Source organism: Dendrobates tinctorius, unplaced genomic scaffold, assembly GCF_039654945.1.
Source record: "Dendrobates tinctorius isolate UK_male_01 unplaced genomic scaffold, ASM3965494v1 ptg000421c, whole genome shotgun sequence".
NCBI lineage: Eukaryota > Metazoa > Chordata > Amphibia > Anura > Dendrobatidae > Dendrobates > Dendrobates tinctorius.
The window spans coordinates 48,515-191,514 of NW_027362085.1; the positions used below are offsets into that span (position 1 = coordinate 48,515).

A 143,000-nucleotide genomic window follows, 5' to 3' on the forward strand; every position below is an offset into this window, starting at 1 on the left:
ATATAGCAATTATATGGTTCTATTACTAAGGAAAATGTTTCACTTCTGAGTTATATGCAACAATTCTTTTATTCATTCATTCGCTCACTCATATATTCTTATTTTGGTTCATGGCTTTACATTCCTACATATTATTAGTATAATGAATATATTCCTTATTAATAAAGATGATAACACTGGTTACATAAAACACAGTGACACCTATGGGTTGAAAAAGGTAATTACACCTATGACATAAAAAAATGTTCTATCACATAAAAAAAAATGGATAATAATGTATTATCACTTATTATTGGTTTATTATTTCAAATATTGAAATCCATATACAGTACAAATTCTGATAATAATTATATGGATATTACTGATTGCTATGGTACGCTGTGATATTATGGGATAGGGAAATTACCAGATTTGGTATAGAATAGGGAATGAAGACTTCAAGCAAGATACTGAAATTATGTTAATAAAGACTTTTCACATTTCTAAACTTCATTGATTTTTATCAGTTGCAAGAAGAAGAATGCCGCGATCCAGAAGTCCCAGAAGGTAACAAAGCTGTGATTACTGAGTAATAGACTGTGTTAATTACAAGTGCAGTATCCACCACTGTTAATTACAAGTGCAGTATCCACCACCGACAGTCACAATTAAAGTGTCTAACCTGACAACCAGAGGACGATGATCCTATGATGCTGAGATGAACGGTGTTATCACGTTCTTATCAAGTTCCAGAGGTTTTCAATCACCTGAAAAGCTTCGATGAAAGCTGGTGAACAATGAAGGTAATTATCAGGAAGCTACAACCCTGACATATGTCCTGTGCATTAGGACAAGGACTGGTTATGGTGCTATGTTTAGCAAGGAAGAGTCATTTTAACCCTTGCTTTGTTGACCAAAGACGTCACACCTGTTCAAAGACCAGTACCGATGGAGGATTCCAGAATATCCAAGGCGAGCCAATGTAAGCCCAGGTTTTTAAAGATAACACTGCACAGATATTAAAGCTGCATAGACTTTGTTTTCGTATTAACATTTGAAATTATGGACTTTGATTTGATACACAACACATCTATATGCTATAAGAAAACTGTATTTTTAAAAGAACCAAGAAGAAGACAGAAGACATCAAAATGAAGACCAGATGACATCAGATGATGATGACTGGACCTGAGATGCTTCAATTTAGACTTAGGGAAGTATAATTATACATATTTTATATGAATATTGTTCACGACTTACCATAACATGAATTCACATCAATTATGTCATTGAGTACTTATAACGGTAATCTAATATTATTATTATTATTATTATTATTATTGATATTAAATTATTTTGTCAAAGAAGAAGAAAAGAAGAAAGAAGATCTTGTTATATTTGAGGGTTCCAATTAATGTCTGTCTCCCTCAAAAGGGGGAATTGTTAAATATTAATAATCCGTTAATTTCTTATAAGACCCAGTTCTGTAGAATGCTTTAGCTTACACGACATAGGCTATTTTTAAGCTTGGCTCATGGTAGAAAGACAGCTCCATATATGTAGAGATCACGTGTTTCAAGAGACGTATATAATTCATGGCTAACTGTAGAGGGTGCTGTCTTCTTCCCTCACCATCATGAGAGACGGACACGAAGATGTCGCCTGTGTTGGGCCATGACACGACATAACAGCTGGTATATTACTTGACGGCGATGTGAGAAGCCGAACTAAGACACAGCAGCCATTTGCTATTCAGGATCTCGGAGAGAAGAAGAATACATGCTGCTTTGCTATGAACAATGGACAATATCTCTTTCACCTATTTTTATTCACCTGATTTTCTGTAATAACCTTTCTTTGATGGAAGAAACCAAATAAACCACTATATTTTTATCTGGTAACTAGTCCTGAGTATTTTACAGGATATGCATTATTTTACAGGTTTGCAGACCGGTCACCATTCTGGTCGCTCTTTTCTGAACTTGCTCCAGTTTGTTGATGTCTTTTTTAAAATGTGGTGCCCAAAACTGGACACAATATTCCAGATGAAGTCTGACCAAAGAGGAGTAGAGGGAAATAATGACTTCACGTGATCTAGACTGTATGCTTCTGTTAATACATCCTAGAATTGCATTTGCCTTTTTGCTGCTGCATCACACTGTTGACTCATATTCAGTCTGTGATCTATTAGTATACCCAAGTCTTTTTCACATGTGCTGTCACTTAGCCCTATTCCTCCCACTCTGTATATGCTTTTTTCATTTTTATTGCCCAGATGTAGTACTTTGCATTTCTCCCTGTTAAAAACCATTCTGTTAGTTGCTGCCCACTTCTCCAGTTTATTTATATCTTTTTGAATCCTCTCTCTCTCTTCTCTAGTATTAGCTATCCCTCCTAGCTTTGTGTCATCAGCAAATTTAATCAGTTTACCCTCAATTCCTTCATCTAAATCGTTGATAAAGATGTTGAACAATACAGGGCCCAGGACAGAGCCCTGTGGTACCCCACTTGAGACATTCTTCCAACTGGATGTGCAGCCATTTACGACCACTCTTTGGGTCCGATCACTAAGTCAGTTATGAATCCACCTAACAGTTGCCTTGTCCATTCCATACTTAGTCATTTTTTCAATAAGGATTGTATGAGAGATGTTGTCAAATGCTTTGCTGAAGTCAAGATATACAATATCTACAGCATTTCCTTGATCCACCCAATCAGTGATTCCATCATAGAAGGAAATTAAGTTAGTCTGATATGACTTATTAGTTACAAACCCATGCTGACTCTGTTTAATCACTTCATTCTTATCCAGGTAATATATATATATATATATATATATACAGTATATATGGACACTATTTGTAAAAAATTGCTTTCATTTCTATATATATATACTGTAGGTGCTTCTCAAAGAATTAGAAGATCATCAAAAAGTTACTGACATTACAGAGACATTACACACAGAGTGATCTATGTCACGGGTTTATTTCTGGTAATGTTGATGATTATGGCTTACAGCCAATGAAAACCCAAAAGTCATTATCTCAGTAAATTAGAATACTTTATAACACCAGCATGAAATATGATTGTAAAATCTGAAATGTTGTCCTCCTGAAATGTCTGTTCAGTAAATGCACTCAATACATGGTCGTGGCTCCTTGTGCATCAGTTACTGCATCAATGCGGCGTGGCTTGGAGGCGATCAGCCTGTGGCACTGCTGAGGGGTTATGGAAGCCCAGGTCGCTTTGATAGCAGCCTTCAGCTCATCTGCATTGTGGGGTCTGGTGTCCCTCATCTTCCTCATTGCTGATCACCATCTTGGTTGATTTCTCAAAATTTTGTGGAACTTCACAAATGACGTCAGTCACCCACGCCCACTCGTGGCTTCTTATGTGCGAAGGCTGAGCAGAATACCAACAGGTATGGTGTAGCTGGTATTCAGGTACTACCCTCTGCTGCTCACAAAGCCTTGCCAACATATACAGTGGCGTTGCAGCACATGGTCACGTCGCACACCAGTTGGTGAGCTGGCACTTCAGAGGGGTTACATTTTGGGAACTATAATGTGCCAATGGGGCACTTTTATCCCAATTATAAATTGGAGAAGCAGGTCCGTAGAGTGACTGCCGCTCTATTTATTCTGTAATGGGCTGCCAGAAAAGTAAGTGCAACGCTTACCAGCCCCTTAGGGCCTGATTAGAGCAGGGGGTCAACATGTGTAGAGGGTAAAATCACCTCCTTCTTTTGATCGGTGAAGGTCCCAGTGCTTAGACCCCACTGATCAATAAAGTGATCACCTTTCACATAGATAGTGGAGAACTTCTTATTCTCTGGACAACCCCTGTAACTTTTCTATCTTACCCACCCTGTCTCTGTTCTGTCTGTGAAGGTACCATTTTATATTTCCACATAGCTTCTTCCCTAGTATATATGTTTGTATTTTTTTTAGGTCTCTTCCATTTTAATTAAAGGGTTTTCTGTACAAATTAGAAAAAAACCTGTGTTAAAATTGACCAAGCGTTCACTATCCAGTAGTGTGAATGTATAACATTAAACCCCTTGGTGACGTCTTTATACTGACCTGCGATATAAGGGAATAGCGCACCTGTATCTCTGACTCTGCTTCCTTCCCCTGGGTTCACTGTCCTCTTTTGTACTCCATGTCAGGTTTTGAAAGCTGACTTGTGTGGCTCAATAAGGTTATCTGTTTAGGACTATTTGAAGCCCACTACGATACACACCTGTGTCTTAGGATTGAGACTCTGGAGTCCTATATTTGGTGTGCTCCACTTTCTGTGCATAATGTGTTTCAACTGGCTGCCATTAGGGATGGGCGAATCCTAAATTACTCGGAATCGCTAGACTCTAACGAGTTCGAGTGCAGGACTCACTACTCGTTGCGAGTCTAGCGAGTCCAATGTTAATTAATGGGGAAGCGAGTTTGCAGCGATTCCTCTGCTGCTGGACCCGGATTGACTGTCAAAAATGATCCTACAGTGATAGCAAGTAAGCAAAACTCTGAATGCTCTCGGATTTAAACTCAGAAAGCAAAACTCGGATTTAAACTCTGAAGGCAAAACTTGGATTTAAACTCTGAAAGCAGAAAGCATTGATCTGAGAATCTGAGTAGACTACAAAACGGACCAAAACTAGGATTGCCATTGATTTACTTTGGACTCGTTACTGTGCGAGTAATCGCTTGGAAACTCGCAGAGTACGAGTCCTGCGAGTCCCCTACTACTCGCAGAGTAACGAGTCCTAACGAGTAGATTCGCCGATCCCTAGCTGCCATCCCTGCTGAGTTCCACTTCATCTGTCCTACTGCTCCTGAGACTCCAGATTGTCCTTGTCCTCATGGTTCTATGTTGTTATTATTATTATTATTTATATAGCGCCACTAATTCCATGGTGTTGTACACGAGAAGGGGGGTTACATACAAAGTTATAGATATCGTTTACAGTAAACAAATTTGTAGTGACAGACTGGCACAGAGGGGAGGGGACCCTGTCCTTGTGGACTTACACTCTACGGGATAGTGGGGAAGAGACAGAAGGTCGGGGGTGCAGCAGCTCTGGTGGTGGTGAGGCTGTTGTGTGAGGAACGAATAAGTGTGGAGGAAAGTGGAAGGTCTTGGAAGGATCGAAGATTATGTGAGGGAAGATATTGGGAGATTAGTTCAGAGATATAGGGAGGGGACAGATTGTGGATGGCTTTTTAGGTCAGTGTTAGTAGTTTGAACTGGTTTCGTTTGGGAATTGGGAGCCAGTGAAGAAATTTGCAGAGGGGAGAAACAGGGGAGTAGCGAGGAGAGAGGTGGATTAGTTGGGCAACAGAGTTGAGGACAGACTGGAGTGGTACAAGAGAGTTGTCAGGGAGGCCACAGAGGAGGGTCTTGCAGTAATCAAGGCAGGAGATGATGAGGACATGCACAAGAGTTTTAGTAGATTGAGGGTTGAGGAAGGGACTGATTCTGGAAATATTTTTGAGTTGGAGGTGGCAAGAGTTTGGACGTGTGGTTTGAAGGACAGGGCAGAGTTGAGAGTTACTCCGAGGCAGCATATTTCAGGAGTGGGAGAGAGCGTGATGCCGTTTACCATAATAGATAGATCGAGTAGGGAAGATACGTGAGATGGAGGAAAGATGATGAGTTTGGTTTTGTTAACATTGAGTTTTAGGAAGCGAGAGGTGAAGAAGGAGGATATGACTGATAGACACTCCGGGATTCGGGACAGCAGAGAGGTGACATCTGGGACAGAGAGGTAGATCTGATTGTCATCAGCATACAGGTGTGCTGGAAGCCATGGGACTTTATGAGTTGTCCTAGGCCAAGGGTATAGATGGAAAAAAGTAGGGGCCCCTGGACAGAGCTTTGAGGGATTCCAACAGTGAGAGGGCGGGATGAGGAGGTAGTGTGGGAGTGGGAAATGATAAATGTGTTCTTGGAAAGGTAAGAGGCGATCCAGGACAGGGCAAGGTCTTTGATGCCAAGAGATGAAAGAATCTGTAGCAATATGTGAGTAAGTCATTAGTAATTTTTGTCAGGGCAGTTTCTGTGGAGTGGTGGGGGTGGAAGCCAGATAGGAGGTTGTCAAGCATAGAGTTAGATGAGTGTTGGGAGGAAAGCTGAGCATGGCCATGCTGCTCAAGGAGTTTGGAAGCAAACTGGAGCAGTGATATGGGGCGATAGCTGGGCATAGCAGTTGGATCAAGGTTAGTTTTTTTGAGGATGGGATGGTTGAGGAAGATAGCGATAGGTTGAAGAGATGGGTTAGGGCTGGAATGAGCGTGTTAGTGAGGCAGCTGGGAGGGGATGGGGTCAAGTGCACAGGTGGTGAGTAAGCTCTCCTTCAGTGATGTTGGAAAGGGAGGTTATTAGGGAAGGGCAGAGGTCTGGTATATGGAGTGTTTGAGGTGGTGGAAGAGTAAAGACTTGCCTTGTTTGGTCAATCTTATTTTTGAAGTAGGTGGCAAAGTCCTCGACAGAGAAGAGGGGAGTTGGAGGTGGCAGTGGTGGGCGGAGGAGAGATTTGAATGTGCTGAACAGTTGTTTTGAGTTGTAGGATAATGAAGATGCAAGGTTTGTGAAATAGGTCTGTTTAGCAGAGGTGAGGGCTAATTTGAAGGCAAGTGTAGCTTGTGTGAAAGCAGTGAAGTCGTCTGGCAGGCATGCTTTCATCGAATGTTGCGCCGTGACCCTTGATGATTTTCAAAGTTTTTTGGTGATATTGTTGTGCCAAGGTTGCCTGTTGATTTGTCGCACTTTGCCATGCGTGAGAGGGGCGAATGAGTCTATGGCTGATGTAAGGGTGGCATTATAAAAAACAGTGGCGCTGTCTGTGTCGTGGAGTGAAGATATGGAGGACAGAGGTAGAAGAGATTCTGAGAGTCTGTGAATGTCTAGGTGTGCGAGGTTCCTGCGAGGATGTGCTAGTGGCTAGACATGGGGGTAGGTGAGGAGGACAGGGATGAGAATGTAAGTAGGTGGTAGCCAGATAGGGGGAGGGGAAAGGTTGTGAGATTAGATAGGGAACAGAGGCGGGTGAAGACGAGGTCTAATGTATGTCCATCTGTGTGGGTGGCTGAGGAGGACCACTGAGTAAGTTCAAAGGATGAAGTAAGTGACAGGAGTTTGGAGGCTGCTGGCTGGTGGGTGTCAATAGGGATATTAAAGTCACCCATGATGATGATGGGGATGTCACCAGAGAGAAAGTGAAAAAGCCACATGGAAAGTTGGTCAATGAAGGCAGTAGCTGAGCCCAGTGGTCGGTATATGATAGCCATTTGGAGTTTAGAGGGAGAGTAGAAACGGACAGAATGGACCTTGAAAGAAGGGAGGATAAGGGAGGGTGGGGGTTGGATAAGGTTGGAGGAGCAGGTTTTAGAAAGAAGGAAACCCACTCCTCCATCATGTCTGTTGTCAGAGCGAGGAGTGTGGGTAAAGTGGAGGCCACCGTAACTCAGTGCAGCAGGGGAGGCCATGTCAGGGGGCATCAGTCATGTCTCTGTGAGGGCCAGGAAGGAAAGGTTGCGGGAAGTAAAGAGATCGTGGATCACGTGGAGCTTGTTGCAGACGGAGCGGGCATACCAAAGTGCTCCAGAGAGAGGAAGCAAGGGGGTGGGAGTCAGTGGCACAGATATTAAGTGTGAGGGATTGTGGTAGTTTCTTTTAGTGTGAGAAAGATGGGGGTAAGGATTAGTAGGATGTGTGAGGCGGGGGGGCAGGACTGGGGGATATGTTGCCAGCAGTGAAAGGAAGCAGAGAAAGGGAAAGCAGGTGCGTGAAGGAGAGTGACCTGCTTATGTTATATTTTAGTAGGACAGGTCTGAGGTTAAGCAACAGGTCTGCAGATGAAGAGAGTAAGGGGTGTAAGAGAGGGGAAAATAGTTATTTGGTTCAATGGTGCAGGGGTTTGGGGATAGCGAAGGAGAGTTAGAATTAATGGAGAAAAAATGGTGAGGGCAAATGTGAGCATGGTTAAAGAGCAAGGTAAGAAAAGATAGGCAAGTAAAATCAGAAGGCTGATTGTTCTTACCATCTGACTGATTTCTGGACTATTTCTGGTATATTTCTTACACTATGTCACACTTCAAATGATGTCACATGAGGGTTGCATTGACAATCCAACACAATGGGCAGCACTTTGAACACATTTTATAAGTGGTCATAAACTTATAAATAACTCATGAAAGAATAAAGTTACGTTAAAACCAAGCACACCATTGTTTTTCTTGTGGAATTCTCAATAAGTTTGATGTGTCATATGAGCCTCTTCCCATTGGAAAAAATAAAGTTGGATGCAAAATGGCCAACTTCAAAATGGCCGCTATGGTCACCACCCATCTTGAAAAGTTTCCCCCCTCCCATATACTAATGTGCCATAAGCAGGAAGTTGATATCACCAACCATTCCCATTTTAGTTAGGTGTATCCATATAAATGGCCCACCCTGTATACAGTATATTATGAGTTTCCATTTTCCAAAACAAAATGTATTAGTATCTGCATTAAACATTATATGAAGATAATTAATCTCCGGGGCCAATACATTTTCATCCCAACATCTAGAAATGTGATATAAGCTGCAGACTCACACTGTACGGGTGGCATCTGTAGATCAGTAATGGTTGTGCCATGTTGTCCTGTCATTGCTCTTTTATTTTTTTTCTCATTTTATTCTTTTAAGACTTTCTTCTTCTTTTATAATTTGGTTTGGTATTGTGGATTTACAATCTTACATCAAAGGTGGAAAAATCCTTTACAAAACATTTTATGTTAAATCACAGCCTCACATTTATTGATATTGAGTTAAAATTATTTAATTTTTATAATGGTAAGAACTTTTCTCACTTTTGTTGAGTATAAGGCTTGTGATCAACCACAAACCTGGGGCTAAAGGACCTGCCCAAATTACAGATTTGTGTTGTACCAATCTGAAGAATTTAGAGATGAGCTAATCACTTCAAGGTCCATCAAATTAGTTTTCAATTTCACAAAATTTCGGTTTCAGAAGAATTTTTTTTCACAATTTAATTTGTACTAATTAACCCCTTAAGCCCCAAGGGTGGTTTGCACGTTCATGACCGGGCCAATTTTTACAATTCTGACCACTGTCCCTTTATGAGGTAATAACTCTGAAACGCTTCCACGGATCTGGGAGAATGTCATATGGTCTGATGAAACCAAAATATTACTGTTTGGTAGAAACAAAACTCCATGTTTGGAGTAGACAGAATGCTAAATTGCATCTAAAGAACACCATGCCTACTATGAAGCATGGGAGTGGCAAAATCATGCTTTAGGGCTGTTTCTCTGCAAAGAGACCAGGACCACTGATCCGTGTGCATGAAAGACTAAATGGGGCCATGTATTGTGAAATTTTGAGTGCAAACCTCCTTCCATCACCAAGGGCATTGAAGATGAAATGTGGGTGTGTAGGGGATGTGCAGGTGGCTGGTTTGTGCCCTGCATTCCTGTGCATGCCTGCCTAATGAAACCGGGTAAGTGTTATATGTTTATTATGTACACTGTATAATATGATGATAGCTGACACTGTCCTGATGTGAACTGATGTACCTGTGTTTATATCTTTGTATGTTAGGGACAAGGAGAGGGACATCTAGTATTAGAGATAGGTCAGCATTGATAAGGGTTATTATAGTGTAGTTTCGGGTTAGCCTTAAGGGGGGCACTATAGAGTTAGATGCAGATGTCAGGTTAAGATAAGAACTGGTTTTACCCAGAGTATTAGAAACTAGGGATGGTTAGCACTCGACTAGAAGGTTGATTCTTCGGTGCTAGTGAAAAGGAGCCAGTGGCCCCATATACATGAGTTCAATATTAAATCACTGCACACATGGGATATGCTCAAAGTGAACTTTTTATTTAGTTTTACGGTGATGAAGTGACAGCTGACGTTTCGGCCTAACAAAGGCCTTTATCACATAGTCGCCCTTTTATAGTAGAGTTTCGGTAGTCACCGGGTAGTAATGATCACTGCTAGGCAATATTTCAAAGAGAAGTGGATTAACCGATATGATCAGAGGTACTGCTTGCACAGAGCTCCTGTGGGTATGACAAGGACTGATTGGTGGCGCAGTGGTGGGAGCAGGCACCGCCGTGCCTCTGCAGTGAATAATTACCCAGAGTATTAACAGATAAATGGTTAACCAATTGGAAGATAGTATGGGAGGAGTTAGCTAGAGGTTAGGAAAAGTTCTCTAGGAAGTAGTGAGTTGTTGCAGAGAGTTGATCAGAGCAGCAGTGCAGAGTTTGAATTGTTGTTAAGAGAGAGAGATAAGAAGAACTGGAAAGGAGAGTTCTGAAGAATGAAAGACTGTGAGGCAAAAGTGGATCTAGGCAGCCTGAAAGGATCAGTGGCTAGGCTGTGGGGTAACTTCTGCAACGTCCGGGACTTACGGTCTGACCAGGATTTGCAGTGGCATTATGAATTTTCGCCCAAGATGGAGAAAGTGGAAGGGGAGCACGTAGAATCAGCTAGCTTGATTACAAAGGGAACTGCAGGACAGCATACCATGTTGCCGGAGGTTGTGATGATAAAAAAGATGAGGGAGAGCTCAGAAGAATTTCTCATGACGTTTGAAGACTGTTGGATTAAATTTGCTTTGAAGATGCACGAATTAAGTAAAGTTTTCGTAAAAATGAACTTGGACTTTGATATCATTTGTGTGTGCCTGCGATGGATTGGAGTTCTGCATGCTGTGAAGGATTCTGACCCACAGGTGGGTGAACTGAATGAGACACACAGTACATCACAAGATTGACACTTTATTTCTGTAGCGGAGCATCGGTGTCATGATCCAGACCAGGTTTTGAGTCCTGTCTTTCCATGTTCCCGGTCTGTTTTTGTGTCTGCCATTAGTCCAGAGGGTATTCTGGAGTACCTGAAGGACTTTGGGGATGTTTTCTCCAAAAAAGAGGCTGAGGTCTTGCTACCACTTTGTCCTTGTGATTGTGCCATTTTAAATTTCCCAAAGCCCGTTTGTACAATTTTTCTTGCCCGGAACTTCCCGCTATGAAAAACTATATCTCTGATACTCTACACATCCGTCCCTCTGTCTCACCTGTGGCCGCTGGATTCTTTTTTGTCAAGAAAAAAGATGGTGGTTTACACCCGTGACTCAATTTCCGGGAATTAAATAAAATTACGGTGAGAAATACCTACCCTCTCCCACTTATTTCTGATCTCTATAACCAATTGTCAGGGGCTAAATCATCTTCCAAACTTGATCTCAGGGGAGCATATAAACTTATCCGCATTTGGGAAGTGGATGAGTGGAAAACGGCATTTCTCACCTCTGAGGGTCTGTTTGAAATTTTGGTCAAGCCCTTTGGGCTCACGAACGCACCCATGGTGTTTCAGAACTTCACGAACGATGTTTTTTTCTGATTTTATCGGGCACTTATGGTTGTATACCTGGATGATATCCTTGTTTTCTTGCCTAACAAGTAATCCCACATTGGTAATTTATGTGCTGTTTTTCATAGGTTACAGGGAAATTCTCAGTTCGCTAAACCCGAGAAATGTTTATTTTGTGTCCAGGAGCTTTCCTTTCTGGGGATCATCCTTTCTGCCAATGGGTTTTGGATGGATCCTGGAAAGGTACAGGCCATTATTGATTGGGTGCAACCCAGAGACATGAAGAGTCTGCAGTGTTTTCTGGGTTTCAACAATTATCGAAAATTCATCAAGGGTTTTTCTCTGGTGGTAAAGCCACTCACCGATCTCACTCACTGATCTCAAAGTCTGGTCGCCCTTGGCTGTTGAAGCATTTACAACATTAAAGAAGTGTTTTATGTCTGCCCCTGTATTGGTTCAGCTCGATCAATCAGAACCGTTCATTTTAGAGGTGGATGCATCGGAGGTGGGAGTTGGGGCGGTGTTGTCTCAGGGACCCGTTACTTTGATCAATTTAAGACCATGTGCCTCTTTCTATATAAAGTTTTCTTCTGCAGAGAAGAACTTTGATGATGGTAACCAGGAGTTATTGGCCATAAAATTGTCTTTTGAAGAATGGAGGCATATTTTGGAGGGGGCGGTTCATCGGATAACAGTGATTATAGACCACAAGAACTTGTCTTACATTGAATCTGCTAAGAGGTTAACTCCTAGACAGGCTAGGTGGTCACTTTTTTTTCTCGTTTTCATTTTTCTATCACTTTTCGGCCTGGTTCCAAGAATGTCAGGGCGGATGCCTTATCTCACAGTTTTGATCCGATATCACCCCCCAAACCTCCTTCCTCCATTTTTCAGCACAGGGAGGCCGATTGTTAAATGCAAACTTAGCCACTGGCAATGAAGAGCACCAATCATCCTGCTGAGATGTGGCAAGACACTGCAAAATTTCTTCAAGTGACTGATTGGTCCTCTCTGTTTGACTGTTGGTCTCGGGATTGTAGGCCGACGAAAAGGTCAAGCAAATACCCAATCTTTTACAAAAAGCCCTCCAAAATTTGAACACAAATTGTAGCCCTCTATCAGAAATCATAGAATATAATAGAATCATAGAATAGAATCGTAGAGTTGGAAGGGACCTCCTGGGCCATCTGGTCCAACCCCCTGCTCAAAGCAGGATTCGCTAAATCATCCGAGACAGATGTCTGTCCAGCCTCTGTTTGAAGACTTCTATTGAAGAAGTCACCACCTCTCGTGGCAGCCTGTTCCATGCTCAGAGGCACGCCATGTAACCGCACAACATGCTCAACAAACAACTTAGATAGTGTTTCTGCATTAGGCAGACCTGCCAAAGGTACAAAATGCGCCTGTTTACTGAGTCTGTCAACCAACACCCAGACCAGTTTTGCCATTAGAAGGAGGTAGATCAGTGAGAAAGTCCATGGACAAATGAGTCCAAGGTCTATCCGGAATTGGCAATGGTACCATTTCCCTGGCAGGACAGTTATCACACATATCACAAGAGGTCACAAACATGGTGACATCAGAGGCCATAGAGGACCACAAAACAGCCCAGCAATAGCTCTTCGAGTGGCCGGGATTCCAGGATGCCCACTAAGAGCAGAATCGTGGAACTCCCGAAGCACTCTCAACCGGTACTGAACAGGAACGAAGAGCTTGTTAACAGGCAATGATGGAGGAGCAAGAGACTGAGCCTCATGAATCTCCTGCTCCAATTCTAAGGACACCCCTGCCACGACCACCCCATGCTGAAGAATGGAGGAAGGAGGTTCGGGAGATGATATCGGATCCAAGCTGTGAGATAAGGCATCAGCCTTGATATTCTTGGAACCAGGTCGAAAGGTGATAAAAAAGCGAGAGCGTAAAAAAAAGCGACCACCTTGCCTGTCTAGGAGTCAAATGTTTAGCAGTCTCAATGTAGGACATGTTCTTGTGGTCTGTAATCACTGAGATCCGATGAACAGCCCCCTCCAAAAAGTACCTCCATTTTTTGATGGCTAATAACTCCCGCTTCCCGACATCATAATTTCTCTCTGCAGGAGAAAATTTCTTAGAGAAAAAGGCGCAAAGTCTTAAGTTAGTTAAAGTGACGGGTCCTTGGCACAACAACACTCCCACCCCCACATCCGATGCATCTACCTCAACAATGAATGGTTCAAATGGATCGGACTGAACCAAAACAGGGGCAGACATTAAACATTCCTTTAATGAAGAAAAAAGTGCCACTGCTGGAGCTGACCAGTTTTTAATATCAGCCCCCTTATGAGTAAGATCAGTGAGGGGCTTGATCACCTGCGAAAACCCCTTAATGAATTTCCTGTAATAATTGACAAACCCCCAAAAATGCTGAAAGACCCTTAAGGTCTCTAGGGTTGCACCCAATCTACAATGGCCCGTACCTTCCCAGGGTCCATACGAAACCCCTTGGCAGAAAGGATGAACTCCAGAAAGGACTGCTCTTGGATGAAAAATTAGCACTTTTCAGGCTTATCAAAAAGAGAGTTCTCCTGTAAGCTCTGGAGAACTGCACGTAGATGACCCATGTGATCTTGCTTGTCAGATGAAACTACAAGGATATCATCTAAATAAACCACCATAAAGCACACAATGAAATCAGAAAATACATGGTTAATAAAATTCTGAAAAACTGCTGACGCATTAGTGAGACCAAAGGGCATGACCAAATTCTCAAACAAACTCTCAGAGGTAAGAAATGCCATTTTCCACTCATCCCATTCCCAAATACGGATAAGATTATACACTCCCCTAAGGTGTAATTTAGAAAATGAGCGGGAGGAGACAAGTATTTCTCACCGTAAGATTTAGGGTACAGCCGTCGTAGAGCGGAGGCGCCAATCTCGCATTTGTTTAGGGTGCCAACCTCCGCTGCTAGGCAGGTTTGATATCAGGACCCCCCTTATGTAGGGTCCAGTAGGTGGACCCAGGTGGTAATGCGGGTCGCCCCAGACCATCAAGAAAATTGCAGATTTTTGGTGTTGCATAATTTGCATGATACCATCGTTCTGGGATTCCCCTGGTTGCAAATCCATAATCCAGTTTTCGATTGGAAATCTGTGTCTGTGGTGAGTTGGGGTTGTCGGTGTGCCCTTAGTGACGCTCCTGTTTTCTCCACCTCTCCTCAGTCGCATGATGTTCCTGACTATTTGGCTGATTTTTATGATGTATTTAGTGAGAATGAGTCTGCGTCTTTGCCTCCTCATAGGAGTTATGACTGTGCAATTGAGCTGAGTCCGGGGTGTAAATTTCCCAAGGGTCGACTTTTAATTTACCTGTACCCGAACATGAGGCTATGCATTCTTATATTAAGGAGTCGTTGGAGAAGGGTCATATTAGACCATCCTCTTCCCCCTTGGGTGCTGGGTTTTTTTTTGTGGCCAAGAAGGATGGTTCATTAAGATCCTGTATTGACTATCGCTCCCTTAACAAAATTACTGATAAATATCAGTATCCGTTACCCCTGATTTCTGACCTATTTTCTAGAGTTGAAGGTGCTTGCTGGTTTACCAAGCTTGACCTCAGGGGGCGTATAATCTTATTCGCATTAAGCAGGGGGATGAATGGAAGACGGCATTTAATACTCCGGAGGGACATTTTGAGTACCTGGTGATGCCCTTTGGGCTCACTAATGCCCCTTCTGTCTTCCAGTGCTTCATGAATGATATTTTCCTGGACTTTGTGGATAAATTTTTGATCATCTATTTGGATGATATTTTGATCTTTTCCAGGGATTGGGATTCTCATGTGGAACATGTTCAGACTGTGTTCCGGATTTTGAGGGAAAACTCCCTGTAGGTTAAGGGATCGAAATGTCTTTTTGGGGTACAGAGGATTTCATGTTTGGGATTTATTTTGTCTCCGTCAACTATTGAAATGGACCCGGCCAAGGTACAGGCCATTTATGATTGGGTTCAGCACTAGTGTTGAGCTTTCCGATACCGCAAGTATCGGGTATCAGCCGATATAAGGCTGGTTTCACATTTGCGTTTTTTTGCGCTTGAAAAAAACGCATACGTGCTCATGCGTTTTTTCCCCTATATTTAACATGGGTGTGCATACCTGCGTGCTGGCATGCGCACGTATGCGATTTTCATGCGCTGCGTTTTTTTGGGGTGTGCGTTTGTATTTTACAGACGCTACATGTTGCATTTTTTGGTCCTGCAAAAAAGCGCATGTGCACGTATGCGCACGTTTTGCGCTAAAAATGGCCATTATAGCCTATGGATGCGCATACGTGCGCACTGGCATGCGCATGTATGCATTTTTTTAGCGCTGCGTTTTTTTGGTGGTGTCCACTTGTTGTACTAGTTATAAACTTCTAAAGTAAAAAAAAAAAGTCTATATAAAGGAGGTGCCTGCCAAAACTCTGCCACTACTACACTGACAGATTGGAGAGCAGACAGTCACCAAGGACACATCTTCTATCAGCGAAGAATGTGAGTATATTACATTATATGCCTGTCCTTTTAAATTATGCATGTACTAATGATTTTTATTATTTTTACATGCAGTATGTCTTCAGAATCCGAATATTCCCCATCGCGGCAGGAATTGGCGCAAGCAGACCGTGAGGTGATTATTTTCGTGCATCTGTAAGTATATCTGCTGCTACTCCAAATCTCTTACGTTTTTTTCAACTTTTTTAAGACATCATCATCATCATCTTCTGCGGACGGGACTAGTGAGGGCGAAGAGCAGGAGCAGCGAAGCCAAGTCCCGGTGGTGATACGGAATGTATGTATCAAATGATTTGTAATGTTCTTTATTTTTTATCTTCTATTTTTACTCTTTTTTATGTTTCTTTTTTTGTAACTTTTTATTCAATTTAAATTTGATTATTCTAATGAATGTGTTTTGTCTAGGTTCCACAACGGGATGAAGACGTCTACCTGGATAATGAGCAGCTCATCAGCCTGGTCCAGGAGCGTGCGCCGTTGTGGGACAGCCGTGACCGGCTGTACAAGGACAATGTGGTGACCCGGCGGCTATGGAATGAGGTGGCCGCAGCGTTGATGGATGGCTGGGACAGCGCCACAGCATCCTCCAAAAAGGCATTTAGTGAGTATTTCCCTGCTCTGTATTGTGCCGCAGTGACTGTTGTCCTTGACGGCACTGTTGGGTTTCGTGCTAGGTGTATTCTAGCAGGAAACCCAACAGTGTCATCGGGCTCTACAGTGACTGCTTTGAGTATTGTATTGCTATATTGTGCCGCAGTGACTGTTGTCCTTGACGGCACTGTTTTTTTTTTCCCAACAGTGGACAAAGTCCGAACACGTTGGCGTTCGATCAAGGACCGCTTCAACAGTGATGTTCGTGCTGAGGGCCAGGTTCGCAGTGGATCTGCGTCAAGGACCAGAACTAGATACCGTCACTATCACGCGTTGCAGTTCCTAAGACCGGTCCTTGCCACGAGATCGTAAGTATTATAAATTTTGGGTTTTTATTTTTATTAATCTGTGTTTTTCTAATCCACAGCTGATGCTTCTTGTAAGGCATGGTAGTAATGATTTTCCTTTCTTCCACAGCACCTGGAGCAGCACCCTGCAACCTGGCCCTGGAGCGGTCCTTCCTCGGACGTCCTCTGACCCGTCCCAGCCATCCGACAGCCAGGAAGCACCTTGCAGGTCAGCCACACACACAGCTGGTGACCAGGAAGCTGGGCCATCAGGTGTTCCCCTGTCCCAGGTCTCTGCCACTGGTTATGCGGGCACTACCCGCCAGCGGCAGAGGGCCTTGGACAGGAATGTCTTGCCCGAGTTTATGCATTTGAGCGAGGCCTTTTATTCCAGCCTCAAGTCGCTGTCCGACAGAGTTGAAAGCGGTTTTGCACTCATGGAACGTGGTTTTAACCACTTTGAACACCGCTTCAATTCTGTAGAACAGCGCCTTGACCGTCTGGAGGCCGACCTCAACAGACCAGCACACCATTTTTTTAGTAAGATTGAAAAGGGCATGGCGGAACACCTTAGTCCTGAGCAACAGCTGAATGTGCTGCAGGCCTGCAACAATGCTTTCTTGCAGGCTATGCAGCATAATCGGTACGGTCAGCAGTCAGTGGTGTCATTTCCACCTGTGCCACCATTGACTCGCTTCACCTCACTACCGACTTGTGCTGCATACCACTGCACGGACACCTCTATTCAAAGCCAGGACACCCACCGTTACACCACCACAAGTCTGAGTTCAGCTGGTCACTTCACCGACACCACCATGGCAAGCGCTGCTCCTGTCTGGAGCACCACCGCCACTCCCATGCATGCGTGGAGCTCAGCCACCACTAGGCAAACATGGAACAGCCCTGCCGCTACAACAACATGTAGTAGCCCTGCCACCACCACTCCGCAAACCTGGACCATCACTGCCGCCACCAGTCCTCCTGCAAGGACGAGCACTGCCAACCAAGAGCAGCAGCAGCAGCCACCTCAGCAGCAGCAGCAGCCACCTCAGCAGCAGCAGCAGCCACCTCAGCAGCAGCCATCTCAGCAGCAGCAGCCACCTCAGCAGCAGCAGCAGCCACCTCAGCAGCAGCAGCCACCTCAGCAGCAGCCACCTCAGCAGCAGCAGCCACCTCAGCAGCAGCAGCCACCTCAGCAGCAGCAGCAGCCACCTCAGCAGCAGCAGCAGCCACCCCAGCAGACGGGGGACCTACACTCAATATTTGCGCCAAGTTCAAGGCGAAATCAATCGAGGCGGGCATTGGGCCAAAGTCGGTCCAGGCACACAAGCCTACGGCGACATGCCATTACAACAAATGTACCTGAACAGATTTCCTCTCCTCCAAGTGTTCCTAGTTTAATTCCCTTAACTGGACTACCTTCCCCCACAAGTTTTGTTGCCCCTTCCCCTCAAACACCGTCTTCAACTGCAAGTGTTGCATATTCCCTGCACACCCCCAAATTGAAACCATCTGCCCCCAAACGCCGGAAAAAATAATTTTTTGGTTTATTTTTGTGATTAAAAATAAATTTACATTTGTGGTTCACCATTAAAAAGTTTCATTAATGTTGTTTGCGCCGCTCACACACACTGATGGGTAAATACATGTTAAAAACCAACCCAAGGCCTAGTATAGTCATATGTGAAATACCACGGCCTAGTATAGTCATACCAAGGCCTAGTGTAATAACTCTAGTTTTACCAACTTGGATCTGGTTTCATGAAAAACAAACTGTTGAAACTTGTCTAAAAAATAAGTTTCTTTATTAAAAAGTTTCACCAGTTTGTTTTTTGTGAAACAAGATGCTAGTTGTTAAAAATCGAGTTATTACAGTAGGCCTTGGTATGACTATACTAGGCCGTGGTATTTCACATATGACTATACTAGTAGGCCCAAGGCCTACTATACTCATATTTGAAATACCACGGCCTAGTATAGTCATACCAAGGCCTAGTGTAATAACTCGAGTTTTACCAACTTGGATCTGGTTTCATGAAAAACAAACTGTTGAAACTTGTCTAAAAAATAAGTTTCTTTATTAAAAAGTTTCACCAGTTTGTTTTTTGTGAAACAAGATGCTAGTTGTTAAAAATCGAGTTATTACAGTAGGCCTTGGTATGACTATACTAGGCCGTGGTATTTCACATATGACTATACTAGTAGGCCCAAGGCCTACTATACTCATATTTGAAATACCACGGCCTAGTATAGTCATACCAAGGCCTACTGTAATAACTCTAGAAACTTGTCTATTTCTACACTACCACAATTTTAAATAAAAGTTGGAATTGAGCTGATTACATTCATCCACTCAATGCTGACTTGTATTCCCCATTGACTTTCATTGGGGTTGGGTTTTGAAAAAATCACATACTTTTTTTTCAATTAGTTGGACAATTTTCTCTTGAAAAAAATTGGTTTCCTGATTCATGGCCTGCAGCTTTGCTCGTTCCACTATATTTCACGCAGACTAGCAATGCTGCATTTTAACTCGTATGTGTATTTACCTGCCCAGGTGTGTGAACACCAAAAAATTCAGTTATACATGGGAAGTTTTTTATTTAATTGTAGTTTAAAAAATATAGTGCACTCAGTAATGGTATCAAATAAGGTTTTTTATTACCATAAACAAACAAAAACATTACACCATTTCATCTTGCCAGTGCACCCGTCCTACAACAGAAATAAAGTAGGCCGCAAATTGGTCCCTCATTTGGCCAACTTCAACGGATGACCTGAGAGTGTGCTGAGTGAATTCAGGCAATGGGTTAGGAGCATCATCGTCCAGTTCAAAGGTCGGGTGCTCTCTACCCATCACAAAGTTATGTAGAACCACACAGGCCTTCACCACCTCATCGACTGTTTCAAGTTTAAGATTAATGGCCGTGCCCAGAATTCGCCATCTGGAGACAAGAATCCCAAAAGCACACTCGACAGTTCTTCTGGCCCTGGTCAGCCTGTAATTAAATATTTTTTTGGTGTGGTCCAAGTCCCGGCTGGAGTAGGGTTTCAGTAAGTTTCCGCACATTTGAAAAGCCTCATCGCCAACCATTACAAAGGGCAGTGGCGGAGCTTCGGTGAGAGGAAGAGGCCGTGGCATAGGGAAATTAAATTGGTTGCCATACAACCTCCGGCCCATGCCTGAGTTTTTAAAAGCCTGTGAGTCATTACCACGGCCAAATGCTCCAATGTCCACTGCTACAAACATACATCCGGCATCCGCAATGGCCATGAGTAGTGTTGAGCATTCCGATACCGCAAGTATCGGGTATCGGCCGATACTTGCTGTATCGGAATTCCGATACCGACTTCCGATATTTTTTCAATATCGGAAGTCGGCATCGGAATCGGAAGTTCAAAGTTGATTGACAGCCGAAATGACGTCATCATGATGCGCGGTGTGTGCGCATCATGGTGCGCCGTCATTTCGGGCCTTCCGGGGGTCTCTGCCGGCCTGCCGGGGGGCTGTGTGGACTGCCCGGGGTCTGTACCGGCCTGCCGGGGGGCTGTGCCGGCCTGCCGGTGGTCTGTGCACCCTGTGGGGGTCTGTACCGGCCTGCCGGGGGGCTGTGCTGATGTCCGGGGGTCTGTGCAAGCATCGTCCGATGGGACTATAAGTCCCATCTGGCGATGCCTGCTACCATGACAGTGATTGACACATTAGCCAATGATGGGACAGTAGTAGTCCCATCATCCGGCTAATGTGTTAAATGTTAAAAAAAAAAAAAAAAAAATACTACATACATACTACATACATAATACATGCATGCTACATACATACTACATGCTACATACATACTACATATATACTACATGCATGCTACATACATACTGCATGCTACATACATACTACATACATACCACATATATACTACATACATACTACATGCATGCTACATACATACTACATACATACTACATGCATACTACATACATACCACATATATACTACATACATACTACATGCATGCTACATACATACTACATACATACTACATACATACTACATGCATGCTACATACATAACACATATGTAATACATGCATGCTACATACATACTACATGCTACATACATACTACATATATACTACATACATACTACATACATACTACATGCATGCAACATACATACTACATGCTACATACATACTACATATATACTACATGCATGCTACATACATACTACATGCTACATACATACTACATATATACTACATACATACTACATACATACTACATGCATGCTACATACATACTACATACATACTACATGCTACATACATACTACATATATACTACATGCATGCTACATACATACTGCATGCTACATGCATGCTACATACATACTACATACATACTACATGCTACATACATACCACATATATACTACATACATACTACATACAATACATTCATACAATACATACATAGACATACAGTACATATAACATAGAGTAACATACTTACCAATACTTGTCACATTGTTCCCCGAAGCCATTGTCTTTTAGGGAATAAATATTAACATAACAAACCACAAAAATACTCACCCACGATCCGAAGCAGTCCACGAGTGTGTCCCACGACGATCTTGGGTAGAGAACTGCAGCATCAGCTGATGCTGCCGTTCTCTACGGGCTGCAGGAATCCAATGACGGAAGGTAGGTATCCTTCCGCACTGTATTCCTCCGCCACTTAAAAAAAAAAAAGTCCCTAGTCTCACTTTATGCCATTGCTGCGTGGGAAATTCCCACACAGCAATGGCATAAAGTGAGACTAGGGACTTTTTTTTTTTAAGTGGCGGAGTAATACAGTGCGGAAGGATACCTACCTTCCGTCATTGGATTCCTGCAGCCCGTAGAGAACGGCAGCATCAGCTGATGCTGCAGTTCTCTACCCAAGATCGTCGTGGGACACACTCGTGGACTGCTTCGGATCGTGGGTGAGTATTTTTGTGGTTTGTTATGTTAATATTTATTCCGTAAAAGACAATGGCTTCGGGGAACAATGTGACAAGTATTGGTAAGTATGTTACTCTATGTTATATGTACTGTATGTCTATGTATGTATTGTATGAATGTATTGTATGTAGTATGTATGTAGTATATATGTGGTATGTATGTAGCATGTAGTATGTATGTAGTATGTATGTAGCATGCATGTAGCATGCAGTATGTATGTAGCATGCATGTAGTATGTATGTGGTATGTATGTAGCATGTAGTATGTATGTAGCATGCATGTAGTATGTATGTAGTATGTATGTAGCATGCATGTAGTATATATGTAGTATGTATGTAGCATGTAGTATGTATGTAGCATGCATGTAGTATATATGTAGTATGTATGTAGCATGTAGTATGTATGTAGCATGCATGTAGTATGTATGTAGTATGTATGTAGTATGTATGTGGTATGTATGTAGCATGTAGTATGTGTGTAGCATGCAGTATGTATGTAGCATGCATGTAGTATATATGTAGTATGTATGTAGCATATATGTAGTATGTATGTAGCATGTAGTATGTATGTAGCATGCAGTATGTATGTAGCATGCATGTAGTATGTATGTAGTATGTATGTAGTATGTATGTGGTATGTATGTAGCATGTAGTATGTGTGTAGCATGCATGTAGTATATATTTGTTATGTATGTAGCATGTAGCATGCATGTAGCATGCATGTAGTATGTATGTAGTATGTATGTAGTATGTATGTGGTATGTATGTAGCATGTAGCATGCATGTAGTCTGTATGTGGTATATATGTGGTATGTATGTAGCATGTAGTATGTATGTAGCATGTAGTATGTATGTAGCATGCAGTATGTATGTAGCATGCATGTAGTATATATGTAGTATGTATGTAGCATATATGTTGTATGTATGTAGCATGTAGTATGTATGTAGCATGCAGTATGTATGTAGCATGCATGTAGTATATATGTAGTATGTATGTAGCATATATGTAGTATGTATGTAGCATGTAGTATATATGTAGTATGCATGTTGCATGCATGTAGTATATATGTAGTATGTATGCTGCATGTAGTATATATGTAGTATGCATGTTGCATGCATGTAGTATATATGTAGTATGTATGTTGCATGTAGTATATATGTAGTATGAATGTAGCATGTATGTAGTATGTAGTATGAATGTAGCATGTATGTAGTATGCATGTTGTATGTATGTAGCATGTAATTTTTTTTTTTTTTTTACATTCAACACATTAGCCGGATGATGGGACTACTACTGTCCCATCATTGGCTAATGTGTCAATCACTGTCATGGTAGCAGGCATCGCCCGATTGGACTTGTAGTCCCATCAGACGATGCCTGCACAGACCCCCGAAGCCTGCACAGACCACCGGCAGGCCGGCACAGCCCACCGGAGCCTGCACAGACCACCGGCAGGCCGGCACAGCCCCCCGGCAGGCCGGCACAGACCACCGGAGCCTGCACAGACCACCGGCAGGCCGGCACAGCCCCCCGGCAGGCCGGCACAGACCACCGGAGCCTGCACAGACCACCGGCAGGCCGGCACAGCCCCCCGGCAGGCCGGCACAGCCCACCGGAGCCTGCACAGACCACCGGCAGGCCGGCACAGCCCCCCGGCAGGCCGGCACAGCCCACCGGAGCCTGCACAGACCACCGGCAGGCCGGCACAGCCCCCCGGCAGGCCGGCACAGCCCACCGGAGCCTGCACAGACCACCGGCAGGCCGGCACATCCCCCCGGCAGGCCGGCACAGACCACCGGAGCCTGCACAGACCACCGGCAGGCCGGCACAGCCCCCCGGCAGGCCGGCACAGACCACCGGAGCCTGCACAGACCACCGGCAAGCCGGCACAGCCCCCCGGCAGGCCGGCACAGCCCACCGGAGCCTGCACAGACCACCGGCAGGCCGGCACAGCCCCCCGGCAGGCAGGCACAGACCACCGGAGCCTGCACAGACCACCGGCAGGCCGGCACAGCCCCCCGGCAGGCCGGCACAGACCACCGGAGCCTGCACAGACCACCGGCAGGCCGGCACGGCCCCCCGGCAGGCCGGCACAGACCACCGGAGCCTGCACAGACCCCCTGGCAGGCCGGCACAGCCCCCTGAAAGGCCCGTACAGACCCCAGAGAGGCTGTACAAGGCAAAAACAGGGTTTTTCTTATTCCGATACCGGAAGTCCCATAGACTTGAATGGGACTTCCGGTATCGGAATCGGCGATACCGATACTTTTTTTTAAGATCGGCCGATCCATTCCGATCCGATACTTTGAAGTATCGGACGGTATCGCTCAACTCTAGCCATGAGTACTATTGAAAAGTACTTTTTGTAATTATAGTACTCAGATCCCGTTCTTTTGGGTTTGATGATCCGTATGTGTTTACCATCAACAGCTCCCAAACAGTTGGGAAAATTGCATACTGTCCAGAATTTGTCAGCAATTTCCATCCACTTTTCAGCGGTGGGCAGGGGCATAAATTCTGGACAAAGAACATTCCAGAGAGCCCGGCAGGTGTCAGCAACAATTCCAGACAAGGTAGAGATTCCAATACGGTACTGGAAGTGTAGTAAAGAGAGGGTTTCTCCAGTCGCCAGGAATCTGTGAACAGAGAAAGAAGTTAAATTAATATTTATGTATATTATTTTAAAAAACTATAAAATAAAATATTAGTACATTCACGAAAACTAATTACCCAAGGTTTTGAATACTAAATTTAAAAAAAAAACATCAGACCGCACCCCTTGGTTTTTAAAACATACCGTAATGTCACCAGTAGCCGTTCCTCAGGAGGAATCGCACGACGGAGCTGTGTGTCCTGTCTCCGGATGGATTGTTGGACACGAGCAAGCAAATCCCTGAAACTTTCTTGGGACATCCGGATATAATCTGTAAATTTCTCCGGGTTTGCCTGGAGCTCGCTGTAGAGGGTGTGGTATGCCCCACGGCCAGCGTCGGACTGGCCCACCGGAGAACCGGTGGATTCTCCGGTGGGCCCTGGCATCTGGTGGGCCCTGGCACCTGCAGGCATACAGGGCCAGCAGTTGCCTAGGGCCCCCGCTGCTCCAGGGGCCCCCAGCCAGTGGTGTGTCGCACACCATGCAGCTGCTATGGGGGCCCCTGCCAGCGGAGCAGCAGCGGGTGTCAGGAGGCAGAAGTCCCTGTCCCCGCTGCTAAAGAGAAATGAATATTCACTGCGAAGCAGTGAATATCATTTCACAGTCTCCACCCCCAGAGGCCCCGCCCCCAGCCCAGTAAGCCGCTCTGCAGACTACAGCTGTAAATCAGGGCCGGCGCCGCCCTCAGTCCTCTCTGCTCCTGGCTCACAGCCAGTGCGCAATGACGTCACTACATCGCACACCCGCTGTGTGTCTGGCAGAGGGGGCAGCTCCTGACACTGAGGCCGGGATCAGCGTGGGAGCGAGGAGGAGAGGTGAGTATTGTGGTTTGTTTTTTTTTTTATATCTCTCTCACTCTCTCTATCTGTCTCTCTATCTATCTATCTATCTATCTCTCTATCTCTCTTATATCTATCTATCTTTCTATCTCTATCTATTATCTATATCTATCTCTATCTATTATCTATATCTATCTATTTCTATATCTATCTCTATCTATCGCTCTATCTTTATATCTATCTTTCTATCTCTACATCTATCTCTATATCTATCTATCTATCTATCCCTATATCTTTCTATATATATCTCTATATCTATCTATTATGTCTATCTATCTCTATATCTATTATCTCTATATTTATTATCTATCTAGCTACCATCTATATCTATCTATCTTTATCTATCTATCTATATCTATATATATATATATATATATATATATATCTAATATCTATATCTATCTATCTCTATACCTATCTATCTATTTATCTATCCGTTATCTATCTCTATATCTTTTCTCTGTATCTATCTATATCTATATATCTCGCTATCTATCGCTCTATCTCTATATCTATCTCTATATCTATCTTTATATCTATATCTATATATCTATCTCTATCTATCTCTATATCTATCTCTATATCTATATCTATTTCTCTCTATATCTATCTCTATATCTCTCTCTATAGCTATCTATCTATATATCTCTATCTATCTCTATATCTATCTCTCTGTATATCTATCGCTCTATCTCTATATCTATCTCTCTATCTATTTATCGATCTCTGTATCTATCTCTCTCTATATCTATCTCTCTCTCTATCTACCGCTCTCTCTATCTCTATCTATCATTATATCTATATCTATCTATCTCTATATCTATCTATTATCTCTATATCTATCTATCTCTATATCTATCTCTATATCTATATCTGTTTCTCTCTATATCTATCTCTATATCTCTCTCTCTATAGCTATCTATATTATCTCTATATCTATCTATCTATATATTATCTCTATATCTATCTATCTATCTATCTCTATATCTATCTATCTCTATATCTATCTATCTATCTATCTCTATATCTATCTGTTATCTCTATATCCATATCTATCTCTATATCTATCTATCTATCTCTATATCTATCTATCTCTATATCTATCTTTCTATCTAACACTATATCTCTATATATCTCTATATCTCATTATCTATCTATCTCTATCTCTCTCTCTTTATCTATCTATCTATCTATCTATCTATCTATTGATCTATCCATCTATCTCTATATCTATCTCTATATCTATCTATTACATCTAGCTATTATCTCTATTATCTATATCTATCTATCCATCTATCTCTATATCTTTCTCTATATCTATCTATCTTTCTAACTCTATATCTGTCTATCTCTATATCTATCTCTATATCTATCTTTCTATATCTATCTGTCTCTATATCTATCTCTATATCTATCTATCTATCTCTATCTATTATCTCTATATCTATCTATCTCTATATCTATTTTTATTTATAGCCATCTATCTATATATATATTTATCTCTATATCTATCTATATATGTCTATATTATTATTATTATTATTATTATTATTATTATATCTGTATATCTCTATCTATTATCTATCTCTATCTATTATCTATCTCTATCTATATATTTATTTCTCTATATCTTTCTATCTATAGCTATGTATCTCTATATCTACCTATCGATCTATCTATCTATATTTCTTTCTATATCTATATTTATATCTATCTCTATCTATCTCTATCTATCTCTATGAATCTTTCTATCTATATCTATCCATTATCTACTTTCTATCCATTATCTACTATCTATCTCTATATCTATCTATTTCTACTTCTATCTTTCTATCTATATCTATCTAACTCTATATCAATATATCATTATACCCTATGAGGGGGGCAGTATTATACCCTATGAGGGGGGCAGTATTATACCCTATGAGGAGGCAGCATTATACCCTATGAGGGGGCAGTATTATACCCTATGAGGAGGCAGCATTATACCCTATGAGGAGGCAGCATTATACCCTATGAGGGGGGCAGTATTATACCCTATGAGGGGGCAGCATTATTCCCTATGAGGAGGGCAGTATTATACCCTATGAGGAGGCAGCATTATACCCTATAAGGGGGGCAGTATTATACCCTATGAGGAGGGCAGTATTATACCCTATGAGGGGGCAGCATTATACCCTATGAGGAGGCAGCATTATACCCTATGAGGGGGGTGCATTATTCCCTATGAGGGGGCAGCATTATACCCTATGAGGAGGCAGCATTATACCCTATGAGGGGGGCAGTATTATACCCTATGAGGAGGCAGCATTATACCCTATGAGGAGGCAGCATTATACCCTATGAGGAGGCAGTATTATTCCCTATGAGGAGGTAGCATTATACCCTATGAGGGGGTCAGTATTATTCCCTATGAGGGGGCAGTATTATACCCTATGAGGAGGTAGCATTATACCCTATGAGGGGGTCAGTATTATTCCCTATGAGGGGGCAGCATTATTCCCTATGAGGAGGCAGTATTATACCCTATGAGGAGGCAGCATTATTCCCTATGAGGAGGTGCATTATTCCCTATGAGGGGGCAGCATTATACCCTATGAGGGGGTCAGTATTATTCCCTATAAGGGGGCAGTATTATACCCTATGAGGAGGCAGCATTATTCCCTATGAGGAGGTGCATTATACCCTATGACCTATGAGGAGGCAGCATTATACCCTATGAGGGGGTCAGTATTATTCCCTATGAGGGGGCAGTATTATACCCTATGAGGAGGCAGCATTATTCCCTATGAGGAGGTGCATTATTCCCTATGAGGGGGTGCATTATACCCTATGAGGGGGTGCATTATACCCTATGAGGGGGGCAGTATTATACCCTATGAGGGGGTGCATTATACCCTATGAGGGGGTGCATTATACCCTATGAGGGGGGCAGTATTATATTCTATGAGATGGCTGTATTATATTCTATGAGGGGTCTACATTATATTCTATGAGGGGGCTGCTTTATATTCTATGAGGGGGCTACCCCAACTCCTGCTACATAATTAAGACATGTACAACCTTATATTATACCCAGATATTAGCGTGTTTTACCGCACAATTGGTGGTCTGGTATTTAACTCTATGCAGCTACATAGTGGGCCCCAAGAATGATTTTCTCTGGTGGGCCCAAGGCGTCCCAGTCCGACGCTGCCCACGGCTCTCCCGGAGTTCAACAATCGGATGTATCCACATACGCCGCCGTCTTCGCTGCCTCTCTCTCTTCCTTTGTTCATGGCAAGCAACTGCATACGCCTGAGCCATCGCGATGTCCAAATCCAAGTTGAAGTGAAAACTCTTCCAGCGCAGATCCATGGTCACGAGAAGAATCAAGCAAATGTGAAGAATACTGTAGACAGGGTCTATATATTAACATACCACACTGACATTGACGTCCCATTGGTCTTGTGTGTTGTTGAATGTTTTTTTTTTCTTTTTTGTGGGGTTTTTCCAAAATCTGTAAAAAAAGCAAACGCACAAAAAACGCATACAAACGCACAAAAACGCTGCATTTTTTTCCTGCATGCGCATAAAAATGCTTGAAAAAAACGCAGCGTTTGTATGCATTTGTATGCGTTTTTTCAATGCGTTTTTTTGCGGGAAAAACGCGCTGCAAAAAAAAGCAAGTGTGAAACTAGCCTTAGCTGCATCGGAATTCCGATACTGACTTCCGATACTTTTTTCATATCGGATACCGGAATCGGAAGTTCCCATAATGCTATCAGCCCGCTCGCTTTGATTCAGCCAATGGGAATCCTCAGAAGTGTGGGCACATCCTGTTAGGCATGTAGGCATGTTAACTATTGGCATGGCTGTGATTGGCTGCTGAAATGATGTCATGATGCACTATAAAAGCCACTGCCGCCGCCATTTCTGGTCACTCTGCTGTGAATTCAGTTAGGGACAGGCTGCTGTTGAAGACTGTGAGGGACAGTTAGAAATAGCGATTCTCAAAACAATATTGTGCTTTACCCAGGCTACATAAACCACCACTGTAGCTTGCTTTTCCCTAGCAGCAGAGTTCACAGCTGTCTGCAAGGGCTGTGTGAGTGCTGCTCATGCTGTGGAGTGGGTCCTGCAGCCACATCTGGTTGTAGGCCGCCCAGCGTGCCTCACTGCTGCCTCATACATATTTTTCTTTTTGAGCTGCTTATTTTTAAAAAATTCTATCTTGTGTGCTTCCATCCGTATCCATATACGTTGTTTGCAAACAGTAGTAGTAGACAGCGGAGCCTTTCTGCAGCCTTTCAGTGCTAGTGCCCACTTAGCTGCACTGTTCACGGCTGTCTGAGAGGTCTCTGACTGTGTGTGAGTGCAGCTCACGCTGAGTAGTGAGCAGCTGGCATTACTGAACCCCACTAACACAGGAGCGACTGTTTCTATCTGTGCGGACAGCACTTCCAGGCTACAACTGACTGTGCTGTAGTCCAGGATCAATGATCAGAGCAGGCTGAGGCCTACTTGGAGCGAGGAGAAAAAGTGTTGTAGTGTGAGTTTGGAGGCAGCTGGAGACTTTGCCGTCCACACAGCAGGGGAACAGCTGGCGTTACTGAACCCCACTAACACAGGAGCGAGTGTTTCTATCTGTGCGGACGGCACTTCCAGGCTACAACTGGCTGCGTTGTAGCCCAGGATGAAGCATGCAGCAGGCGGAGGACAACTTGCAGCTGGTTTTATAGAGCTTGTAGACTACTACTGATTGTCACCGTGCTCCACTATGGCCTCCGGCTCCACTGTCTCTAGTATTTCCCCTGGCCAACAACCCCCCAGTTACAGCTGTGAAGTGGCGTCTGCACAATCCACACTTGTTCCTGTGTAACTGTGGCTCAGTCCCATCTGTTGATCCCCTGATGTGTGTCTGGCAAGCTCTCCTGCTCAGTCCTCATTCACACTACTAGTAATGTGAATGTGGACAGAGCAGGAGACCTTGCCGGACACACATCAGGGGATCAACTGACGGGACTGAGCCACAGTAACTCAGGAACAAGTGTGGATTGTGCAGACGCCACTTCACAGCTGTAACTGGCGTGGTTGTTGGCCAGGGGAAATACTAGAGACAGTGGAGCCAGAGGCCTAAGTTGACCAAAGTTACAAATCTATAGTAGTTTGCATGTGGATGGAGCAGGAGACATTGCCGTCTACACAGCAGGGGAACAGCTGGCATTACTGAACCCCACTGACACAGGAGCTAGTGTGTTTTTCTCTGTGAAGACGGCACTTCTGAACACCAACTGGCGTTGTTGGAGCCCAGGATGAGGCATGGAGCAGGCTGAGGCCTGATGGTGTTGGCATGTGGAGGCAGCAGGAGACTTTGCCGTCTACGCAGCAGGGGAACAGCTGGCATTACTGAACCCTACTGATACAGGAGCTAGTGTGTTTTTCTCTGTGAAGACGGCACTTCTGAACACCATCTGGCGTTGTTGGAGCCCAGGATGAGGCATGGAGCTGGCTGAGGCCTGATGGTGTTGGTATGTGGAGGCAGCAGGAGACTTTGCCGTCTACACAGCAGGGGAACAGCTGGCATTACTGAACCCCACTGACACAGGAGCTAGTGTGTTTTTCTCTGTGAAGATGGCACTTCTGAACACCAACTGGCGTTGTTGGAGCCCAGGATGAGGCATAGAGCTGGCTGAGGCCAACTTGCCGCACGTTTTATAGAGGTAGTAGACTACAACTGATTGTAACCGTGCTCCACTATGGCCTCTGGCTCCACTGTCTCTAGTATTTCCCCTGGCCTCCAACCCAGCCAGTGACAGCTCTGAAGTGGCGTCAGCACAATCCACACTTGTTCCTGTGTTACTTGGGCGCAGTCCCGTCTGTTGATCCCCTGATGTGTGTCCGGCAAGGTCTCCTGCTCTGTCCTCATTCACACTACTAGTAATGGGAGACCTTGCCGGACACACATCAGGGGATCAACTGATGTGACTGAGGCCAAGTAACACTGGAACAAGTGTGGATTATGCAGACGCCACTTCAGAGCTGTCACTGGCGGGGTTGGAGGCCAGGGGAAATACTAGAGACAGTGGAGCCAGAGGCCTAAGTGGAGCAGGGTTAAAAATCAGTAGTAGTTTGAATGTGGATGGAGCAGGAGACTTTGCCGTCCACACAGCAGGGGAGCAGCTGGCGTTACTGAACCCCACCAACACAGGAGCTAGTGTTTTTCTCTGTGCAGACGACACATCTGAGCGACAACTGGCTGTGTTGAAGCCCAGGGATTATAGTTCAGGTGGTAGAAACATGAACACAGCAGGAGACCTGGATACAGTTGCCAACCAATTATTTAGTCGGGAAGAGGACTGGCAAATTCTGGGGAGATCCAGGCCTTGTTCATTTTCAGAAAAGTAAGCCGGTCGACGTTATCGGAAGAAAGTCGCGTGCGACGGTCTGTTAGTACACCACGCGTTCCGATAATACACTGGCAGCAGGGCAAGCCAGCACCTCCAATGCATACTGGCTAAGCTCTGGCCATGTATCCAGCTTAGAGACCCAAAACTTGAAGCTTGCTAGACTGCACTTTAGCACAGTGAGATCGCACATTTGCCGGTTCATGCATGTAGTAGTCAAATTTTTGCCTCTAATGAGTAATTTTTTGCAAATTTGGCAGGTAACGTGAGTTGCGTCATCCTTTGCGGTCTCAAAAAAAGGTCCAGACTAGGCAACTCTTAATCTTGGAATCTCACTCCTTGAAAATACCAACCACCAGCCCTTGCCAAACACCAGCCATTTTTTCAAGCACTTCTGCTGCTTCTTTCTCCTCAGTTACCATTCCAAATATTCTCATGCACGTCTTGCTTTTTGAGGATGGGTGTGATTTAGGCATGTTTAAAAGATAAGGGGAAGACACCATTTGCAAGTGAAAGGTTGAATAGATGTGTTAAGGATGGGATGAAGACTGTGGCGAGGTTAGGGATGATGTGGGACGTAAGCGGGTCAAGCATGCAAGTGGTGAGATGTGATCTTGACAAATGGGTCGAGAGCTGATCTTCTGTCATGGTGGAGAAGCTGATTTTGGAAGAACAGTGCTGAGCAGTTCAAAGTAGGGGCAATGGGGACTGTGTGCCAAAGCTTTCTCTGATGTTATGAATCTTAGCTTAAAGAAAGAGGCAAAGTCTTCAGCAGAAATGAGAGAATGAGGAGGTGCTGGGGGACGGACTAGAGAATTGAAAGTATTGAAAAGCTGTTTAGGGTTATGAGACAGGGAGGATATGAGAGATGAGAAGTAAGTTTGTTTTGCGGCAGTGAGCGTGGACTTGAAGCTGGCGAGGGACTGCTTGTATGCGATAAAGTGCTCAACAGAGCGGGATCTCTTCCATCTCTGCTCAGCAACCCTGGAAGCCCGTCTCAGTTCTTTGGTCAGGCTGGTCAGCCAGGGTTGCCTGTTGATTGTACGAGTTTTGCTGTGCATGATTGGGACGGCCAAATTGAGTACTGCTATTATTGTGGTGTTATATAAAGTGGCAGCAGCATCTGTGTCATGTAAGAAAGCTACGTTTGAAAGAGGGAGAAGGGATATTGAGTGTAAATTGAGGTGTTTGAGATTTCTGCAAAGGTGAGTGAGTTTGTGGACTGGGGGTTGCGCACTAGGAGAGGAGAGGGAAAAGAATGTCAGTAGGTTGTGGTCAGACAGGGGGAGGGGTGAGTTAGTGAGATTAGTAAGGGAACAGAGGGGGTGAAATAAGGTCCAACATGTGGCCATTTTTGTGAGGGGCCGTGGAGGATCATTGAGTGAGTGAATTGAGTGAATATCCTGTAATTGTCAAAAATATTAAACTTTATTGAATGCTAGTAGAATACTCGCAGCTTCGCTCACAGAAAATATTTTAAATTGTTGGTTATTGTAGCTAAAGTAAAATTTTCAGTGTCACCCTAAAATTGACATTTTCAGAGTGCTGCAGTAACTTTTTTTCCACTTCAAATTTTTATTATTTTGGCATTTTACTAATTTGTCAGTTACAACTGTTGTTTTACCCTCAGCACTTTTACTTTCACCTTCACATTTCTCCATTATATGCATAGGGCCTAACTCCAGGAGCCCCAATCTCATGACGGGGGGAACACTAGCGAGATTTAACGTACACAGTATTCTACTCCTGTGGGTGTGCCAAATTTCACCCAAATCGGGTGAGAACTGTGGATTTGTATAGAGCGGGCTACTACAGATTTTGAGTTTTATATATATTTATATACTAGCTGAAGAGCCCGGCACTGCCCGGGCATTGTAACTAACTGTGGTTAGTTATAACAAATTTTAATTATCCTCCATCCCATAGTCCCGTGCCCATATACCCATCATACATATCCACGATCCCATAGGCCCGTGCCCATATACCCATCATACATATCCTCCATCCCATAGTCGAGTGCCCATATACCCATCATACATCCTCCATCCCATAGTCCCATGCCCATATACCCATCATACATATTCTCTATCCCATAGTCCCATGCCCATATACCCATCATACATATTTGTCATCCCATAGTCGAATGCCCATATACCCATCACACATCCTTCATCTCATAGTCCCATGCCCATATACCCGTCATAAATATCCTCCATCCCATAGCCAAGTGCCCATATACCCATCACACATTCTCCACCCCATAGTCCTGTGCCCATATACATATCCGCCATCCCATAGTCCCGTGCCCATATACCCATCACACATCCTCCATCCCATAGGCCCATGTCCATATACCCATCATACATATCCTCCATCCCATAGTCCCGTGCCCATATACCCATCATACATATCCTCCATCCCATAGTCCCGTGCCCATATACCCATCACACATCCTCCATCCCATAGTCCCGTGCCCATATACCCATCATACATATCCGCCATCCCATAGTCCCGTGCCCATATACCCGTCATACATATCCTCCATCCCATAGTCCAGTGCCCATATACCCATCATACATATCCTCCATCCCATAGTCCAGTGCCCATATACCCATCATACATCCTCTATCCCATAGTCAACCATTGTGACATCATAATGAGGGGCGGGGCTTGTCGCACACACACTTTTTCCCCCAGTATGTAGATAGGGGCAAAATTCTTTGGTGAATTGGAACGCGCGGGGTTAAAATTTTGCCTCACAACATAGCTTAGGACGCTCTCGGGGTCCAGACGTGTGACTGGGCCAAATTTTGTGGCTGTAGCTGCGACGGTGCGGATGCCTATCCCGGACATACACACATGCATACAGTACATACATACATACACACACATACATACATACATACACACACTTTGAGCTTTATATATTAGATAGACAATAACATAGATAATACGTACAAGTGAAAGATCAGCTAAAATTACATTGAAACTACAAGTAGCACAACTGTATCAGAAAAAGCGCAGCATATACCCCATGAAAAGAGATAAATATTACTAATTTCTTGTGGATAAATTTATAAATACAAGTTTTGCATGGGTCAAAAGACCAGACATCCCCACCTCAGGCAGAAAATATTTTACATATACATAACAATATCCACCTTGGTTATGTAATCTAGAGTAAAGAACCCATAGAAATGTCTGAATTATGGCATGTACATTACTTAATAGCAGTGGTGGTACATTACTTATATTATTATTATTCTTATTATTATTATTATTATTATTATGCATTTATATAGCGCCATTTACTCCATGGCGCTTTACATGTGAAAAGGGGAAATATAGACAAGTTTAGTAAACATGTGTAAGACAAGGGACACACAAGTACATAAGGAGAGAGGACCCTGCCCGCAAGGGCTCACAGTCTACAGGGATGGGAGAGGATACAGTAGGAGAGGGTAGAGTAGGTCCTGCTGTGGTTCAGTAGACCGAGGATCATTGCAGGCTGTAGGCTTGTCGGAACAGGTGGGTCTTCAGGTTCTTCTTGAAGGTTTCCATTGATGGTGAGTGTCTGATGTGTTGCGGCAGGGAATTCCAGAGTATGGGGGAAGCACGGGAGAAGTCTTGTATGCGGTTGTGAGAAGATGAGATAAGGGGGGAGTAGAGAAGGAGATCTTGAGATGATCGAAGGTTGCGTGCGGGTAGGTACCTAGAGACCATGTCACAGATGTATGGAGGAGACAGGTTGTGGATGGCTTGTATGTCATGGTTAGGGTTTTGAATTGGAGCCTCTGGGCAATAGGAAGCCAGTGAAGGGCCTGGCATGGGGGGAGGCTGGGGAATAGCGGGGAGACAGGTGGATTAGTCGGGCAGCAGAGTGTAGGATGGACAGGAGCAGAGCCAGAGTGCTAGAGGGGAGGCCAGAGAGTAGGAGGTTGCAGTAGTCGAGGCGGGAGATGATAAGAGCGTGCACTAGTATTTTTGTGGTTTCGTGGATGAGGAATGAGCGGATCCGGGAAATATTTTTGAGTTTGAGGCGGCAGGAGGAGGTGAGGGCTTGGATATGTGGTTTGAAAGCGAGCGCAGAGTCGAGGATCACCTCAAGGCACCGAGCGTGCGGGACTGGGGAAAGAAAGCAGCCATTGACATTGATGGATAGGTCTGGTGGAGGGGTAGAGTGAGATGAGGGAAAGATGATGAATTCTGTTTTGTCCATGCTCAGTTTGAGAAAGTGAGCAGAGAAGAAGGCTGAGATAGCAGACAGACAGTGTGGGATTTCAGTCAGTAAGGAGGCGAGGTTGGGTCCAGATAGGTAGATCAGCGTGTCATCGGCGTAGAGGTGATACTGCAAACCGTGGGATTCTATGAGCTGTCCCAAGCCAAAGGTGTAGATGGGGAATAGTAGGAGTCCTAGGACAGAGCCTTAGAGTATATTATAATAAAAATACAAGGCCGCCAAAATTGCATGTAAATAGCATATATGACATAATCTGCAGATTTATTATCCTACAATATAAAGTTGCAGACAATAATACAGTAATAGTATTATATGCAGCAGAGCCTGAAAAGGTTTGGTTCAGTTCGGATTCCCAGAACTAACCTCCGTTCGCCGAACTGCTCGCGGAACGTACCTTAACCCCATTAGATTCAATGGGAGGCAAAACCAAACGCATAGACAACACTTTAAGGGGTAACAAAAAGATTCCCAAACAGCTAACATTAGGGGAAGAGACCATGAAAGGTGGCATCAATTGACTCACAGTAGAAATTTGAAAATGGCACAGCAGCAGTCAGCCATGGGCCATGGATGAGTTATCAGGGTCTGGCCCAGCATTTAAAGCTTGGAATTGATGTTTCAAAGAGGACCTGTTGGTTAAGAGAGTGGTGTAAGCCTTCTTTCCCAGGAGACCTCATATCTAATGCAACACCTCCAACTTTTTTTTTCTTTTAATCCAGCCACATTCAGATGGCACAAACATCAGTTTCATACAGTAATATTAGTAGAAAATGTAAGGAAAGTAACACAGGTAGTTGACTGATCAATTGACCCATAGTAGAACCAGTTGTAATGGTACAGTAGAAGCCTGCCATGGACCATGCATGAGATATCAGGGTCTGGCCTAGCATTTACAGTTAGGAATTGAAGTTTCAATAAGGACCTGGTGGATAAGGGAGTGGTGTAATCCTTCTTAGTTGGGAGACCTCATACCTCATGCAACAGCTCAATTTCTTCTAGTTTCCCAGCCACACTCAGATGGCACAAATATCACTTTCATAGACAACTATTGATATAAAAATATAAGGATAGTAATATAGGTAGCCCTACTTACATGGACAACCCACTAGATGGAAACCCAACTTGGCGTCTCCACATTTCAAAAAAAATAATTGTCACACAGCACAAAAGTGGCATCAATTTCCAAAGAGTAGAAATAGTATAATAGGCCTTCCACCTTCTACCACAGGTAACCCAGCTAGGTAACACAAAAAAAGCAGTCATGTCCACTTCTGGAACTTCTGTAACAGTTGGCCAGCTCTCACTCACCCCCACTGTGGTAGGTAAATAATTGTAGTTTCTGCGGCCGGAGATCTGTATGAGAAGACTTGGAAAGGTGATGGAGGAGGAAGAAGCAGCAAATGAGGTTGATGGGATGGATGGTGGTTGGCGAGGCCTCCTAGTCCACATTTTAGCGCAGTGAGATTCCCACCATAAGGCATGTTGATCACGCATGTGCCGGTTCAGGCAAGATTTAAATAATCTAGGCATGGCACACCCTCCCGTGATGTAATCATGGTGGGAAGTGTTTATTGTCCCGTAGCAAATTGATGCAGAGTACAGCGTGATACTCCACCCCGAAGGGTGATACAGGCCGACGGCGCACCACATGATAAGAAGAAGGTAGAATCATAGAATCGTAGAGTAGGAAGGGACCTCCTGGGCCATCTGGTCCAACCCCCTGCTCAAAGCAGGATTCGCTAAATCATCCCAGTCAGATGTCTGTCCAGCCTCTGTTTGAAGACTTCCATTGAAGGAGAACTCACCACTTCTCGTGGCAGCCTGTTCCACTCATTGATCACTCTAACTGTCAAAAAGTTTTTTCTAATATCTAATCTGTGTCTCCTCCCATTCAGTTTCATCCCATTGCTTCTAGTCTTTCCTTGTGCAAATGAGAATAAAGTTAATCCTTCTACAATGTGACAGCCCTTTAGATATTTGTAGACAGCTATTAAGTCTCCTCTCAGTCTTCTCTTTTGCAAACTAAACATTCCCAAATCCTGCAACCTTTCCTCATAAGACAGGGTTTGCAGACCGGTCACCATTCTGGTCGCTCTTTTCTGAACTTGCTCCAGTTTGTTGATGTCTTTTTTAAAATGTGGTGCCCAAAACTGGACACAATATTCCAGATGAGGTCTGACCAAAGAGGAGTAGAGGGAAATAATGACTTCACGTGATCTAGACTGTATGCTTCTGTTAATACATCCTAGAATTGCATTTGCCTGTTATTCTTTCAGGTGTTTCACAGGAATTTATAGAATGTTTAAGGAGAAAATGACAATTTAACTTTTCCTTAACAAAAATTTTAATTTGCAGAACAAAATTTTTTATTTTCGCAAAGGTAACAGGTAGTGATGAGCGAGTATACTCCCAGCTCGGGTGGTCTCCGAGTATTTTGGCGTGCTCAGAGATTTAGTTTTCGTCTCCTCAGCTACATGATTTGAGACTGCTAGACAGCCTGAATACATGTGTGGAATGCCTGTTTGTTAGGGAATTCCCACATGTATTCAGCCTGTCTACAAGTCGCAAATCATGCAGCTGAGATGAGGAAAACTAAATCTCCAAGTTTACCAAAACACTCGGAGATCACCAGAGCGAGCTCGGGGAGACACGAGCATCGATGCTACTCGCCCATCACTAGTAACAGGAAAAAATGGAGCCCGGAAATTTTTGTGCAATTTCTCCTGAGTATTCCGATTCCCCATATGTGGGGGAAACCACTGTTTGGGCACACGGCAGGGCTCGTAAGGGAAAGAGCACCATTTGACTTTTTGAATGTAAAATTTGCTGGAATAATTAGGGGAAACCATGTCACGGTTGTAGATTCCCTGATGTGCTTAAACAGTGGAAGTACAAATTACACTATTTTGGAAACTAGACCTCTCAGGGAACTTATCTAGATGTGTGGTGAGCACCTTGAACCCCCAGGTGCTTTACAGAAGTTTAGAGCATTGAACTGTGAAAGTAAAAAAATCTAATTTTTCCCACAAAAATGTTTTTTAACCCAAAATTTTGCATCTTCACAAGGGTAACAGGAGAAATTGCACCATACAATTTGTTTTGCAATTTCTCCTGAGTATGCTGATTCACAATATGTGGGGGAAATCTACTGTTTGGGCACATGGCAGGGCTCAGAAGGGAAGGAGCACCAATTGACTTTTTGAACAGAAAACTTGCTGGAATAATTAGCAGACGCTATGTCGTGTTTGGAGAGCCCCTGATGTGCCTAAACAGTAGAAACTCTCCACAAAGTGACACCATTTTGAAACTAGACCGCTCAAGGAATTTATCTAGATGTGTGGTGAGCAACTTAAACCGCCAGGTACTTCACAGTAGTTTATAACATTGAGCTGTAAAAATGAAAAAAATCTAATTTTTACTGCAAAAATTTTATTTTAGCCCCTGGGGCTAGTTTCACACTTGCGTTTATGTCCGCAGCGCAAGGTGCCGCTAAGCCCCGCCCCCTGCCGTGCCCCCTCCAGTCATCTCCGGCTAGTGTCGCACAGCGCTGCATGCGATCTGCACACCCTATCTTTAGCATAGGGTGTGCAGACCGTGCGCTGACCGTGCGCTAGCAGGATTTTGCGTGCGCTGCGCCCTTTTGACGGTGCGCCGATGCCCGCCGAACGCACCATGTTGCATTTTGGTGCGCTCGGAGCACCGTCAAAAGGGCGCAGCGTGCGCAAAATCCTACTAGCGCATGGCCAGCACACGGTCTGTGCACCCTATGCTACAGATAGGGTGTGCAGATCGCATGCAGTGCTGTGCGACACTAGGCGGAGATGACCGGAGGGGGTGCGGCAGGGGGCGGGGCTTAGCGGCGCCTTGCGCTGCGAGCAATAACGCTATTGTGAAACTAGCTTAACTTGAGCCGAGCCGAGCCTTACTGCAATCTTTCGGAGGCAGAATGGAAAAAAATCAGCAGCAGGTGAAGAATTAGTTTTATTTATTTTTTACACCGTTCCTTGTGCTGTATATGTGTTGAGACAACTTTATTTTTTGGGGCGGTGCGACTACAGGGATAGCAAATTTATATTGTTTTATTTGTTTGGTTGCTGTCACACACTAAAAGACGATTTTTACTGTAAAAACAACTTTTGCATCGCCCTATTTTGAGAGCTATAATTTTTCCATATTTCTGCAGACAGTCATGTGAGGTGGCCTCAAACTGGAAAAAGTTTGTGGATAGATTGTAAGATAGAATTGGTGGTCTATTCACTCATCGCGTGGTTTCGAAGTCAATACGACTTCTTCTTCAGGAGGTGCTATATTGACTTCGAAATGCGTTGAGTGAATAAACCACCAATTCTATCTTACAATCGGATGGATCGTGATTTGTACAGCAGCATGGGTGATATCCACAAACTTTTCCTAGTGTGATACTACGTTTTGGTCACCGGTTTTAACCAGTGGATCTGCAGCAGCTGTCAACTCTGATGAGTTTCCACGCTCTAATGTAAAGATACATCAGGTGAGTGCAATCTGATTGCCTGCCCTATCATCTCCATCGGACAAGACCCTATTCGCGCTTTTCTCTCCTACAGAATTCCTCATTGATGTGAGATAACCTGTCAGCCTTGCAGTCACGAGTTAGTTAAATCATGCACTGAGCATGATCTATCTTGCCAGTGCCTGGGGACCCGGATCTTGTCATGACAAAATTGGGTCACAATGGCAACCATCGAGCCCCGCAATGATATCGCGGAGGTGCCGATCGGAGGGCAGAGGTGGTTCCCTCCCTCTGCCTGCCTTCTTAATACTGCATTCGATATCAATTGCACCACTTAGGTGGTTAAAGTGTCAGAATCTGCTGACAACCAGCGGTAATTGCTCGCGCACAGCGTCTCTGCACGCAAAATCGCCTGGACATATCCATACATCCAAGGTCGGTAAGTACCTACCAACCTGGACGTATGGATACATCCAACGCTGTAAAGGAGTTACAGCTTTTCACTATCATAAAAATGTTGCTTCAAATCTGCACCAAAAAAAGCATCAACTAAGGCAAAAATCATAAAATGCATCAAAAATGCGATAATCAGAGAAGATTTTTATCGTGTAGTTTGGTGCGGATCCTGCAGAAAACAAAAAAACAATCAATATTTAGGCAATGTGTGAACATGACCTTACAGACATAAAAAAAAGCTAGATGTCATATAGTGCAGTGTTGTGAGTTCATTTTCCCCTTCGCTGCTGAGGTCTGGTGAACTCCCTCTTCTGGTAAAGGAAGGTAGTGAGCCTGATTATCAAGCACCTGAGCCTAATGATGATGACTGGCTGAGTGGAGTTACAGACTGGATATAAGGCCGGCGAGACCCTTCTGCCTTGCGGGTGATTTCTCTGAGGGATTCTTGGAGACCAGTCTGGATTCCTGCTCCTCAAAAGCTAAGTTTTCTGCTCTGCTTTTTGCATTTGTGTTTTGATTTTGTTTTGCTTTGTTTTTCTGGATTTCTGCCATTCCCTGCTGGGGTGAGCTGAATTCCTATTAGCTCTGTCTTCAGAAAATACCTGAGTACTGATATAGTATTTTTGAAGCCTAGCGTCTTCAGGGCCTTTTTCCATATCAGTCTGTTGGCTTTTGTCTTTGATAGGGTTTTGGCAGATTGCAGACAGCAACCTTCCTTTCCTGTCCTATTTAGTTAGATTGGGCCCCATCGTTTGCTCAGCCTATCTTTCTATCTGTGTAAGTGTTTTTTCATCTTGCTTCACCGTCATTATATGTTGGGGGCTGCCTATTACTTTGGGGTCTGCTCTGGTGCAGTTTAGATTTCCCTTTCTGTCTTTAGGCTATTTAGCTCTCCGGCTGTGATCGAGGGGTCTAGGGCACCGTAGGAACCCCCCACGGCTACTGCTAGTTGTGTTGATAGGTTCAGGGGTCTGCAATCTGATAGCGGCCAACTTCTCTGGTTTTCTGGACGTAGCGACTATTTTTGTGTTTGCCTCCTACGGTGACTCTTTCATAACAGTGCAGCTACATAAAGATGAGGAAGTTCTGGCTGCTCCAACTGTAAATGAATGAACAAAAAAAATGTATTAGAGATGAGCAGGATGCACAGATGACCATGATGATTCAATGATTCATCGCACAGGCGCACGTGAGACCGGACAGAGAGAGGGTGATACCATACTGCGCAGGCGCCGTTAATGGTGTCGGCGTACTTCAACTCACCACCTCTGTTCATCATGCAGGGGCGAGTTCGCGCAGCGTGATATGATGATCGATCAAAGGAAAGACGATGGAACACTGTGCAAGCGTAGTTCGTGATGTCTGGTCGTCCTTCAGCTCACCACCTCTAATCATCACGCAGGCATGATAAATTACCGCGCATGCGCCAGATCAGATGGCCACTCGGGCTCCTATCAAACCCGCCCCCTGTCTTATTTGAGCAATGTATCTGCAAGACTTAACCCTAAATGTACCTAGGTCACCTAATACATGAAAAAGGCACAGGGTCAAGAGAAGCCCCCAACCAAAAAGGGTTTAAATGCACAATACGCAAAGTGGAACTAAAGAAATTAACACTTGATTTAACGATCTCACCCAATATATATGTGGACAGGCCAGGATCAAAAAGACCCATCCACAAAGGGCTACAAAATTATGCTCAAGCAGATATAACTTCTATGTATATACAGATAAAAAAAAACATATGCATTACCACAAACATATGGCAAAAGAACACTTAACGCCAAAAAATCTTGCATTGGCGGTAACATAGTCAATATATGTAGTCGAGATTAATGGAGTAAACGTATCAGCAGCAATAGAAAGGCATAGCCCACTCCGCATAGCCACATTCACTATAATATCCCACATCATCCCGTCATCCAGAGCAACCGAACTACTACCCCTAATATCCCACATCATCCCGTCAGCCAGAGCCACCGGACTACTACCCCTAATATCCCACATCATCCCGTCATCCAGAGCTACCGGACTACTACCCCTAATATCCCACATCATCCCGTCAGCCAGAGCCACCGGACTACTACCCCTAATATCCCACATCATCCCGTCAGCCAGAGCCACCGGACTACTACCCCTAATATTCCACATCATCCCGTCAGTCAGAGCCACCGGACTACTACCTCTAATATCCCACATCATCCCGTCAGCCAGAGCCACCGGACTAATACCCCTAATATCCCACATCATCCCGTCAGTCAGAGCCACCGGACTACTACCACTAATATCCCACATCATCCCGTCAGCCAGAGCCACCGGACTACTACCCCTAATATCCCACATCATCCCGTCAGCCAGAGCCACCGGACTACTACCCCTAATATCCCACATCATCCCGTCAGTCAGAGCTACCGGACTACTACCACTAATATCCCACATCATTCCGTCAGCCAGAGCTACCGGACTAATACCCCTAATATCCCACATCATCCCGTCAGCCAGACCCACCGGACTACTACCCCTAATATCCCACATCATCCCGTCAGCGAGAGCCACCGGACTACTACCCCTAATATCCCACATCATCCCGTCAGCCAGAGCCACCGGACTACTACCCCTAATATCCCACATCATCCCGTCAGCCAGAGCCACCGGACTAATACCCCTAATATCCCACATCATCCCGTCAGCCAGAGTCACCGGACTACTACCCCTAATATCCCACATCATCCCGTCAGCCAGAGCCACCGGTCTACTACCCCTAATATCCCACATCATCCCGTCAGCCAGAGCCACCGGACTAATACCCCTTATATCCCACATCATCCCGTCAGCCAGAGCCACCGGACTACTACCCCTAATATCCCACATCATCCCGTCAGCCAGAGCCACCGGACTACTACCACTAATATCCCACATCATCCCGTCAGCCAGAGCCACCGGACTACTACCACTAATATCCCACATCATCCCATCAGCCAGAGCCACCGGACTACTACCCCTAATATCCCACATCATCCCATCAGCCAGAGCCACCGGACTACTACCCCTAATATCCCACATCATCCCGTCAGCCAGAGCTACCGGACTACTACCCCTAATATCCCACACCATCCCGTCAGCCAGAGCTACCGGACTACTACCACTAATATCCCACATCATCCCGTCAGCCAGAGCCACCGGACTACTACCCCTAATATCCCACATCATCCCATCAGCCAGAGCCACCGGACAACTACCCCTAATATCCCACATCATCCCGTCAGCCAGAGCTACCGGACTACTACCACTAATATCCCACATCATCCCGTCAGCCAGAGCCACCAGACTACTACCCCTAATATCCCACATCATTCCGTCAGCCAGAGCTACTGGACTACTACCCCTAATATCCCACATCATCCCGTCAGCCAGAGCTACCGGACTACTACCCCTAATATCCCACATCATCCCGTCAGCCAGAGCTACCGGACTACTACCCCTAATATCCCACATCATTCCGTCAGCCAGAGCCACCGGACTAATACCCCTAATATCCCACATCATCCCGTCAGCCAGAGCCACCGGACTACTACCCCTAATATCCCACATCATCCCGTCAGCCAGAGCCACCGGACTACTACCCCTAATATCCCACATCATCCCGTCAGCCAGAGCCACCGGACTACTACCACTAATATCCCACATCATCCCGTCAGCCAGAGCCACCGGACTACTACCCCTAATATCCCACATCATCCCGTCAGCCAGAGCCACCGGACTACTACCACTAATATCCCACATCATCCCGTCAGCCAGAGCCACCGGACTACTACCCCTAATATCCCACATCATCCCGTCAGCCAGAGCCACCGGACTACTACCCCTAATATCCCACATCATCCCGTCAGCCAGAGCCACCGGACTACTACCACTAATATCCCACATCATCCCGTCAGCCAGAGCCACCGGACTACTACCACTAATATCCCACATCATCCCATCAGCCAGAGCCACCGGACTACTACCCCTAATATCCCACATCATCCCATCAGCCAGAGCCACCGGACTACTACCCCTAATATCCCACATCATCCCATCAGCCAGAGCCACCGGACTACTACCCCTAATATCCCACATCATCCCGTCAGCCAGAGCTACCGGACTACTACCCCTAATATCCCACATCATCCCGTCAGCCAGAGCCACCGGACTACTACCACTAATATCCCACATCATCCCGTCAGCCAGAGCCACCGGACTACTACCCCTAATATCCCACATCATCCCGTCAGCCAGAGCCACCGGACTACTACCCCTAATATCCCACATCATCCCGTCAGCCAGAGCCACCGGACTACTACCCCTAATATCCCACATCATCCCGTCAGCCAGAGCCACCGGACTATGTTAAATATTAATAATTCGTTAAATATTTCTTATTACACCCAGTTCTGTAGAATGCTTTAGCTTACATGACATAGGCTATTTTTAAGCTTGGCTCATGGTAGAAATGTCAGCTCACTACATATTTAAGTTTAGCCTTGAGGTAAATGTCAAACTCCATATATGTAGAGACCACGTGCTTTAGGAGACGTATATAATTCATGGCTAACTGTAGAGGTCGCTCTTCTTCTTCCCTCACCATCATGAGACACAGACGCAAGATGACATAACTCAACAGCTGGTATGTTACTTTATTACGAAGAAGCCGAACTGAGAGACAGACGCCATTTGCCATGTGAGATCCCGGAGAGAAAGAAGAATACATGCTGCTTTGCTATGAACAATGGACAATATCTCTTTCACTTATTTTTATTCACCTGTTTTTCTGTAATAACCTTTCTTTGATGGAAGAATCCAAATAAACCACTATATTTTTATCTGGTAACTAGTCCTGAGTATTTTACAGGATATGCATTATTTTACATTGGAGAGCCAGCCAGATCTGAATTTTTGTACTTTTTTGCGGATTTCCCTCAACTTGCCCACACGGGGGATTGGACTTTGCTAACGTCAAATCATATGTGCAAGTTATCGGGAATTCCACTACTTACAAGAATCACACAGAACCTAGAAGTAAGAATTGCCAGATAGATTGAGAAGTACTACAAGTGCCAAAGTGCCAGACGTGCTGAAACCAAGACAACAGGAACCCAGCGTTGTCCATCAAAGGAACAAGCTGAGACATTTCAAGGTAAGATAAAATGGATGTCATTAATTGTCTTGCTAAGCAGAGTAAATTGAAATTTAAGTCTGTAGACAATTCTAATTCAGAAGTTTTATGGTTAAGTTTATATGCCGAGTGTGAACTCGAGAATCAGAGGTTAGATTCTAAGTTTTTCAATAGAGAAAGAGAGAGATTAAAAAATATTCTACAGATGGTAGATATATTTCATAGATCTGTGTCAGAGAAATCTAAAAATGATTGTTGTGATGTTCCCGAGATTCACTGTAATGTGGAGAAACAGTTACAAGTAGCAGCTATTGAAGGTGACCTTGCAGACGTGGAACAAGATGGAGAAGTAGGAGGAGACTTCAGAACTGACGTAGAGGACGTACAAGGGAAAGACATACCACTAAAAATAGACGACTCACAGGCCCAAATCCGAAGGAAAACTTTGATAAAGATATGCCAAATAATTCCTGCTTATGACAACAAAATAGATGTTTGTAGAAACTCTGAGATTTTTGAAAGTTGTTCTGATAAATTTGATTTATCTAACGAGGAGAAGAATCAGTTGTTCAAAATGTGGATCCCTGTAAATTTTGCTAGGAGATTGTCTTTAAAGTTATCTGGTGAAACACATGAGAATTTAACTGATAAAGACAGATTAAAAATTCTCATTTTTTGTTCTTCAAATGAAAATCATCCAGATATTGATATTCTTCAAAAATTAAGAATTGGTCGGAAGGAATGTATTTTTACGTTCATGTCCATATATGAACGTTTGTATAGAATGCTGAGTGAGAATGTCAAAACACCGTCCCTCATAAGGAGTTTTGTAAGCAAATTTTGGTTTCTAAATCCTGCATCTCGTGTTATTGCGTCACAAAAAGATTCTTTGTTTGAATGTGCGCAATCCCTTGATTTTGCCAGAAAACACGAGAATCGTGAGAGGAAAGTAAATTGTGCTAATTTTGTAAAGACAGGCAGAGTAAAATCTTATCAGAAGCCGGTATTAGCAAAGCCTTCTAAAATGAGATTTCCCCAAAATCAAATCTACGAAGAAAGAAAAAGAAAATCACATGTTTGTTATAAGCCATATGGAATGATGCAAAGGAACACCGAAAAGACACAAATGGAATTAAGAAAAATGATGAGTTCTGATCTTCTTCCTGTAACCAAGATGGCCGAATTTAACAGACAGAAACAGGTGGTGAGTGACATCATGGCCTGTAAACTGAATACTCTGCTCCAAGAATCTATCAGCTTTAAAATGGCAAGAACCTTTCAGGATATTTTTTGCAGAGAAATAAGTATGGGTGTAGGAATTGGCTAGGAAAAAAGTAATATATATTGTGTAACAGTGTTATACAATTAGTGAGTTATAGAGTATAATCCTGTAGTTTTATGGTTTGTGGATATATACATAGTCATACAGTATATATAGAGTGTTTGTAGAAGTAGAAATAGTAGAACTGTATTTTTTAATGAAAATTAAAATCTACATCAGTAATAATATATAGAATATGAATATGATATTAACCTTATTTTTTATGTTTCCTTAGAATTTTCATTTCAAAGCAGGACTTAATCGGGAAAAATTCTCTTACAAGGATTTATGCCTTTATTTACACAGGAAGTTGCAATAATTGCATGATTTTATATCTAACCCTTAAAAGGAAATAACTAATTGCTTTTTAAAATGTTCTGGGTGTGTGCTTTACTGCATGGTTTGAATGACAACCACAGCAGGGGAATTTGAACCTTGTTCTAATAATACAAGTATACCAGTATACTATGTCCCTGTTCCTTAGGAAAATAATTTTTAAGGGGGTCTCAACTTTTGCAAACCAATGGAATTTTTTTTCCAGGCCTAAATGTCAAGTATAGCTATACAACATATATTTATGTCATGTGGAGGAATATTCAAAGAAATATTAAGAGACTAAATTGAAATAGTTTACAATGCATTGATAATTAGGATAATTTGGGTTAAAATACGTGTATTCATCACACCTTCATATGTGAGGTATTTGGTTTAAACTACACAGTCTGAGTGACAGTGACTGAGTGTATGAGCAGCTGCTGAGCGAGTAATGTGATATGTTTGTGAGGCCTCAGGATTCTGAATGAGGAAAGAAAAAAAAAACCCCAAAAGCTTTTATCTTTAGGAAATTATTAGAATATTAAGATACATAATGAAATATTATCTATACAACATATATTTCTATATTTCTATAGTAATTATTATTTTTTGATTTAGTTAATAGTGGATAAGTGCAAAGTGCAATCGCACATCAAAATGGTTTATGCAAATTAATTTTTCCAAAGGATAATTTTATGATATTCAAATTAATTTTAATGGTTACACATCTTCAGACAAATAATGGTATAAGCAAGTATAATATTTACACAATTTATAAATTAATTATTTTTAATTTTGGTTTTGATAAATGAATTATTTCATGAAACAATATTTTTTGGTATTAAGGGGGAAAATATGTTTTTGATCCTGACTACATCATCACATTTGATTAATACTTCTTCTTCACACATTTTAATAGGAAAAAATATTAATAAGGTACAATGGTATAAGTATTGGGTATAATAACAAGTATTATAAGGATTCATTTCTTTACACTAAGAGGAATTACATGCAAAGTTGCATAATTTGAATATTTTGGTAACACAAGTTTATGACAATTATGAAATAATCCAGATCATGGAAATATTAAGGGTATATGTTACTGAAGACATAACTACTCTGCATCAACATAAAGGCCTTATTCTTATTTTTATTTTTATTCTTATTTTTCATTATTTTTAATTCTTTCACCAATATTTAGTAAAGTAATATCTGCTGAGAATATTGCTTCATTAAATATAGCAATTATATGGTTCTATTACTAAGGAAAATGTTTCACTTCTGAGTTATATGCAACAATTCTTTTATTCATTCATTCGCTCACTCATATATTCTTATTTTGGTTCATGGCTTTACATTCCTACATATTATTAGTATAATGAATATATTCCTTATTAATAAAGATGATAACACTGGTTACATAAAACACAGTGACACCTATGGGTTGAAAAAGGTAATTACACCTATGACATAAAAAAATGTTCTATCACATGAAAAATGCGGATAATAATGTATTATCGTTTATTATTTCAAATATTGAAATCCATATATGGTACAAATTCTGATAATAATTATATGGATATTACTGATTGCTATGGTACGCTGTGATATTATGGGATAGGGAAATTACCAGATTTGGTATAGAATAGAGAATGAAGACTTCAAGCAAGATACTGAAATTACGTTAATAAAGACTTTTCATATTAAAATTGATTATTATCAGTTGCAAGAAGAAGAATGCCGCGATCCAGAAGTCCCAGAAGGTAACAAAGCTATGACTTCTCAGTAAGACTGTGTTAATTACAAGTGCAGTATCCACCACTGACAGTCACAATTAAAGTGTCTAACCTGACAACCAGAGGACGATGATCCTATGATGCTGATGTGAACTGTGTTATCACGTTCTTATCAAGTTCCAGAAGTTTTCAATCACCTGTAAAGCTTCGATGTAAAGCTGGTGAACAATGAAGGTAATTAACCCTGACATATGTCCTGTGCATTAGGACAAGGACTGGTTATGGTGCAATGTTTAGCAAGGAAGAGTCATTTTAACCCTTGCTTTGCTGACCAAAGACGTCACACCTGTTCAAAGACCAGTACCGATGGAGGATTCCAGAATATCCAAGGCGAGCCAATATAAGCCCAGGTTTTTAAAGATGACACTGCACAGATATTAAAGCTGCATAGACTTTGTTTTCGTATTAACATTTGAAATTATGGACTTTGATTTGATACACAACACAATTTCTATATGCTATAGAAAAACTGTGTTTTTAAAAGAACCAAGAAGAAGACAGAAGACATCAAAATGAAGACCAGATGACATCAGATGATGATGACTGGACCTGAGATGCTTCAATTTAGACTTAGGGAAGTATAATTATACATATTTTATATGAATATTGTTCACGGCTTACCATAACATGAATTCACATCAATTATGTCATTGAGTACTTATAACGGTAATCTAATATTATTATTATTATTATTATTATTATTATTATTATTGATATTAAATTATTTTGTCAAAGAAGAAGAAAAGAAGAAAAAAGATCGTTATATTTGAGGGTTCCAATTAATGTCTGTCTCCCTCAAAAGGGGGAATTGTTAAATATTAATAATTCGTTAAATATTTCTTATTACACCCAGTTCTGTAGAATGCTTTAGCTTACATGACATAGGCTATTTTTAAGCTTGGCTCATGGTAGAAATGTCAGCTCACTACATATTTAAGTTTAGCCTTGAGGTAAATGTCAAACTCCATATATGTAGAGACCACGTGCTTTAGGAGACGTATATAATTCATGGCTAACTGTAGAGGTCGCTCTTCTTCTTCCCTCACCATCATGAGACACAGACGCAAGATGACATAACTCAACAGCTGGTATGTTACTTTATTACGAAGAAGCCGAACTGAGAGACAGACGCCATTTGCCATGTGAGATCCCGGAGAGAAAGAAGAATACATGCTGCTTTGCTATGAACAATGGACAATATCTCTTTCACTTATTTTTATTCACCTGTTTTTCTGTAATAACCTTTCTTTGATGGAAGAATCCAAATAAACCACTATATTTTTATCTGGTAACTAGTCCTGAGTATTTTACAGGATATGCATTATTTTACACTCGTCATGACCACAATAACCTTCCACAGCCGGTTTCTGTAGTGTAGTGGTTATCACGTTCGCCTAACATGAGAAGGGTCCCCAGTTCGAAACTGGGCAGAAACACGCTGTTACCCTTTGGTATCCAAGCGTTTGACTTTCAGTTCTTGATCTCGATTGCTTGTTGTCACCACAGTAAGCGCTTGCATCCGGATTCTTTAGTGTAGCGGTTATCACATTCGCCTCACACGCGAAAGGTCCCCAGTTCGAAACTGGGCAGAAACACGCTGTTACCCTTTGGTATCCAAGCTTTTGACTTTCAGTTCTTGATCTCGATTGCTTGTTGTCACCACAGTAAGCGCTTGCATCTGGTTTCTGTAGTGTAGCGGTTATCATGTTTGCCTCACACGCGAAAGGGCCCCAGTTCGAAACTGGGCAGAAACACAGCTTTTTCTCTTGGAAAACGATCTTTTTGACTTTCAGTGCTTGTTCTTTATTGCTTGCAATGACCACAGCATTTTTTGGTTGTTTGAATCGGTTGGTTTCTGTAGTGTAGTGGTTATCACGTTCGCTTTACACGCGAAAGATCCTTAGTTCGAAACTGGGCAGGAACACAGCGTTCCTCTTGCAAACAAGCGCTTTTGACAATGAGTCCTTGATCTTTAATGCTTGCCATGACCACAGTAAACGCTCTTGTCTGGTTACTATAGTGCAGTGATTGTCCTGTTTGCCATCCTCCTGAAAGTTCCCTGTTTTGATCCCGGGCAGAAACATGTGGCTTTTCTTTATTTTGATCACAAACATATATTGTTGGCTTAATTAGCCTTAGTTAGCATATTCTATTGCTGGTTTAATGAGCATTACTTTTACCAATGTGATTATTTCTACCCGTTTTTGCTTTTGGCAAGCATGTGTGTTTTTGACAGTGTCTAAGTGTTCCTAATTCAAGTAACACCTGATAGGATCAAGGTGCGAAAGCAGGCATCTAGGTGCTTTTTCTTTTTGGCTTTTGGACAAAGGCATGAGAATGTTTTGTGGAGCATGGTTTTGTTTCCCTGTTTGTTCTTTTTCTCCAATAGCCTGACAAATGAAAGGTTCCTTTGTTGCAAAATGCACTTTGTCCTGTCTTCAGACATAGAGGAAGACCTCTTGACTTTGGCTGGATGTTTTTTTCTTTTTCAAGTTCATTTCAGCATGTTTAAACATCTTTACCTTCGCATGGAGTTTCTGAAGTGTCGTGGTTGTCACGTTCACCTCACTCGCGAACGGTCCCTAGTTCGAAACTGAGCAGAAACACGCTGTTACCCTTTGGTATCCAAGCTTTTGACTTTCAGTTCTTGATCTCGATTGCTTGTTGTCACCACAGTAAGCACTTGCATCCGGTTTCTGTAGTGTAGCGGTTATCACGTTCGCCTCACACGAGAAAGGTCCCCAGTTCGAAACTGGGCAGAAACACAGCTTTTTCTCTTGGAAAACGATCTTTTTGACTTTCAGTTCTTGTTCTTTATTGCTTGCCATGACCACAGCATTTTTTGTTTGTTTGAATTGCTTGGTTTCTGTCGTGTAGCGGTTATCACGTTCGCTATACACGCGAAAGGTCCTCATTTCGAAACTGGGCAGAAACACCGCGTTCCTCTTGCAAACTAGCGCTTTTGACAATGAGTGCTTGATCTTTAATGCTTGCCATGACCACAGTAAACGCTCTTGTCTGGTTACTGTAGTGTAGTGATTGTCCTGTTTGCCATCCTCCTGAAAGTTCCCTGTTTTGATCCCGGGCAGAAACATGTGGCTTTTCTTTATTTTGATCACAAACGTATATTGTTGGCTTAATTAGCATTAGTTAGCATATTCTATTGCTGGTTTAATGAGCATTACTTTTACCAATGTGATTATTTCTACCCGTTTTTGCTTTTGGCAAGCATGTGTGTTTTTGACAGTGTCTAAGTGTTCCTAATTCAAGTAACACCTGTTAGGATCAAGGTGCGAAAGCAGGCATCTAGGTGCTTTTTCTTTTTGGCTTTTGGACAAAGGCATGAGAATGTTTTGTGGAGCATGGTTTTGTTTCCCTGTTTGTTCTTTTTCTCCAATAGCCTGACAAATGAAAAGTTCCTGTGTTGCAAAATGCACTTTGTCCTGTCTTCAGACATAGAGGAAGACCTCTTGACTTTGGCTGGATGTTTTTTTCTTTTTCAAGTTCATTTCAGCATGTTTAAACATCTTTAGCTTTGCATGGAGTTTCTGAAGTGTAGTGGTTGTCACGTTCACCTCACACGCGAACGGTCCCCAGTTCGAAACTGGATAGAAGCATGACATTAGGTGTTGATATTAAAGCTTTTGACGTTGAGTCTTTGTTCTCTATGGCTTGTCATGACTACAGTAATCTTTCGCAGCCGGTTTCTGTAGTGTAGTGGTTATCACGTTCGCCTAACACGCGAAAGGTCCCCAGTTCGAAACTTGGCAGAAACACGCTGTTACCCTTTGGTATCCAAGCTTTTGACTTTCAGTTCTTGATCTCGATTGCTTGTTGTCACCACAGTAAGCGCTTGCATCCGGATTCTGTAGTGTAGCGGTTATCACATTAGCCTCACACGCGAAAAATCCCCAGTTCTAAACTGGGCAGAAACACAGCTTTTTCTCTTGGAAAACGATCTTTTTGACTTTCAGTGCTTGTTCTTTATTGCTTGCCATGACCACAGCATTTTTTGTTTGTTTGAATCGGTTGGTTTCTGTAGTGTAGCGGTTATCATGTTTGCTTTACACGCGACAGGTCCTCAGTTCGAAACTGGGCAGAAACACAGTGTTCCTCTTGCAAACTAGCGCTTTTGACAATGAGTGCTTGATCGTTAATGCTTGCAATAACCACAGTAAATGCTCTTGTCTGGTTACTGTAGTGTAGTGATTGTCCTGTTTGCCATCCTCCTGAAAGTTCCCTGTTTTGATCCCGGGCAGAAACATGTGGCTTTTCTTTATTTTGATCACAAACGTATATTGTTGGCTTAATTAGCCTTAGTTAGCATATTCTATTGCTGGTTTAATGAGCATTACTTTTACCAATGTGATTATTTCTACCCGTTTTTGCTTTTGGCAAGCATGTGTGTTTTTGACAGTGTCTAAGTGTTCCTAATTCAAGTAACACCTGATAGGATCAAGGTGCGAAAGCAGGCATCTAGGTGCTTTTTCTTTTTGGCTTTTGGACAAAGGCATGAGAATGTTTTGTGGAGCATGGTTTTGTTTCCCTGTTTGTTCTTTTTCTCCAATAGCCTGACAAATGAAAGGTTCCTGTGTTGCAAAATGCACTTTGTCCTGTCTTCAGACATAGAGGAAGACCTCTTGACTTTGGCTGGCTGTTTTTTTCTTTTTCAAGTTCATTTCAGCACGTTTAAACATTTTTAGCTTTGCATGGAGTATCTGAAGTGTAGTGGTTGTCACGTTCATCTCACACGCGAATGGTCCCCAGTTCGAAACTGGATAGAAGCATGACATTAGGCGTTGATATTAAAGCTTTTGACGTTGAGTCTTTGCTCTCGATGGCTCGTCATGACCACAGTAACCTTCCGCAGCCGGTTTCTGTAGTGTAGTGGTTATCACGTTCGCCTAACACGTGAAAGGTCCCCAGTTCGAAACTGGGCAGAAACACGCTGTTACCCTTTGGTATCCAAGCTTTTGACTTTCAGTTCTTGATCTCGATTGCTTGTTGTCACCACAGTAAGCGCTTGCATCTGGTTTCTGTAGTGTAGCGGTTATCATGTTTGCCTCACACGCGAAAGGGCCCCAGTTCGAAACTGGGCAGAAACACAGCTTTTTCTCTTGGAAAACGATCTTTTTGACTTTCAGTGCTTGTTCTTTATTGCTTGCAATGACCACAGCATTTTTTGGTTGTTTGAATCGGTTGGTTTCTGTAGTGTAGTGGTTATCACGTTCGCTTTACACGCGAAAGATCCTTAGTTCGAAACTGGGCAGGAACACAGCGTTCCTCTTGCAAACAAGCGCTTTTGACAATGAGTCCTTGATCTTTAATGCTTGCCATGACCACAGTAAACGCTCTTGTCTGGTTACTATAGTGCAGTGATTGTCCTGTTTGCCATCCTCCTGAAAGTTCCCTGTTTTGATCCCGGGCAGAAACATGTGGCTTTTCTTTATTTTGATCACAAACATATATTGTTGGCTTAATTAGCCTTAGTTAGCATATTCTATTGCTGGTTTAATGAGCATTACTTTTACCAATGTGATTATTTCTACCCGTTTTTGCTTTTGGCAAGCATGTGTGTTTTTGACAGTGTCTAAGTGTTCCTAATTCAAGTAACACCTGATAGGATCAAGGTGCGAAAGCAGGCATCTAGGTGCTTTTTCTTTTTGGCTTTTGGACAAAGGCATGAGAATGTTTTGTGGAGCATGGTTTTGTTTCCCTGTTTGTTCTTTTTCTCCAATAGCCTGACAAATGAAAGGTTCCTTTGTTGCAAAATGCACTTTGTCCTGTCTTCAGACATAGAGGAAGACCTCTTGACTTTGGCTGGATGTTTTTTTCTTTTTCAAGTTCATTTCAGCATGTTTAAACATCTTTACCTTCGCATGGAGTTTCTGAAGTGTCGTGGTTGTCACGTTCACCTCACTCGCGAACGGTCCCTAGTTCGAAACTGAGCAGAAACACGCTGTTACCCTTTGGTATCCAAGCTTTTGACTTTCAGTTCTTGATCTCGATTGCTTGTTGTCACCACAGTAAGCACTTGCATCCGGTTTCTGTAGTGTAGCGGTTATCACGTTCGCCTCACACGAGAAAGGTCCCCAGTTCGAAACTGGGCAGAAACACAGCTTTTTCTCTTGGAAAACGATCTTTTTGACTTTCAGTTCTTGTTCTTTATTGCTTGCCATGACCACAGCATTTTTTGTTTGTTTGAATTGCTTGGTTTCTGTCGTGTAGCGGTTATCACGTTCGCTATACACGCGAAAGGTCCTCATTTCGAAACTGGGCAGAAACACCGCGTTCCTCTTGCAAACTAGCGCTTTTGACAATGAGTGCTTGATCTTTAATGCTTGCCATGACCACAGTAAACGCTCTTGTCTGGTTACTGTAGTGTAGTGATTGTCCTGTTTGCCATCCTCCTGAAAGTTCCCTGTTTTGATCCCGGGCAGAAACATGTGGCTTTTCTTTATTTTGATCACAAACGTATATTGTTGGCTTAATTAGCATTAGTTAGCATATTCTATTGCTGGTTTAATGAGCATTACTTTTACCAATGTGATTATTTCTACCCGTTTTTGCTTTTGGCAAGCATGTGTGTTTTTGACAGTGTCTAAGTGTTCCTAATTCAAGTAACACCTGTTAGGATCAAGGTGCGAAAGCAGGCATCTAGGTGCTTTTTCTTTTTGGCTTTTGGACAAAGGCATGAGAATGTTTTGTGGAGCATGGTTTTGTTTCCCTGTTTGTTCTTTTTCTCCAATAGCCTGACAAATGAAAAGTTCCTGTGTTGCAAAATGCACTTTGTCCTGTCTTCAGACATAGAGGAAGACCTCTTGACTTTGGCTGGATGTTTTTTTCTTTTTCAAGTTCATTTCAGCATGTTTAAACATCTTTAGCTTTGCATGGAGTTTCTGAAGTGTAGTGGTTGTCACGTTCACCTCACACGCGAACGGTCCCCAGTTCGAAACTGGATAGAAGCATGACATTAGGTGTTGATATTAAAGCTTTTGACGTTGAGTCTTTGTTCTCTATGGCTTGTCATGACTACAGTAATCTTTCGCAGCCGGTTTCTGTAGTGTAGTGGTTATCACGTTCGCCTAACACGCGAAAGGTCCCCAGTTCGAAACTTGGCAGAAACACGCTGTTACCCTTTGGTATCCAAGCTTTTGACTTTCAGTTCTTGATCTCGATTGCTTGTTGTCACCACAGTAAGCGCTTGCATCCGGATTCTGTAGTGTAGCGGTTATCACATTAGCCTCACACGCGAAAAATCCCCAGTTCTAAACTGGGCAGAAACACAGCATTTTCTCTTGGAAAACGATCTTTTTGACTTTCAGTGCTTGTTCTTTATTGCTTGCCATGACCACAGCATTTTTTGTTTGTTTGAATCGGTTGGTTTCTGTAGTGTAGCGGTTATCATGTTTGCTTTACACGCGACAGGTCCTCAGTTCGAAACTGGGCAGAAACACAGTGTTCCTCTTGCAAACTAGCGCTTTTGACAATGAGTGCTTGATCGTTAATGCTTGCAATAACCACAGTAAATGCTCTTGTCTGGTTACTGTAGTGTAGTGATTGTCCTGTTTGCCATCCTCCTGAAAGTTCCCTGTTTTGATCCCGGGCAGAAACATGTGGCTTTTCTTTATTTTGATCACAAACGTATATTGTTGGCTTAATTAGCCTTAGTTAGCATATTCTATTGCTGGTTTAATGAGCATTACTTTTACCAATGTGATTATTTCTACCCGTTTTTGCTTTTGGCAAGCATGTGTGTTTTTGACAGTGTCTAAGTGTTCCTAATTCAAGTAACACCTGATAGGATCAAGGTGCGAAAGCAGGCATCTAGGTGCTTTTTCTTTTTGGCTTTTGGACAAAGGCATGAGAATGTTTTGTGGAGCATGGTTTTGTTTCCCTGTTTGTTCTTTTTCTCCAATAGCCTGACAAATGAAAGGTTCCTGTGTTGCAAAATGCACTTTGTCCTGTCTTCAGACATAGAGGAAGACCTCTTGACTTTGGCTGGCTGTTTTTTTCTTTTTCAAGTTCATTTCAGCACGTTTAAACATTTTTAGCTTTGCATGGAGTATCTGAAGTGTAGTGGTTGTCACGTTCATCTCACACGCGAATGGTCCCCAGTTCGAAACTGGATAGAAGCATGACATTAGGCGTTGATATTAAAGCTTTTGACGTTGAGTCTTTGCTCTCGATGGCTCGTCATGACCACAGTAACCTTCCGCAGCCGGTTTCTGTAGTGTAGTGGTTATCACGTTCGCCTAACACGTGAAAGGTCCCCAGTTCGAAACTGGGCAGAAACACGCTGTTACCCTTTGGTATCCAAGCTTTTGACTTTCAGTTCTTGATCTTGATTGCTTGTTGTCACCACAGTAAGCACTTGCATCCGGTTTCTGTAGTGTAGCGGTTATCACGTTTGCCTCACTCGCGAAAGGTTCCCAGTTCGAAACTGGGCAAAAACACAGCTTTTTCTCTTGGAAAACGATCTTTTTGACTTTCAGTGCTTGTTCTTTATTGCTTGCCATGACCACAGCATTTTTTGCTTGTTTGAATTGGTTGGTTTCTGTAGTGTAGCGGTTATCACGTTCGCTTTACACGCGAAAGGTCCTCAGTTCGAAACTGTGCAGAAACACAGCGTTCTTGTTGCAAACTAGCGCTTTTGACAATGAGTGCTTGATCTTTATTGCTTCCCATGACCACAGTAAACGCTCTTGTCTGGTTACTGTAGTGTAGTGATTGTCCTGTTTGCCATCCTCCTGAAAGTTCCCTGTTTTGATCCCGTGCAGAAACATGTGGCTTTTCTTTATTTTGATCACAAACGTATATTGTTGGCTTAATTAGCATTAGTTAGCATATTCTATTGCTGGTTTAATGAGCATTACTTTTACCAATGTGATTATTTCTACCCGTTTTTGCTTTTGGCAAGCATGTGTGTTTTTGACAGTGTCTAAGTGTTCCTAATTCAAGTAACACCTGATAGGATCAAGGTGCGAAAGCAGGCATCTAGGTGCTTTTTCTTTTTGGCTTTTGGACAAAGGCATGAGAATGTTTTGTGGAGCATGGTTTTGTTTCCCTGTTTGTTCTTTTTCTCCAATAGCCTGACAAATGAAAGGTTCCTGTGTTGCAAAATGCACTTTGTCCTGTCTTCAGACATAGAGGAAGACCTCTTGACTTTGGCTGGCTGTTTTTTTCTTTTTCAAGTTCATTTCAGCATGTTTAAACATCTTTAGCTTTGCATGGAGTTTCTTAAGTGTAGTGGTTGTCACGTTCACCTCACACGCGAAAGGTCCCCAGTTCGAAACTGGATAGAAGCATGACATTAGGCGTTGACATTAAAGCTTTTGACGTTGAGTCTTTGTTCTCGATGGCTCGTCATGACCACAGTAACCTTCCACAGCCGGTTTCTGTAGTGTAGTGGTTATCACGTTGGCCTAACACGCGAAAGGTCCCCACTTCGAAACTGGGCAGAAACACGCTGTTACCCTTTGGTATCCAAGCTTTTGACTTTCAGTTCTTGATCTCGATTGCTTGTTGTCACCACAGTAAGCGCTTGCATCCGGTTTCTGTAGTGTAGCGGTTATCACGTTCGCCTCACACGCGAAAGGTCCCCAGTTCGAAACTGGGCAGAAACACAGCTTTTTCTCTTGGAAAACGATATTTTTGACTTTCAGTGCTTGTTCTTTATTGCTTGCCGTGACCACAGCATTTTTTGTTTGTTTGAATTGGTTGGTTTCTGTAGTGTAGCGGTTATCATGTTCGCTTTACATGCGAAAGGTCCTCAGTTCGAAACTGTGCAGAAACACAGCGTTCCTCTTGCAAACTAGCGCTTTTGACAATGAGTGCTTGATCTTTAATGCTTGCCATGACCACAGTAAACGCTCTTGTCTGGTTACTATAGTGTAGTGATTGTCCTGTTTGCCATCCTCCTGAAAGTTCCCTGTTTTGATCCCGGGCAGAAACATGTGGCTTTTCTTTATTTTGATCACAAACGTATATTGTTGGCTTAATTAGCCTTAGTTAGCATATTCTATTGCTGGTTTAATGAGCATTACTTTTACCAATGTGATTATTTCTACCCGTTTTTGCTTTTGGCAAGCATGTGTGTTTTTGACAGTGTCTAAGTGTTCCTAATTCAAGTAACACCTGATAGGATCAAGGTGCGAAAGCAGGCATCTAGGTGCTTTTTCTTTTTGGCTTTTGGACAAAGGCATGAGAATGTTTTGTGGAGTATGGTTTTGTTTCCCTGTTTGTTCTTTTTCTCCAATAGCCTGACAAATGAAAGGTTCCTGTGTTGCAAAATGCACTTTGTCCTGTCTTCAGACATAGAGGAAGACCTCTTGACTTTGGCTGGCTGTTTTTTTCTTTTTCAAGTTCATTTCAGCATGTTTAAACATCTTTAGCTTTGCATGGAGTTTCTGAAGTGGAGTGGTTGTCACGTTCACCTCACACGCGAACGGTCCCCAGTTTGAAACTGGATAGAAGCATGACATTAGGCGTTGATATTAAAGCTTTTGAAGTTGAGTCTTTGTTCTCGATGGCTCGTCATGACCACAGTAACCTTCCGCAGCCGGTTTCTGTAGTCTAGTGGTTATCACGTTCGCCTAACACGCGAAAGGTCCCCAGATCAAAACTGGGCAGAAACACGCTGTTACTCTTTGGTATCCAAGCTTTTGACTTTCAGTTCTTGATCTCGATTGCGTGTTGTCACCAAAGTAAGCAGTTGCATTTGGTTTCTGTAGTGTAGCGGTTATCACGTTCGCCTTACACGCGAAAGGTCCCCAGTTCGAAACTGGGCAGTAAGGCTGGTTTCACATTTGCGTTTTTTAGCGCTGGAAAAAAACGCATACGTGCGCATGCGATTTTTCCCCTATATTTAACATGGGTGCGCATACCTGCGCACTTGTAAGCGCATGTATGCGATTTTCATGCGCTGCGTTTTTTTGGGTTGTGCGATGGTATTTTCCAGACGCTGCATGTTGCATTTTTTGGCCCTTGAAAAAATCGCATGCGCACGTATGCGCACGTTTTGCGCTAAAAATGGCCATTATAGCCTATGGATGCGCATACGTGCGCACTGGCATGCGCAGGTATGCGCTTTTTTAGCGCAGCGTTTTTTGGGTGGTGTCCACTTTTTATCCTAGTTAGAATCTTCTAAAGTCCAAAAAAAAAAGGCTATATAAAGGAGGTGCCTGCCAAAACTCTGCCACTACTACACTAGACAGATTGAAGAGCAGACATTCAACCAAGAACACATTATATCAGCGAAGAATGTGAGTATATTACATTATATGCCTGTCCTTTTAAATTATGTATGTACTAATGATTTTTATTATTTTTACATGCAGTATGTCTTCAGAATCGGAGTATTCCCCATCGCGGCAGGAATTGGCGCAAGCAGACCGTGAGGTGATTATTTTCGTGCATCTGGTAAGTATATCTGCTGCTTCTCCAAATCTCTTACGTTTTTTTCAACTTTCAGACATCGTCATCATCATCTGCGGACGGGAATAGTGAGGGCGAACAGCAGGAGCAGCGAAGCCAAGTCCCGGTGGTGATACGTAATGTAAGTATCAAATGATTTGTAATGTTTTTTTTTTTTTTTTATCTTCTATTTTTACTCTTTTTTTTTTTTCTTTTTTTGTAACTTTTTAGTCAATTTAAATTTGATTATTCTAATGAATGTGTTTTGTCTAGGTTCCACAACGGGATGAAGACGTCTACCTGGATAATGAGCAGCTCATCAGCCTGGTCCAGGAGCGTTCGCCGTTGTGGGACAGCCGTGACCGGCTGTACAAGGACAATGTGGTGACACGGCGGCTATGGAATGAGGTGGCCGCAGCGTTGATGGATGGCTGGGACAGCGCCACAGCATCCGCCAAAAAGGCGTTTAGTGAGTATTTCCCTGCTCTGTATTGTGCCGCAGTGACTGTTGTCCTTGACGGCACTGTTGGGTTTCGTGCTAGGCGTATTCTAGCAGGAAACCCAACAGTGTCATCGTGGTCTACAGTGACTGCTTTGAGTATTGTATTGCTACATTGTGCCGCAGTGACTGTTGTCCTTGACGGCACTGTTGGGTTTCGTGCTAGGCGTATTCTAGCAGGAAACCCAACAGTGTCATCGGGGTCTACAGTGACTGCTTTGAGTATTGTATTGCTACATTGTGCCGCAGTGACTGTTGTCCTTGACGGCACTGTTGGGTTTCGTGCTAGGCGTATTCTAGCAGGAAACCCAACAGTGTCATCGTGGTCTACAGTGACTGCTTTGAGTATTGTATTGCTACATTGTGCCGCAGTGACTGTTGTCCTTGACGGCACTGTTGGGTTTCGTGCTAGGCGTATTCTAGCAGGAAACCCAACAGTGTCATCGGGGTCTACAGTGACTGCTTTGAGTATTGTATTGCTACATTGTGCCGCAGTGACTGTTGTCCTTGACGGCACTGTTGGGTTTCGTGCTAGGCGTATTCTAGCAGGAAACCCAACAGTGTCATCGGGGTCTACAGTGACTGCTTTGAGTATTGTATTGCTACATTGTGCCGCAGTGACTGTTGTCCTTGACGGCACTGTTGGGTTTCGTGCTAGGCGTATTCTAGCAGGAAACCCAACAGTGTCATCGTGGTCTACAGTGACTGCTTTGAGTATTGTATTGCTAAATTGTGAAGCAGTGACTGTTGTACTTGACGGCACTGTTTTTTTTTATCAACAGTGGACAAAGTCCGAACACGTTGGCGTTCGATCAAGGACCGCTTCAACAGTGATGTTCGTGCTGAGGGCCAGGTTCGCAGTGGATCTGCGTCAAGGACCAGAACTAGATACCGTCACTATCACGCGTTGCAGTTCCTACGACCGGTCCTTGCCACAAGATCGTAAGTATTATACATTTTGGGTTTTTATTTTTATTAATCTGTGTTTTTCTAATCCACAGCTGATGCTTCTTGTAAAGGCATGGTAGTAATGATTTTCCTTTCTTCCACAGCACCTGGAGCAGCACCCTGCAACCTGGCCCTGGAGCGGTCCTTCGTCGGACGTCCTCTGACCCGTCCCAGCCATCCGACAGCCAGGAAGCACCTTGCAGGTCCCACACACACACAGCTGGTGACCAGGAAGCTGGGCCATCAGGTGTTCCCCTGTCCCAGGTCTCTGCCACTGGTTATGCGGGCACTACCCGCCAGCGGCAGAGGGCCTTGGAAAGGAATGTCTTGCCCGAGTTTATGCATTTGAGCGAGACATTTAATTCCAGCCTCAAGTCACTGTCCGACAGAGTTGAAAGCGGTTTTGCACTGATGGAACGTGGTTTTAACCACTTTGAACACCGCTTCAATTCTGTAGAACAGCGCCTTGACCGTCTGGAGGCCGACCTCAACAGACCAGCACACCATTTTTTTAGTAAGATTGAAAAGGGCATGGCGGAACACCTTAGTCCTGATCAACAGCTGAATGTGCTGCAGGCCTGCAACAATGCTTTCTTGCAGGCTATGCAGCATAATCGGTACGGTCAGCAGTCAGTGGTGTCCTTTCCACCTGTGCCACCATTGACTCGCTTCACCTCACTACCGACTTGTGCTGCATACCACTGCACGGACACCTCTCTTCAAAGGCTGGACACCCACCGTTACACCACCACAAGTCTGAGTGCAGCTGGTCACTTCACCGACACCACCATGGCAAGCGCTGCTCCTGTCTGGAGCACCACCGCCAATCCCATGCATGCGTGGAGCTCAGCCACCACTAGGCAAACATGGAACAGCCCTGCCGCTACAACAACATGTAGTAGCCCTGCCACCACCACTCTGCAAACCTGGGCCATCACTGCCGCCACCAGTCCTCCTGCAAGGACGAGCACTGAACAAGAAGAGCAGCATCAGCCACCTCAGCAGCAGCAGCCAACTCAGCAGACGCCACCTCAGCAGCAGCAGCCACCTCAGCAGCAGCCGCCACCTCAGCAGCAGCAGCCACCTCAGCAGCAGCCGCCACCTCAGCAGCAGCAGCAACCACCTCAGCAGCAGCCGCCACCTCAGCAGCAGCAGCAACCACCTCAGCAGCAGCTGCCACCTCAGCAGCAGCCGCCACCTCAGCAGCAGCCGCCACCTCAGCAGCAGCCGCAACCTCTGCAGCAGCAGCCGCCACCTCAGCAGCAGCAGCCATACCAGCAGACGGGGGACCTACATTCCATATTTGCCCCTACTTCAAGGCGAAATCAATCAAGGCGGGCATTGGGCCAAAGTCGGTCCAGGCACACAAGCCTACGGCGACATGCCATTACAACTAATGTAACTGAACAGATTTCCTCTCCTACAAGTGTTCCAAGTTTAATTCCCTTAACTGGACTACCTTCCCCCACAAGTTTTGTTGCCCCTTCCCCTCAAACACCGTCTTCAACTGCAAGTGTTGCATATTCCCTGCACACCCCCAAATTGAAACCATCTGCCCCCAAACGCCGTAAAAAATAATTTTTAAATTTTTTTTTTGTGATAAAAAATAAATTTACATTTGTGGTTCACCATTAATAAGTTTCATTAATGTTGTTTGCGCCGCTCACACACACTGATGGGTAAATACATGTTAAAAACCAACCCAAGGGCTAGTATAGTCATATGTGAAATAACATGGACTAGTATAGTCATTCAAAGGCCTAGTGTAATAACTCTAGTTTTACCAAATAGAATCTGTTTTCATGAAAAACAAACTGTTGAAACTTGTCTAAAAAATAAGTTTCTTTCTAGTTTCACCAGTTTGTTTTTGGTGAAACAAGATGCTAGTTGTTAAAAATCGAGTTATTACAGTAGGCCTTGGTATGACTATACTAGGCCGTGGTATTTCACATATACTACTAGCCCCAAGGCCTAGTATACTCATATTTGAAATACCACGGCCTAGTATAGTCATTCCAAGGCCTAGTGTAATAACTCTAGTTTTACCAAATAGAATCTGGTTTCATGAAAAACAAACTGTTGAAACTTGTCTAAAAAATAAGTTTCTTTCTAGTTTCACCAGTTTGTTTTTGTTGAAACAAGATGCTAGTTGTTAAAAATCGAGTTATTACAGTAGGCCTTGGTATGACTATACTAGGCCGTGGTATTTCACATATACTACTAGCCCCAAGGCCTAGTATACTCATATTTGAAATACCACGGCCTAGTATAGTCATTCCAAGGCCTAGTGTAATAACTTTTAATGGAGCAGATTACATTCATCCACTCAATGCTGACTTGTATTCCCCATGGACTTTCATTGGGGTTGGGTTTTGAGTGTTGTGTTTTGAGAAAATCACATACTTTGTTTTAAACTATTTGCACAATTTTATCTTGAAAAAAAATTGTTTCCTGATTCATGGCCTGCAGCTTTGCTCATTCCAATATATTTCACGCAGACTAGCAATGCTGCATTTTAACTCGTATGTGTATTTACCTGCCCAGGTGTGTGAACATAACAAAATTCAGTTATACATGGGAAGTTTTTTAATTAATCGGAGTTTAAAAAATATAGTGCACTCAGTAATGGTATCAAATAAGGATTTTTATTACCATAAACAACAACATTACACCATTTCATCTTGCCAGTGCACCCGTCCTACATCAGAAATAAAGTAGGCCGCAAATTTGTCCCTCATTTGGCCAACTTCAACGGATGACCTGAGAGTGTGCTGAGTGAATTCAGGCAATGGGTTAGGAGCATCATCGTCCAGTTCAAAGGTCGGGTGCTCTTTAGCCATCACAAAGTTATGTAGAACCACACAGGCCTTCACCACCTCATCGACTGTTTCAAGTTTAAGATTAATGGCCGTGCCCAGAATTCGCCATCTGGAAACAAGAATCCCAAAAGCACACTCGACAGTTCTTCTGGCCCTGGTCAGCCTGTAATTAAAAATTTTTTTGGTGTGGTCCAAGTCCCGGCTGGAGTAGGGTTTCAGTAAGTTTCCGCACATTTGAAAAGCCTCATCGCCAACCATTACAAAGGGCAGTGGCGGAGCTTCGGTGTGAGGAAGAGGCCGTGGCATAGGGAAATTAAATTGGTTGCCATACAACCTCCGGCCCATGTCTGAGTTTTTAAAAGCCTGCGAGTCATTACCACGGCCAAATGCTCCAATGTCCACTGCTACAAACATACATCCGGCATCCGCAATTGCAATGAGTACTATTGAAAAGTACTTTTTGTAATTATAGTACTCAGATCCCGTTCTTTGGGGTTTGATGATCCGTATGTGTTTCCCATCAACAGCTCCCAAACAGTTGGGAAAATTGCATACTGTCCAGAATTTGTCAGCAATTTCCATCCACTTTTCAGCGGTGGGCAGGGGCATAAATTCTGGGCAAAGAACATTCCAGAGAGCCCGGCAGGTGTCAGCAACAATTCCAGACAAGGTAGAGATTCCAATACGGTACTGGAAGTGTAGTGAGGATAGGGTTTCTCCAGTCGCCAGGAATCTGTGAACAGACAAAGAAGTAAAATTAATATTTATGTATATTATTTTTAAAAACTATAAAAAAAATATTAGTACATTCACGAAAACTAATTACCCAAGGTTTTGAATACTAAATTTACAAAAAAAAACATCAGACCACACCCCTTTGTTTTTAAAACATACCGTAATGTCACCAGTAGCCGTTCCTCAGGAGGAATCGCACGACGGAGCTGTGTGTCCTGTCTCCGGATGGATTGTTGGACACGAGCAAGCAAATCCATGAAACTTTCGTGGGACATCCGGATATAATCTGTAAATTTCTCCGGGTTTGACTGGAGCTCGCTGTAGAGGGTATGGTATGCCCCACGGCTCTCCCGGAGTTCAACAATCGGATGTATCCACATACGCCGCCGTCTTCGCTGCCTCTCTCTCTTCCTTTGTTCATGGCAGCAACTGCATACGCCTGAGCCATCGCGATGTCCAAATCCAAGTTGAAGTGAAAACTCTTCCAGCGCAGATCCATGGTCACGAGAAGAATCAAGCAAATGTGAAGAATACTGTAGACAGGGTGTATATATATTAACATACCACACCCACAATGAAGTCCCATTGGTCTTGTGTGTTGTTGAATGGTTGTTTTTTCTTTTTTGTGGGGTTTTTCCAAAATCTGTAAAAAAACGCAAACGCACAAAAAACGCATACAAACGCGCAAAAACGCTGCGTTTTTTTCCTGCATGCGCATTAAAATGCTGGAAAAAAACGCAGCGTTTGTATGCATTTGTATGCGTTTTTTTAATGCGTTTTTTTGCGGGAAAAACGCGCTGCAAAAAAAAGCAAGTGTGAAACTAGCCTAACACAGCTTTTTCTCTTGGAAAACGATCTTTTTGACTTTCAGTGCTTGTTCTTTATTGCTTGCCATGACCACAGCATTTTTTGCTTGTTTGAATCGGTTGGTTTCTGTAGTGTAGTGGTTATCACGTTCGCTTTACACGTGAAAGGTCCTAAGTTCGAAACTGGGCAGAAACACAGCGTTTCTCTTGCAAACTAGCGCTCTTGACAATGAGTGCGTGATCTTTAATCCTTGCCATGACCACAGTAAATGCTCTTGTCTGATTACTGTAGTGTAGTGATTGTCCTGTTTGCCATCCTCCTGAAAGTTCCCTGTTTTGATCCCGGGCAGAAACATGTGGCTTTTCTTTATTTTGATCACAAACGTATATTGTTGGCTTAATTAGCCTTAGTTAGCATATTCTATTGCTGGTTTAATGAGCATTACTTTTACCAATGTGATTATTTCTACCCGTTTTTGCTTTTGGCAAGCATGTGTGTTTTTGACAGTGTCTAAGTGTTCCTAATTCAAGTAACACCTGATAGGATCAAGGTGCGAAAGCAGGCATCTAGGTGCTTTTTCTTTTTGGCTTTTGGACAAAGGCATGAGAATGTTTTGTGGAGCATGGTTTTGTTTCCCTGTTTGTTCTTTTTCTCCAATAGCCTGACAAATGAAAGGTTCCTGTGTTGCAAAATGCACTTTGTCCTGTCTTCAGACATAGAGGAAGACCTCTTGACTTTGGCTGGCTGTTTTTTTCTTTTTCAAGTTCATTTCAGCATGTTTAAACATCTTTAGCTTTGCATGGAGTTTCTGAAGTGGAGTGGTTGTCACGTTCACCTCACACGCGAACGGTCCCCAGTTCGAAACTGGATAGAAGCATGACATTAGGCGTTGATATTAAAGCTTTTGACGTTGAGTCTTTGTTCTCGATGGCTCGTCATGAGCACAGTAACCTTCCGCAGCCGGTTTCTGTAGTGTAGTGGTTATCACTAGAGTTGAGCGACTTTTGGTTTTTTAGGGTCGCGTTTCGTTTCGTGAAACCCGACTTTTCCAAAAGTCGGGTCGAGCAAGATCGTCCGATTAAAGGGAAAAGTCGGGGTCGTCCCGAAACACGAAACCCAATGTAAGTCAATGGGCAATAAAAGTCGGCAGTGAGAGGAGGACAGGAAACACACCAACAGTGCCCATTTGAATGCCAAAAACATCAATTCTTCTTACTTAAGCTTGTCAACCTTAATTAACTTCATAATATAAGTTACGCACTGAAAAATGGGTGTTATTTGGCTAAAGTTGTGGGGGGGGGAGGGCTGGCTGCAGGTTTTCATGTGCCCTGGGCGAAAGAGCGCCCCTTTAACACATACCACAACTCATCATGCTCCGATACGGCAGATAAATAGCGGTATAGTACAATGAAAAATACCTCACTTTTTACATCTCATGACGAGGCCCATCTATTTCTCCATACAGAATCATTGGTCCCATATAATGTTTGAAACAGTATATGATGAGCTCCACATAATGCTACAGTATATGTTGGTCCCCATGGATGAAGCTCCACTGTCTTATGGGCCCAAATAATGCTCCAAACATAATGGGCCCCATTTCTAATGCTCTAGTGTATAATGGGCCCTGTACATGCTGCTCCAGTGTCTGATGTCCACCTTTGGAATGTTCCAGTGTATGGTGGGCCCCATCTATCATTCTCCAGAGTATAGTGCTCCCCAAAAATTGCTGTCCCAACATTGAAAACAATCAAATAAGTCTCCTCGCTAGGGAATCCCTGTACTTGTCTGGACAGGTGCTGTAGCTTGCTTAAAAGCTCGCCAGCCGTTCTCACGCCCAGTATGGATTGCACGTGATTGCACAAAGGTTAGAAAGGGTACCGTATCCCTGGATAACATGTATGGATAGCGTACACATTCAAAATATATGTCTATACAGCATGAGGCAGGCTCAGACGGTGTTAGGCCCAGTATGGATTGCACGTCATTGCACAAAGGTTAGAAAGGGTACCGTATCCCCGGATAACATGTATGGATAGCGTACACATTCAAAATATATGTCTATACAGCATGAGGCAGGCTCAGACGGTGTTAGGCCCAGTATGGATTGCACGTCATTGCACAAAGGTTAGAAAGGGTACCGTATCCCCGGATAACATGTATGGATAGCGTACACATTCAAAATATATGTCTATACAGCATGAGGCAGGCTCAGACGGTGTTAGGCCCAGTATGGATTGCACGTCATTGCACAAAGGTTAGAAAGGGTACCGTATCCCCTGATAACATGTATGGATAGCGTACACATTCAAAATATATGTTTATACAGCATGAGGCAGGCTCAGACGGTGTTAGGCCCAGTATGGATTGCACGTCATTGCACAAAGGTTAGAAAGGGTACCGTACCCCTGGATAACATGTATGGATAGCGTACACATTCAAAATATATGTCTATACAGCATGAGGCAGGCTCAGACGGTGTTAGGCCCAGTATGGATTGCACGTCATTGCACAAAGGTTAGAAAGGGTACCGTATCCCTGGATAACATGTATGGATAGCGTACACATTCAAAATATATGTCTATACAGCATGAGGCAGGCTCAGACGGTGTTAGGCCCAGTATGGATTTCACGTCATTGCACAAAGGTTAGAAAGGGTACCGTATCCCCGGATAACATGTATGGATAGCGTACACATTCAAAATATATGTCTATACAGCATGAGGCAGGCTCAGACGGTGTTAGGCCCAGTATGGATTGCACGTCATTGCACAAAGGTTAGAAAGGGTACCGTATCCCCGGATAAGATGTATGGATAGCGTACACATTCAAAATATATGTCTATACAGCATGAGGCAGGCTCAGACGTTGTTAGGCCCAGTATGGATTGCACGTCATTGCACAAAGGTTAGAAAGGGTACCGTGTCCCCGGATAACATGTATGGATAGCGTACACATTAAAAATATATGTCTATACAGCATGAGGCAGGCTCAGACGGTGTTAGGCCCAGTATGGATTGCACGTCATTGCACAAAGGTTAGAAAGGGTACCGTATCCCCGGATAACATGTATGGATAGCGTACACATTCAAAATATATGTCTATACAGCATGAGGCAGGCTCAGACGGTGTTAGGCCCAGTATGGATTGCACGTCATTGCACAAAGGTTAGAAAGGGTACCGTATCCCCGGATAACATGTATGGATAGCGTACACATTCAAAATATATGTCTATACAGCATGAGGCAGGCTCAGACGTTGTTAGGCCCAGTATGGATTGCACGTCATTGCACAAAGGTTAGAAAGGGTACCGTATCCCCGCATAACATGTATGGATAGCGTACACATTCAAAATATATGTCTATACAGCATGAGGCAGGCTCAGACGGTGTTAGGCCCAGTATGGATTGCACGTCATTGCACAAAGGTTAGAAAGGGTACCGTATCCCCGGATAACATGTATGGATAGCGTACACATTCAAAATATATGTCTATACAGCATGAGGCAGGCTCAGACGTTGTTAGGCCCAGTATGGATTGCACGTCATTGCACAAAGGTTAGAAAGGGTACCGTATCCCCGGATAACATGTATGGATAGCGTACACATTCAAAATATATGTCTATACAGCATGAGGCAGGCTCAGACGGTGTTAGGCCCAGTATGGATTGCACGTCATTGCACAAAGGTTAGAAAGGGTACCGTATCCCTGGATAACATGTATGGATAGCATACACATTCAAAATATATGTCTCAGGAGGCAGGCTCAGACGGTGTCAGGCACAGTATGGATTTGATGGCCCAGATTACACAGCGGAGGAGCAGGGAGAGGTAAAGATTGCAAATGCTGTGTCCCTGCCCAAGCAAGGGGGGCCCACTCTTGGGCGTCGGTACTGGCACTGGGCCCCTCATAGTACAGCGGTGTGTCTGACGGCGGGTGTGCACCACCACCGTCAGAGACACTTGATTGCACTATGAGGGACCCTGTGCCAGTGCCCGCGCCCAAGAGTCGGCCTACCCACCTGTCCAGGGCAATGGCACTCGCACGGTGTCGTACGCTAGGTGGTTACCCCGGCCATGGGGGGGGAGGCAGCACAGTTAGGGAGTTTTAGAAAGTGGCATATGTTGATGTTGGACATTCAGCTGATGCAAAAGGCGAAATAGGTGAAGTACCAGGAAGAGGTGGACCAAAGCAAGCCATTTTTCTGTCACCCTATGTGTCATCAGGGGAAGGGGGGACAAAATCCTTGGAAACCCATGCGTGGTTCATTTTAATGAAGGTTAGATCATCCACATTTTGGGTTGACTGACGGGTCCTTTTTTCTGTCAGGATTGATCAGCTGCACTGAAGACTCTTTCCGATAGCACACTTGCAGCTGGGCAAGCGAGCTCCTGTAAGGCATATTGGGCCAATTCAGGCCAGGTGTACAGTTTAGCGGCCCAATAGTCAAAGGGGAATGACCTGTGTGGGAGAACATCAATATGGGAGGAAAAGTAGTTTGTAACCATAGTTGACAACTGCTGTCTCCTGTCACTTTCCATCGATGCAGTATTACCAGTTGTGTGAGCGGTATTTGAAAAATCAGTCCACAACATTGTCATGAAACCCCTGTCTCCAATGCCACTTCTGCTGTGTGCACCACGAACACCTCTGCCAAGCTGCCCCCGGCCCGTACGACTCGTGTGAGAACCATCACCGCTGCTGTGTGCTGGGAATGCCTCAAGCAACCGATTTACCAGAGTTGCTTGTTTATTAGCCAATATTAGGTCAAGGTTCTCCTGTGGCATGATGTTTTGTAATTTGCCTTTATAGCGTGGATCCAGGATGCTGGCCAACCAGTAGTCGTCATCGTTCATCATTTTGGCAATGCGGGGGTCCCTTTTTAGGATCCGCAAGGCATAATCTGACATGTGGGCCAATGTTCCCGGTGTCAATGATGCACTGCGAGTGCTGGGTGGAGGAGCACTTTCTGGCAAATCCACATCCCTCCAGTCACGCACAAACCCTGTACCAGACCTTGCCACGCCAACATTTTCACTTGCCCCATGAGATGCATCCTCCTCCCCTAAGTAATCATCCCCATCATCCTCCTCCTCCTCTTCTTCCTCCACCTCGTCCAGGAGAGGTCCCTGAGCAGACAATGGCTGAATGTCATCAAGGATTCCCTCCTCCTCTTCCTCCTCATCAACATGAGGAGACACAGATTAGATATTAGAAAAAACTTTTTGACAGTTAGAGTGATCAATGAGTGGAACAGGCTGCCACGAGAAGTGGTGAGTTCTCCTTCAATGGAAGTCTTCAAACAGAGGCTGGACAGACATCTGACTGGGATGATTTAGCGAATCCTGCTTTGAGCAGGGGGTTGGACCAGATGGCCCAGGAGGTCCCTTCCAACTCTACGATTCTATGATTCTATGATTCTATGATTCTATGATTGGCTGCAGACGCCTGCTCCTTAAGGTGCGTCAAAGTTTGCATGAGCAGACGCATAAGTGGGATGCTCATGCTTAGGATGGCGTCGTCTGCGCTTACGAGCCGTGTGCATTCCTCAAAACACTGAAGGACTTTACAAAGGTCTTTCAGCTTCAACCACTGCACACCTGTCAACTCCATGTCTGCTCTCAAAGTGCCTGGCCGTGTATCCTCCCACAAATGCATTATGGCCTGCCGCTGCTCGCACAGCCGCTCTACCATGTGCAGGGTGGAGTTCCACCTTGTTGCAATGTCGATAATGAGGCGGTGGTTGGGAAGGTGGAGCAATCGCTGCAGCTTCTGCATACGAACAGAGTGTACAGGCGACCGGCGGATGTGCGCGCACAGTCTTCGCACCTTCTGGAGCAGGGCTGTTAACTCCGGATAATTTTTGAGGAAGCACTGCACCACCAGGTTCAAGGTGTGAGCCAAGCAAGGTATGTGGCTGAGTTTTGAAAGGGCTATGGCTGCCACAAAATTACGGCCGTTATCACTAACTACCTTGTCTGCCTCAAGATGTACACTGCCCAGCCATGACTCAGTTTGTAGCTTCAAGTACTCGGCCAGCACCTCGGCGGTGTGTCTGTCGCCCGAACACATCATCTGCAACACAGCCTGCTGACGCTTTCCACTAGCTGCTCGATAGGGGGACACATCGTGTGCAACAGTGGCAGCTGCAGATGGAGTGCTCGTACGACTGCGCTCTGTGGACGAGCTGTCGCTTCTGGAGGAGGAGGAGGAGGAGGAGGAGGGTCGAACGCCTCCAGCCAACTGTTTCCTATACCGTGGGCTAGGCAGCACTGTCCCACCACCGCTGTCCCCTGTGGACCCTGCATCCACCACATTAACCCAGTGCGCAGTGATGGACACGTAACGGCCCTGGCCATGCCGACTGGACCATGCATCAGTTGTGAGGTGCACCTTTCCACTCACTGACTGCTTGAGTGCATGGACAATGCGGTCTTTCACATGATGGTGGAGGGCTGGGATGGCTTTACGAGAGAAGAAGTGGCGACTGGGTAGGTCATAGAGTGGTACTGCATAGGCCATGAGTTCGCGGACAGCTGTGCTTTCCACCAACCGAAAGGGCATCATCTCAAACGAGATTAGTTTGGCAATGTGGGCGTTCAAACCCAGTGTACGCGGATGAGAGACTGAGTACTTTCTTGACCTACTCATAGTGTCTGGGAGGGTGAGCTGGACTTGAGAGCTGCATATGGTGGAAGTAGCGGTGGACAGGGCGGATTGAGAGAGGGTTGATGATGGTGATGGAGTTGTTGTTCTTTCTGATGGCCTAGAATCAGTCTTTCGTTGATATAACAGTGGGATTCCCTGACTGCTGTGGCCTTGCAACGACACCTCAACATTTGCTGCTGTGCTAACCGGTGGGCTTACAGTGGGGGAAACAATGTAGCGTTGCTGACTACCTTCGTTGTGATCAGTTGCACATGTGGCACTTGAGGTTTGGTGTTGTGTCCACGCTTGCAAGTGCATGCTGGTTAAATGTCTAAGCATGCAACTGGTATTCAAATTTTTCAGATTTTTCCCTCGGCTAAAGGTCTTTGTGCACTTCTTACAGATAACCTTGGCCTGATCATGAGGATTTTGTTCAAAAAACTGCCACACTGCACTCTTCCTTCTTTGGCAGACATTTTGCGGCATAGCACGCTGTGATCTTTTGACCCTCTGGACAAGCTGTCCAGCAACTCTTTTGATGTTTGGAACCTGTCTTTGGAGTGCTCCGGGCCTGCCAGATAACAGCTGTTGCGATGTCGATGTCTGCTGTGGATGCTCCTCATCTGAGCTATTGGAAGCAGCACCCTCTTCCCCCAATGGATGCCAATCTGGGTCAACAACTGGGTCATCCATCACCTCCTCTTCTATGTCATGTGCACCTTTCTCTGTGTCACCGTGTATGGTGGTATAGTGTGCGGGAAGGGGCACCTGAGTCTCATCAGGGTCAAAATCTGGCTCTGTACACTGCGAGGACAATGTAGTGCTCTGAGTGAATGTACCAGCAGAATCATCCATCAGCGGCTGTGCATCAGTGCACTCCATGTCAGATTCATCTTGGCCTGGGTAATTCACCATTTGACTTGATAATCCAGGCATGGTATGTGAAAACAGCTCCATGGAGTAATCAGTAGTATGGCCTGCGTCATCCTTCAATCTTGGTTGGGGTGAAGGACACAAGGAAAGGTGTGGTTCATGAACATGAGCCTCCAATGACGACTCAGTGCTTTTACTTTTTACAACTGAAGAAGAGGAGGCGATAGAGCTGGAGGCTGAGTCAGCAATGTAAGACAAAACTTTTTCCTGATGCTCTGCCTTTAAAAGCGGTTTGCCAACTCCTAGAAAACTAAGCGTTCGAGTCCTTATGTAGCCAGACGATGACGCAGGGTCAGCACCTCCTGCATTCGGTCCTATTTTGCTCTTGCCACTACCATCAGATCCACCACCAACACCATCATTACCAGCTGCCAACCCCCGCCCAATTCCACGGCCTCTTCCACCAGCCTTCCTCATTTTTGGTAGAAATGTAGACAAAATCCAACAAACTATATAGTAATGTAAAACAAGGTACAAGGTGTCTATAGGACAGGGGAGTTTTAGAATTTCTGCACACACTTGTGGACAGTGGACACTTGTGGATTGTGTGCGGCCCACTGATATCTGAGCGCTATGTGACACGCTCGATGGCACAGCTGCCTGTGACCAAAGTGACGAGAGGATAATGGAGATTTTGAATCTCTGCGTACACTTTAGGACACTGGACACTTGTGGATTGTGTGCAGCCCACTGATATCTGAGCGCTATGTGACACGCTCGATGGCACAGCTGCCTGTGACCAAAGTGACAAAAGGATAATGGAGATTTTGAATCTCTGCGTACACTTGTGGACAGTGGACACTTGTGGATTGTGTGAGGCCCACTGATATCTGAGCGCTATGTGACACGCTCAATGGCACAGCTGCCTGTGACCAAAATGACGAGAGGATAATGGAGATTTTGAATCTCTGCGTACACTTTTTGACACTGGACACTTGTGGATTGTGTGCGGCCCACTGATATCTGAGCGCTATGTGACACGCTCGATGGCACAGCTGCCTGTGACCAAAGTGACGAGAGGATAATGGAGATTTTGAATCTCTGCGTACACTTGTGGGCAGTGGACACTTGTGGATTGTGTGCGGCCCACTGATATCTGAGCGCTATGTGACACGCTCGATGGCACAGCTGCCTGTGACCAAAGTGACGAGAGGATAATGGAGATTTTGAATCTCTGCGTACACTTGTGGACAGTGGACACTTTTGGATTGTGTGCGGCCCACTGATATCTGAGAGCTATGTGACACGCTCGATGGCACAGCTGCCTGTGACCAAAGTGACGAAGGGATAATGGAGATTTTTAATCTCTGCGTACACTTTTGGACACTGGACACTTGTGGATTGTGTGCGGCCCACTGATATCTGAGCGCTATGTGACACGATCGATGGCACAGCTGCCTGTGACCAAAGTGACGAGAGGATAAGGGAGATTGGATTGCTTTTAAAAAAGCAGTTTGCGGAGCAGTGGGTAAACAGCAATGCCAGCTTGTCAGGAAGCCTTAAAAGGCAGCCCAACAACCAACACCACTGATACACCACAATATAGCCTCCCCTTGCACTGCACACACAGTGACTTGTGTGTTGTGCAGGCCAAATCGCTAGCAGCAGAAGCAGTTTTTTTGTCTTCTTCCCTGCCTAACGCTCTCCCTACAGAATCAGCAGCAACCTCTCCCTATACTAAGATCGGCAGAAGTAAGATGGCGGTCGGCGTGCACGCCCTTTTATACCCCCTGTGACGCCCACCAAAGCAAGCGAATCACTTGCATGCCCTTCTGAAAGATGGTGGTGACCCGTGCCTATGTCATCACGTTGCCCACAGTGTCCGTGGATCCTGATTGGCTGAAAAAGAGCGCAAAACAAACTTTTGAAACGCGACTTTGGCGCGTAAGTCGCCGACCTCGTGGCCGACCTCATCCTAGGGTCGGGTTTCGTTTCATGAAACCCGACTTTGCCAAAAGTCGGTGACTTTTGAATTTTTTCGACCCGTTTCGCTCAACTCTAGTTGTCACGTTCACCTCACACGCGAACGGTCCCTAGTTCGAAACTGGATAGAAGCATGACATTAGGCGTTGATATTAAATCTTTTGACGTTGAGTCTTTGTTCTCGATGGCTCGTCATGACCACAGTAACCTTCCGCAGCCGGTTTCTGTAGTGTAGTGGTTTTCACGTTCGCATAACACGCAAAAGGTCCCCAGTTCGAAACTGGGCAGAAACACGCTGTTACCCTTTGGTATCCAAGCTTTTGACTTTCAGATCTTGATCTCGATTGCTTGTTGTCACCACAGTTAGCTCTTGAATCTGGTTGCTGTAGTGTAGCGGTTATCACGTTTGCCTCACACGCGAAAGGTCCCCAGTTCGAATCTGGGCAGAAACACAGCTTTTTCTCGTGGAAAACGATCTTTTTGACTTTCAGTGATTGTTCTTTATTGCTTGCCATGACCACAGCATTTTTTGTTTGTTTGGATCGGTTGGTTTCTGTAGTGTAGTGGTAATCACGTTAGCTTTACATGTGAAAGGTCCTCAGTTCGAAACTGGGCAGAAACACAGCGTTCCTCTTGCAGACTAGCGCTTTTGACAATGAGTGCTTGATCTTTAATGCTTGCCATGACCACAGTAAACGCTCTTGTCTGGTTACTGTAGTGTAGTGATTGTCCTGTTTGCCATCCTCCTGAAAGTTTCCTGTTTTGATCCCGGGCAGAAACATGTGGCTTTTCTTTAATTTGATCACAAAAGTATATTGTTGGCTTAATTAGCCTTAGTTAGCATATTCTATTGCTGGTTTAATGAGCATTACTTTTACCAATGTGATTATTTCTACCCGTTTTTGCTTTTGGCAAGCATGTGTGTTTTTGACAGTGTCTAAGTGTTCCTAATTCAAGTAACACCTGATAGGATCAAGGTGCGAAAGCAGGCATCTAGGTGCTTTTTCTTTTTGGCTTTTGGACAAAGGCATGAGAATGTTTTATGGAGCATGGTTTTGTTTCCCTGTTTGTTCTCTTTCTCCAATAGCCTGACAAATGAAAGGTTCCTGTGTTGCAAAATGCACTTTGTCCTGTCTTCAGACATAGAGGAAGACCTCTTGACTTTGGCTGGCTGTTTTTTTCTTTTTCAAGTTCATTTCAGCATGTTTAAACATCTTTAGCTTTGCATGGAGTTTCTGAAGTGTAGTGGTTGTCATGTTCACCTCACACGTGAACGGTCCCTAGTTCGAAACTGGATAGAAGCATGACATTAGGCGTTGATATTAAAGCTTTTGACGTTGAGTCTTTGTTCTCGATGGCTCGTCATGACCACAGTAACCTTCCGCAGCCGGTTTCTGTAGTGTAGTGGTTGTCACGTTCGCCTAACACGCGTAAGGTCCCCAGTTCGAAACTGGATAGAAGCATGACATTAGGCGTTGATCTTGAAGCTTTTGACGTTGAGTCTTTGTTCTCGATGGCTCGTCATGACCACAGTAGCCTTCTGCAGCCGTTTTCCGTAGTGTAGTGGTTATCACGTTCGCCTAACACGCGAAAGGTCCCCAGTTGGAAACAGGGCAGAAACACGATGTTACCCTTTGGTATCCAAGCTTTTGACTTTCAGTTCTTGATATCGATTGCTTGTTGTCACCACAGTAAGCGCTTGCATTCGGTTTCTGTAGTGTAGCGGGTATCACGTTCGCCTCACATGCGAAAGGTCCCCATTTCAAAACTGGGCAGAAACACAGCTTTTTCTCTTGGAAAACGATCTTTTTGACTTTCAGTGCTTGTTCTTTATTGCTTGCCATGACCACAGCATTTTTTGATTGTTTGAATCGGTTGGTTTCTGTAGTGTAGCGTTTATCACGTTCGCTTTACACGCGAAAGGTCCTCAGTTTGAAACTGGGCAGAAACACAGCGTTCCTCTTGCAAACTAGTGCTTTTGACAATGAGTGCTTGATCTTTAATGCTTGCCATGACCACATTAAACGCTCTTGTCTGGTTACTGTAGTGTAGTGATTGTCCTGTTTGCCATCCTCCTGAAAGTTCCCTGTTTTGATCCCGGGCAGAAACATGTGGCTTTTCTTTATTTTGATCACAAACGTATATTGTTGGCTTAATTAGCCTTAGTTAGCATATTCTATTGGTGGTTTAATGAGCATTACTTTTACCAATGTGATTATTTCTACCCGTTTTTGCTTTTGGCAAGCATGTGTGTTTTTCACAGTGTCTAAGTGTTCCTAATTCAAGTAACACCTGATAGGATCAAGGTGCGAAAGCAGGCATCTAGGTGCTTTTTCTTTTTGGCTTTTGGACAAAGGCATGAGAATGTTTTGTGGAGCATGGTTTTGTTTCCCTGTTTGTTCTTTTTCTCCAATAGCCTGACATATGAAAGGTTCCTGTTTTGCAAAATGCACTTTGTCCTGTCTTCAGACATAGAGGTAGACCTCTTGACTTTGGTTGGCTGTTTTTTTCTTTTTCAAGTTCATTTCAGCATGTATAAACATCTTTACCTTTGCATGGAGTTTCTGAAGTGTAGTGGTTCTCACGTTAACCTCACACGCGAACGGTCCCCAGTTCGAAACTGGATAGATGCATGACATTAGGCGTTGATATTAAAGCTTTTGACTTTGAGTCTTTGTTCTCGATGGCTCGTCATGACCACAGTAACCTTCCGCAGCTGGTTTCTGTAGTGTAGTGGTTATCACGTTCGCCAAACACGCCAAAGGTCCCCAGTTCGAAACTGGGCAGAAACACGCTGTTACCCTTTGGTATCCAAGCTTTTGACTTTCAGTTCTTGATCTCGATTGCTTGTTGTCAACACAGTAAGCACTTGCATCCGGTTTCTGTAGTGTAGCGGTTATCACGTTCGCCTCACACGCGAAAGGTCCCCAGTTCGAAACTGGGCAGAAACACAGCTTTTTCTCTTGGAAAACGATCTTTTTGACTTTCAGTGCTTGTTCTTTATTGCTTGCCATGACCACAGCATTTTTTGTTTGTTTGAATTGGTTGGTTTCTGTAGTGTAGCGGTTATCACGTTCGCTTTACACGCGAAAAGTCCTCAGTTCGAAACTGGGCAGAAACACAGCGTTTCTCTTGCAAACTAGCGCTTTTGACAATGAGTGCTTGATCTTTAATGCTTGCCATGACCACAGTAAATGCTCTTGTCTGGTTACTGTAGTGTAGTGATTGTCCTGTTTGCCATCCTCCTGAAAGTTCCCTGTTTTGATCCCGGGCAGAAACATGTGGCTTTTCTTTATTTTGATCACAAACGTATATTGTTGGCTTAATTAGCCTTAGTTAGCATATTCTATTGCTGGTTTAATGAGCATTACTTTTACCAATGAGATTATTTCTACCCGTTTTTGCTTTTGGCAAGCATGTGTGTTTTTGACAGTGTCTAAGTGTTCCTAATTCAAGTAACACCTGATAGGATCAAGGTGCGAAAGCAGGCATCTAGGTGCTTTTTCTTTTTGGCTTTTGGACAAAGGCATGAGAATGTTTTGTGGAGCATGGTTTTGTTTCCCTGTTTGTTCTTTTTCTCCAATAGCCTGACAAATGAAAGGTTCCTGTGTTGCAAAATGCACTTTGTCCTGTCTTCAGACATAGAGGAAGACCTCTTGACTTTGGCTGGCTGTTTTTTTCTTTTTCAAGTTCATTTCAGCATGTTTAAACATTTTTAGCTTTGCATGGAGTTTCTGAAGTGTAGTGGTTGTCACGTTCACCTCACACGCGAACGGTCCCCAGTTTGAAACTGGATAGAAGCATGACATTAGGCGTTGATATTAAAGCTTTTGACGTTGAGTCTTTGTTCTTGATGGCTCGTCATGACCACAGTAACCTTCCACAGATGGTTTCTGTAGTGTAGTGGTTATCACGTTCGCCTAACACGCGAAAGGTCCCCAGCTCGAAACTGGGCAGAAACACGCTGTTACCCTTTGGTATCCAAGCTTTTGACTTTCAGTTCTTGATCTCCATTGCTTGTTGTCACCACAGTAAACACTTGCATCTGGTTTCTGTAGTGTAGCGGTTAACACATTTGCCTCACACGCGAAAGGTCCCCAGTTCGAAACTGGGCAGAAACACTGCTTTTTCTCTTGGAAAACGATCTTTTTGACTTTCAGTGCTTGTTCTTTGTTGCTTGCCATGACCACAGCATTTTTTACGTGCTTGAATTGGTTGGTTTCTGTAGTGTAGCTGTTATCACGTACGCTTTACACGCGAAAGGTCCTCAGTTTGAAACTGGGCAGAAACACAGCGTTCCTCTTGCAAACTAGCGGTTTTAACAATGAGTGCTTGATCTTTAATGCTTGCCATGACCACAGTAAACGCTCTTGTCTGGTTACTGTAGTGTAGTGATTGTCCTGTTTGCCATCCTCCTGAAAGTTCCCTGTTTTGATCCCGGGCAGAAACATGTGGCTTTTCTTTATTTTGATCACAAACGTGTATTGTTGGCTTAATTAGCCTTAGTTAGCATATTCTATTGCTGGTTTAATGAGCATTACTTTTACCAATGTGATTATTTCTACCCGTTTTTGCTTTTGGCAAGCATGTGTGTTTTTGACAGTGTCTAAGTGTTCCTAATTCAAGTAACACCTGATAGGATCAAGGTGCAAAAGCAGGCATCTAGGTGCTTTTTCTTTTTGGCTTTTGGACAAAGGCATGAGATTGTTTTGTGGAGCATGGTTTTGTTTCCCTGTTTGTTCTTTTTCTCCAATAGCCTGACAAATGAAAGGTTCCTGTGTTGCAAAATGCACTTTGTCCTGTCTTCAGACATAGAGGAAGACCTCTTGACTTTGGCTGGATGTTTTTTTCTTTTTCAAGTTCATTTCAGCATGTTTAAACATCTTTAGCTTTGCATGGAGTTACTGAAGTGTAGTGCTTGTCACGTTCACCTCACACGCGAGCGGTCCCCAGTTCGAAACTGGATAGAAGCATGACATTAGGTGTTGATATTAAAGCTTTTGACGTTGAGTCTTTGTTCTCGATGGCTCGTCATGACCACAGTAACCTTCCACAGCCGGTTTCTGTAGTGTAGTGGTAATCACGTTCGCCTAACACGCGAAAGGTCCCCAGTTCGAAACTGGGCAGGAACACGCTGTTACCCTTTGGTATCCAAGCTTTTGACTTTCAGTTCTTGATCTCGATTGCTTGTTGACACCACAGTAAGCGGTTGCATCTGGTTTCTGTAGTGTAGCGGTTATCATGTTTTCCTCACACGCGAAAGTTCCCCAGTTTGAAACTGGGCAGAAAAACAGCTTTTTCTCTTGGAAAACGATCTTTTTGACTTTCAGTGCTTGTTCTTTATTGCTTGCCATGACCACAGCATTTTTTGCTTGTTTGAATCGGTTGGTTTCTGTAATGTAGCGGTTATCACGTTTGCTTTACATGCGAAAGGTCCTCAGTTCGAAACTGGGCAGAAACACAGCGTTCCATTGGCAAACTAGTGCTTTTGACAATGAGTGCTTGATCTTTAATGCTTGCCATGACCACAGTAAATGCTCTTGTCTGGTTACTGTAGTGTAGTGATTGTCCTGTTTGCCATCCTCCTGAAAGTTCCCTGTTTTGATCCCGGGCAGAAACATGTGGCTTTTCTTTATTTTGATCACAAACGTATATTGTTGGCTTAGGCCTCTTTCACACATCAGGTTTTCGGCGTCAGGCGCGATCCGGCGCTTTTGACTAAAACCGGATCCGGCGAAATGCAATGCCGGATCCGGATTCCCCCCCATTGACTTGCATTAGAGCCGGATCGAGCCGGATGGCCATGCGTTTTATCCGATTTTCTCCAGATCCGGCAATGTGACGCGATCCGGCGTCTGGAAAAAACGGCTACTGTAACGTTTTTTGTCTCTGGCGAAAAAGCCGGACACAATGAAAGCCTATGAGCGCCGCAATGCGCCTGATCCGGCGACAGCCGGATCCGGCTTCTTTGGTCTGAGCATGCTCAGTAGCTCTGCCCACAGGACATATATAAAAGCAAGACAATGGGACCCTCAGCCACACCCAACATGCCACCCAAGCCAAGAACCAGGAGCAGGAGAAGGCAGCAGACATCTGCAGCAGCAGCATCATCAGCACCACCCCAAATGGAGCAGCATGCTGAACAACGGGAGGGGAGTCCAGCAGCAGATGAGAGACGGTAATTATCAAATCCCCCATTCCTCCAAACTAGGGCTATGGAATATCAAGATATTCATTGGCCCTTTGTTTCTCTTTATTCAACAGCCGCCCAATAGATGCAGCAGCAGAAACACCACCCACAGCCATGGAGTCTGGCCATGAGGAAGACAGCACAGCTTCTGGGAGCCCTCCCTCGCATCGTCAGCGTTTGACGGTAAGTTTTTATTTAAAAAATCCATCATCTCTGTAATATATGTGTATTCATTGCCTTTTATTTCAAAACAGGAATCACAAGATGAAGAGGAGCTCCCAGAAGAAGAAGGAAGGGGTGGACAGACACTTGGAGTGGACTCACAATTGGTAAGTTTTTTGCATCAAACGCAGAAACACAACATCACACTACACACAACACATAGAAAACAATGTTCTGCAGACCACACACAGCAAACAAATGCCTACATCCAAAGACATAACATTTTTTGTTTTCTTCTCTAGTCTTCCCAATCTGGTGCTCGGCCAAGAGGTCCTCGCAGTGCCTCCCAGGGTCGTCGGCGACAGCAACGCGGCGGTCACCAGCGTGTAAGTATAAATATTTTTGCTTTGTTTTTTTGCACTTTTTATTTCATTTCTTTTGTGGAGGCTAATTATGTTATTTTTGTCTTTTTCTTTAACAGCCTTCACAGCGTGCTCCCGACTCTGATGGTGAGGATGGAGGGATTGATGTGGACCACCTCATCGATCTCGTCAGAGAAAGGGAGCCGCTCTGGAATATGGCTGACCGCCGCCACGCTGACCTGATCGTTACCCAACGACTCTGGGAGGAAATCTGTTCGCTCCTTGTGGACCGCTGGGAGGACCTCGAAGCTCGGGCCCAGATTAAAGAGCGTAAGTATATACAGTACCGGTTGCTTGATTTAAACCAGTGTTTCCCGAACTCCAGTCCTCGTGGTCCCCACGGATCATGTGTTCAGGATTTCTATTTACTTTGGAAATCCTGAAAACATGACCCCTGGGGACCATGAGGACTGGAGTTTGGGAAACACTGATGTTGTATACTAACCACTTTGTCCTTTCTCATTTCAGGGGAGAGAATTGTGAAGCGGTGGCGGTCTGTGAGGGATCGTTTCAAGAAGGAGTTCAATAAAGAGATGCGGGCCCCGAGTGGATCTGGAGGATGCAGGAGCAAGTACAAGTACGCACGAGCCCTGTCGTTCCTCCGGGAGACAATGCTCACCAGAAGGTAAATATTACACACCACATGTGACAAAAAAATGTTTAGATGTAACTTTTTTTTCCAGCCAGGGCCATACCATGTCACTATTTTAATTGTTTTTTTTTCTCTTTATTCCACAGCACGGTGAGCAGCACTCGGGAACCTGCACGATTGGACCCTTCTGAGGCGATCCCTGAGGAGACCAGCACCGAGGGACACTTCGACCGCCCCGGTACATCTGCACCTTCCCAGCCTTCCCACACATTCGACCCATCTGTCCCATCCACCAGCACAGGAGCATCGTGGCCGCCTACATTACATGAAGCTGCTGGTGAGGAGATCGCTTTCCCTTTACCCCACCCTTCTGCCCCTGCCACCTCTAGTACACCTGCGGGTACTGGGCGGCAAAGGCAGAGGGGTCAGGAAAAGACTTATGCGCCAGAGTTCTTGCATCTGAATGCATCTTTCCAGAACTGTCTAAAAGTCTTGTCAGAGCAAATCTCCGCAGGCTTTCAGCAGATCAACTCCAGCATTCTGGAGGTGAAGACACTTCTGCAAACCATGCATTCAGAAGCAAGATCTTCGCCAAACCACACCTTTTTCAGGTCTGTTGTGGAGCGCATGGAAACGCTCTCTCCTGCCCAGCAGATGCATGTAATGCATTCATGCCACGCTGCTCTCCAGCAAGTTACCTCCCAACCTCCTCCTCCCACCACAGTAGTTCCTCCACCTGCACCCCCTCCAGCCACTTTTCATCCTCCCCCTCCTATTACATCTACACCCCCTCCAGCCACTTTCCATCCTCCCCCTCCTATTACATCTACACCCCCTCCAGCCACTTTCCATCCTCCCCCTCCTATTACATACCATCCACCTCCCCAGCACCAGCAACCTCCCCAGCACCAGCAACCTCCCCAGTACCAGCAACCTCCCCAGCACCAGCAACCTCCCCAGTACCAGCAACCTCCCCAGTACCAGCAACCTCCCCAGTACCTGCAAACTCCCCAGTACCAGCAACCTCCCCAGTACCAGACATCTCCCCACTTCCAGCAACCTGCCCCGTACCAGACATCTCCCCACTTCCAGCAACCTGCCCCGTACCAGACATCTCCCCACTTCCAGCAACCTGCCCTGTACCAAACTCCTTCCCCATACAACTTGCCATCAACATCATCTGCTCCTACAGTCCCTGCCCAACCCTCCACTCCACCACCCACCACCTCTTCTGCTTCCCACATGTCCACCCATTCTGTAGTTTTTTCCACACCTTCACCTCTAACTGTTCCTTCCCCACCACAATCCCAGTCCTCTCTCCACACTCCCAGTGTCGAAGTGTCCCGCAGCCCCTCCAGCAGTATTTCCACCACACACTGCACAGATTTATAATGTGTGTATTTAAATAAAAATGACCAGTTTTATGGTTTCAAAGCTTTATTAAACAAGTTTATTAAAATTTTAAAAAAGTTTACTAAAAAAAACATTTTTCAATAAAAGTTAAATTATTTTACACTGGTTGTCTGTCATTTCTTTCTGCGGCGAAAAAGGTTAAATACAGGGTATTTAAAAGGTGAAATGGTATTCAAAACTAGGTATATAACTGTGGGTAAATTTTAGCTTTTTGCCACAGTTGTGTTCCTGGTTGTGTTTGAAGCAAAGTATTTCACCTAAAAAGTTGTGTTTATTGTTGGTGATTTCCTAACAATGTACACAACTTTTGTTAAAAGGTGAAATACTTTGCATAAAACACAACCAGGTACACACCTGTGGCCTAAAGCTAAAAATAGAGACCATGACAAGATAGCCAACTTTGGTTGGCAAAGGTATATACTGTTGGTACAGAAGGTACACAAGTTTGGTTAGGGCACAAATCTTTCACACTCTGTCATCCTGCCAGTGTACTCTGCCTTGAGGTGACATAAAGTATTGTGCAAAATTGTCCCTCATCACTGAAACCGTCACAGAACTTCTAGTGGTAATGTCATGGTAATCTTGCAAGGTGGTTTCTTCAGAGGTGTCCTCAATGGAAATGGGTTCCTTGCAGATAACAAAATTGTGGAGTACCACGCACGCTTTGATCACCTCGTCCACAGTTTCTGTCTTGAGGTTGATCGCAGTCAATAGGACCCGCCATTTGGCTGTCAGAATACCAAAGGTACATTCAACCATTCTTCTTGCTCTTGTGAGGCGGTAATTAAAAATGCGTTTTGGTATTGTCAATCCTCTGCTAGAGTACGGTTTCAAAAGGTGTTCTGACAGCTGGAAGGCTTCATCCCTTACACAGACAAATGGCATAGGTGGACCAGATGTTTGCGGCAGCGGTAGGTGGTGGGAACTGGAAGGTGTTTCCATACAGTTTATGCCCCATGGCAGACAGTTTGAAAACTTGAGAGTCATTGGAGCGGCCATAGGCCCCAATATCAACCGCAATAAATTTGTATTCCGCGTCAGCGATGGCCATGAGGACAATTGAAAAATATTTCTTGTAATTGAAATATTCCGATCCCGATCCAGCTGGCTTTACAATGCGGAAATGTTTCCCGTCCACAGCGCCCAAGCAGTTGGGAAACTGACATATCTGTTGAAACTTGTCAGCAATTTCAATCCACCTCTCTGTTGTGGGCTCTGGTAAAAACTCTTCAGCTAAGGAGTCCCACAGTGCACGGCATGTGCACTTCACAATTCCAGATATGGTGGAAATCCCGAGTCTGTACTGGAAATGCAGTGACGAAAGGGATTCTCCAGTTGCAAGAAATCTGTGGGGAATTAAAAAACAATAAATTAGTTTTAAATCACAGCATTACATACCAAAACTGAGCTATAACACTTGGAGATACAAACTACCACCAACAAGATTGCAGTGAAAGTGTGCTCTGATGCGATCACATCCAATAAATGTGGCTTACCTTAAAGTCACCATCAGACGCTCTGCGGGTGAAACAGAGAAGCGGCAATAGGTGTTCGCTTTTCTTATGAGGTGTGCAATGCGCTCCACCAAGTAATCAAAATTCTCCATTTTCATCCTAACATATCCAAAAAATTTATCCGGGTTTCGTCGAAGGTCCATGCAGAGTGTAGAATAGACCCCACGCGTCATTCTCTTGGCTGTGATGGGGTGGATCCACAAACGTCATCTACGATGCCTGATGCGCTGCTGTCTCGCTCTCTCCTTCTCCAGAACAATCACCCTCAAACGATTCGCCTCCGCTATAAAAACCGCCAAATTCTTCAAAATATTTCCAATGACAACATCCATCTTCGCCAGTAACTTGCTCTTCTCTCCAACCTGCACTTTCTCTTCGACAACCTGTCAAAGAAGGGCTGTAGGAACACTCTATATATAGTTTTCCAGTAGCCAATCCCGTTCGGAAGGCCACAAGGGTCAATTTTAAAAACCGGATCCGGCGTAATCCGTCGAAAAACGGATAGAAAAACGGATGAACCAAATGAGACGGATCCGGTTTTGTCTGTCAAGAAAAAGACGGATCCGGCAGAAAACCAGATACGTCACATCCGGTTTTACTAAACATTTGCCGGATCCGGCGTTCCGGCACGACGCCCCATCGCGCCTGACGCCGAAAACCTGATGTGTGAAAGTAGCCTTAATTAGCCTTAGTTAGCATATTCTATTGCTGGTTTAATGAGCATTACTTTTACCAATGTGATTATTTCTACCCGTTTTTGCTTTTGGCAAGCATGTGTGTTTTTGACAGTGTCTAAGTGTTCCAGGGGAAGAGTCTTGAGGAGATCATTTGCATATTCCCAGTGCCTTCTGGGATAAGTGAAGAGTCTCCGTGAGCTCAACGATCACTGGGTTTTGGCCGTTGCAGCTGAAAAGAGGAAATCGGAAAAATTTTTGCTCATCTTTCATCATTTTTAAGAAATCTCAAGATGGAAGAGGCCAGGAGTAGTGTTGAGCATTCCGATACCGCAAGTATCGGGTATCGGCCGATACTTGCTGTATCGGAATTCCGATACCGACTTCCGATATTTTTTCAATATCGGAATTCGGCATCGGAATCGGAAGTTCAGTTGATTGACGGCCTGACGTCATCATGATGCGCGGTGTGTGCGCATCATGATGCGCCGTCATTTCGGGCCTTCCGGGGGTCTCTGCCGGCCTGCCGGGGGGCTGTGCCGGCCTGCCGGGGGGCTGTGTGGACTGCCCGGGGTCTCTGCCGGCCTGCCGGGGGGCTGTGCCGGCCTGCCGGGGGGCTGTGCACCCTGTGGGGGTCTGTACCGGCCTGCCGGGGGGCTGTGCCGGCCTGCCGGGGGGCTGTGCTGATGTCCGGGGGTCTGTGCAAGCATCGTCCGATGGGACTACAAGTCCCATCGGGCGATGCCTGCTACCATGACAGTGATTGACACATTAGCCAATGATGGGACAGTAGTAGTCCCATCATCCGGCTAATGTGTTAAATGTTAAAAAAAAAAAAAAAAAATACTACATACATACTACATGCATGCTACATACATACTACATATATACTACATACATACTACATACATACTGCATGCTACATACATACTACATACATACTACATGCATGCTACATATATACTACATGCTACATACATACCACATACATACTACATGCATGCTACATATATACTACATGCATGCTACATACATACTACATATATACTACATGCATGCTACATACATACCACATACATACTACATACATGCTACATACATACTACATGCATGCTACATACATACTACATATATACTACATACATACTACATACATACTGCATGCTACATACATACTACATACATACTACATGCATGCTACATATATACTACATGCTACATACATACCACATACATACTACATGCATGCTACATATATACTACATGCATGCTACATACATACTACATATATACTACATGCATGCTACATACATACCACATACATACTACATACATGCTACATACATACTACATGCATGCTACATACATACTACATATATACTACATACATACTACATACATACTGCATGCTACATACATACTACATACATACTACATACATACTACATGCATGCTACATATATACTACATGCTACATACATACCACATACATACTACATACATACTACATATATACTACATGCATGCTACATACATACTACATGCTACATGCATGCTACATACATACTACATGCTACATACATACCACATATATACTACATACATACAATACATTCATACAATACATACATAGACATACAGTACATATAACATAGAGTAACATACTTACCAATACTTGTCACATTGTTCCCCGAAGCCATTGTCTTTCCGGAATAAATATTAACATAACAAACCACAAAAATACTCACCCACGATCCGAAGCAGTCCACGAGTGTGTCCCACGACGATCTTGGGTAGAGAACTGCAGCATCAGATGATGCTGCCGTTCTCTACGGGCTGCAGGAATCCAATGACGGAAGGTAGGTATCCTTCCGCACTGTATTCCTCCGCCACTTAAAAAAAAAAAAGTCCCTAGTCTCACTTTATGCCATTGCTGTGTGGGAAATTCCCACACAGCAATGGCATAAAGTGAGACTAGGGACTTTTTTTTTTTAAGTGGCGGAGGAATACAGTGCGGAAGGATACCTACCTTCCGTCATTGGATTCCTGCAGCCCGTAGAGAACGGCAGCATCATCTGATGCTGCAGTTCTCTACCCAAGATCGTCGTGGGACACACTCGTGGACTGCTTCGGATCGTGGGTGAGTATTTTTGTGGTTTGTTATGTTAATATTTATCCCAGAAAAGACAATGGCTTCGGGGAACAATGTGACAAGTATTGGTAAGTATGTTACTCTATGTTATATGTACTGTATGTCTATGTATGTATTGTATGAATGTATTGTATGTATGTAGTATATATGTGGTATGTATGTAGCATGTAGTATGTATGTGGTATGTATGTAGCATGCATGTAGTATGTATGTAGCATGCATGTAGTATGTATGTAGTATGTATGTAGCATGCAGTATGTATGTAGCATGTATGTAGTATGTATGTAGTATATATGTAGTATGTATGTAGCATGCATGTAGTATGTATGTAGCATGCATGTAGTATGTATGTAGTATGTATGTAGTATGTATGTAGCATGCAGTATGTATGTAGCATGCATGTAGTATGTATGTAGCATGCATGTAGTATGTATGTAGCATGCATGTAGTATGTATGTAGCATGCATGTAGTATGTATGTAGCATGTAGTATGTATGTAGTATGTATGTAGTATGTATGTAGTATGCAGTATGTATGTAGCATGTATGTAGTATGTATGTAGTATATATGTAGTATGTATCATGTAGTATGTATGTAGCATGCATGTAGTATATATGTAGTATGTATGTTGCATGTAGTATGAATGTAGCATGTATGTAGTATGTAGTATGAATGTAGCATGTATGTAGTATGTAGCATGTAATTTTTTTTTTTTTTTTTTTTTTTTACATTTAACACATTAGCCGGATGATGGGACTACTACTGTCCCATCATTGGCTAATGTGTCAATCACTGTCATGGTAGCAGGCATCGCCAGATGGGACTTGTAGTCCCATCGGACGATGCCTGCACAGACCCCCGGAGCCTGCACAGACCACCGGCAGGCCGGCACAGCCCCCCGGCAGGCCGGCACAGCCCCCCGGAGCCTGCACAGACCACCGGCAGGCCGGCACAGACCACCGGAGCCTGCACAGACCCCCTGGCAGGCCGGCACAGCCCCCCGGCAGGCCGGCACAGCCCCCCGGAGCCTGCACAGACCACCGGCAGGCCGGCACAGACCACCGGAGCCTGCACAGACCCCCTGGCAGGCCGGCACAGCCCCCCGAAAGGCCCGTACAGACCCCAGAGAGGCTGTACAAGGGCAGGAAAGGGTTTTTCTTATTCCGATACCGGAAGTCCCATAGACTTGAATGGGACTTCCGGTATCGGAATCGGCGATACCGATACTTTTTTTAAAGATCGGCCGATACCATCCGATACGATACTTTGAAGTATCGGATGGTATCGCTCAACTCTAGCCAGGAGCCATTTGGTGAGCTGCATTTCTTGCTACATGTTCACAGATTTACCAGTGGAAAAGCCAAACTTCACATGCCACAAATGCAAGCTTGTGACCCTGTTGGAGGAAAAGTTGCAAAATCTCAAAGAGAGGTTAGCTACGTTGAAGATTATTAAGGAAGGTGAAGAGTTCTTGGACAGGGCAGAATTATCTCTTCATGTTACAGAAAGAGAAGAAATTCGAAGTGCACCTGAATAAACAGAGGAATGGAGACATGTGACCCAGAGAAGCAGGAGGATCAGGAGGCACTCAGCACCCATACTGCTCAGAAACCAGTACCAGGCTCTCACGCAGGAAAACGATGACGAAATACATCAGGATAAGACTTTGCCAACAAACAGCAACCTTGTACGCCTTCAGAGTCCTCCTAGATGGAGAAGGAAAAATGTTGTGAAGAAGAAACGGAGAGTGGTGGTCATGGGGGATTCCCTGTTGAGAGGAACAGAGGCCGCTATCTGCAGACCAGATATAACTTCAAGAGAAATGTGCTGTCTTCCAGGTGCAAAAATTAAAGATGTGTCTGACAGGATATCAGGACTCTTCAGACCTACAGATGACTATCCATTCCTGCTACTACATGTGGTAACAAATGACACCGCAAGAAACGACCTGGAAACCATCTGCAGAGACTTTGAAGACTTAGGCAAGAAAGTGAAAGAACTGGGAGCGCAGGTGGTCTTCTCTTCCATCCTCCCAGTGGATGGCCATGGAACAAGGAGGTGGAATAAGATTCTGCAGGTGAACAACTGGCTACGTCGATGGTGCCGTCAGCAACGATTTGGATTTCTGGATCACGTAGTGAACTACTTATACGATGGACTACTTGCTAAAGATGGGGTGCACCTTACGAAGACTGGAAAGCAGGTATTTGGAAGTCGCCTTGCTACACTTGTAAGGAGAGCTTTAAACTAGAACAACATGGGAAGGGAAGCAAAAGACCAGAAAAAGCCATACACCTCACAAATGCTATTGAGAACTCTGCTATTAGAAGTGGAAAGGAAGAACAAAGATGAAAGAATCTAATTAATAAAAATATTGGAGAAAGAGAAACCAATCACAAACTAAAATGTTTCTATACTAATGCACAAAGCATGGGCAACAAACAAGGAGAATTGGAACTACTAACACAGGAAAAGAAATATGATGTCATTGGAATCACCGAAACTTGGTGGGACAATACACATGATTGGAATACAAGACTAGAAGGATACAACTTATTTGCAAGAAACAGACTTGATAAACGAGGAGGGGGTGTCGCATTGTATGTTAGAAACGCATATATCTGCACAGAGATTGAAGCTTCAGAGACTGGGCGTTCTGTGGAAACTGTTTGGGTAAGAATACAAGGACAGAACAATGGAAAGGACACCATTGTAGGTATTTACTACAGGCCGCCTGTGCAAGCTGAAGATATGGATGAACTCTTTATGCATGAAATGGCCAAGTTCTCCAAAAAATATGACATAGTTGTCATGGGAGATTTCAACTATCCAGACATTTGTTGGGAATCTCTCTCAGGCAAAACTAACAGGTCAAGGAAATTCTTATCCTCTCTTGCTGACAACTTTATCTTCCAAAAGGTAAGGGAGAAAACAAGGGGAACTGCTACCTTGGATCTAATCCTTATAAACAGGGAGGAAATGGTTGAGGAGGTAAAAGTGGCTGGGACCCTAGGAGGTAGCGACCATGCTATTTTAGAATTTTGGATAACTAGAGGTGGAAGACCTGTGAAGACTCAGACGTCAAGGTTAGATTTCAGAAAGGCAGATTTTAAGGGATTCAGAAAGAGAATTGGAGGGATCCAATGGCTGGATATCCTTAAAGACAAAAATGTCCAGGAAGGATGGGAAATCTTGAAAAATGAAATTCTCAAAGCACAGTTGTTAACAATTCCGAAAAGAGGGAAGAATAGGAAGCATTTAAGGAAACCAGGATGGATGAACACAGAACTTAAGCACATGCTAAAAAGGAAGAAAAAAATGTTTATAAAATGGAAAGAGGGAGGCATATCTAAAGAAGAATATAATTCTGTCTGCAGAACCTGCAGGTCACAAATCAGATTAGCTAAAGCTGAAAATGAATTGAGGCTTGCAAGAGATGTCAAAAGCAATAATAAAGGATTTTGGGGATATGTCAACAGTAAAAGAAAAGTCAAAGATGCTATAGGATTTTTACAGGATGAAAATGATGAAATGGTAAGACAGGATGTTGAGAAGGCTGAACTTTTAAATTCCTATTTTGCATCTGTTTTCTCTCAGAAAGGAAATGTAACATCAACTGTTATTCACTGTGCTATTAAGGGAATAGAAGAATCCAGGATATCTATAAACAGAAAGATAGTGAGGAAACACTTAGCTAACCTAAATGAATTCAAGTCTCCAGGTCCAGATGAATTAAACCCCAGAGTACTGAAGGAGATAGCAGAAGAAATTTTTGAACCCCTCTCCATAATCTTTGAAAATTCTTGGAGAACAGGAGAAGTGCCAGAAGACTGGAGAAGAGCAAATGTTGTTCCTATCTTCAAAAAGGGGAAGAAGGTGGACCCAGGCAACTATAGGCTGGTGAGTCTGACTTCTATACCAGGAAAGATCTTTGAACAAATTATTAAACAACATGTATGTCAATACCTGGATAAGAATTAAGTGATTATACAGAGTCAGCATGGGTTTGTAACTAATAAGTCATGTCAAACTAATTTAATTTCCTTCTATGACGGTATCACTGATTGGGTGGATCAAGGAAATGCTGTAGATACAGTGGAGCAAAAAAGTATTTAGTCAGTCAGCAATAGTGCAAGTTCCACCACTTAAAAAGATGAGAGGCGTCTGTAATTTACATCATAGGTAGACCTCAACTATGGGAGACAAACTGAGAAAAAAAATCCAGAAAATCACATTGTCTGTTTTTTTTTTCATTTTAATTGCATATTATGGTGGAAAATAAGTATTTGGTCAGAAACAAAATTTCATCTCAATACTTTGTGATATATCCTTTGTTGGCAATGACAGAGGTCAAACGTTTTCTGTAAGTCTTCACAAGGTTGCCACACACTGTTGTTGGTATGTTGGCCCATTCCTCCATGCAGATCTCCTCTAGAGCAGTGATGTTTTTGGCTTTTCGCTTGGCAACACAGACTTTCAACTCCCTCCAAAGGTTTTCTATAGGGTTGAGATCTGGAGACTGGCTAGGCCACTCCAGGACCTTGAAATGCTTCTTACGAAGCCACTCCTTCATTGCCCTGGCAGTGTGTTTTGGATCATTGTCATGTTGAAAGACCCAGCCACGTTTCATATTCAATGCCCTTGCTGATGGAAGGAGGTTTGCACTCAAAATCTCACGATACATGGCCCCATTCATTCTTTCATGTACCCGGATCAGTCGTCCTGGCCCCTTTGCAGAGAAACAGCCCCAAAGCATGATGTTTCCACCACCATGCTTTACAGTAGGTATGGTGTTTGATGGATGCAACTCAGTATTCTTTTTCCTCCAAACACGACAAGTTGTGTTTCTACCAAACAGTTCCAGTTTGGTTTCATCAGACCATAGGACATTCTCCCAAAACTCCTCTGGATCATCCAAATGCTCTCTAGCAAACTTCAGACGGGCCCGGACATGTACAGGCTTAAGCAGTGGGACACGTCTGGCACTGCAGGATCTGAGTCCATGGTGGCGTAGTGTGTTACTTATGGTAGGCCTTGTTACATTGGTCCCAGCTCTCTGCAGTTCATTCACTAGGTCCCCCCGCATGGTTCTGGGATTTTTGCTCACCGTTCTTGTGATCATTCTGACCCCACGGGGTGGGATTTTGCGTGGAGCATCAGATCGAGGGAGATTATCAGTGGTCTTGTATGTCTTCCATTTTCTAATTATTGCTCCCACAGTTGATTTCTTCACTCCAAGCTGGTTGGCTATTGCAGATTCAGTCTTCCCAGCCTGGTGCAGGGCTACAATTTTGTTTCTGGTGTCCTTTGACAGCTCTTTGGTCTTCACCATAGTGGAGTTTGGAGTCAGACTGTTTGAGGGTGTGCACAGGTGTCTTTTTATACTGATAACAAGTTTAAACAGGTGCCATTACTACAGGTAATGAGTGGAGGAAAGAGGAGACTCTTAAAGAAGAAGTTACAGGTCTGTGAGAGCCAGAAATCTTGATTGCTTGTTTCTGACCAAATACTTATTTTCCACCATAATATGCAAATAAAATGAAAAAAAAACAGACAATGTGATTTCCTGGATTTTTTTTTCTCAGTTTGTCTCCCATAGTTGAGGTCTACCTATGATGTAAATTACAGACGCCTCTCATCTTTTTAAGTGGTGGAACTTGCACTATTGCTGACTGACTAAATACTTTTTTGCCCCACTGTATAGTATATCTTGACTTCAGCAAAGCATTTGACAAAGTCTCTCATACAATCCTTATTGAAAAAATGACTAAGTATGGAATGGACAAGGCAACTGTTAGGTGGATTCATAACTGGCTTAGTGATCGGACCCAAAGAGTGGTCGTAAATGGCTGCACATCCAGTTGGAAGAATGTCTCAAGTGGGGTTCCACAGGGCTCTGTCCTGGGCCCTGTATTGTTCAACATCTTTATCAACGATTTAGATGAAGGAATTGAGGGTAAACTGATTAAATTTGCTGATGACACAAAGCTAGGAGGGATAGCTAATACTAGAGAAGAGAGAGAGAGGATTCAAAAAGATTTAAATAAACTGGAGAAGTGGGCAGCAACTAACAGAATGGTTTTTAACAGGGAGAAATGCAAAGTAATACATCTGGGCAATAAAAATGAAAAAAGCATATATAGAATGGGAGGAATAGGGCTAAGTGACAGCACATGTGAAAAAGACTTGGGTATACTAATAGATCACAGACTGAATATGAGTCAACAGTGTGATGCAGCAGCAAAAAAGGCAAATGCAATTCTAGGATGTATTAACAGAAGCATAAAGTCTAGATCATGTGAAGTCATTATTTCCCTCTACTCCTCTTTGCTCAGACCTCATCTGGAATATTGTGTCCAGTTTTGGGCACCACATTTTAAAAAAGACATCAACAAACTGGAGCAAGTTCAGAAAAGAGCGACCAGAATGGTGACCGGTCTGCAAACCCTGTCTTATGAGGAAAGGTTGCAGGATTTGGGAATGTTTAGTTTGCAAAAGAGAAGACTGAGAGGAGACTTAATAGCTGTATACAAATATCTAAAGGGCTGACACATTGTAGAAGGATCAACTTTATTCTCATTTGCACAAGGAAAGACTAGAAGCAATGGGATGAAACTGAATGGGAGGAGACATGGATTAGATATTAGAAAAAACTTGTTGACAATTAGAGTGATCAATGAGTGGAACAGGCTGACACGAGAAGTAGTGAGTTCTCCTTCATTGGAAGTCTTCAAACAGAGGCTGGACAGATATCTGACTGGGATGATTTAGCGAAGCCTGCTTTGAGCAAGGGGTTGGACTAGATGGCCCAGGAGGTCCCTTCCAACTCTATGATTCTATGATTCTAATTCAAGTAACACCTAATAGGATCAATGTGCGAAAGCAGGCATCTAGGTGCTTTTTCTTTTTGGCTTTTGGACAAAGGCATGAGAATGTTTTGTGGAAAATGGTTTTGTTTCCTTGTTTGTTCTTTTTTCCAATAGCCTGACAAATGAAAGGTTCCTGTGTTGCAAAATGCACTTTGTCCTGTCTTCAGACATAGAGGAAGACCTCTTGACTTTGGCTGGCTGTTTTTTTCTTTTTCAAGTGCATTTCAGCATGTTTAAACATCTTTAGCTTTGCATGGAGTTTCTGAAGTGTAGTGGTTGTCACGTTCACCTCACACGCGAACGGTCCACAGATCGAAACTGGATAGAAGCATGACATTAGGCGTTGATATTAAAGCTTTTGACGTTGAGTCTTTGTTCTCGATGGCTCGTCATGACCACAGTAACCTTCCGCAGCCGGTTTCTGTAGTGTAGTGGTTATCAAGTTCGCCTAACACGCGAAAGGTCCCCAGTTCAAAACTGGGCAGAAACACGCTGTTACCCTTTGGTATCCAAGCTTTTGACTTTCAGTTCTTGATCTCGATTGCTTGTTGTCACCACAGTAAGTGCTTCCATCCGGTTTCTGTAGTGTAGCGGTTATCACGTTTGCCTCACACGCGAAAGGTCCCCAGTTTGAAGATGGGCAGAAACCCAGCTTTTCTCTTGGAAAACGATCTTTTTGACATTCAGTGCTTGTTCTTTATTGCTTGCCATGACCACAGCATTTTTCGTTTTGTTGAACCGGTTGGTTTCTGTAGTGTAGTGGTTATCACGTTCGCTTTACACGCGAACGGTCCTCAGTTTGAAACTGGGCAGAAACACGCTGTTACCCTTTGGTATCCAAGCTTTTGACTTTCAGTTCTTGATCTCGATTGCTTGTTGTCACCACAGTAAGCGCTTGCATCCCGTTTCTGTAGTGTAGCGGTTATCATGTTCGCCTCACACGCGAAAGGTACTCAGTTCGAAACTGGGCAGAAACACAGCTTTTTTTCTTGGAAAACGATCTTTTTGACTTTCAGTGCTTGTTCTTTATTGCTTGCCATGACCACAGCATTTTTTGTTTGTTTGAAGCGGTTGGTTTCTGTAGTGTAGTGGTTATCACGTTCGCTTTACACGCGAAAGGTCCTCACTTCGAAACTGGGCAGAAACACAGCGTTCCTCTTGCAAACTAGTCCTTTTGACAATGAGTGCTTGATTTTTAATGCTTGCCATGACCACAGTAAATGCTCTTGTCTCGTTAATGTAGTGTTGTGATTGTCCTGTTTGCCATCCTTCTGAAAGTTCCCTGTTTTGACCCCGGGCAGAAACATGTGGCTTTTCTTTATTTTGATCACAAACGTATATTGTTGGCTTAATTAGCCTTAGTTAGCATATTCTATTGCTGGTTTAATGAGCATTACTTTTACCAATGTGATTATTTCTACCCGTTTTTGCTTTTGGCAAGCATGTGTGTTTTTGACAGTGTCTAAGTGTTCCTAATTCAAGTAACACCTGATAGGATCAAGGTGCGAAAGCAGGCATCTAGGTGCTTTTTCTTTTTGTCTTTTGGACAAAGGCATGAGAATGTTTTGTGGAGCATGGTTTTGTTTCCCTGTTTGTTCTTTTTCTCCAATAGCCTGACAAATGAAAGGTTCCTGTGTTGCAAAATGCACTTTGTCCTGTCTTCAGACATAGAGGAAGACCTCTTGACTTTGGCTGGCTGTTTTTTTCTTTTTCAACTTCAGTTCAGCATGTTTAAACATCTTTATCTTTGCATGGAGTTTCTGCAGTGTAGTGGTTGTCACGTTCACCTCACACGCGAACGGTCCCCAGTTCGTAACTGGAGAGAAGCATGACATTAAGCGTTGATATTAAAGCTTTTGACATTGAGTGTTTGTCCTCGATGGCTCGTCATGACCACAGTAACCTTCCGCAGCCGGTTTCTGTAGTGTAGTGGTTATCACGTTCGCCTAACACGAGAAAGGTACCCAGTTCTGAAACTGGGCAGAAACACGCGGTTACCGTTTGGTATCCAAGCTTTTGACTTTCAGTTCTTGATCTCGATTGCTTGTTGTCACCACAGTAAGCGCTTGCATCCGGTTTCTGTAGTGTAGTTGTTATCACGTTCACCTCACACGCGAAAGGTCCCCAGTTCAAAACTGGGCAGAAACACACTGTTACACTTTGGCATCCAAGCTTTTGACTTTCAGTTCTTGATCTCGATTGCTTGTTGTCACCACAGTAAGCGCTTGCTTCTGGTTTCTGTAGTGTAGCGGTTATCACGTTCGCCTCACACGCGAAAGGTCCCCTGTTCGAAACTGGGCAGAAACACAGCTTTTCCTCTTGGAAAACGATCTTTTTGACTTTCAGAGCTTGTTCTTTATTGCTTGCCATGACCACAGCATTTTTTGTTTGCTTGAATAGGTTGGTTTCTGTAGTGTAGCGGTTATCACGTTCGCTTTACACGAGAAAGGGCCTCAGTTCGAAACTGGGCAGAAACACAGCGTTCCTCTTGCAAACTAGCGCTTTTGACAATGAGTGCTTGATCTTTAATGCTTGCCATGACCACAGTAAACTCTCTTGTCTGGTTACTGTAGTGTAGTGATTGTCCTGTTTGCCATCCTCCTGAAAGTTCCCTGTTTTGATCCCGGGCAGAAAAATGAGGCTTTTCTTTATTTTGATCACAAACGTATATTGTTGGCTTAATTAGCCTTAGTTAGCATATTCTATTGCTGGTTTAATGAGCATTACTTTTACCAATGTGATTATTTCTACCCGTTTTTGCTTTTGGCAAGCATGTGTGTTTTTGACAGTGTCTAAGGCTGGTTTCACATTTGCGTTTTTTTTCGCGGTAATTTAGCGCTAAATAGCGCATGCGTTTTTTTTTCCTATACTTTGCATGGGATGCGCTTATGTGCGCTTACACATGCGTTTGTACGCGTTTTACCGCGCATGCGTTTTTTTGCGGTATGCTCTCGGGCGCACAAAATGCAACTTGTTGCATTTTTTGTGCGTCCGATTTGCCTCAAAAAAACGCATGTGCGCGCAATGCGTTTTTTTACAGTAAGACACCCATTATAAGTCTATGGTGAGCATATGTGCGCATTGGCATGCTTATGTATGCGTTTTTTTGCACATGCGTTTTTTTTTTTACCATTAGTTTAGACAATGGAATTTAGGGGTTTGGGTAAAGTTAGGGTTAGTTAAGGGGGTTTAGGGTTAGGGTTAGGGTCAGGGTTAGGGTTAGGGTTAGGGTCAGGGTTAGGGTTAAGTATGGTTTGGTTAAGGGTTAGGGTCAGGGTTAGGGTTAGGGTTAGGGTTAGGGTCAGGGTTAGGGTTAAGTATGGTTTGGTTAAGGGTTAGGGTCAGGGTTAGGGTTAGGGTTAGGGTAAGGGTTAGGGTCAGGGTTAGGGTCAGGGATAGGGTTAAGTATGGTTTGGTTAAGGGTTAGGGTCAGGGTTAGGGTTAGGGTTAGGGTTAGGGTCAGGGTTAGGGTCAGGGTTAGGGTTAAGTATGGTTTGGTTAAGGGTTAGGGTCAGGGTTAGGGTTAGGGTTAGGGTTAGGGTTAGGGTTAGGGTTAGGGTCAGGGTTAGGGTTAGGGTTAGGGTTAGGGTCAGGGTTAGGGTCAGGGTTAGGGTTAAGTATGGTTTGGTTAAGGGTTAGGGTCAGTGTTAGGTTCAGGGTTAGGGTTAAGTATGGTTTGGTTAAGGGTTAGGGTCAGGGTTAGGGTTAGGGTTAGGGTTAGGGTTAGGGTTAAGGTTAGTTAGGGTTTGGGTTAGGGTTAAGTATGTTTTGGTTAAGGGTTAGGGTCAGGGTTAGGGTTAAGTATGGTTTGGTTAAGGGTTAGGGTTAGGGTTAGGGTCAGGGTTAGGGTTAAGTATGGTTTGGTTAAGGGTTAGGGTCAGGGTTAGGGTTAGGGTTAGGGTCAGGGTTAGGGTCAGGGTTAGGGTTAAGTATGGTTTGGTTAAGGGTGAGGGTCAGGGTTAGGGTTAGGGTTAGGGTTAGGGTCAGGGTTAGGGTTAGGGTTAGGGTCAGGGTTAGGGTTAGGGTTAGGGTTAAGTATGGTTTGGTTAAGGGTTAGGGTCAGGGTTAGGGTCAGGGTTAGGGTTAAGTATGGTTTGGTTAAGGGTTAGGGTCAGGGTTAGGGTTAGGGTTAGGGTCAGGGTTAGGGTTAGGGTTAAGGTTAGTTAGGGTTTGGGTTAGGGTTAAGTATGATTTGGTTAAGGGTTAGGGTCAGGGTTAGGGTTAAGTATGGTTTGGTTAAGGGTTAGGGTTAGGGTTAGGGTCAGGGTTAGGGTTAGGGTTAGGGTTAGGGTCAGTGTTAGGGTTAGGGTTAAAGTTAGTTAGGGTTTGGGTTAGGGTTAAGTATGGTTTGGTTAAGGGTTAGGGTCAGGGTTAGGGTTAAGTATGGTTTGGTTAAGGGTTAGGGTTAGGGTTAGGGTCAGGGTTAGGGTTATGGTTAGGGTCAGGGTTAGGGTTAGTAAAGTCATGGTTTGGGTTAGTGTGAGGGGCCACCTAATGTTGGAAAAAAACACAAACGCGGTAAAAACGCACTAAAAACGCATACAAACGCATAAAAACGCTGCGTTTTTTTCATGCATGCTCATAAAAATGCTTGAAAAAAACGCAGCAGTTGTATGCTTTTTTATGCGTTTTTAATGCGTTTTTTTGTGGGAAAAACGCGCTGCAAAAAAAAGCAAGTGTGAAACAGGCCTAAGTGTTCCTAATTCAACTAACACCTGATAGGATCAATGTGCGAAAGCAGGCATCTAGGTGCTTTTTCTTTTTGGCTTTTGGACAAAGGCATGAGAATGTTTTGTGGAGCATGGTTTTGTTTCCCTGTTTGTTCTTTTTTCCAATAGCCTGACATATGAAAGGTTCCTGTGTTGCAAAATGCACTTTGTCCTGTCTTCAGACATAGAGGAAGACCTCTTGACTTTGGCTGGCTGTTTTTTTCTTTTTCAAGTTCATTTCAGCATGTTTAAACATCTTTATATTTGCATGGAGTTTCTGAAGTGTAGTGGTTGTCACGTTCACCTCACACGCGAACGGTCCCAAGTTCGAAACTGGATAGAAGCATGACATTAGGTATTGATATTATAGCTTTTGACGTTGAGTCTTTGTTCTCTATGGCTCGTCATGACTACAGTAACCTTCCGCAGCCGGTTTCTGTAGCGTAGTGGTTATCACATTCGCCTAACACGCGAAAAGTCCCCAGTATGAAACTGGGCAGAAACACGCTGTTAGGCAGGTTTCACATTTGCGTTTTTTTTCGCGGTAATTTAGCGCTAAATAGTGCATGCGTTTTTTTTCCCTATACTTTGCATGGGATGCGCTTATGTGCACATACACATGCGTTTGTACGCGTTTTACCGCGCATGCGTTTTTTTGCGGTATGCGCTCGGGCGCACAAAATGCAACTTGTTGCATTTTTTGTGCGTCCGATTTGCCTCAAAAAAACGCATGCGCGCGCAATGCGTTTTTTTACAGCAAGACACCCATTATAAGTCTATGGTGAGCATATGTGCGCATTGGCATGCTTATGTATGCGTTTTTTTGCACATGCGTTTTTTTTTACCATTAGTTTAGACAATGAAATTTAGGGGTTTGGGTAAAGTTAGGGTTAGTTAAGGGGGTGTAGGGTTAGGGTTAGGGTCAGGGTTAGGGTTAGGGTTAGGGTTAGGGTCAGGGTTAGGGTTAAGTATGGTTTGGTTAAGGGTTAGGGTCAGGGTTAGGGTTAGGGTCAGGGTTAGGGTTAGGGTTAGGGTTAGGGTTAAGGTTAAGTATGGTTTGGTTAAGGGTTAGGGTTAGGGTTAGGGTCAGTGTTAGGGTTAGGGTTAGGGTCAGGGTTAGGGTTAAGTATGGTTTGGTTAAGGGTTAGGGTCAGGGTTAGGGTTAGGGTTAGGGTTAAGGTTAAGTATGGTTTGGTTAAGGGTTAGGGTTAGGGTTAGGGTCAGGGTAAGGGTTAGGGTTAGGGTCAGGGTTAGGGTTAAGTATGGTTTGGTTAAGGGTTAGGGTTAGGGTTAGGGTTAGGGTTAAGTATGGTTTGGTTAAGGGTTAGGGTCAGGGTTAGGGTTAGGGTTAGGGTTAGGGTCAGGGTTAGGGTTAGGGTTAAGGTTAAGTATGGTTTGGTTAAGGGTTAGGGTCAGGGTTAGGGTTAGGGTTAGGGTCAGGGTTAGGGTTAAGTATGGTTTTTTAAGGGTTAGGGTTAGGGTTAGGGTCAGGGTTAGGGTTAGGGTTAGGGTCAGGGTTAGGGTTAGTAAAGTCATGGTTTGGGCTAGTGTGAGTGGCCACCTAATGTTGGAAAAAAACGCAAACGCGGTAAAAACCCACTAAAAACGCATACAAACGCTTAAAACCGCTGCGTTTTTTTCATGCATGCTCATAAAAATGCTTGAAAAAAACGCAGCAGTTGTATGCTTTTGTATGCGTTTTTCAATGCGTTTTTTTGCGGGAAAAACGCGCTGCAAAAAAAAGCAAGTGTGAAACAGGCCTAAGTGTTCCTAATTCAAGTAACACCTGATAGGATCAAGGTGCGAAAGCAGGCATCTAGGTGCTTTTTCTTTTTGGCTTTTGGACAAAGGCATGAGAATGTTTTGTGGAGCATGGTTTTGTTTCCCTGTTTGTTCTTTTTCTCCAATAGCCTGACAAATGAAAGGTTCCTGTGTTGCAAAATGCACTTTGTCCTGTCTTCAGACATAGAGGAAGACCTCTTGACTTTGGCTGGCTGTTTTTTTCTTTTTCAAATTCATTTCAGCATGTTTAAACATCTTTAGCTTTGCATGGAGTTTCTGAAGTGTAGTGGTTGTCACGTTCACCTCACACGCGAACGGTCCCCAGTTCGAAACTGGATAGAAGCATGACATTAGGCGTTGATATTAAAGCTTTTGACGTTGAGTCTTTGTTCTCGATGGCTCGTCATGACCACAGTAACCTTCCGCAGCCGGTTTCTGTAGTGTAGTGGTTATCACAATCGCCTAACACGCGAAAGGTCCCCAGTTCGAAACTGGGCAGAAACACGCTGTTACCCTTTGATATCAAAGCTTTTGACTTTCAGTTCTTGATCTCGATTGCTTGTTGTCACCACAGTAAGCACTTGCATCTGGTTTCTGTAGTGTAGCGGTTATCACGGTCGCCTCACACGCGAAAGGTCCCCGGTTCGAAACTGGGCAGAAACACAGCTTTTTCTCTTGGAAAACGATCTTTTTGACTTTCAGTGCTTGTTCTTTATTGCTTGCCATGACCACAGCATTTTTTGTTTGTTTGACTCGGTTGGTTTCTGTAGTGTAGCGGTTATCACGTTCGCTTTACACGCGAAAGGTCCGCAGTTCGAAACTGGGCAGAAACACAGCGTTCCTCTTGCAAGCTAGCGCTTTTGACAATGAGTTCTTCATCTTTAATGCTTGCCATGACCACAGTAAACGCTCTTGTCTGGTTACTGTAGTGTAGTGATTGTCCTGTTTGCCATCCTCCTGAAAGTTCCCTGTTTTGATCCCGGGCAGAAACATGTGGCTTTTCTTTATTTTGATCACAAACGTATATTGTTGGCTTAATTAGCCTTAGTTAGCATATTCTATTGCTGGTTTAATGAGCATTACTTTTACCAATGTGATTTTTTCTACCCGTTTTTGCTTTTGGCAAGCATGTGTGTTTTTGACAGTGTCTAAGTGTTCCTAAAGGGGGTTTTACACTAAGCGAGATCGCTAGTGATATCGCTCAAGCGACACCGATATTGTGACGCGACAGCGATCACGCTAGCGATCTCGTTAAGTGTGAAAGGTAGCAGCGACCGGACCCCCCGTCGGCTATCGCTGATCGTGCTCGAATGTGCAGGTACATTTTTCCATCGCTGACGTCCTGCTGTTCAGTAATTATCGTTGTGTTTGAAGAAGGGGGTTTTACACTAAGCGAGATCGCTAGTGATATCGCTCAAGCGACACCGATATTGTGACGCGACAGCGATCACGCTAGCGATCTCGTTAAGTGTGAAAGGTAGCAGCGACCGGACCCCCCGTCGGCTATCGCTGATCGTGCTCGAATGTGCAGGTACATTTTTCCATCGCTGACGTCCCGCTGTTCAGTAATTATCGTTGTGTTTGAAGCTTTAAAAACGATGAGTGACGTCAATAATGACGCATGGCTCAGCGACACAGGCGTGACTTACCGGCCACGCCTCCTCTTCCCTATTGGTCTTTACAGCGCTGACAATGTGCGAAATGTATCTGACAAAAAAGCTATAAAAGACAACGCTGGAACGCCTCATTCAACACTTTGTTCCCATGCATATTGGATGTTAACCGGTTTGGCTTAAACGTTCCAGTGTGAGTCGCTACAGCGTTTATATTTTAACGGCTTTCACAACGCGGTTGCTTCGGCGTCCCTATTGCAATCGCTATTGCGCTTTTATTAGTGGATTCATTTTATTCATCAAAAGAACAACTCTGTTTGCCAGGTATGTATTTCAATAGTACCATGCAAGGTGTTTTTTAGAGTAATACTTTTATTGATTATTGTGTTGGCTTTCTACAAATGAAGCTCTTGTTACCAAATCGTCTATTGATTTTATTTTATGTTGCAGTTTGTATATCATGAACGGCGCAGAGCGTGCTATTGTGGCTGCTGCTTTGGTGTTGGAGGCTGGTCGGCTACATGAAGAGGCACAGATGCAAGAGAGGCGGTCCAAAAGAAATCGGCGCATGTGGACCAGAGAGTGGTTGGCGAAGAGGTCCGAATTCTCACACATGCAGCTCGTAAGAGAACTGCAGGAGAACAATCCTCAGGATTTCAAGAACTATCTGCGGATGTCAGAGGACTCTTTCAAATTTTTACTAGCCAGGGTGACGCCATTGATTGAAAGGAGAAATACCAAAATGCGAGCTGCTGTGCCGGTAGACGAACGATTGACTGTGACGCTGAGATTCCTGGCCACCGGACGATCACTGAAAGATCTGCAATTTTCTTCTGCCGTTTCTTTGTCACTGCTCAGCAGTTTGATTCCTGAAACATGCAATGCCATAGTTCAAAGCCTCAGGAGCTACATCCAGTTTCCTACAACAGTGGCGGAGTGGAAAAATATTGCCTCTGATTTTGAGCGGCTTTGGCAGTTCCCAAACTGTGGGGGGGCTTTGGATGGTAAACATGTGAGGATCACCCAACCGCCGAACAGTGGATCCTATTTTTACAATTATAAGGGCTATTTTAGTGTAATCCTTATGGCCCTTGTTAATGCAAACTATGAGTTCATAAATGTTGATGTTGGCATGAACGGCAGGGTTTCAGATGGTGGAGTGTTAGAACATACACTTTTTGGAGAGCGATTGACCAATTATGACCTGAACCTGCCTCCCAACACAGAGACAACCGGCAACCTCAACTTTGTTTTTGTCGGTGATGAAGCCTTCGCGCTGCATGCGAATCTGCTGAAACCGTACCAACAAAAAAGTGTGAAGGAGCAAACACGTATATTTAACTACCGTTTGTCAAGGGCACGAAGGGTTGTTGAGAATGCGGTTGGCATCATGGCCAGCCGCTTTCGGATTTTCCACACACCCATAAACCTAAAGTTGGAATCCATTGACTCGGTCGTTATGGCTTGTTGCGTGCTGCACAATTTTCTGCGGCGCCGTGATGCGAATGATTACACTCCGCCTGCCTTTGTGGACTCTGTTGACACTACAAATGGTCAGGTTCTTCTTGGTAGGTGGCGCGACAATGATCCCGCAGTACCTGGACTTCAAGCACTGGCAAGGGGAAGAAACCGTGATGATGCTAAGGCCTGCAGGGACCAATACTGCCAATATTTTAATGGGCCTGGTCCTGTTACTTGGCAGCATGAAATCTAGACAGCAAAAGTGTTTATTTAACATGTTTATTTCATTCTTGTGTGATAACAACAACAATAAATTCACATAGTTGCTACTTTCCAAAGTGTTACTGGTTTTTAAAAGAAAAAAAAGATAACATAGCCCTGCGACACAGTATCAGCACTGTAGCGATCCGTTAGCACGCCATTTTACAACCGCCCTTAAGTGGACGCTATAGCGTCACCGATAAGCGCGCAGTAGTACCATAACTAAAAGTACGCAGTAGCGTCACCAAATGAGGCGGGAAAACGTCGTGACGTCACGACGTTCTTGTGGCCGTCCCTGCTGCGTTGTGAAAGCAAAACAGGAAGCAATGGCTGGTAGACAGAGAGCTACACCTTGGGGGGAGGCCGAAATGCGTTTCCTGGTACAGGAGATGGAGAGGCGCGATTATGCGTGTGGACAGGCGCATGCACACCCCATGAGACACAAGCGGGCTGTGTTGCGGAGGATCAGGCGAGGACTGTTACGCCGGTTCGGAGTTGAGCGCACCACAACGCAAATCAGGAAAAAACTGGCAGATCTGCGCTTTCGCTCAAGAGACCTCCTCACCAGCCTCCAACAACAAGTGCGGAGGGACCGAGGTGAGTGTTCCACATAGTATGTTTTAAACATATGTTTTGTTTTTTTTTTTTTTTTTTTCAACAGGGTTTACAGTGTAAAAAAAAAATATATAATTTGATTCGCACATGTGAAATTGCACAACGCAAATATAAGTGGTTTTGCGCTCAGTTTTGTTTTTTTCCAAACAGCGGCGCATGCGGCGGCCCCAGCCCCATCAGCACCTGCAGCACCAACAGCCCCCGCAGCACACGCAAGCCCGGCGGTGCAAGCATCTCCTGAAGCAGAGTCCGTAAGTGTATAAAATGCATTTGTTCATGTTATTAGTATTTTTATTGGGTTGAAAAATACAAGAATAGGGGGGGGGGGGAAAGAAGTCATGGTTCACATAAGCCGAACGGTAAATAAAAACCAAAGTTTATTCCAGGGAGGAAACAATAATGGAGTATTACAATACCGTTTCATTTTATTTATGTTTTCACCGCTTTGGAAATGTTCAATGCTCAATTTCATATTTTTAGATACCTGAGCCCGTAAGGACCCCCTCGCCCCCCTCAACGCCTCAACCACAAATTGCTTCCTCCAATTGATCCCCAATTGGTGTGTTTTCTCCAGTATCACTCCGGGAAGCTGGAGCTGACTCGACCTCCGGTAATCAACTTTTTTTTTTTTTTTTTTTTTAACATGTGAGAAATTATAATTTGTGTAACAGTTGCTGGCATATTCTATATTTATACATTTTCTTTTCTAGTACGTGTTGCCACTCGACGTGGAAGGGCTGTTATCTCCTCATCTGAAGAGTCAGAGGCGCAACAAAAACGTAAGTGTTTGACCACAAGCATGAACCGTATGCACCCATCTGCTGCCACTTAACACTATGGCCCCATATTGCGATCCATAGGATATGGCCCCATTTGCTACCAAACCCAAATTATGCCACCATATGCTGCTCCACATACTATGGCACCGTATGCATGCACATTTACAAAACCGCCATCAACAATGTAAATTTCCTTAACAGAAATACCAACCTTACCTGAACTCTTGGCAGCACACAGGAGGGCGATGTCTGCGTTACACCAACTCGGAGTGATGCTGGACCAATTTGTGGCAGCCCAACCGCAGGGTGATAACATTTAATTAATTTTTTTTTTTTGTTTACAAAAATTGTCTATGTCATGTTGACATATGTTAAACTAAAATGGTTTGTTTAAAAATCAGTCATAAAGAAAGAAATTAAAAAGCCTAAATAAAAATAAAAAAAGAAACTGACACAGTTTAAAATTACTATTGGGACATAACACAATTTTAAAGATGGAACACTCCACGTAACAAGATAATTGCAGGCAATTAACTAAACACCAGACTAGAAAACCTGCCTTTATCGCGTGGCAAAACAATTTTTGTCTCAGTCTAGAAAGGACTTGAAATTGTAGTCATGTGTAATGCAAAAATTTAAATTTCAATTTTTATTTTTTATAAACAAAAAAAAAGAAAAGCCAAACAATTTTGTTAATACAACAAGTAAACATAAAAACTATAATTGAGTGTAACTAAAGTCTGAGTCATTCAGTTGCTGCCTTCCAGGATTTATGAATGGGCCAGACTGCAAATGTGGGGTTCCAAAATTCATGCTGTGTAGCGGCTGAATCACCCTTCTTGGCGTGCTTGTGACATGTTCTTGTGTCTGCGGCCATGGGGTTATTGACATTGCTTGGGAATCCACAAGAATATAACTGTCTTTTAGTTGTCCAACAGCAGCTTTATTTAGCGCTTCAAATATAATTCTCTCAGCCTGAAGCCTTTGCGTAACGTCCAGAGACCGAAGTCTTTCGTCCACCATGTGTGCAAAGCCCCCAATGGCTTGCTTTTCCTGCAGCACCAATATGTTCTTTGCTATATCGACAAACTCAGGAAAAGGTGGAGCGGTGGCCTTTCTTTTTCTACTCACAGGGTGACGCCTTTGCACAGTGTACGCTCCCACGGACACACTTGCCTCCTCTGCCTCCTCGTCGGTTGGGTTTGATGTTGCAGGGGTTTCAGGAATTACACATGGTGTAGGTGACACCTCTTCTGTTACATGCTGCAAGAACAGAAAAACTTGGTTAAAACACAGAAAAAGTAAAACGAGTGTTTTGTAAACACATAACAATAATTTATTAAGAGGGGGTGTGAACATTGGTACTGGCTATGTACTGACATCGACAATTTGTAGAAATTATCTTATGATAAACCAATTTAAAATGAAGAGGTATCAGCTGTGAACAAAGTTTCAAATCATCAACTTAATGAATAAAACTCAACTGTACCATGTACATATATATGTATCATAGGTTATTGGAGGGAAACCCAAAACATACTTACATCGACTAGAGGGGAATCAGGCCGTGTCACTGTTTCTTCCTCTTGTGGCAGTGACATAGAACAGTGCATAACCCTGGGGATTTCCTGGTCTCGCGTAAACTCTAGCAAGTTGTAGTACCACAACTTCGGAACATACACTTCATCGGTACCCGCCCCCGACCTTGTAGACTTTTCCACCTTGTTCAATTCCTTCTTGAACACAGTGCGTAGAGCTTGAATTTTTTTTTTAATAACAGCCTCATCAACCGTTTTGCTAGGGTGATTTTCTTTATATAGATGTACAAGTTTTTCATATGCAACCTTCTTCTTGTATTTGTTACTGTAGTCTGGAGACTTCACCTTCCAGAGGCAGGGCAGTGACCGATACATCTCAATAAATAGGCGTATGAAGTCTTGGCTGTTTGCAACTTGGCTACTTGATGCCATCTGTAATAAAAAAGAAAGGAAATGGTGAGAACTCTTTCATTTAGGTACGGACATACATTTTATAAAAAAGAGTTTGTATCGCATAAGCTTGGTCGCTGTCCTAGAAAGGTATCCCGTTCAACAATTACAAAAATGGGGGTGGGCGCGGTTTCAAAACTAAAATGGCTGCTCGGACATGTGCATATGGACAAAATGAACATAGACACAATAAAAAAGAGTTTGTATCGCATAAGCTTGGTCGCTGTCCTAGAAAGGTATCCCGTTCAACAATTACAAAAATGGGGGCGGGCGCGGTTTCAAAACTAAAATGGCTGCTCGGACATGTGCATATGGACAAAATGAACATAGACACAATAAAAAAGAGTTTGAATCGCATAAGCTTGGTTGCTGTCCTAGAAAGGTATCCCGTTCAACAATTACAAAAATGGGGGCGGGCGCGGTTTCTACACTAAACTAAAATAAAACGATAAAATAAAACAAAAAAAAAGGGCATAAAAAAAAATAAAACTTTGGAACCAAAATAAACTTACCTTTGACGTTGCGAAAAATCCGAAAGTTATAGAGAAAAAATATAAAAAAATTTGCACTGTTGATTCTTAAGATGATCTTAAAAATGGAGGTATTTGAAAAAAACCAACGATGATGATTCTTCAAGAGGGTTGCTGAAGGACGAATAGCGAAATCTAACCAAAAATGCACTTTTGTCTCTAGGGAGAAAAATGCTGGTTTAGAAGCTAACCACGGCGCTCCAGAGATTTAAACTGTAACGCTATTACGTCCTCTTTAATGACGACGCCGGCCAATGACAGCGCAGCGGTGACCAACAATCGGCGCTTTGGGGGGCGTTGTAAATTAAACGCTGAAGCACGCCCACCGAGGTCTGAATCGTTTTTTGTTTAGTAATGTGAAAGGTACTCAACGAGCAACGAGGTCGCTATGCAGATCGCTGATCTCTCTAGAGTCGTTGACGAGAGTGGACTGTTTGAAAGCTACCTAGCGATCACGTAACGACACAACAGCGATCTATGCCTGGTCGGATCGCTATCGTTATCGCTGGTGCGTTGCTTAGTGTAAAAGGCCCTTAATTCAAGTAACACCTGATAGGATCAAGGTGCGAAAGCAGGCATCTAGGTGCTTTTTCTTTTTGGCTTTTGGACAAAGGCATGAGAATGTTTTGTGGAGCATGGTTTTGTTTCCCTGTTTGTTCTTTTTCTCCAATAGCCTGACAAATGAAAGGTTCCTGTGTTGCAAAATGCACTTTGTCCTGTCTTCAGACATAGAGGAAGACCTCTTGACTTTGGCTGGCTGTTTTTTTCTTTTTCAAGTACATTTCAGCATGTTTAAACATCTTTAGCTTTGCATGGAGTTTCTGAAGTGTAGTGGTTGTCACGTTCACCTCACACGCGAACGATCCCCAGTTCAAAACTGGATAGAAGCATGACGTTAGGCGTTGATATTAAAGCTTTTGACGTTGAGTCTTTGTTCTCGATGGCTCATCATGACCACAGTAAACTTCCGCAGCCGGTTTCTGTAGTGTAGTGGTTATCACGTTCGCCTAACACGCGAAAGGTCCCCAGTTCGAAACTGGGCAGAAACACGCTGTTACCCTTTGGTATCCAAGCTTTTGACTTTCAGTTCTTAATCTCGATTGCTTGTTGTCACCACAGTAAGCGCTTGCATCCGGTTGCTGTAGTGTAGCGGTTATCACGTTTGCCTCACACGCGAAAGGTCCCCAGTTCGAAACTGGGCAGAAACACAGCTATTTCTCTTGGAAAACGATCTTTTTGACTTTCAGTGCTTGTTCTTTATTGCTTGCCATGACCACAGCATGTTTTTTTTGTTTGAATCGGTTGGTTTTTGTAGTGTAGCGGTTATCACGTTCGCTTTACACGCAAAAGGTCCTCAGTTCGAAACTGGGCAAAAACACAGCGCTCCTCTTGCGAACTTGCGCTTTTGACAATGAGTGCTTGATCTTTAATGCTTGCCATGACCACAGTAAACGCTCTTGTCTGGTTACTGTAGTGTAGTGATTGTCCTTTTTGCCATCCTCCTGAAAGTTCCCTGTTTTGATCCCGGGCAGAAACATGTGGCTTTTCTTTATTTTGATCACAATCGTATATTGTTGGCTTAATTAGCATTAGTTAGCATATTCTATTGCTGGTTTAATGAGCATTACTTTTACCAATGTGATTATTTCTACCCGTTTTTGCTTTTGGCAAGCATGTGTGTTTTTGACAGTGTCTAAGTGTTCCTAATTCAAGTAACACCTGATAGGATCAAGGTGCGAAAGCAGGCATCTAGGTGCTTTCTCTTTTTGGCTTTTGGACAAAGGCATGAGAATGTTTTGTGGAGCATGGTTTTGTTTCCCTGTTTGTTCTTTTTCTCCAATAGCCTTACAAATGAAAGGTTCCTGTGTTGCAAAATGCACTTTGTCCTGTCTTCAGACATAGAGGAAGACCTCTTGACTTTGGCTGGCTGTTTTTTTCTTTTTCAAGTTCATTTCAGCATGTTTAAACATCTTTAGCTTTGCATGGAGTTTCTGAAGTGTAGTGGGTGTCACGTTCACCTCACACGCGAACGGTCCCCAGTTCAAAACTGGATAGAAGCATGACATTAGGCGTTGATATTAAAGCTTTTGACGTTGAGTCTTTGTTCTCGATGGCTCGTCATGACCACAGTAACCTTCAGCAGCCGGTTTCTGTAGTGTAGTGGTTATCACGTTCGCCTAACACGCGAAAGGTCCCCAGTTCGAAACTGGGCAGAAACACGCTGTTACCCTTTGGTATCCAAGCTTTTGACTTTCAGTTCTTGATCTCGATTGCTTGTTGTCACCACAGTAAGCGCTTGCAACTGGTTTCTGTAGTGTAGCGGTTATCACGTTCGCCTCACACGCGAAAGGTCCCCAGTTCGAAACTGGGCAGAAACACAGCATTTTCTCTTGGAAAACGATCTTTTTGACTTTCAGTGCTTGCTCTTTATTGCTTGCCATGACCACAGCATTTTTGATTTGTTTGAATCGGTTGGTTTCTGTAGTGTAGCGGTTATCACATTCGCTTTACACGTGAAAGGTCCTCAGTTCGAAACTGGGCAGAAACACAGCGTTCCTCCTGCAAACTAGCGCTTTTGACAATGAGTGTTTGATCTTTAATGCTTGCCATGACCACAGTAAACGCTCTTGTCTGGTTACTGTAGTGTAGTGATTGTCCATTTTCCCATCCTCCTGAAAGTTCCCTTTTTTGATCCCGGGCAGAAACATGTGGCTTTTCTTTATTTTGATCACAAACGTATATTGTTGGCTTAATTAGCCTTAGTTAGCATATTCTATTGCTGGTTTAATGAGCATTATTTTTACCAATGTGATTATTTCTACCCGTTTTTGCTTTTGGCAAGCAGGTGTGTTTTTGACAGTGTCTAAGTGTTCCTAATTCAAGTAACACCTGATAGGATCAAGGTGCGAAAGGAGGCATCTAGGTGCTTTTTCTTTTTGGCTTTTGGACAAAGGCATGAGAATGTTTTGTGGAGCATGGTTTTGTTTCCCTGTTTGTTCTTTTTCTCCAATAGCCTGACAAATGAAAGGTTCCTGTGTTGCAAAATGCACTTTGTCCTGTCTTCAGACATAGAGGAAGACCTCTTGACTTTGGCTGGCTGTTTTTTTCTTTTTCAAGTTCATTTCAGCATGTTTAAACATCTTTAGCTTTGCATGGAGTTTCTGAAGTGTAGTAGTTGTCACGTTCACCTCACACGCGAACGGTCCCCAGTTCGAAAGTGGATAGAAGCATGACATTAGGCGTTGATATTAAAGCTTTTGACGTTGAGTCTTTGTTCTCGATGGCTCGTCATGACTACAGTAACCTTCCGCAGCCGGTTTCTGTAGTGTAGTGGCTATCACGTTTGCCTAACACGCGAAAGGTCCCCAGTTTGAAACTTGCCAAAAACACGCTTTTACCCTTTAGTATCCAAGCTTTTGACTTTCAGTTCTTGATCTCGATTGCTTGTTGTCACCACAGTAAGCGCTTGCATTTGGTTTCTGTAGTGTAGCGGTTATCACGTTCGCCTCACACGCGAAAGGTCCCCAGTTCGAAACTGGGCAGAAACACAGCATTTTCTCTTGGAAAACGATCTTTTTGACTTTCAGTGCTTGCTCTTTATTGCTTGCCATGACCACAGCATTTTTGATTTGTTTGAATCGGTTGGTTTCTGTAGTGTAGCGGTTATCACATTCGCTTTACACGCGAAAGGTCCTCAGTTCGAAACTGGGCAGAAACACAGCGTTCCTCCTGCAAACTAGCGCTTTTGACAATGAGTGTTTGATCTTTAATGCTTGCCATGACCACAGTAAACGCTCTTGTCTGGTTACTGTAGTGTAGTGATTGTCCATTTTCCCATCCTCCTGAAAGTTCCCTTTTTTGATCCCGGGCAGAAACATGTGGCTTTTCTTTATTTTGATCACAAACGTATATTGTTGGCTTAATTAGCCTTAGTTAGCATATTCTATTGCTGGTTTAATGAGCATTATTTTTACCAATGTGATTATTTCTACCCGTTTTTGCTTTTGGCAAGCATGTGTGTTTTTGACAGTGTCTAAGTGTTCCTAATTCAAGTAACACCTGATAGGATCAAGGTGCGAAAGCAGGCATCTAGGTGCTTTTTCTTTTTGGCTTTTGGACAAAGGCATGAGAATGTTTTGTGGAGCATGGTTTTGTTTCCCTGTTTGTTCTTTTTCTCCAATAGCCTGACAAATGAAAGGTTCCTGTGTTGCAAACTGCACTTTGTCCTGTCTTCAGACATAGAGGAAGACCTCTTGACTTTGGCTGGCTGTTTTTTTCTTTTTCAAGTTCATTTCAGCATGTTTAAACATCTTTATCTTTGCATGGAGTTTCTGAAGTGTAGTGGTTGTCACGTTCACCTCACACGCGAACGGTCCCCAGTTCGAAACTCGATAGAAGCATGACATTAGGTGTTGATATTAAAGCTTTTGATGTTGAGTCTTTGTTCTCGATGGCTCGTCATGACCACAGTAACATTCCGCAGCTGGATTCTGTAGTGTAGTGGTTATCACGTTCGCCTAACACGCGAAAGGTCCCCAGTTCGAAACTGGGCAGAAACACGCTGTTACCCTTTGTTATCCAAGCTTTTGACTTTCAGTTCTTGATCTCGATTGCTTGTTGTCACCACAGTAAGCGCTTGCATCCGTTTTCTGTAGTGTAGCGGTTATCACGTTCGCCTCACACGCGAAAGGTCCTCAGTTCGAAACTGGGCAGAAACATAGCTTTTTTCTCTTGGAAAACGATCTTTTTGACTTTCAGTGCTTGTTCTTTATTGCTTGCCATGACCACAGCATTTTTTGTTTGTTTGAATCGGTTGGTTTCTGTAGTGTAGCGGTTATCACGTTCGCTTTACGCGAGAAAGGTCCTCAGTTCGAAACTGGGCAGAAACACAGCGTTCCTCTTGCAAACTAGCACTTTTGACAATGAGTGCTTGATCTTTAATGCTTTCTATGACCACAGTAAACGCTCTTGCCTGGTTACTGTAGTGTAGTGATTGTCCTGTTTGCCATCCTCCTGAAAGTTCCCTGTTTTGATCCCGGGCAGAAACATGTGGCTTTTCTTTATTTTGATCACAAACGTATATTGTTGGCTTAATTAGCCTTAGTTATCATATTCTATTGCTGGTTTAATGAGCATTACTTTTACCAATGTGATTATTTCTACCCGTTTTTGCTTTTGGCAAGCATGTGTGTTTTTGACAGTGTCTAAGTGTTCCTAATTCAAGTAACACCTGATAGGATCAAGGTGCGAAAGCAGGCATCTAGGTGCTTTTTCTTTTTGGCTTTTGGACAAAGGCATGAGAATGTTTTGTGGAGCATGGTTTTGTTTCGCTGTTTGTTCTTTTTCTCCAATAGCCTGACAAATGAAAGGTTCCTGTGTAGCAAACTGCACTTTGTCCTGTCTTCAGACATAGAGGAAGACCTCTTGACTTTGGCTGGCTGTTTTTTTTTCTTTTTCAAGTTCATTTCAGCATGTTTAAACATCTTTAGCTTTGCATGGAGTTTCTGAAGTATAATGGTTGTCACGTTCACCTCACACGCGAACGGTCACCAGTTCGAAACTGGATAGAAGCATGACATTAGGCGTTGATATTAAAGCTTTTGACGTTAAGTCTTTGTTCTCGATGGCTCATCATGACCACAGTAACCTTCCACAGCAGGTTCCTGTAGTGTAGTGGTTATCACGTTCGCCTAACACGCGAAAGGTCCCCAGTTAGAAACTGGGCAGAAACACGCTGTTAGGCTAGTTTCACACTTGCTTCTTTTTGCAGCGCGTTTTTCCCGCAAAAAAACGCATTAAAAAAATGCATACAAACGCTGCGTTTTTTTCAAGCATTTTTATGCGCATGCAGGAAAAAAACGCAGCGTTTTTGCGCGTTTGTATGCGTTTTTTGTGCGTTTGCGTTTTTTTACAGATTTTGTAAAAACCCCACAAAACAGAAAAAACAACCAATCAACAACACACAAGACCAATGGGACTGCATTGTGGGTGTGGTATGTTAATATATAGACCCTGTCTACAGTATTCTTCACATTTGCTTGATTCTTCTCGTGACCATGGATCTGCGCTGGAAGAGTTTTCACTTCAACTTGGATTTGGACATCGCGATGGCTCAGGCGTATGCAGTTGCTTGCCATGAACAAAGGAAGAGAGAGAGGCAGCGAAGACGGCGGCGTATGTGGATACATCCGATTGTTGAACTCCGGGAGAGCCGTGGGGCATACCACACCCTCTACAGCGAGCTACAGGCAAACCCGGAGAAATTTACAGATTATATCCGGATGTCCCACGAAAGTTTCATGGATTTGCTTGCTCGTGTCCAACAATCCATCCAGAGACAGGACACACAGCTCCGTCGTGCGATTCCTCCTGAGGAACGGCTACTGGTGACATTACGGTATGTTTTAAAAACCAAGGGGTGCGGTCTGATGGTTTTTTTTTAAATTTAGTATTCAAAACCTTGGGTAATTAGTTTTCGTGAATGTACTAATATTTTATTTTATAGTTTTTTAAAATAATATACATAAATATTAATTTTACTTCTTTGTCTGTTCACAGATTCCTGGCGACTGGAGAAACCCTATCTTTACTACACTTCCAGTACCGTATTGGAATCTCTACCTTGTCTGGAATTGTTGCTGACACCTGCCGGGCTCTCTGGAATGTTCTTTGTCCAGAATTTATGCCCCTGCCCACCGCTGAAAAGTGGATGGAAATTGCTGACAAATTCTGGACAGTATGCAATTTTCCCAACTGTTTGGGAGCTGTTGATGGTAAACACATACGGATCATCAAACCCCAAAGAATGGGATCTGAGTACTATAATTACAAAAAGTACTTTTCAATAGTACTCATGGCGATTGCGGATGCCGGATGTATGTTTGTAGCAGTGGACATTGGAGCATTTGGCTGTGGTAATGACTCACAGGCTTTTAAAAACTCAGACATGGGCCGGAGGTTGTATGGCAACCAATTTAATTTCCCTATGCCACGGCCTCTTCCTCACACCGAAGCTCCGCCACTGCCCTTTGTAATGGTTGGCGATGAGGCTTTTCAAATGTGCGGAAACTTACTGAAACCCTACTCCAGCCGTGACTTGGACCACACCAAAAAAATATTTAATTACAGGCTGACCAGGGCCAGAAGAACTGTCGAGTGTGCTTTTGGGATTCTTGTCTCCAGATGGCGAATTCTGGGCACGGCCATTAATCTTAAACTTGAAACAGTCGATGAGGTGGTGAAGGCCTGTGTGGTTCTACATAACTTTGTGATGGCTAAAGAGCACCCGACCTTTGAACTGGACGATGATGCTCCTAACCCATTGCCTGAATTCACTCAGCACACTCTCAGGTCATCCGTTGAAGTTGGCCAAATGAGGGACCAATTTGCGGCCTACTTTATTTCTGATGTAGGACGGGTGCACTGGCAAGATGAAATGGTGTAATGTTTTTGTTTGTTTATGGTAATAAAAAACCTTATTTGATACCATTACTGAGTGCACTATATTTTTTAAACTCCAATTAAATAAAAAACTTCCCATGTATAACTGAATTTTTTGATGTTCACACACCTGGGCAGGTAAATACACATACGAGTTAAAATGCAGCATTGCTAGTCTGCGTGAAATATATTGGAACGAGCAAAGCTGCAGGCCATGAATCAGGAAACCAAATTTTTTCAAGAGAAAATTGTGCAACTAGTTGAAAAAAAAGTATGTGATTTTCTCAAAACACAACCCTCAAAACCCAACCCCAATGAAAGTCAATGGCGAATACAAGTCAGCATTGAGTGGATGAATGTAATCTGCTCCATTCCAACTTACAAGTTATTACACTAGGCCTTGGAATAACTATACTAGGCCGTGGTATTTCAAATATGAGTATAGTAGGCCTTGGGCCTACTAGTATAGTCATATGTGAAATACCACGGCCTAGTATAGTCATACCAAGGCCTACTCGATTTTTACCAACTAGGATCTTGTTTCACGAAAAACAAACTGGTGAAACTTGACAAGTTTCAACAGTTTGTTTTTCATGAAACCAGATTCTAGTTGGTAAAACTAGAGTTATTACACTAGGCCTTGGAATGACTACACTAGGCCGTGGTATTTCAAATATGAGTATAGTAGGCCTTGGGGCTAGTAGTATAGTAATATGTGAAATACCACGGCCTAGTATAGTCATACCAAGGCCTACTGTAATAACTCGATTTTTAACAACTAGCATCTTGTTTCACAAAAAACAAACTGGTGAAACTAGAAAGAAACTTATTTTTTAGACAAGTTTCAACAGTTTGTTTTTCATGAAACCAGATCCAAGTTGGTAAAACTAGAGTTATTACACTAGGCCTTGGTATGACTATACTAGGCCGTGGTATTTCACATATGACTATACTAGGCCTTGGGTTGGTTTTTAACATGTATTTACCCATCAGTGTGTGTGACCGGCGCAAACAACATTAATGAAACTTTTTAATGGTGAACCACAAATGTAAATTTATTTTTAATCAAAAAAAGTAAACCAAAAAATTATTTTTTACGGCGTTTGGGGGCAGATGGTTTCAATTTGGGGGTGTGCAGGGAATATGCAACACTTGAAGTTGAAGACGGTGTTTGAGGGGAAGGGGCAACAAAACTTGTGGGGGAAGGTAGTCCAGTTAAGGGAATTAAACTAGGAACACTTGGAGGAGAGGAAATCTGGTCAGGTACATTAGTTGTAATGGCATGTCGCCGTAGGCTTGTGTGCCTGGAACGACTTTGGCCCAATGCCCGCCTTGATAGATTTCGCCTTGAACTAGGGGCAAATATTGAGTGTAGGTCCCCCGTCTGCTGGTGTGGCTGCTGCTGCTGCTGAGGTGGCGGCTGCTGCTGAGGTGGCGGCTGCTGCTGAGGTGGCTGCTGCTGCTGGTGTGGCTGCTGCTGCTGAGGTGGCTGCTGCTGCTGAGGTGGCTGCTGATGCTGGTGTGGCTGCTGCTGCTGAGGTGGCTGCTGCTGCTGCTGAGGTGGCGGCTGCTGCGGTGGTGGCTGCTGCTGCTGCTGTGGTGGCTGCTGCTGAGGTGGTTGCTGCTGCTGCTGAGGTGGCTGCTGCTGCTGAGGTGGCTGCTGCTGCTGCTCTTCGTTGGCAGTGCTCGTCCTTGCAGGAGGACTGGTGGCGGCAGTGATGGTCCAGGTTTGCAGAGTGGTGGTGGCAGGGCTACTACATGTTGTTGTAGCGGCAGGGCTGTTCCATGTTTGCCTAGTGGTGGCTGAGCTCCACGCATGCATGGGAGTGGCGGTGGTGCTCCAGACAGGAGCAGCGCTTGCCATGGTGGTGTCGGTGAAGTGACCAGCTGCACTCAGACTTGTGGTGGTGTAACGGTGGGTGTCCTGGCTTTGAATAGAGGTGTCCGTGCAGTGGTATGCAGCACAAGTCGGTAGTGAGGTGAAGCGAGTCAATGGTGGCACAGGTGGAAATGACACCACTGACTGCTGACTGTACCGATTATGCTGCATAGCCTGCAAGAAAGCATTGTTGCAGGCCTGCAGCACATTCAGCTGTTGCTCAGGACTAAGGTGTTCCGCCATGCCCTTTTCAATCTTACTAAAAAAATGGTGTGCTGGTCTGTTGAGGTCGGCCTCCAGACGGTCAAGGCGCTGTTCTACAGAATTGAAGCGGTGTTCAAAGTGGTTAAAACCACGTTCCATGAGTGCAAAACCGCTTTCAACTCTGTCGGACATTGACTTGAGGCTGGAATTAAAGGCCTCGCTCAAATGCATAAACTCGGGCAAGACATTCCTGTCCAAGGCCCTCTGCCGCTGGCGGGTAGTGCCCGCATAACCAGTGGCAGAGACCTGGGACAGGGGAACACCTGATGGCCCAGCTTCCTGGTCACCAGCTGTGTGTGTGGCTGACCTGCAAGGTGCTTCCTGGCTGTCGGATGGCTGGGACGGGTCAGAGGACATCCGAGGAAGGACCGCTCCAGGGCCAGGTTGCAGGGTGCTTCTCCAGGTGCTGTGGAATAAAGGAAAATCATTACTACCATGCCTTTACAAGAAGCATCAGCTGTGGATTAGAAAAACACAGATTAATAAAAATAAAAACCCAAAATTTATAATACTTACGATCTCGTGGCAAGGACCGGTCTTAGGAACTGCAACGCGTGATAGTGACGGTATCTAGTTCTGGTCCTTGACGCAGCTCCACTGCGAACCTGGCCCTCAGCACGAACATCACTGTTGAAGCGGTCCTTGATCGAACGCCAACGTGTTCGTACTTTGTCCACTGTTGTTAAAAAAAAAACAGTGCCGTCAAGGACAACAGTCACTGCGGCACAATATAGCAATACAATACTCAAAGCAGTCACTGTAGACCCCGATGACACTGTTGGGTTTCCTGCTAGAATACACCTAGCACGAAACCCAACAGTGCCGTCAAGGACAACAGTCACTGCGGCACAATGTAGCAATACAATACTCAAAGCGGTCACTGTAGACCCCGATGACACTGTTGGGTTTCCTGCTAGAATACACCTAGCACGAAACCCAACAGTGCCGTCAAGGACAACAGTCACTGCGGCACAATGTAGCAATACAATACTCAAAGCAATCACTGTAGACCCCGATGACACTGTTGGGTTTCCTGCTAGAATACACCTACCACGAAACCCAACAGTGCCGTCAAGGACAACAGTCACTGCGGCACAATGTAGCAATACAATACTCAAAGCAGTCACTGTAGACCCCGATGACACTGTAGGGTTTCCTGCTAGAATACACCTAGCACGAAACCCAACAGTGCCGTCAAGGACAACAGTCACTGCGGCACAATGTAGCAATACAATACTCAAAGCAGTCACTGTAGACCCCGATGACACTGTTGGGTTTCCTGCTAGAATACACCTAGCACGAAACCCAACAGTGCCGTCAAGGACAACAGTCACTGCGGCACAATGTAGCAATACAATACTCAAAGCAGTCACTGTAGACTCCGATGACACTGTTGGGTTTCCTGCTAGAATACACCTAGCACGAAACCCAACAGTGCCGTCAAGGACAACAGTCACTGCGGCACAATGTAGCAATACAATACTCAAAGCGGTCACTGTAGACCCCGATGACACTGTTGGGTTTCCTGCTAGAATACACCTAGCACGAAACCCAACAGTGCCGTCAAGGACAACAGTCACTGCGGCACAATGTAGCAATACAATACTCAAAGCAATCACTGTAGACCCCGATGACACTGTTGGGTTTCCTGCTAGAATACACCTACCACGAAACCCAACAGTGCCGTCAAGGACAACAGTCACTGCGGCACAATGTAGCAATACAATACTCAAAGCAGTCACTGTAGACCCCGATGACACTGTAGGGTTTCCTGCTAGAATACACCTAGCACGAAACCCAACAGTGCCGTCAAGGACAACAGTCACTGCGGCACAATGTAGCAATACAATACTCAAAGCAGTCACTGTAGACCCCGATGACACTGTTGGGTTTCCTGCTAGAATACACCTAGCACGAAACCCAACAGTGCCGTCAAGGACAACAGTCACTGCGGCACAATGTAGCAATACAATACTCAAAGCAGTCACTGTAGACTCCGATGACACTGTTGGGTTTCCTGCTAGAATACACCTAGCACGAAACCCAACAGTGCCGTCAAGGACAACAGTCACTGCGGCACAATGTAGCAATACAATACTCAAAGCAGTCACTGTAGACCCCGATGACACTGTTGGGTTTCCTGCTAGAATACACCTAGCACGAAACCCAACAGTGCCGTCAAGGACAACAGTCACTGCGGCACAATGTAGCAATACAATACTCAAAGCAGTCACTGTAGACCCCGATGACACTGTTGGGTTTCCTGCTAGAATACACCTAGCACGAAACCCAACAGTGCCGTCAAGGACAACAGTCACTGCGGCACAATGTAGCAATACAATACTCAAAGCAGTCACTGTAGACCCCGATGACACTGTTGGGTTTCCTGCTAGAATACACCTAGCACGAAACCCAACAGTGCCGTCAAGGACAACAGTCACTGCGGCACAATGTAGCAATACAATACTCAAAGCAGTCACTGTAGACTCCGATGACACTGTTGGGTTTCCTGCTAGAATACACCTAGCACGAAACCCAACAGTGCCGTCAAGGACAACAGTCACTGCGGCACAATGTAGCAATACAATACTCAAAGCAGTCACTGTAGACCCCGATGACACAGTTGGGTTTCCTGCTAGAATACACCTAGCACGAAACCAAACAGTGCCGTCAAGGACAACAGTCACTGCGGCACAATGTAGCAATACAATACTCAAAGCAGTCACTGTAGACCCCAATGACACTGTTGGGTTTCCTGCTAGAATACACCTAGCACGAAACCCAACAGTGCCATCAAGGACAACAGTCACTGCGGCACAATACAGAGCAGGGAAATACTCACTAAACGCCTTTTTGGAGGATGCTGTGGCGCTGTCCCAGCCATCCATCAACGCTGCGGCCACCTCATTCCATAGCCGCCGGGTCACCACAATGTCCTTGTGCAGCCGGTCACGGCTGTCCCACAACGGCGAACGCTCCTGGACCAGGCTGATGAGCTGCTCATTATCCAGGTAGACGTCTTCATCCCGTTGTGGAACCAAGACAAAACACATTCATTAGAATAATCAAATTTAAATTGAATAAAAAGTTACAAAAAAAGAAACATAAAAAAGAGTAAAAATAGAAGATAAAAAATAAAGAACATTACAAATCATTTGATACATACATTCCGTATCACCACCGGGACTTGGCTTCGCTGCTCCTGCTCTTCGCCCTCACTAGTCCCGTCCGCAGAAGATGATGATGATGACGATGTCTTAAAAAAGTAGAAAAAAACGTAAGAGATTTGGAGAAGCAGCAGATATACTTACCAGATGCACGAAAATAATCACCTCACGGTCTGCTTGCGCCAATTCCTGCCGCGATGGGGAATACTCGGATTCTGAAGACATACTGCATGTAAAAATAATAAAAATCATTAGTACATACATAATTTAAAAGGACAGGCATATAATGTAATATACTCACATTCTTCGCTGATCAGATGGGTTCCTTGTTGACTGTCTGCTCTCCAATCTGTCAGTGTAGTAGTGGCAGAGTTTTGGCAGGCACCTCCTTTATATAGACTTTTTTTTTTTGACTTTAGAAGATTATAACTAGTACAACAAGTGGACACTACCAAAAAAACGCAGCGCTAAAAAAACGCTTACATGCGCATGCCAGTGCGCACGTATGCGCATCCATAGGCTATAATGGCCATTTTTAGCGCAAAACGTGCGCATACGTGCGAATGCGCTTTTTTGCAGGGACAAAAAATGCAACATGCTACGTCTGGAAAATACAAACGCACACCCCAAAAAAACGCAGCGCATGAAAATCGCATACGTGCGCTTACCAGCGCGCAGGTATGCGCACCCATGCTAAATATAGGGGAAAAAACGCATGCGCAGGTATGCGTTTTTTTCCCAGCGCAAAAAAACGCAAATGTGAAACCAGCCTTACCCTTTGGTATCCAAGCTTTTGACTTTCAGTTCTTGATCTCGATTGCTTGTTGTCACCACAGTAAGCGCTTGCATCCGGTTTCTGTAGTGTAGCCGTTATCACGTTCGTCTCACACGTAAAAGGTCCCCAGTTCGAAACTGGGCAGAAACACAGCTTTTTCTCTTGGAAAACGATCTTTTTGACTTTCAGTGCTTGTTCTTTATTGCTTGCCATGACCACAGCATTTTTTGTTTGTTTGAATTGTTTGTTTGAATCGGTTGCCTTCTGTAGTGTAGCGGTTATCACGTTCGCTTTACATGCGAAAGGTCCTCAGTTCGAAACTGGGCAGAAACACAGCGTTTCTCTTGCAAACTAGCGCTTTTGACAATGAGTGCTTGATCTTTAATGCTTGCCATGACCACAGTAAATGCTCTTGTCTGGTTACTGTAGTGTAGTGATTGTCCTGTTTGCCATCCTCCTGAAAGTTCCCTGTTTTGATCCCGGGCAGAAACATGTGGCTTTTCTTTATTTTGATAACAAACGTTTATTGTTGGCTTAATTAGCCTTAGTTAGCATATTCTATTGCTGGTTTAATGAGCATTACTTTTACCAATGTGATTATTTCTAACCGTTTTTGCTTTTGGCAAGCATGTGTGTTTTTGACAGTGTCTAAGTGTTCCTAATTCAAGTAACACCTGATAGGATCAAGGTGCGAAAGCAGGCATCTAGGTGCTTTTTCTTTTTGGCTTTTGGACAAAGGCATGAGAATGTTTTGTGGAGCATGGTTTTGTTTCCCTGTTTGTTCTTTTTTCCAATAGCCTGACAAATGAAAGGTTCCTGTGTTGCAAAATGCACTTTGTCCTGTCTTCAGACATAGAGGAAGACCTCTTGACTTTGGCTGGATGTTTTTTTCTTTTTCAAGTTCATTTCAGCATGTTTAAACATCTTTATCTTTGCATGGAGTTTCTGAAGTGTAGTGGTTGTCACTAGAGCTGAGCGACTTTTGTTTTTTTAGGGTCGCGTTTCGTTTCGTGAAACCCGACTTTTCCAAAAGTCGGGTCGAGCAAGATCGTCCGATTATAGGGAAGTCGGGGTCGTTCCAAAACACGAATCCCAATGTAAGTCAATGGGGAATAAAAGTCGGCAGTGAGAGGAGGACAGGAAACACACCTACAGTGCCCATTTCAATGCCAAAAGCATCAATTCTTCTTACTTAAGCTTGTCAACCTTAATTAACTTCATAATACAAGTTACGCACTGAAAAATGGGGGTTATTTGGCTAAATTTGTGGGGGGGGAGGGCTGGCTGCAGGTTTTCATGTGCCCTGGGCGAAAGAGCGCCCCTTTAACACATACCACAACTCATCATGCTCCGATACGGCAGAGAAATAGCGGTATAGTACAATGAAAAATACCTCACTTTTTACATCTCATGACGAGGCCCATCTATTTCTCCATACAAAATCATTGGTCCCATATAATGTTTGAAACAGTATATGATGAGCTCCACATAATGCTACAGTATATGTTGGTCCCCATGGATGAAGCTCCACTGTCTTATGGGCCCAAATAATGCTCCAAACATAATGGGCCCCATTTCTAATGCTCTAGTGTATAATGGGCCCTGTAAATGCTGCTCCAGTGTCTGATGTCCACCTTTGGAATGTTCCAGTGTATGGTGGGCCCCATCTATCATTCTCCAGAGTATAGTGCGCCCCAAAAATTGCTGTCCCAACATAGAAAACAATCAAATAAGTCTCCTCGCTAGGGAATCCCTGTACTTGTCTGGACAGGTGCTGTAGCTTGCTTAACAGCTCGCCAGCCGTTCTCACGCCCAGTATGGATTGCACGTGATTGCACAAAGGTTAGAAAGGGTACCGTATCCCTGGATAACATGTATGGATAGCGTACACATTCAAAATATATGTCTATACAGCATGAGGCAGGCTCAGACGGTGTTAGGGCCAGTATGGTTTGCACGTCATTGCACAAAGGTTAGTAGGGGTACCGTATCCCCGGATAACATGTATGGATAGCGTACACATTCAAAATATATGTCTATACAGCATGAGGCAGGCTCAGACGGTGTTAGGCCCAGTATGGATTGCACGTCATTGCACAAAGGTTAGAAGGGGTACCGTATCCCCGGATAACATGTATGGATAGCGTACACATTCAAAATATATGTCTATACAGCATGAGGCAGGCTCAGACGGTGTTAGGCCCAGTATGGATTGCACGTCATTGCACAAAGGTTAGAAAGGGTACCGTATCCCCGGATAACATGTATGGATAGCGTACACATTCAAAATATATGTCTATACAGCATGAGGCAGGCTCAGATGGTGTTAGGCCCAGTATGGATTGCACGTCATTGCACAAAGGTTAGAAGGGGTACCGTATCCCCGGATAACATGTATGGATAGCGTACACATTCAAAATATATGTCTATACAGCATGAGGCAGGCTCAGACGGTGTTAGGCCCAGTATGGATTGCACGTCATTGCACAAAGGTTAGAAGGGGTACCGTATCCCCGGATAACATGTATGGATAGCGTACACATTCAAAATATATGTCTATACAGCATGAGGCAGGCTCAGACGGTGTTAGGCCCTGTATGGATTGCACGTCATTGCACAAAGGTTAGAAGGGGTACCGTATCCCCGGATAACATGTATGGATAGCGTACACATTCAAAATATATGTCTATACAGCATAAGGCAGGCTCAGACCGTGTTAGGCCCAGTATGGATTGCACGTCATTGCACAAAGGTTAGAAGGGGTACCGTATCCCCGGATAACATGTATGGATAGCGTACACATTCAAAATATATGTCTATACAGCATGAGGCAGGCTCAGACGGTGTTAGGCCCAGTATGGATTGCACGTCATTGCACAAAGGTTAGAAGGGGTACCGTATCCCCGGATAACATGTATGGATAGCGTACACATTCAAAATATATGTCTATACAGCATGAGGCAGGCTCAGACGGTGTTAGGCCCAGTATGGATTGCACGTGATTGCACAAAGGTTAGAAAGGGTACCGTATCCCTGGATAACATGTATGGATAGCGTACACATTCAAAATATATGTCTATACAGCATGAGGCAGGCTCAGACGGTGTTAGGCCCAGTATGGATTGCACGTCATTGCACAAAGGTTAGAAGGGGTACCTTATCCCCGGATAACATGTATGGATAGCGTACACATTCAAAATATATGTCTATACAGCATGAGGCAGGCTCAGACGGTGTTAGGCCCAGTATGGATTGCACGTCATTGGACAAAGGTTAGAAAGGGTACCGTATCCCTGGATAACAAGTATGGATAGCGTACACATTCAAAATATATGTCTCAGGAGGCAGGCTCAGACGGTGTCAGGCACAGTATGGATTTGACGGCCCAGATTACACAGCGGAGGAGCAGGGAGAGGTAAAGATTGCAAATGCTGGGGCCCTTGCCAAGCAAGGGGGGCCCACTCGTGGGCGTCGGTACTGGCACTGGGCCCCTCATAGTACAGCGGTGTGTCTGACGGCGGGTGTGCACCACCACCGTCAGAGACACTTGATTGCACTATGAGGGACCCTGTGCCAGTGCCCGCGCCCAAGAGTCGGCCTACCCACCTGTCCAGGGCAACGGCACTCGCACGGTGTCGTGCGCTAGGTGGTGACCCCGGCCATAGGGGGGAGGCAGCACAGTTAGGGAGTTTTAGAAAGTGGCATATGTTGATGTTGGACATTCAACTGATGCAAAAGGCGAAATAGGTGAAGTACCAGGAAGAGGTGGACCAAAGCAAGCCATTTTTCTGTCACCCTATGTGTCATCAGGGGAAGGTGGGACAAAATCCTTGGAAACCCATGCGTGGTTCATGTTAATGCAGGCTAGATCATCCACATTTTGGATTGACAGACGGGTCCTTTTTTCTGTCAGGATTGATCCAGCTGCACTGAAGACTCTTTCCGATAGCACACTTGCAGCTGGGCAAGCGAGCTCCTGTAAGGCATATTGGGCCAATTCAGGCCAGGTGTCCAGTTTAGCGGCCCAATAGTCAAAGGGGAATGACCTGTGTGGGAGAACATCGATATGGGAGGAAAAGTAGTTTGTAACCATAGTTGACAACTGCTGTCTCCTGTCACTTTCCATCGATGCAGTATTACCAGTTGTGTGAACGGTATTTGAAAAATCAGTCCACAACATTGTCATGAAACCCCTGTCTCCAACGCCACTTTTGCTGTGTGCACCACGAACACCTCTGCCAAGCTGCCCCCGGCCCGTACGGCTCGTGTGAGAACCATCACCGCTGCTGTGTGCTGGGAATGCCTCAAGCAACCGATTTACCAGAGTTGCTTGTTTATTAGCCAATATTAGGTCAAGGTTCTCCTGTGGCATGATGTTTTGTAATTTGCCTTTATAGCGTGGATCCAGGATGCTGGCCAACCAGTAGTCGTCATCGTTCATCATTTGGCAATGCGGGGGGTCCCTTTTTAGGATCCGCAAGGCATAATCTGACATGTGGGCCAATGTTCCCGGTGTCAATGATGCACTGCGAGTGCTGGGTGGAGGAGCACTTTCTGGCAAATCCACATCCCTCCAGTCACGCACAAACCCTGTACCAGACCTTGCCACGCCAACATTTTCACTTGCCCCACGAGATGCATCCTCCTCCCCTAAGTAATCATCCCCATCATCCTCCTCCTCCTCCTCCTCTTCTTCCTCCACCTCGTCCAGGAGAGGTCCCTGAGCAGACAATGGCTGAATGTCATCAAGGATTCCCTCCTCCTCTTCCTCCTCATCAACATTGGCTGCAGACGCCTGCTCCTTAAGGTGCATCAAAGTTTGCATGAGCAGACGCATAAGTGGGATGCTCATGCTTAGGATGGCGTCGTCTGCGCTTACCAGCCGTGTGCATTCCTCAAAACACTGAAGGACTTTACAAAGGTCTTTCAGCTTCGACCACTGCACGCCTGTCAACTCCATGTCTGCTCTCAAAGTGCCTGGCCGTGTATCCTCCCACAAATGCATTATGGCCTGCCTCTGCTCGCACAGCCACTCCACCATGTGCAGGGTGGAGTTCCACCTTGTTGCAATGTCGATAATGAGGCGGTGGTTGGGAAGGTGGAGCAATCGCTGCAGCTTCTGCATACGAACGGAGTGTACAGGCGACCGGCGGATGTGCGCGCACAGTCTTCGCACCTTCTGGAGCAGGGCTGTTAACTCCGGATAATTTTTGAGGAAGCACTGTACCACCAGGTTCAAGGTGTGAGCCAAGCAAGGTATGTGGCTGAGTTTTGAAAGGGCTATGGCTGCCACAAAATTACGGCCGTTATCAATAACTACCTTGCCTGCCTCAAGATGTACACTGCCCAGCCATGACTCAGTTTGTCGCTTCAAGTACTCGGCCAGCACCTCGGCGGTGTGTCTGTCGCCCAAACACATCATCTGCAACACAGCCTGCTGACGCTTTCCACTAGCTGCTCGATAGGGGGACACATCGTGTGCAACAGTGGCAGCTGCAGATGGAGTGCTCGTACGACTGCGCTCTGTGGACGAGCTTTCGCTTCTGGAGGAGGAGGAGGAGGAGGGTCGAACGCCTACAGCCAACTGTTTCCTATACCGTGGGCTAGGCAGCACTGTCCCACCACCGCTGTCCCCTGTGGACCCTGCATCCACCACATTAACCCAGTGCACAGTGATGGACACGTAACGGCCCTGGCCATGCCGACTGGACCATGCATCAGTTGTGAGGTGCACCTTTCCGCTCACTGACTGCTTGAGTGCATGGACAATGCGGTCTTTCACATGATGGTGGAGGGCTGGGATGGCTTTGCGAGAGAAGAAGTGGCGACTGGGTAGGTCATAGCGTGGTACTGCATAGGCCATGAGTTCGCGGAAAGCTGTGCTTTCCACCAACCGAAAGGGCATCATCTCAAACGAGATTAGTTTGGCAATGTGGGCGTTCAAACCCAGTGTACGCGGATGAGAGACTGAGTACTTTCTTGACCTACTCATAGTGTCTGGGAGGGTGAGCTGGACTTGAGAGCTGCATATGGTGGAAGTAGCGGTGGACAGGGCGGACTGAGAGAGGGTTGATGATGGTGATGGAGTTGGTGTTCTTTCTGATGGCCTAGAATCAGTCTTTCGTTGATATAACAGTGGGATTCCCTGACTGCTGTGGCCTTGCAACGACACCTCAACATTTGCTGCTGTGCTAACCGGTGGGCTTACAGTGGGGGAAACAATGTAGCGTTGCTGACTACCTTCGTTGTGATCAGTTGCACATGTGGCACTTGAGGTTTGGTGTTGTGTCCACGCTTGCAAGTGCATGCTGGTTAAATGTCTAAGCATGCAACTGGTATTCAAATTTTTCAGATTTTTCCCTCGGCTAAAGGTCTTTGTGCACTTCTTACAGATAACCTTGGCCTGATCATGAGGATTTTGTTCAAAAAAGTGCCACACTGCACTCTTCCTACTTTGGCAGACATTTTGCGGCCTAGCACGCTGTGATCTTTTGACCCTCTGGACAAGCTGTCCAGCAACTCTTTTGATGTTTGGAACCTGTCTTTGGAGTGCTCCGGGCATGCCAGATAACAGCTGTTGCGATGTCGATGTCTGCTGTGGATGCTCCTCATCTGAGCTATTGGAAGCAGCACCCTCTTCCCCCAATGGATGCCAATCTGGGTCAACAACTGGGTCATCCATCACCTCCTCTTCTATGTCATGTCCACCTTTCTCTGTGTCACTGTGTATGGTGGTATAGTGTGCGGGAAGGGGCACCTGAGTCTCATCAGGGTCAAAATCTGGCTCTGTACACTGCGAGGACAATGTAGTGCTCTGAGTGAATGTACCAGCAGAATTATCCATCAGTGGCTGTGCATCAGTGCACTCCATGTCAGATTCATCTTGGCCTGGGTAATTCACCATTTGACTTGATAATCCAGGCATGGTATGTGAAAACAGCTCCATGGAGTAATCAGTAGTATGGCCTGCGTCATCCTTCAATCTTGGTTGGGGTGAAGGACACAAGGAAAGGTGTGGTTCATGAACATGAGCCTCCAATGACGACTCAGTGCTTTTACTTTTTACAACTGAAGAAGAGGAGGCGATAGAGCTGGAGGCTGAGTCAGCAATGTAAGACAAAACTTTTTCCTGATGCTCTGCCTTTAAAAGCGGTATGCCAACTCCTAGAAAACTAAGCGTTCGAGGCCTTATGTATCTAGACGATGACGCAGGGTCAGCACCTCCTGCATTTGGTCCTATTTTGCTCTTGCCACTACCATCAGATCCATCACCAACACCATCATTACCAGCTGCCAACCCCCGCCCAATTCCACGGCCTCTTCCACCAGCCTTCCTCATTTTTGGTAGAAATGTAGACAAAGTCCAACAAACTATATAGTAATGTAAAACAAGGTACAAGGTGTCTATAGGACAGGGGAGATTTAGAATTTCTGCACACACTTGTGGACAGTGGACACTTGTGGATAGTGTGCGGCCCACTGATATCTGAGCGCTATGTCACAGGCTCGATGGCACAGCTGTGACCAAAGTGACAAGAGGATAATGGAGATTTTGAATCTCTGCGTACACTTTTGGACACTGGACACTTGTGGATTGTGTGAGGCCAATGATATCTGAGCGCTATGTGACACGCTCGATGGCACAGCTGTGACAAAAGTGACTAGAGGATAAGGGAGATTGGATTGCTTTTAAAAAAGCAGTTTGCGGAGCAGTGGGTAAACAGCAATGTCAGCGTTTCAGGAAGCCTTAAAAGGCAGCCCAACAACCAACACCACTGATACACCACAATATAGCCTCCCCTTGCACTGCACACACAGTGACTCGTGTGTTGTGCAGGCCAAATCGCTAGCAGCAGAAGCAGTTTTTTTGTCTTCTTCCCTGCCTAACGTGCTCCCTACAGAATCAGCAGCAACCTCTCCCTATACTAAGATCGGCAGAAGTAAGATGGCGGTCGGCGTGCACGCCCTTTTATACCCCCTGTGACGCCCACCAAAGCAAGCCAATCACTTGCATGCCCTTCTGAAAGATGGTGGTGACCCGTGCCTAGGTCATCACGTTGCCCACAGTGTCCGTGGATCCTGATTGGCTGAAAAAGAGCGCAAAACAAACTTTTGAAACGCGACTTTGGCGCGTAAGTCGCCGACCTCGTGGCCGACCTCATCCTAGGGTCGGGTTTCGTTTCATGAAACCCGACTTTGCCAAAAGTCGGCGACTTTTGAATTTTTTCGACCCGTTTCACTCAACTCTAGTGATAACGGCTACACTACAGAAACCGGATGCAAGGGCTTACTGTGGTGACAACAAGCAATCGAGATCAAGAACTGAAAGTCAAAAGCTTGGATACCAAAGGGTAACAGCGTGTTTCTGCCCAGTTTCGAACTGGGGACCTTTCGCGTGTTAGGCGAACGTGATAACCACTACACTACAGAAACCAGCTGCGGAAGGTTACTGTGGTCATGACGAGCCATCGAGAACAAAGACTCAACGTCAAAAGCTTTAATATCAACGCCTAATGTCATGCTTCTATCCAGTTTCGAACTGGGGACCGTTCGCGTGTGAGGTGAACGTGACAACAACTACACTTGAGAAACTCGATGCAAAGCTTAAGATGTTTAAACATGCTGAAATGAACTTGAAAAAGAAAAAAACAGCCAGCCAAAGTCAAGAGGTCTTCCTCTATGTCTGAAGACAGGACAAAGTGCATTTTGCAACACAGGAACCTTTCATTTGCCAGGCTATTGGAGAAAAAGAACAAACAGGGAAACAAAACCATGCTCCACAAAACATTCTCATGCCTTTGTCCAAAAGCGAAAAAGAAAAAGCACCTAGATGCCTGCTTTCGCACCTTGATCCTATCAGGTGTTACTTGAATTAGGAACACTTAGACACTGTCAAAAACACACATGCTTGCCAAAAGCAAAAACGGGTAGAAATAATCACATTGGTAAAAGTAATGCTCATTAAACCAGCAATAGAATATGCTAACTAAGGCTAATTAAGCCAACAATATACGTTTGTGATCAAAATAAAAAAAAGCCACATGTTTCTGATCGGGATCAAAACAGGGAACATTCAGTAGGATGGCAAACAGGACAATCACTACACTACAGTAACCAGACAAGAGCGTTTACTGTGGTCATGAAAAGCATTAAAGATCAAGCACTCATTGTCAAAAGCGCTAGTTTGCAAGAGGAACGCTGTGTTTCTGCCCAGTTTCGAACTGAGGACCTTACGCGTGTAAAGCAAACGTGATAACCGCTACACTACAGAAACCAACCGATTCAAACAAAAAAATAATGCTGTGGTCATGGCAAGCAATAAAGAACAAGCATTGAAAGTCAAAAAGATCGTTTTCCAAGAGAAAAAGCTGTGTTTCTGCCCATTTTCGAACTGGGGACCTTTCGCGTTTGAGTCGAACGTGATAACCTCTACACTACAGAAACCGGATGCATGTGCATTCTGTGGTGACAACAAGCAATCGAGATCAAGAACTGAAAGTCAAAAGCTTGGATAGCAAAGGGTAACAGCGTGTTTCTGCCCAGTTTCGAACTGGGGACCTTTCGCGTGTTAGGCGAACGTGATAACCACTACACTACAGAAACCGGCTGAGGAAGGTTACTGTGGTCATGACGAGCCATCGAGAACAAAGACTCAACGTCAAAAGCTTTAATATCAACGCCTAATGTCATGCTTCTATCCAGTTTCGAACTGGGGACCTTTCGCGTGTTAGGCGAACGTGATAACCACTACACTACAGAATTCGGCTGCGGAAGGTTATCGTGGTCATGATGAGCCATCGAGAACAAAGACTCAACGTCAAAAGCTTTAATATCAACGCCTAATGTCATGCTTCTATCCAGTTTCGAACTGGGGACCGTTCGCGTGTGAGGTGAACGTGACAACCACTACACTTCAGAAACTCCATGAAAAGCTAAAGATGCTTAAACTTGCTGAAAAGAACTTGAAAAAGAAAAAAACAGCCAGCCAAAGTCAAGAGGTCTTCCTCTATGTCTGAAGACAGGACAAAGTGCATTTTGCAACACAGGAACCTTTCATTTGTCAGGCTATTGGAGAAAAAGAACAAACAGGGAAACAAAACCATGCTCCACAAAACATTCTCATGCCTTTGTCCAAAAGCCAAAAAGAAAAAACACCTAGATGCCTGCTTTCGCACCTTGATCCTATCAGGTGTTACTTGAATTAGGAACACTTAGACACTGTCAAAAACACACATGCTTGCCAAAAGCAAAAACGGGTAGAAATAATCACATTGGTAAAAGTAATGCTCATTAAACCAGCAATGGAATATGCTAACTAAGGCTAATTAAGCCAACAATATACGTTTTTGATCAAAATAAAGAAAAGCCACATGTTTCTGCCCGGGATCAAAACAGGGAACTTTCAGGAGGATGGCAAACAGGACAATCACTACACTACAGTAACCAGACAAGAGCGTTTACTGTGGTCATGGCAAGCATTAAAGATCAAGCACTCATTGTCAAAAGCGCTAGTTTGCAAGAGGAATGCTGTGTTTCTGCCCAGTTTCGAACTGGGGACCTTTACACGTGTAAAGCGAACGTGATAACCGCTACACTACAGAAACCAACCGATTCAAATATAAAAAAAATGCTGTGGTCATGGCAAGCAATAAAGAACAAGCACTGAAAGTCAAAAAGGTCTTCCTCTATGTCTGAAGACAGGACAAAGTGCATTTTGCAACACAGGAACCTTTCATTTGTCAGGCTATTGGAGAAAAAGAACAAACAGGGAAACAAAACCATGCTCCACAAAACATTCTCATGCCTTTGTCCAAAAGCCAAAAAGAAAAAGCACCTAGATGCCTGCTTTCGCACCTTGATCCTATCAGGAGTTACTTGAATTAGGAACACTTAGACACTGTCAAAAACACACATGCTTGCCAAAAGCAAAAACGGGTAGAAATAATCACATTGGTAAAAGTAATGCTCATTAAACCAGCAATAGAATATGCTAACTAAGGCTAATTAAGGCTACTTTCACACATCAGGTTTTCGGCGTCAGGCGCGATCCGGCGTCGTGCCGGAACGCCGGATCCGGCAAATGTTTAGTAAAACCGGATGTGACGGATCTGGTTTTCTGCCGGATCCGTCTTTTTCTTGACAGACAAAACCGGATCCGTCTCATTTGGTTCATCCGTTTTTCTATCCGTTTTTCGACGGATTACGCCGGATCCGGTTTTTAAAATTGACCCTTGTGGCCTTCCGAACGGGATTGGCTACTGGAAAACTATATATAGAGTGTTCCTACAGCCCTTCTTTGACAGGTTGTCGAAGAGAAAGTGCAGGTTGGAGAGAAGAGCAAGTTACTTTCGAAGATGGATGTTGTCATTGGAAATATTTTGAAGAATTTGGCGGTTTTTATAGCGGAGGCGAATCGTTTGAGGGTGATTGTTCTGGAGAAGGAGAGAGCGAGACAGCAGCACATCAGGCATCGTAGACGACGTTTGTGGATCCACCCCATCACAGCCAAGAGAATGACGCGTGGGGTCTATTCTACACTCTGCATGGACCTTCGACGAAACCCGGATACATTTTTTGGATATGTTAGGATGAAAATGGAGAATTTTGATTACTTGGTGGAGCGCATTGCACACCTCATAAGAAAAGCGAACACCTATTGCCGCTTCTCTGTTTCACCCGCAGAGCGTCTGATGGTGACTTTAAGGTAAGCCACATTTATTGGATGTGATCGCATCAGAGCACACTTTCACTGCAATCTTGTTGGTGGTAATTTGTATCTCCAAGTGTTAGGTCAGTTTTGGTATGTAATGCTGTGATTTAAAACTAATTTATTGTTTTTTAATTCCCCACAGATTTCTTGCAACTGGAGAATCCCTTTCGTCACTGCATTTCCAGTACAGACTCGGGATTTCCACCATATCTGGAATTGTGAAGTACACATGCCGTGCACTGTGGGACTCCTTAGCTGAAGAGTTTTTACCAGAGCCCACAACAGAGAGGTGGATTGAAATTGCTGACAAGTTTCAACAGATATGTCAGTTTCCCAACTGCTTGGGCGCTGTGGACGGGAAACATTTCCGCATTGTAAAGCCAGCTGGATCGGGATCGGAATATTTCAATTACAAGAAATATTTTTCAATTGTCCTCATGGCCATCGCTGACGCGGAATACAAATTTATTGCGGTTGATATTGGGGCCTATGGCCGCTCCAATGACTCTCAAGTTTTCAAACTGTCTGCCATGGGGCGTAAACTGTATGGAAACACCTTCCAGTTCCCACCACCTACCGCTGCCGCAAACATCTGGTCCACCTATGCCATTTGTCTGTGTAGGGGATGAAGCCTTCCAGCTGTCAGAACACCTTTTGAAACCGTACTCTAGCAGAGGATTGACAATACCAAAACGCATTTTTAATTACCGCCTCACAAGAGCAAGAAGAATGGTTGAATGTACCTTTGGTATTCTGACAGCCAAATGGCGGGTCCTATTGACTGCGATCAACCTCAAGACAGAAACTGTGGACGAGGTGATCAAAGCGTGCGTGGTACTCCACAATTTTGTTATCTGCAAGGAACCCATTTCCATTGAGGACACCTCTGAAGAAACCACCTTGCAAGATTACCATGACATTACCACTAGAAGTTCTGTGATGGTTTCAGTGATGAGGGACAATTTTGCACTATACTTTATGTCACCTCAAGGCAGAGTACACTGGCAGGATGACAGAGTGTGAAAGATTTGTGCCCTAACCAAACTTGTGTACCTTCTGTACCAACAGTATATACCTTTGCCAACCAAAGTTGGCTATCTTGTCATGGTCTCTATTTTTAGCTTTAGGCCACAGGTGTGTACCTGGTTGTGTTTTATGCAAAGTATTTCACCTTTTAACAAAAGTTGTGTACATTGGTAGGAAATCACCAACAATAAACACAACTTTTTAGGTGAAATACTTTGCTTCAAACACAACCAGGAACACAACTGTGGCAAAAAGCTAAAATTTACCCACAGTTATATACCTAGTTTTGAATACCATTTCACCTTTTAAATACCCTGTATTTAACCTTTTTCGCCGCAGAAAGAAATGACAGACAACCAGTGTAAAATAATTTAACTTTTATTGAAAAATGTTTTTTTTAGTAAACTTTTTTTAAATTTTAATAAACTTGTTTAATAAAGCTTTGAAACAATAAAACTGGTCATTTTTATTTAAATACACACATTATAAATCTGTGCAGTGTGTGGTGGAAATACTGCTGGAGGGGCTGCGGGACACTTCGACACTGGGAGTGTGGAGAGAGGACTGGGATTGTGGTGGGGAAGGAACAGTTAGAGGTGAAGGTGTGGAAAAAACTACAGAATGGGTGGACATGTGGGAAGCAGAAGAGGTGGTGGGTGGTGGAGTGGAGGGTTGGGCAGGGACTGTAGGAGCAGATGATGTTGATGGCAAGTTGTATGGGGAAGGAGTTTGGTACGGGGCAGGTTGCTGGAAGTGGGGAGATGTCTGGTACGGGGCAGGTTGCTGGAAGTGGGGAGATGTCTGGTACGGGGCAGGTTGCTGGAAGTGGGGAGATGTCTGGTACTGGGGAGGTTGCTGGTACTGGGGAGTTTGCAGGTACTGGGGAGGTTGCTGGTACTGGGGAGGTTGCTGGTACTGGGGAGGTTGCTGGTGCTGGGGAGGTTGCTGGTACTGGGGAGGTTGCTGGTGCTGGGGAGGTTGCTGGTGCTGGGGAGGTGGATGGTATGTTATAGGAGGGGGAGGATGGAAAGTGGCTGGAGGGGGTGTAGATGTAATAGGAGGGGGAGGATGGAAAGTGGCTGGAGGGGGTGTAGATGTAATAGGAGGGGGAGGATGAAAAGTCGCTGGAGGGGGTGCAGGTGGAGGAACTACTGTGGTGGGAGGAGGAGGTTGGGAGGTAACTTGCTGGAGAGCAGCGTGGCATGAATGCATTACATGCATCTGCTGGGCAGGAGAGAGCGTTTCCATGCGCTCCACAACAGACCTGAAAAAGGTGTGGTTTGGCGAAGATCTTGCTTCTGAATGCATGGTTTGCAGAAGTGTCTTCACCTCCAGAATGCTGGAGTTGATCTGCTGAAAGCCTGCGGAGATTTGCTCTGACAAGACTTTTAGACAGTTCTGGAAAGATGCATTCAGATGCAAGAACTCTGGCGCATAAGTCTTTTCCTGACCCCTCTGCCGCTGCCGCCCAGTACCCGCAGGTGTACTAGAGGTGGCAGGGGCAGAAGGGTGGGGTAAAGGGAAAGCGATCTCCTCACCAGCAGCTTCATGTAATGTAGGCGGCCACGATGCTCCTGTGCTGGTGGATGGGACAGATGGGTCGAATGTGTGGGAAGGCTGGGAAGGTGCAGATGTACCGGGGCGGTCGAAGTGTCCCTCGGTGCTGGTCTCCTCAGGGATCGCCTCAGAAGGGTCCAATCGTGCAGGTTCCCGAGTGCTGCTCACCGTGCTGTGGAATAAAGAGAAAAAAAAACAATTAAAATAGTGACATGGTATGGCCCTGGCTGAAAAAAAAAGTTACATCTAAACTTTTTTTGTCACATGTGGTGTGTAATATTTACCTTCTGGTGAGCATTGTCTCCCGGAGGAACGACAGGGCTCGTGCGTACTTGTACTTGCTCCTGCGTCCTCCAGATCCACTCGGGGCCCGCATCTCTTTATTGAACTCCTTCTTGAAACGATCCCTCACAGACCGCCACCGCTTCACAATTCTCTCCCCTGAAACGAGAAAGGACAAAGTGGTTAGTATACAACATCAGTGTTTCCCAAACTCGAGTCCTCATGGTCCCCAGGGGTCATGTTTTCAGGATTTCCAAAGTAAATAGAAATCCTGAACACATGATCCGTGGGGACCACGAGGACTGGAGTTCGGGAAACACTGGTTTAAATCAAGCAACCGGTACTGTATATACTTACGCTCTTTAATCTGGGCCCGAGCTTCGAGGTCCTCCCAGCGGTCCACAAGGAGCGAACAGATTTCCTCCCAGAGTCGTTGGGTAACGATCAGGTCAGCGTGGCGGCGGTCAGCCATATTCCAGAGTGGCTCCCTTTCTCTGACGAGATCGATGAGGTGGTCCACATCAATCCCTCCATCCTCACCGTCAGAGTCGGGAGCACGCTGTGAAGGCTGTTAAAGAAAAAGACAAAAATAACATAATTAGCCTCCACAAAAGAAATGAAATAAAAAGTGCAAAAAAACAAAGCAAAAATATTTATACTTACACGCTGGTGACCGCCGCGTTGCTGTCGCCGACGACCCTGGGAGGCACTGCGAGGACCTCTTGGCCGAGCACCAGATTGGGAAGACTAGAGAAGAAAACAAAAAATGTTATGTCTTTGGATGTAGGCATTTGTTTGCTGTGTGTGGTCTGCAGAACATTGTTTTCTATGTGTTGTGTGTAGTGTGATGTTGTGTTTCTGCGTTTGATGCAAAAAACTTACCAATTGTGAGTCCACTCCAAGTGTCTGTCCACCCCTTCCTTCTTCTTCTGGGAGCTCCTCTTCATCTTGTGATTCCTGTTTTGAAATAAAAGGCAATGAATACACATATATTACAGAGATGATGGATTTTTGAAATAAAAACTTACCGTCAAACGCTGACGATGCGAGGGAGGGAGGGCTCCCAGAAGCTGTGCTGTCTTCCTCATGGCCAGACTCCATGGCTGTGCGTGGTGTTTCTGCTGCTGCATCTATTGGGCGGCTGTTGAATAAAGAGAAACAAAGGGCCCATGAATATCTTGATATTCCATAGCCCTAGTTTGGAGGAATGGGGGATTTGATAATTACCATCTCTCATCTGCTGCTGGACTCCCCTCACGTTGTTCAGCATGCTGCTCCATTTGGGGTGGTGCTGATGATGCTGCTGCTGCAGATGTCTGCTGCCTTCTCCTGCTCCTGGTTCTTGGCTTGGGTGGCATGTTGGGTGTGGCTGAGGGTCCCATTGTCTTGCTTTTATATATGTCCTGTGGGCAGAGCTACTGAGCATGCTCAGACCAAAGAAGCCGGATCCGGCTGTCGCCGGATCAGGCGCATTGCGGCGCTCATAGGCTTTCATTGTATGAAAAAGCCGGACACGCCGGATCCGGCGTGTCCGGCTTTTTCGCCGGAGACAAAAAACGTTACAGTAGCCGTTTTTTCCAGACGCCGGATCGCGTCACATTGCCGGATCCGGCGAAAATCGGATAAAACGCATGGCCATCCGGCTCGATCCGGCTCTAATGCAAGTCAATGGGGGGGAATCCGGATCCGGCATTGCATTTCGCCGGATCCGGTTTTAGTCAAACGCGCCGGATCGTGCCTGACGCCGAAAACCTGATGTGTGAAAGAGGCCTAAGCCAACAATATACGTTTGTGATCAAAATAAAGAAAAGCCACATGTTTCTGCCCGGGATCAAAACAGGGAACTTTCAGGAGGATGGCAAACAGGACAATCACTACACTACAGTAACCAGACAAGAGCGTTTACTGTGGTCATGGCAAGCATTAAAAATCAAGCACTCATTGTCAAAAGCACTAGTTTGCAAGAGGAACCCTGTGTTTCTGCCCAGTTTCGAACTGAGGACCTTTCGCATGTAAAGCAAACGTGATAACCGCAACACTACAGAAACCAACCAATTCAAACAAGCAAAAAATGCTGTGGTCATGGCAAGCAATAAAGAACAAGCACTGAAAGTCAAAAAGATCGTTTTCCAAGAGAAAAAGCTGTTTTTCTGCCCAGTTTCGAACTGGGGACCTTTCGCATGTGAGTCAAACATGATAACCGCTACACTACAGAAAGCAGATGCAACCACTTACTGTGGTGTCAACAAGCAATCGAGATCAAGAACTGAAAGTCAAAAGCTTGGATAGCAAAGGGTAACAGCGTGTTTCTGCCCAGTTTCGAACTGGGGACCTTTCGCGTGTTAGGCGAACGTGATAACCACTACACTACAGAAACCAGCTGTGGAAGGTTACTGTGGTCATGACGAGCCATCGAGAACAAAGACTCAACGTCAAAAGCTTTAATATCAACGCCTAATGTCATGCTTCTATCCAGTTTCGAACTGGGGACCGTTCGCGTGTGAGGTGAATGTGACAACCACTACACTTCAGAAACTCCATGCAAAGCTAAAGATGTTTAAACATGCTGAAATGAACTTGAAAAAGAAAAAAACATCCAGCCAAAGTCAAGAGGTCTTCCTCTATGTCTGAAGACAGGACAAAGTGCATTTTGCAACACAGGAACCTTTCATTTGTCAGGCTATTGGAGAAAAAGAACAAACAGGGAAACAAAACCATGCTCCACAAAACATTCTCATGCCTTTGTCCAAAAGCCAAAAAGAAAAAGCACCTAGATGCCTGCTTTCGCACCTTGATCCTATCAGGTGTTACTTGAATTAGGAACACTTAGACACTGTCAAAAACACACATGCTTGCCAAAAGCAAAAACGGGTAGAAATAATCACATTGGTAAAAGTAATGCTCATTAAACCAGCAATAGAATATGCTAACTAAGGCTAATTAAGCCAACAATATACATTTGTGATCAAAATAAAGAAAAGCCACATGTTTCTGCCCGGGATCAAAACAGGGAACTTTCAGGAGGATGGCTAACAGGACAATCACTACACTACAGAAACCAGACAAGAGCGTTTACTGTGGTCATGGCAAGCATTAAAGATCAAGCACTCATTGTCAAAAGCGCTAGTTTGCAAGAGAAACGCTGTGTTTCTGCCCAGCAGGGCTGCCATTAGGAATTTCAGGGCCCCATACTGTAAAAATGTTTGGACCCCCTTGAGACTCCGTCCAGGCTCCACCCCAGCCCTGCCTCCACCCCTCAAGAGTCCCACTACCCACTCTTGGAAAAACTCCACTTCTGCACCACGTCCTCACCAATCACACATTAACATTTCCCAGATCATACATATAGCCAGCAGCTTTTGTTCTGGCCAAAAGAATTTTAAGCCGCCACCACAACAAGGTAGACTCTTTTGGATGAGCTCTACTGTACTGTAACTTATTAATCATTTGTTAAAATACCCAATACTCTGTTTAGGTATATTTTTCTTTTTCTTTAACCCCTTCACTACCAAGGGTGGTTTGCACGTTAACTACCGGGCCCATTTTTACAATTCTGACCACTGTCCCTTTATGAGGTAATAACTCTGAAACGCTTCCATGGATCCCGGTGATTCTGACATTCTTTTCTCGTGACATATTGTACTTCATGTTAGTGGTAAAATTTCATTCATATAACTTGCGTTTATTTGTGAGAAAAACGGAAATTTGGCGAAAATTTTGAAAATTCCGCAATTTTCCAACTTTGAATTTTTATGCCCTTAAACCACAGAGATATGGCACACAAAAAACTTAATAAGTAACATTTGCCACATGTTTACTTTACATCAGCGCAATTTTGGAACCAAAATTTTTATTTGTTAGTAAGATATAAGGGTTAAAAGTTGACCAGCGATCTCTCATTTTTGCAACACCATTTTATTTTTACGGACTACATCACATTTGAAGCCACTTTGAGGGGTCTATATGATAGAAAATACCCAAAAGTGACACCATTCTAAAAACTGCACCCCTTAAGGTGCTTAAAATCACATTCAAGGAGTTTATTAACCCTTCAGGTGCCTCACAGGAATTTTTTGAATATTTAAAAATAATTAACATTTAACTTTTTTTCACAAAAAAAATTACTTCAGGTTCAATTTTTTTTATTTTACCAAGAGTAACAGGAGAAATTGTACTGCAAAAATTATTGTGCAATTTGTCCTGAGTACGCTGATACCTGATATGTGGGGGGGAACCACTGTTTCGGCGCATGGCAGAGCTCAGAAGGGAAGGAGCGCCGTTTGACTTTTTCAATGCAAATTGGCTGGAATTCTGATCGGACGCCATGTCGCGTTTGGAGAGCCCCTGATGTACCTAAACAGTGGAAACCCCCCACAAGTGACCCCATTTTTGAAACTAGACCCCCCAAAGAACTTATCTAGATGTGTGGTGAGAACTTTGAACCCACAAGGCCTTCACAGAAGTTTATAACGCCCAGGCGTGAAAATAACAAAACATTTTTTTTCCACAAAAATGATATTTTTGCCACAAAATTTTTATTTTCCTAAGGGCAACAGGAGAAATAGGACCCCAAAAGTAGTTTTGCAAATTGTCCTGAGTAGGCTGATACCCCATATGAGGGGGTAAAACACTGTTTGGGTGCATGGCAGAGCTTGGAAGGGAAGGAGCACCATTTGACTTTTTCAACGCAGAATTGGCTGGAATTGAGATCAGACGCCATGTTGCGTTTGGAGAGCACCTCATGTACGCAAATAGTGGAAACCCCCAATTCTAACCCTAGCCCTAACCCTAGCCCTAACCCTAACCCTAGCCCTAACCCTAGCCCTAACCCTAACCCTAACCCTAGCCCTAACCCTAGCCCTAGCCCTAGCCCTAACCCTAGCCCTAATGGGAAAATGGAAATAAATACATTTTTTTAATTTTATTATTTTTCCCTAACTAAGGGGGTGATAACGGGGGGTTTGATTTA

The 143,000-nt window shown here is 44.2% G+C and overlaps 1 long non-coding RNA gene and 35 other non-coding genes across 36 annotated transcripts; 32 read left to right on the top strand and 4 right to left on the bottom strand.

The window, feature by feature from the left end:
- Window positions 1-51,159: 51,159 nt before the first annotated feature.
- TRNAV-CAC (transfer RNA valine (anticodon CAC)) lies at window positions 51,160-51,232 on the top strand. The gene has a single exon. It is a non-coding gene; the product is annotated as a tRNA-Val (tRNA).
- A 97-nt stretch (window positions 51,233-51,329) lies between these two features.
- On the top strand, window positions 51,330-51,402 carry TRNAV-UAC (transfer RNA valine (anticodon UAC)). Its single transcript has one exon. It is a non-coding gene; the product is annotated as a tRNA-Val (tRNA).
- A 1,779-nt stretch (window positions 51,403-53,181) lies between these two features.
- TRNAV-AAC (transfer RNA valine (anticodon AAC)) lies at window positions 53,182-53,254 on the top strand. The gene has a single exon. It is a non-coding gene; the product is annotated as a tRNA-Val (tRNA).
- A 1,097-nt stretch (window positions 53,255-54,351) lies between these two features.
- On the top strand, window positions 54,352-54,424 carry TRNAV-AAC (transfer RNA valine (anticodon AAC)). Its single transcript has one exon. It is a non-coding gene; the product is annotated as a tRNA-Val (tRNA).
- Window positions 54,425-54,510: 86 nt separating this feature from the next.
- TRNAV-CAC (transfer RNA valine (anticodon CAC)) lies at window positions 54,511-54,583 on the top strand. The gene has a single exon. It is a non-coding gene; the product is annotated as a tRNA-Val (tRNA).
- A 97-nt stretch (window positions 54,584-54,680) lies between these two features.
- Window positions 54,681-54,753, top strand: TRNAV-UAC (transfer RNA valine (anticodon UAC)). Its single transcript has one exon. It is a non-coding gene; the product is annotated as a tRNA-Val (tRNA).
- Window positions 54,754-56,532: 1,779 nt separating this feature from the next.
- On the top strand, window positions 56,533-56,605 carry TRNAV-AAC (transfer RNA valine (anticodon AAC)). The gene has a single exon. It is a non-coding gene; the product is annotated as a tRNA-Val (tRNA).
- A 1,097-nt stretch (window positions 56,606-57,702) lies between these two features.
- On the top strand, window positions 57,703-57,775 carry TRNAV-AAC (transfer RNA valine (anticodon AAC)). The gene has a single exon. It is a non-coding gene; the product is annotated as a tRNA-Val (tRNA).
- Window positions 57,776-58,031: 256 nt separating this feature from the next.
- TRNAV-UAC (transfer RNA valine (anticodon UAC)) lies at window positions 58,032-58,104 on the top strand. The gene has a single exon. It is a non-coding gene; the product is annotated as a tRNA-Val (tRNA).
- Window positions 58,105-59,031: 927 nt separating this feature from the next.
- On the top strand, window positions 59,032-59,104 carry TRNAV-CAC (transfer RNA valine (anticodon CAC)). Its single transcript has one exon. It is a non-coding gene; the product is annotated as a tRNA-Val (tRNA).
- A 97-nt stretch (window positions 59,105-59,201) lies between these two features.
- On the top strand, window positions 59,202-59,274 carry TRNAV-UAC (transfer RNA valine (anticodon UAC)). The gene has a single exon. It is a non-coding gene; the product is annotated as a tRNA-Val (tRNA).
- A 7,549-nt stretch (window positions 59,275-66,823) lies between these two features.
- Window positions 66,824-66,896, top strand: TRNAV-UAC (transfer RNA valine (anticodon UAC)). Its single transcript has one exon. It is a non-coding gene; the product is annotated as a tRNA-Val (tRNA).
- A 9,688-nt stretch (window positions 66,897-76,584) lies between these two features.
- Window positions 76,585-76,657, top strand: TRNAV-CAC (transfer RNA valine (anticodon CAC)). Its single transcript has one exon. It is a non-coding gene; the product is annotated as a tRNA-Val (tRNA).
- A 2,426-nt stretch (window positions 76,658-79,083) lies between these two features.
- TRNAV-CAC (transfer RNA valine (anticodon CAC)) lies at window positions 79,084-79,156 on the top strand. The gene has a single exon. It is a non-coding gene; the product is annotated as a tRNA-Val (tRNA).
- A 97-nt stretch (window positions 79,157-79,253) lies between these two features.
- On the top strand, window positions 79,254-79,326 carry TRNAV-UAC (transfer RNA valine (anticodon UAC)). The gene has a single exon. It is a non-coding gene; the product is annotated as a tRNA-Val (tRNA).
- Window positions 79,327-80,094: 768 nt separating this feature from the next.
- Window positions 80,095-80,167, top strand: TRNAV-AAC (transfer RNA valine (anticodon AAC)). The gene has a single exon. It is a non-coding gene; the product is annotated as a tRNA-Val (tRNA).
- An 86-nt stretch (window positions 80,168-80,253) lies between these two features.
- On the top strand, window positions 80,254-80,326 carry TRNAV-CAC (transfer RNA valine (anticodon CAC)). Its single transcript has one exon. It is a non-coding gene; the product is annotated as a tRNA-Val (tRNA).
- Window positions 80,327-81,264: 938 nt separating this feature from the next.
- TRNAV-AAC (transfer RNA valine (anticodon AAC)) lies at window positions 81,265-81,337 on the top strand. The gene has a single exon. It is a non-coding gene; the product is annotated as a tRNA-Val (tRNA).
- A 15,601-nt stretch (window positions 81,338-96,938) lies between these two features.
- On the top strand, window positions 96,939-97,011 carry TRNAV-UAC (transfer RNA valine (anticodon UAC)). Its single transcript has one exon. It is a non-coding gene; the product is annotated as a tRNA-Val (tRNA).
- Window positions 97,012-97,267: 256 nt separating this feature from the next.
- On the top strand, window positions 97,268-97,340 carry TRNAV-UAC (transfer RNA valine (anticodon UAC)). Its single transcript has one exon. It is a non-coding gene; the product is annotated as a tRNA-Val (tRNA).
- Window positions 97,341-98,597: 1,257 nt separating this feature from the next.
- TRNAV-UAC (transfer RNA valine (anticodon UAC)) lies at window positions 98,598-98,670 on the top strand. The gene has a single exon. It is a non-coding gene; the product is annotated as a tRNA-Val (tRNA).
- Window positions 98,671-103,444: 4,774 nt separating this feature from the next.
- TRNAV-UAC (transfer RNA valine (anticodon UAC)) lies at window positions 103,445-103,517 on the top strand. The gene has a single exon. It is a non-coding gene; the product is annotated as a tRNA-Val (tRNA).
- A 3,666-nt stretch (window positions 103,518-107,183) lies between these two features.
- LOC141076513 (uncharacterized) lies at window positions 107,184-107,729 on the top strand. The gene is made up of 3 exons (XR_012227511.1): window positions 107,184-107,244; window positions 107,345-107,413; window positions 107,615-107,729. It is a non-coding gene; the product is annotated as an uncharacterized lncRNA (long non-coding RNA).
- A 3,178-nt stretch (window positions 107,730-110,907) lies between these two features.
- On the top strand, window positions 110,908-110,980 carry TRNAV-AAC (transfer RNA valine (anticodon AAC)). The gene has a single exon. It is a non-coding gene; the product is annotated as a tRNA-Val (tRNA).
- Window positions 110,981-111,236: 256 nt separating this feature from the next.
- Window positions 111,237-111,309, top strand: TRNAV-UAC (transfer RNA valine (anticodon UAC)). Its single transcript has one exon. It is a non-coding gene; the product is annotated as a tRNA-Val (tRNA).
- A 768-nt stretch (window positions 111,310-112,077) lies between these two features.
- On the top strand, window positions 112,078-112,150 carry TRNAV-AAC (transfer RNA valine (anticodon AAC)). Its single transcript has one exon. It is a non-coding gene; the product is annotated as a tRNA-Val (tRNA).
- Window positions 112,151-112,236: 86 nt separating this feature from the next.
- TRNAV-CAC (transfer RNA valine (anticodon CAC)) lies at window positions 112,237-112,309 on the top strand. The gene has a single exon. It is a non-coding gene; the product is annotated as a tRNA-Val (tRNA).
- A 97-nt stretch (window positions 112,310-112,406) lies between these two features.
- Window positions 112,407-112,479, top strand: TRNAV-UAC (transfer RNA valine (anticodon UAC)). The gene has a single exon. It is a non-coding gene; the product is annotated as a tRNA-Val (tRNA).
- Window positions 112,480-113,406: 927 nt separating this feature from the next.
- TRNAV-CAC (transfer RNA valine (anticodon CAC)) lies at window positions 113,407-113,479 on the top strand. The gene has a single exon. It is a non-coding gene; the product is annotated as a tRNA-Val (tRNA).
- A 97-nt stretch (window positions 113,480-113,576) lies between these two features.
- Window positions 113,577-113,649, top strand: TRNAV-UAC (transfer RNA valine (anticodon UAC)). Its single transcript has one exon. It is a non-coding gene; the product is annotated as a tRNA-Val (tRNA).
- A 768-nt stretch (window positions 113,650-114,417) lies between these two features.
- TRNAV-AAC (transfer RNA valine (anticodon AAC)) lies at window positions 114,418-114,490 on the top strand. Its single transcript has one exon. It is a non-coding gene; the product is annotated as a tRNA-Val (tRNA).
- Window positions 114,491-114,575: 85 nt separating this feature from the next.
- Window positions 114,576-114,649, top strand: TRNAV-CAC (transfer RNA valine (anticodon CAC)). Its single transcript has one exon. It is a non-coding gene; the product is annotated as a tRNA-Val (tRNA).
- Window positions 114,650-131,816: 17,167 nt separating this feature from the next.
- On the bottom strand, window positions 131,817-131,889 carry TRNAV-AAC (transfer RNA valine (anticodon AAC)). Its single transcript has one exon. It is a non-coding gene; the product is annotated as a tRNA-Val (tRNA).
- Window positions 131,890-132,986: 1,097 nt separating this feature from the next.
- TRNAV-AAC (transfer RNA valine (anticodon AAC)) lies at window positions 132,987-133,059 on the bottom strand. Its single transcript has one exon. It is a non-coding gene; the product is annotated as a tRNA-Val (tRNA).
- A 927-nt stretch (window positions 133,060-133,986) lies between these two features.
- Window positions 133,987-134,060, bottom strand: TRNAV-UAC (transfer RNA valine (anticodon UAC)). The gene has a single exon. It is a non-coding gene; the product is annotated as a tRNA-Val (tRNA).
- Window positions 134,061-140,335: 6,275 nt separating this feature from the next.
- Window positions 140,336-140,408, bottom strand: TRNAV-AAC (transfer RNA valine (anticodon AAC)). The gene has a single exon. It is a non-coding gene; the product is annotated as a tRNA-Val (tRNA).
- Window positions 140,409-143,000: the final 2,592 nt, after the last annotated feature.